The sequence below is a fragment of the Nycticebus coucang genome, chromosome 16 (assembly GCF_027406575.1).
Source record: "Nycticebus coucang isolate mNycCou1 chromosome 16, mNycCou1.pri, whole genome shotgun sequence".
In the NCBI taxonomy this organism is placed as follows: Eukaryota; Metazoa; Chordata; class Mammalia; order Primates; family Lorisidae; genus Nycticebus; species Nycticebus coucang.
The window spans coordinates 29,655,427-29,799,605 of record NC_069795.1 but is presented as its reverse complement, the minus strand read 5'-3'; the positions used below and the strand labels follow the sequence as shown (position 1 = coordinate 29,799,605).

The following is a 144,179-nucleotide window of genomic DNA, read 5'->3' as shown; positions in this document are numbered from 1 at the left end:
GGACGAGAATTAGTCCTGTTGGGTGGGGGGGGAAGAGAGGAGGAGGGGAGAGAGGGGACATTGGGATGTTCTTAGTTAATGGGCACCATGTAAGGGTATCCAGCATACCCCCTGGATTAAGGGCCCAATTACAACTTGGACTTCACCAGACAAATGTGAAGTATGTAACCTAATCATCTGTACCCTCCTATTAAAATAAAATCAGTTTATCAAAAATAAAGAACTATATATATGTTATTTTTATTAAGAGCCATGATGTGCCTGGCAGTTTCCAAATCAGCTCTTTCAGGTATCCACAGTGATTTGTTTTCTCGCTATAGACCTTCATAATGTAAATATCTGAATCCTTAAGATTTTAATAGTCTTTTATCCTTAGAACTGTGAACACTAATGAATACCAGCAAGAGGAAATTCATTCAATATAAAAATTCAAAAAAGATTTAGATTGTATACTTGGTATTATCGTAATCATTGCAAGTTTTACTAATCATTTCAAGGAATCAATCATGAGACAAGGACAAAACAGCGAGGCTCAAGACCAACATTACTCTGTAGGCCTTTTTTTTTTTTTTTACATCGGGATGCACCTGGCACAGATTAAAAGGTCTGCAGGACACATAATACATACACAAGAGTAGTCATTTTTGATATGAAATATAATTATTTGTATTCAGATAATCATGCCCCATAAACCCATAGATTATATGTCTACTATCTATTGACAATTCTGGACAATCAGGCAAAACTCGCCAAAAGTATTTCCAAAATAAGAATCTTCTCACAGCAAAAATCAGTTTGTTTACCAGAGTATCTGTCATTCATATGTTTTCAGGTAATTGGACTGGATCATTTCTTTTCCATGGATCAAACTCTGATTAAAGGAGAAAATATATGTAAAGTCTGCTGCTTAATTATTTACTCCTAGTTGGATAACAGGATAATAATAAAATTCATCAGATAGTAGGCCTATGAAATGAATGAAGAGCCAAATGTGGGCCATATATGGAGACAGCAGCCTATGGAAACTCTGGATAAATTATGACCACCTGAATGGTACAGAGTCAGGACCTACTCTAAGAGCAGAGATCAAGATATGGCTGGAGAGAAGCAAATAGGAAACAAGAAGTGAGGTCATACCAGAAATGGAAGTTGGGATAAAGTAGTATCTCTAATGAGGCCATAAATCAGGAAAACTGAAGGAACACAGGCATGAGGAGGAAGGAGGATGGATATACAGGAGTCAGGGTATAGGTCTAGGTAGAGTGTAGAAGCCACTCAAGGCATCCGGGCATTGACAATGCTGTAACAACTCTCTGCTCTACATTTTGCACAAGGAAGGGCAGGTATCAAGTAAGTGGTAGCAAATATGCAATTCCCAACCTGCGAAGGAAGCTGCCCACATAGAAACTGTATCATTGTACCAGGCCTTTTCAACTGCATATTACAAAGTTAGCAACCAAGGGAAGTGAGTTTGGAGAGGTCAAAAACAGGATGTTCTGTGGTTGCTTCCTCCTGCCACTTGCTTGCTGCTTCTCATTTTATCCCTACATTTAAATGTTTGCCTTCTTTCTTGATAAGATATTGACCTCATTCATAGCACCACGTTCATTATTTAGCCTCAGTAATAGATCCAATTGCTCTAGTCCTCACTCTGTGCACCTTCCATAGACAGTGGTTAACATTCAATCAGAAGGTTCTATTCATTCCTATTCACTCTGGAAATCCATCCTACCCAGCTTTACCCCAGTGCTGGACACCAATCTACAATAGCAAATTTTCCTCCCCCAGGAAAAGGGATTTTCTCAGATACCCTTGAAGAGAAACAGATGGGCTAGGTCAAAGTCAAGGGAGATTTGATATATCTGATTAAAATTAGAGCCATATAATTTTAGGTTAGCAGATTCAGGTAACATATCTTCACTGATGATCAACTAAATGCCAGGTTCTAGGCTGCATTACACAGGAGCCCTTTTTTCCTTGGCCTATTAGATACAATTGCTAGGACATTTGCAATTCTGTGTGAATTTTGATACTATGGGCAGCCAGGACATGACACAAATTGAATAGATTCCTCTGAGACCTACAAACTGTCAAACTGTGTAAAGGTTTCCTTTTGTAATGCAATGTTTCAGTTCATTGCACACAACATCAAAAGCCCAAGATCAGAGAGAATGCAAAATATATTTTACCTGAGACTTAAGAAGAGAAAAATATATTTGACACCTCAAAGTTTTCTAGAAAAAGAAGAGCCCTATAGTGCACTATCATTTAAAATAGTGGCCTCACAATTATATTTGACCTTCTGGTGAACATTTATTTTTCTTGTCACTATTTTTACACAAACAAAATATAAGGTCACCTACCTACAATGGCAAAAAAAAAAAAAAGAAAAAGAAATAGGCAATGTGAGCCTTAGGAACAACCTAGAAAAAAGTCATGAGCACTAGCTATTTGCATTCATTTGACTATCTTGTGAAGCAGACCAATTATACAGTTCCCCAAAGGGAGCTTAGTGGTAGAAAATTGCTTCAGATGGCTTTTTTAGTTTGAGCGATTATGTATGACCCAGTGACAGGAGTTTGAAGTCTAGTGTAGACTGAAAAGAAAAAGGATACGAACTCTGAGGTACGTTACTCAGAAGTATACAGAGGACAGGGAATGCAATTATTCATTCCATATTGGAGAAGATTAGTTTTTGAGCAACCTCAAAATACATTTCTTTGTGTTTGTGGATTTTAATCTGATGAACTGAAATAATCCTGTGTGCACCGGAGGGAAAAACTGAGTAAATAGCACTATCATCAACTCAAAATTCACAGGATTTGCACCCGGAATTGTTTAACTTCAAGAATAGATACTTACACAAAGAAGGTGTTAACTTTTTGGTTATTTGCAAGCTATGCCCATACAAGAAAATGCATCTGACTACCTGGAAAGTTTTATATCATTTCTAGCTATGATATCTCTCTGCTTTGAAAACAGATTTTGGGGACCCAGATTCTATTTTTGGATCTCTCTTGTCAAAGGAATTGTCATGGCCCTTCTTCTTACCTCACGGAAGCCAACTTCAACACCATTTTAGTTTTTTCTAATCCAACTTCACATATGTTTTGCTTTCTTGATGAAGTTAATGAAATAATAACCATAATCATAGGGCACGTAATAGTAGTGATTATTGCTATCATTAAGTCGTATTTAAATACTAAGTGGTTTGTAGATATAGACTCATTTCATTCCCTCAATAATCATACAAGGTAGAACCTAGTATCAGGCCAAGGCACAAAGAGGTTACATAATTTTTCCAGGTTTTAAGTGGCAGAGGAAATTTTTGCGCCCATACAGGATGGCTCACGGCCTATACTCTTGAACACTGTAACAGACAGAATTCACTATCAGGCAGGATTAAAGAGAGGTGGCATAACTGTATCACAATAAGCATACCAAAGGAAAATTTGGTAAATACTGTTCCCAAAAGGAATATTTATATTTTGTGCAAAAGAATAATATTAAGTAGACTACATAAACAGGAAAAATTTCAAGCTCATACTGATTTCATCTGCCTTATTGGTGATTATGTCTTAAAATATCTTGATTTTATTCTTTTTTTTATCTTGCAGAGAGGTTTCTACTAGCACATACAGGATGCCACTTTTCTTTAGACTTTGCTTATTTACTATTTTCATCAGTGGCATGGGCATAGATATGGAGTCCAAAAATGTTGGCTGACCTAATACCAGACTCAAAAATAATACGCCTAGGTATATAAAACCAAATTTAGTAGAAGTATCAAGTTCTAGCTTTAGTATTAATGTATTTTTTAAGATACACAATTTTAAAACACATGTCACCATGTTGTATAAGTTTTGTCTTGTTCTCTTTCTATAAAAGAGTTATATATTTTTTCGGAATCCTTAGCAATGTAACAGTGCTTATTACCTGAAACTTATACATTGGTAAGTGTTAAATAGATTCATGGATTAAACAAGTATAGATGGAAAACTTAAAAGTATTTTTTCAGGATCAGAAGGTATTAATTTACTAAAATCTAAATTTCTGCTAATAATACTAAGCACATGTAGAATAAGCTATAAGATGGGTAAAAATATTGCATTGGAAGTGATTAAAAACCCACTATAATGTCAGACCACAAGCAGTATATTCTGTTTCATAAGCCTCTGATTTCAAGGGAGATGCTGACACAATGCAGAGCTTCAAGAATAACTTGAAAATATGGTAAGTGTTAAAAATGAAAAAATATGATGAGTGCTTTAAAATTCATGAAGCATTCAGAAAACCTTAGGATATTCCAAGTTTACTTCAAAAGAGAAAAGATAAGAAATCAATTCTTGCATATTTTAAGGCTGCCCAAAGAGATTATAAATTTTGTATTTTTCCACAGATCCATTTATTTCAGAAAAGCCAATTTATAAAGCCAGGAAGCCATTTTATAAAGAATATTAGCAATAAATGCATTTGGTAGTTAACAGGGTTGTATACACTTTGTGGGATAGGAGTCAAAACGACCACCTGTTTTGACTCCAATGTCCCTGTTGTCTACTGAATGACTCCTAAGGGCCTCTCAGTTTCACAGTTAAAAGGCTGTATGATTTCATGGTCAGAGAAATTATATAGAATCCTAATGAATATATTCTAAAGCCTGGTGGCCAATTTTTATACTTCAATGTTATGAAATGGAATGGTATAATAAGTGAAAGAATGTAATTTAAACTTGTTGGGAGGAACTTTGTTATGCCAGAAAAAGTCATGGGTAAAAGATGCCCAGGTATCTGGTCATTGAGAGACAGATGTGAGCCCTCGCTGGTTAGAAAAGAGCACTTCTAAGTAAAAAGCAAGCAAACAGTCCTCAGAATGGGAGAAGATATTCGCAGGTTATGTCTCCGACAAAGGTTTAATAACCAGAATCCACAGAGAACTCAAACGGATAAGCAAGAAAAGAACAAGTGATCCCATCACAGGCTGGGCAAGGGACTTGAAGAGCAACTTCTCTGAAGACAGGCACACAGCCTACAGACATATGAAAAAATGCTCATCATCTTTAATCAAAGAAATGCAAATCAAAATTACTTTGAGATATCATCTAACTCCAGTAAGATTAGCCTATATCACAAAATCCCAAGACCAGAGATGTTGGCGTGGATGTGGGGAAAAGGGCACACTTCTACACTGCTGGTGGGAATGCAAATTAATACATCCCTTTTGGAACGATGTTTGGAGAACACTTAGAGATCTAAAAATAGATCTGCCATTCAATCCTATAATTCCACTACTAGGTATATACCCAGAAGACCAAAAATCACAACATAACAAAGATATTTGTACCAGAATGTTTATTTCAGCCCAATTCATAATTGCTAAGTCATGGAAAAAGCCCAAGTGCCCATCAATCCACAAATGGATTAATAAATTGTGGTATATGTACAGCATGGAATATTATGCAGCTTTAAAGAAAGATGGAGACTTTACCTCTTTCATGTTTACATGGATAAAGCCGGAACATACTCTTCTTAGTAAAGTATCTCAAGAATGGAAGAAAAAGTACCCAATGTGCTCAGCCCTACTATGAAACTAATTTATGGCTTTCACATGAAGGCTATAACCCAGTTATAACCTAAGAATAGGGGGAAGGGGGAGAGGAAGGGGGGGAGGATGGGCGGACGGTGATTGGTGGGATTACACCTGCGTTGCATCTTACAAGGGTATATGTGAAACTTAGTAAATGTAGAATACAAATGTCTTAACACAATAACTAAGAAAATGCCAGGAAGGCTATGTTAATCAGTGTGATGAAAAATGCGTCAAACGGTCTATAAAACCAGTGTATGGTGCCCCATGATCACATTAATGTACAGCTATGATTTAATAATAAAAAAAAAAAAAAAAGAAAAGAGCACTTCTGAGAGTTCCTCAACTGGAGCCTGGGAGATTGCCACAGTGTTGCCACTTGGAAGTGGTCTTTAAAAAGTAAAAATATGCATTTAATCATGTGTTTTTAAAATGCCAAAATAGGAAAACTTCTACTAGTTGTGGATGGTAGCTACAAATGTTGGTTTTCGGTGTGCTTTTGGCCAAAGAATAACCAGACACCTCAAAGTACGACAAGCACAAAGTGAAGCAGCAAGCACAAGGTAGTTTATTGAGTAAAGTGAGATACGTCCACCACAGACAACAAATGGACCCCCTGTTGTAACAAGAGGGCATCAGTTATGGTCTGGGGTCCTATTCTATGTTGACCAGGCTGGGCCCTCCTCATGGTTCAGACCTGACCAGGGAACCATTCTGATGGACAGTTAGTTGGGAGTTATGTAAGCTGAGTTTTGGTGTGTGTGTAGCTCTGCCAAGAACTTCCCTGAAAGCCTAGTGTGTGGTGGGGGGGGAAGGAGGGATTGCAATGCAGAGTTAAGCTTTAAGTTTATTGTAGGTCACCATCTTGTTACTACTGTGCCTGTGCTGCTACTGGGCCCATAGCTAGGAATCCTAAGCTTTCTTTTACAGTTGGCACACTGAGTTTGGATTGGACAATTGGTAGGCATCCCTCCTCCTCCAGGTGTGGCAATTACTTGGGTGCCCACTTTGTTCCCAGTAGAGTTAGAGGTTCCTCACTTGAACGAAGACTGAAAGTAAAGCATTAAGCCATGGCTACCCATTCTTGACTATTTTAGGCATAGCACTGGGCTTAGTTTGTAAAGAGGTATAATACTCATGTGGGTAATGATATCATAGTAACTGAGATATAATGTGAGATCGCCGAATCTCAGTGATGTTATAAAACGATTACTATGTCTTAAGACATCAGGTATAATTTTTTATAGTTTCATCTTGTGGTTGACAAACTTATTCAATATTTTCTGAAGGCTACATAAAGGCTGATGAATCACATTGGGCTAAGAAAGTCAGAAGGGTTTTAAGCTTGTAAAGAGTTGAAAATGGCATGGAAAATGCTTAGGATACTGTATGGCACACATTAGATACTCAGCCAAGTATTATTTGCCCTTATTGTTACAGTAGTGAAGGAAGCTTATTACCAAAACTTGGATTTGAATAGTGAGAATGGATGAAGAAAAGAAAGAAGACTGGAATAGGCACGATGTAGAGGAAAAACAAGAAAAAATGTTAAATCAAAAGTTGATGTTTAAGTGAGAAAACAGTTATAAAAAATTAAACACACAAAATTCAAGTAACCAAACAGAAAAATTAAAGCATCAGCAGTGCTGCTAGCAAGCAGTAAAACAGACTTCACTTCCTTGCATGGTGTCCACAGTGTTAAGATTTGTGTGTCCAGGCTGGTAAGTAAATACAGATAGAGCTGGGGAATTAGCAAGAGGCACAGTCTACAGATGAGTTAAAATGGTAGCCACTCAATAGGTATCGCTGAAAATTCCTAGGAGTCAGTGACTCTGAATTATCAGGAAGCGGAGGCTAGAGTTTTGTAACAGATGATTTTAAGGGGTGGCACCTGTGGCTCAAGGGAGTAGGGTGCTGGCCCCCTATCAGAGGTGGCGGGTTCAAACCTGGCTCTGGCCAAACTGCAAAAAAAAAAAAGACTTTAAGAGTAAAAATTAATAGTCTCAGAGAACAAGCAGCATGGCTCAGTGTGCAGTTGAAAAAATAAGAGCATAGGATCAGGTGGAAGTGTTAGGTAGAGAGCTAGAAATCCAACTCTCCTGGAGAAAGAGGACAAGGACGGGACCCCCTAGACCTCCATCTTGGTGCCTCTCACCTTAATTTTGTCCCAAGTGATTGCTCACACCTGGGAGGATGGAATGGTCTATCAATCTACCAATCAGAATTTAGTGTGCCAATTGCAAAGATATAAAAGACTCTGTAGCCTAGCAACAGGTAAGAAAGAGTCTTAAAGGGGACCTGGGCCAAGTTAAGGCTATTTATCATGTCATTAACTTAAACCTACATGTGGTCCACCCACCACCATGGGTTCTCAAAGGGGCTCAGAGAAGTCTGCATGGGCTGTAGGACTCAGGTTTCAGGGTGACCTCTGAACCAGGAGATAAGCCAGACCCAGGTGGTATAAAAGAAAACCACTGTTCATCATCACCCATATCACTTTTTGTGCAATAGGGGCCCGTTCACTGTCTATAGCGAATATAGCTTGCTCGGTAAGTCATATCTTGCTTTTACTCTGTAAATCTATCTTTCTTTTCCTCAATAATTTTGTTCCATCCTTGCCTTATTTTGGGGTGTCTGGCCATTTTTCAACTAAGAACACTCTAAGAACAGAGGGCCCAGGCAGTTGCCTGAAAACCCAGCATTTTAGGAGACAGGCAGCTGCCTTGACACCAACAGAAAGAAGAAATAAAAGGCAATACGAAGGAAGCAGAGGTGAAGGAGACCTGAAGAAAGGAATGGTTAGGCATACCTAGCAGATGACATAAATCATTGTGTTGCCACAGGCCTAATCTTTTGCCTCTAATCTGTTAAAGAAGCAATGCTGACTTCCTCTCAAGGACATGCTCTAATTTAAAGGCATTCAAATCCTGCAAAGGCTAACGAAATGCATTTCAATAGACTTTGAAAAAACAGAACTATAGATAATTGATATTCGCATGAACGTTTGCTTCAAATCAAAGTATTAACATATCTCTTCCCAATGAGTGAAATAATTTCTGATGACACAGTATAAGCAAAAATGAACAAAGGACTTGTTAATCTAACCAGTGAATGTGGCTAGAATCACTAGAATTTCAGATCTCAACTTGAATTTTAGTAATAAAAGTAGAATTTATTCTACATGAAAAATAGATTTATTCATTGAGTGAATAAATGTATTGAGCAGTTATTAAAATTTTTTAAATTAAAATTTTATATTAAAATAATTAAAATTTAATTAGTTATTAAAAACAATTGTTTATTCTATTGAGCGTTATTTTAGGGGCCAGCATTATTCCCAAGGAACTTATATTCTAGAGTGGATATAAATGAATGAATGGTAAGTAATAAAAAATAAGATAGTTGAGTATAATAAGACATACTGTGGAGAAAAAGCCAGAATAGATAACAGGAATGGGATTGAGTATGAAAGGCTATTTTCAGTGAGATGTTCTTTCCAAAGAGGTTTAATTTGCACAAAGATGTAAATGACATGAATGAATGAGCCATTCAAATATTTGTGAACAGCACCTATCAGAGACCTTAAATAACAAGTACAAAATCCTTGGATAAAAGCATACTGCGTGATATGTAGAGAGATCGCTGTGCTGGCAGGAAGCAGGTCATGCAACAAAGGTTAACTTTAGGGAATTTAATAACAAGAATATTTTGCAGAAATGTGAACGGAGTTAAAGGAATGAATAAGACTTGGTAAGCGACCACCAGGGACTGGAAACAGTGGGAAACCTTTTACATTCCTAAATTTAAACTGTCAAAAAAGAAAAAGTGTCAGTTAAAACTGGTGAGGGTTAATGGCTTAAAAGAAGAGTTGGCATTGGGAGTCATACTTGAGAAACAGGCAATGCCAGGGTGAGGCTGGGGAGGAAGAAAAGTGAACAAGGACCTGGGCTCCTTCTGGTCCAGTTCTCTAGTCTCCTGCCCTGACCTCCACCCTACTGCTGAACTGACAAGAAACAGGCCAATGCAGGAAGTGTGCGTGAGAAGAATCACAGAGGTTGCTGTGTGAGAACAGGGAAACAGTAGTCTACACAGGACCTTACCTTCCTGATGGGAAATCACTGGAATGATTCATTTTCAAAGATCACTCTGCCAGTGTCAGGAAAAGAGTACAGAGGAACAAGTGAATAAAAGAGGTAAACCAGTTAACAGGCTATGGGAGACTACTGTGAAGAAAGGAAATGGTGAGAAGGGAGGTTGAAAATCTGAATTATTTTGACAACATCCAACCTTACATAACACCAGATACAAAATCCAATCATATAAAAATTCCCTTAAGCTAATTCGACACTTCTTTAAAGAGTATCTATTCTATTCCAGGTAATGGCATAGAGTAAGGTATTCAGAGCAAAATAATATACATTCCCTTCCGAAAGGATCCCCCTGCCTAAAAGAAGATACAAGACAAATATAGAACAATTACAATAAAAATGTACATATGTCCATATTGAAAATGACAGCAATGTTGAAGACAGCCTATAGCTTTATTTGAAGGTTTGTTAGTGTCATCAACTTTTCATGTATTTGGGGTATAGTTGAGCAGTTCTCTAGTGAAGGGGAGCTAGATGTGATGAGGATACTGAGAAGAAAAGGTGTTCTAGGTAAGAGTCAAGTGTGTGTGCAAAGTCACAGGGGCCCAGGCAATTGGAGGAGTATTTAGGCCTCTAAGTAATTTGGCAGGTTAAAGAAAACTTATTGATTGGAGGCCAGGAGTTCAAGACAAGCTTGGGCAACTTGTCTTAAACTCCACCTCTATAAAGAATTTATTAAAAAAAAAAAAAAAAAAAAAAAAAGGGCAGGGCCTCTTCTAACTACTCAGGAGATTGAGGCATGTAGAGGAATGGACACCATGCTTGCAAAGGACAATTACTGATTCTTATCACATCAAAAGGAAAGAGCTGAGAACAGGACAGTCTCCTGGCAAGCCTAGAGACTTTTTGTGACTTGGGGGCAATCCCCCAAGTAACTCAGTGCTCCGGAATGAGAGCAGATCGGTCACTCACTAGTAAGCATGTGATAAACATTGATGCTTAGTACTTCTTCATGAGGGTAGTGGGGAAAGAACACGGAGCACGTGAGGAGCGCATGTGGCAATCCTTCTGCTTGCAGCTCTCCTATGTAATGACCTTAACTCTCCACACCTGTTGTGTATAACTTTAATAAATAGCCATTGCGGAGGGGGCTCTGAGCTACCCTGCAATTAAGGTTAACCTGCCTCTCGCAAGCTTGTACTTTTAATCCATGTCACGCTTGGTTCCTTCCTTAGGCAACCGAGACCAGTGCCAAAAGGGTCATGGCAGAGGCAAGAGGATCACTTGAGCCCCGGAATTGGATATTACAATGACCTATGATCAGGGCACTGCACTCGACTTTGGGGACCAGAGTGGGACATTGTGAAGAAAGGAAGGAGGAAAGGAATTAGGGAAGGAAGGAAGTAAAAAGGAAGGAAGAGAGGGAGGAAGAGAGGAAAGTTGTCACCAGTCCTGAGCACAGAAAGACAGGTAAGAAAGGGAAGAACGGGCTAGAACCAGAAGGGCTTAGCTCTTCCTGCACATTTGCTTGTTTGGGGCATTTTAGAAATACTTATCTATAGAGCTTACCTCAGATCAACCAAATCAGAATTTCAGGGAGAATGGCCTGGGAGTCAATGTTTTAAAAAAATTTCCCCAGGTGTTATGAAGGTCAAGCAAATGATTATAGCTGTTGTCTCTAAATCTTGAAGAGCCTGCATTTCAGAATAAAAGCATTGGTTTTATTCTGAAGCTGTGAGAAACCTAGCCATGTCAGAAAGATGGATTGGGGGCAGGGGGAGTAAACATTGACAAAGGAAAAGTAAGCTTTGAAAGACTATATTGTCCACATGAGGGATGATGGAGAAACACCAACAACAAGGAGTATGAAGGTGGACAGGGGAGAAATATATCAGAGGTAAAATCAAGAGGATTTGGTGACTTAATGGATGCAATTGTGGCAGGGCTTGAGGTGTATAAACAGGAGGTAAAGGTGAAGTTGTTGTATCTGGCTTTGATGACCATGTGGGTGGTATCTCGTAACTGGCCTATGGAAGAACGTTGGGGCAGAGACTGTGGCGGAGGTGAAGATGAGCTTAGTAATGAGCATGCTGAGTTGGTGAGCACTGTAGATTGTCTCACCAGGGACTCCCATGTGGTGTAGCTAAAAAGACATGTTGGAAATTTAGGTACAGATGGAAGAGCCAAAAAATTACAGGTATTCTTGTAGCCATGGTTTCAAATAAAATCATTTAAGGAGAATAAAGATTATAAGAATAGTGTGGAGAGGACCAGTTCCTGAGAGGCACCGGAATTAAAAGTAGACCAGAGAAGATTACAGAGAGAAGAATGGGTAATCTTGGAGGCTTAAAGAAGCCAAACAAACAAGCACAGTATCACAGAAGCTCAAAACCAGGAGAAAATTTACATAATGAGTGGCCTACATTCATATATTTACTAAAAAACAAAACAAATTTGGGCGTGTAAATGATTAGGACCAAGAATCAAATGTTCGAGGCTGGCACCTACTGGCATATGGGGAGGAAGAATTTTATACCAGTTGGACTGTCTTCTGAATTACTGGAAATTTATCTACGTGGCACGTAAGATCAACTTTAAGAGAACTAAGGTAGAAGATAGTGGATTACTCATGTCTCTATCACCACTCCAATACACAATCATAATACTTAGAATATGGTGAGTGATTAACACACCTCTCTACCTTTTGTTATTCGATGGCAGAGCAAAATGGCCAAAAAGAGATCCAAAGCGCTAGCCCAATGAGAAGTTAATATTATATTCTGTTCCAGAATATTATATTCTGTATATAAAGTACAGAACGTGTTGGCTTGATACATACTTAACTTAGTGAAATGGCTTTTATAGTCAAGCAAATTAACATAATCATCTCATATAGTTACCATTTTTCATTCTTCCCTGACAAGAGCACCTAAAAAAGTAACCCTTTTAGCAAAATGTCAGATATATTACAACATTGTTACCGTGGTCCTTTATTGTCATTGGAGCCCTACACTTCTTCATTCCACATATCTGCCACATTGTTTCTCTTCACCTACATCTCTCCATTTATTGCTCCTTCCCATCCTGAATCACTGTTTATTCTCTATATCATTGTGTTTGACTTTTTTTTTTTTTTTTGGTCCTTTCAATCTTCTTTGGGACTTACAGCTAGCAAATATTCTAGATCAGTGGTTCTCAATCTTCCTAATGCTGCGACCCTTTATTACAGGTCATCATGTTGTGGTGACCCCCAACCATCCAATTATTTTCACAGCATTAGGAAGGTTGAGAACCACTGTTCTAGATGTTGTATATCTGAAGTGATAGCAAGTAAGAAGGTTTACTTGTCTGGATAGTAGAGCATCAGTGCATTTTTTTTTTTATTCAGAAGAGGGAATAAAGAGGATTTTATAATTAAAATTTGAAAATATATAGCTCATATTTTTACATACAATAACAAGCTCCTCGAAGGCTACTTGGAAAGGATTTAGTTTTGTGATTTTTCATGTGAATCCATTAATAAATGATGAGAAAAATACTCTCATACCAATTAAAACATGGCATCTATAGAAGCAGATATTTTCAGAGTCCATCATCCTAGGACATTTTTCTAGCAAAATTTTGCACTTATTGAAATGCTATGCTAGCCATTTATCTGATAGCATGAGGAATTGACTTACCATGTATTTTAGCTTTTCTACCCTTTTTCCTTCAGAAACGTTTGTTTTCGATCTATTTTGCTCTTCACATATTTTGCTATTCAGAATTTTAAGGCATGTTTCATGGGTTCTCTTTTTTCTTACAAAGTATTTTTTAGGTTCTTTACATATTTGTATATATTTTCTGCCATATATTTGTATTCTTATACCACTGTAAAAAAGGATAGTGCATTTTACATGTAAAGAGTTTTCATCAATCCATATACATTGACAAGTTTAGAATATCAAAGTCAACACTGTAAGAAAAAGTGATCATTTATCTCCTCTATCTCCTTCCAAATAAAACAATAAATTCTGTACCATTGTGAAATATATGAGCTGGAAAATGTTTCACGAGCCTTGAATAAAATAAGAACTTTGAATAAGTACTTTGAATTTAAGGTATAATCTATAACAAAACATTTACCAGATCCAGTTTTATGGCACGGTGCATGCTCATTTATTTATTGTTTGCATTTTCTGATTCAAGATATTTCACAATTCTAAAGGAACAGAAATAGAATAATAATTGCAAAATCAAAGGAAAAGAAATTGAGGAAGATAATTGAACAACTTATTTCCAGCAACTAGATTTTTGACAAACATTTCTTTTTTTTAAGTAGACTAACATCTAACCATATGTCCCATGTGTGTCACAGAAAAACACAATCGCCTTTGGGGTAGCACAGGGATTAAGTTTCAAAGATTTATTGTTTAACCTCAGGAAGACATTCAGTAACTTTGTACAGAATGTGTATATTTAATGGAAGGCATGCTATGCTTCTTATAAGAATTTGTTCCAAGTCACTGTGTATAATTAATGGCTTGTCTACATATTTTTTCAATAAAACTATTCGTACAGAATTTTAAGTAGGCACTTTCAATACCAGAACGAATGTATCTTTGTGAAGACGGCATTTATCTACCATAACATACCAAGCATAATGAAGAGACTTGGATACTCTGCAGATTGAGAACGGAGTTGGAGGAAAACAAAGCCTCACAATACCATCCTGTCAGCACAAAGTCAACACATTCATCACAGTCGGTTGAGTTTTAAATTTGCAAACTTATCAGCAATAAAATTTTACAAGTTTCCTGATATCAGAAAGAGACAGAATTTACTTTCTTATCCGGCAAATGATGTATATACAACTGAAATGGAGATTTTTGCCTATTAATCATATACACTATAGGCAAAGAAATTTTGAAATAGCAATTGAGAATGGCAGATCTATTTTTCTCAATTGCTATTTCAAAATTTCTTTGCCTATAGTGTATATGATTAATAGGCAAAAATCTCCATTTCAGTTGTATATACATCATTTGCCGGATAAGGGAAGGGGATTGGTGGGATTACACCAGGGGTGCATCTTACAAGGGTATATGTGAAACTTGGTAAATGGTCTGTAAAGCTAGTGAATGATGCCCCATGATCATATCAATGTAACACAGCTATGATAAAATAAAATAAAATAAAAAATAAATAGCAATTGAGAATTATCTTTTTCTCTTTTCGTTTTTCTTACAAGGATAACTTTTAGAATTTCTTTCTGTAACAACAGAGCAGAAAATTTCAGGTATTCGCTTAATGTTACTTTACCGGTACTTGACAAAATTAGCCAAAAAGCAGAAGCTTTTTCTGAACTCTCCTTATCTGCCTAAAGACAGGCCCTCAAAAAAGAAAAAAAAAAAAAACTCAATTGTCATCAATCCCCCTTGGAGGGAGTTTCATCAACCAGGGAATATTACCTGTTCATGTCGCAGGAGAGGACCCTAGAAGTCTATGTGACACCCAGACTGTGTCACAAACTCTCTCTCATCCTTCCAAGGCCCCTTCACCTTTGCCCAAATCATTTACTCTCCTTAAGTTGCCTCCATCCTATCTCCTGTCTTTTCTACGAAGAGGGCAGATGAAGTCATCAATCTTTTGGGGTTGTTGTTTTGATTAAGGGTTTTTGGTATTCACTTTTCTTTCCTGCGATGCCCCCATGCATGAAATAATAAATTAGGATACCTTGTCTCCTTTTAATCTAATCGGTTATCAGTTTATTTCATAGACTCAGTTATAGACTCCTCAGAAGGTAGGGCAAACTTCCCTGTACTTCCAAAAGATAGCTAGTAATAGAAAGTACAAAAATCACACAATACTAGAAACAAAGGTAGCTTTTCACACGGGGTGTCCAGGAAGAGAAGTAGTTTTGGCAACTAAGGTACATTTCCCTAGAGTGTTCCTAAGTTTCTCTGAGAAGCAGCAGTTAATACTGCAGAAAACATCTGGCTCCTTATTTAAAGCCAGATTGTTGAGATTCAACTATAAATTGTCATTTGTAAGCTGTCTTTATGTCATCAAGTCTGAACTCTGCAAATTACAAGCACACATAGGAAGGGGATTTTTACGGAGAGACTTATGAGTGGAACTGCAATATTTTGTCAAAAATTTTCTAAGTTGGTTGTTAAACTTCTGGCAGCTTGAAATTCGCTGTCATGTAAGTATTTACACCATAGAAAGGGGCAAGAGTTCTATAAATCCTGGCTTTTCTCCTTCCCACACGCGTCCTGGCCTGTCCCCTAGTCAGTATGGCTAACACATCACTGGTTAATCTTTATTTTCATGAGAGGAAAAGATGTCTGATAAAGGTAAATTATACACTTTTTTTTCATGCTCTTTCATGTCTTGTTAAGCTTAATTGTGTTTCAATAATGTATAACACAGTGTTTTCAACCTTTCTAATGCCTTGGCCCTTTAATACAGTTCCTGTGGGTCACTACCCACAGTTTGAGAACCGCTGGTCTAACTGAATATATTAACATTTTCATGGTATTACTAATAATAAATGTTTATTATTTCTTTGGAGCAAAGGAATAAAAATTTTATACCAAAAGTCACATATAATGATTTAAAAAAAAAGTCAATCCCATACAAATTTTAGTAATCCATACATAAAATTTTAACTTATAAGCAGATATCTCCCACAAGTAAGTTTTTTTAAAAAAATAATAATAATAATAATAAACTATTCCACTTACCAAGCTGCTGAGACATTTAATTTCTGGTATTTTAAGATGTAAACAAAACGCAAGAATGTGACGAAGAAGCAAGTGAAAATCAAAAGGGTACAGAATTTTGCAAGTATCATGAACTAAAAATAAAATGAAAAAGTTTGAAGTCTTAAAAACAAATCTGTAACGGAACCAAATGCCTAGGCATATATAACTGCAGTAAATTATGAAAATCTAGAAAGAAGGAGGTAGCAAACAAAGTGAAAATCTCCAATAAAGCCAAAAAAATTTGGATGGCAGTCAAAAAAATAAGAAAATTGAAACTCAAAACAAGGCAGAACTAAGGAAATGCATCTCCTTGGGAAATATGATAAATTGGGGATTTGCAGAGGTGGATAAACAATGTGGGACAACTAGACTATGTCAACATAAGTAAAAGGATGGGAGTATTCTGGAGCTGGACATTACAAAGTCAGAAATATTATGACATTAGTCAAATGAATGTTATTTCTATTTTGTACACCTATTTTTCAAGTGTTAATAAAATATCAATACATAAAGTTCAAATTTTCCATGTATTAATGAATTCAATGTTATTGAATATCTTAAAACAAACCACTGAGCCACTGTAACAGAATAGATATTCTGACCTTCTCCTTTTCAATAGCGACACATGAATCTGGATACTTTTCCACAGTATAATCAAAATCAAAGTCTGTGTGGTATTTTAAGAAATGACAGGGGGCTGGGTGCCATGGGTCAGGCCTCAGCCTCCCAGACTGCTAGGATGACAGGCACAATCCCAGGACATTGATGTTGCAGTGAGCTATGATGATGTCACCCCACTCTAGGCTAGGCGACAGAGTAAGACTCTATTCTATCTCAAGAAAAAAGAGAAACAAATAGGGAAGTTTTGTTAAAGGTTAGATTACACTTATATAGTTATACACATTGCAGATGTGCATGACCAAGTTATTTTCACACAATCATAAGTTGTTCTTATATAGAAGTGACATTTTATCAAACAGCTAAAATCTTTGAAGTTTATTTGAAAGTTATTTTCTCTTTCTTCAACCTTCCCTTTTTGAGCTCTTCTTTTGAGTAGGTTATAAAATTCTCCCAAACTTCAATCCTCTCAAAAAGTTCTGGTTTTTCTCCATTCCTCTCCCTATTATGGATTGTCTGATGGCAGACAATTACTGGAGTTGCATTTGATCTATAAAAGATGTTTTGAACTTCCTGAAGATAATGTGCATGTTAAGCCTTTTAACCTCCAAATGAGCAGTAATTGCTTATTGACCCTTAAAATCCTAAACTCTAGTCAGCTCCCTGGAGAAAATGAGCTGAAATTGGTCCAGATGAGAATGCTGAAGGTCTAATTCACAGTGCTCACAATAGTGATAACCTATAGATCACATTTTACAGTTCATTTTATACATAAACAGGCTTCCAACTTGCCCTGCCATGGGTAGGTCTTGTGATTCATGGTGACATCCTGTCTTTGTATAAAGGTTTTATCATGAGTTTCTTAATCTATTAACATACTAATATCTGACTTACAAACATTGAAAGGGATGCTGGTTTATTTCTGAGTCAAAGTTTTAGCGACTGAATTGCATGTAGACATTTTAGCCTGTATGCTAGAGTATGTAGCTAATGATGGTAACTTCTGGGTTCTACTCACTAATGAAAAAGAAAACTCCAGTATGAGGACCCCACCTCTCTTCTTCTAAACTCTCCAGTAAAAGCCTTCCAACTTGTAACAGCATCCAGAACACTCTCAACATTATAGGTATGTCTTCTTGGGTTGATCCTCACATTTGGCTTCTAATAAACTTTTATCAAATTACTTCTGCCTCAGTAGCTTTCAGTCAACAGTAGTAAAAACCTTCTTTTCTTTCTCAGTGGTTTCAGCCAGGATCATTCAAGCCCTGTTCTCTTACTAGGCCCTTCCCTTCCAAACAGGCTGATTTTTGAAGGCCAATTCCAGAAAGACACTTCTCGGGTTGGAATCTGACCTATAACTACAATGTGGAAGTAACTTTAACCCTAGTTTTGTTTTATGTTATCAATAAAATAGAAATTAGAGAATATACAGAGGGAGAGCAGGTTGTTTACACAGAATAATGTATAAGAAGACCGAGCACATGGGTGTAGCCCTGGGAAAGTGAGTATGAAGAGTTTTAGGAGTCTACGCAAGTTCTCTTCTGATTGATTCAATATTCTCAAGGAAGCAGGCACTAAGAGAATAAGGATTTCTGAGGCAGTATTAGAGGCATACGAAACGGGAAAAGATGCAAAACTTATTTAGGTAAATTAGAGTGAAGAGACTGGGGCATTTGAAATTTGATTGATTGGCAGGCGGCCCTGAAATTCTTAATTATGAACTTCAAATAGGATAAAATACCTTGGTTTTGCAAGTTACTCCATGTATCCAGTTGTTCAAGTGCTGATGAGGATTCAGTAGAAATCTGGATATGACCAAGGTTGATTCTTTTCCAAGCTTTTTCAACCAAAATGAATGAGAAACAAGAAATTTAAGAGTCCATGGGAATAACTGACCAGGGAATGCAGGTAAGAAAATAGGCAAAAGATTATATTAAGGGAGTAAGGGTCAATTTTTTTTTTTTTTTTTTTTTTTGGTTATAGTTCAGCCGGGGCCAGGTTTGAACCTGCCACCCTCAGTATATGGGGCTGGCGCCTTACCGACTGAGCCACAGGCACCACCCAGGGTCAATGTTAAAAATCGACATTGATAATGGGTGGCACCTGTGGGCTCAAAGAGAAGGGCACCAGGCCCATATATCAGAGGTGGTAGGTTCAGACCCGGCCCTGGCCAAAAACTACAAAAAAAAAAAAAAAAAAAAAAAAAGGAAAAGAAAAATCAACATTGATCATTGATAAAATATTTGAAGATCCTGGAGACATTAAAATATTTCAGAGTCAGGGTGTTTAAGGGAACAAGTAAAGGAGAAGTTCAGAAATTGGGGTGAATGAAATTGTGAATAAAGAGATATTGCTGTCATAAGTAATGATGATGTTTCAGCCAGTTATCTTGAAAATGTGGTCTCTGTGCCAGCAACATCAACATCACCTGGAAACTTGTTAGAACTGTTTTTTTTTCCAATTCTACTCCAGATTCATCAAAGTAGAAACTCCAAGAGTAGAACCCAATGACTTCTCATTTTAACACACATTTATAAAATTTTGAGGACCATGTGCTATAAGGAGTGAGTGCCCAAGGTAAGGGGATTACATTATGTATACATAATGTATACATTATATACATTATGATATAATATGGAATATATATTTGGTCTTTCTCCTCAGTTCATGGCACAGAGTTCCTAAAGCCCCTGCAATTTCATAAGTGATGGGGATGAAAGGAACATCTTTTGTTATTCATAATAAACCTCTTTCAACCATACCTGAATTTATGCTAATGACATGGCTGGGGGTACTGAAGCTCCTGGATAGCTTTAGGATGAGAACTAGTCACCAGAAAGACCAAAGCATGATTAGGAGGTTGGAACCGTCAGCCCCTTCCCACCTCACCTCTACAGAGGGAAGAGTGAATAGAAATGAATCAATCACCAAGGACCAATGACTTAGTCAATTGTGCCCATGTAATAAAATCTCCATAAAACTCTCTTAAGTAACACAACTTGAAGAGCTTCTGGGTTGGTGAACAAATTACAGTGCTGGGAGGGTGGTACTCCCAAGAGAACATGGAAGCTCTGTGCTTTTTTCTTTCTCCTATATCTGCTCTATGCATCTCTTCCATTGAACTCTTTCTGAGTTGTATCCTTTATTACAAACCAGTAAATGAAAATAAAGTGCTTTTTTGAGTTGTGCAATTCATTCAAGCAAATTATGGAACCTGGAGAAGGGGTTCTGGGAACTCCTGATTTATAGCCAGGACAGTTTCTCAGAAACACAAGAGGCCTGAAATTGCTCCCCTAATGGGGAAGAAGGTGCAAGTATTGTAGGATTGAATCCTTAAATTGTAGGATCTTACACTATCTCTAGGTAGACTGAACTGAATCGAATTGGAGGACACAAATTGGTGTCCTGAGAATTGAAGAATTGGCTAGTATGAGACCTCACTTACACAGTTTCCAAGTGTTGGGAGTAGAAACAGTTCAGGTGGATGACATGATCAGAGCAGGAGTTCAATGAATTGAAAGGTCAAGATGACAAAGGATAATCTAATTGACAGTATTCATGTCAATCAGAACTAAGAAGCATGTGGGATAGTGTTACATTGAACAAGAGGTAAAAATTGTCAATCAATTGATTAGAATTCAGTAATGGTGCTTCCGCCCCCAACTTTTGGCTTTTACTTTTAAATCTTTAATGTTAATATTGCAGGCCACAGGCATGACAGGTAATGAGCAGGTAAAGAACCAATGGAAAAGTGTTTGAAAACTCCCATGTTACCTAACAGGCTTCTAAATGGATAGCTGTGGTCCACTGAGAAGGCTGGAGAAGGTAGCCAGGAGATGCTGTATCAGCTACTAGACTCAAAACAAACTTAGTGTCTTTAAAATTGTTTCTATTTAGCTTATTTTATTTGTGTTTAATCAATCAAATAAGAATGTTTTTCTATGGAAAAATAAAACATTAAAAATTAAAATTACCTCCATTTTGATTTTAAATTTTTAACTGAAAAATTACCATTTTATCTAAGTTATCCCTATTCCAGTTCTCTCCATAAATAGAGATTGAAAAAGACTAGCAAAACACTGTAACAAAATATCGACCCTTTTTATTCCCAAGAGGAAAAAGCCAAATACATTAAGCACAAATTTAAACTTTTATAATTTTTTCAGTTACCGTATTTTACATAATTGAGCAAGGTGAATTGTCAATCAGACTGCTTGGGGAATAGAGTCTTCTGTTTAATATAATTTTCTAATTATTTAGGTAAGATCTTTGTTGTTGAAAATTGTAATCTTCCTGGGTGGCCCCTGTGGCTCAAGGAGTAGGGTGCCAGTCCCATATGCCGGAGGTGGTGGGTTCAAAACTAGCCCCGGCCAAAAAAAAAAAAAAAAAAGAAAATTGTAATCTTCCTTTGATAATTCTGTTTTCAGAGCTGGATATTTATGGTCCATGGAACTCTTCTGAAATGCCACTGTGCATCTGAATGGGAAATCATGAGCGACTTTTGGTCTAATATTTATAGCAATTCTCTATTACTATGTAACTAGACATATGTCTTTGCTGCCCAAGTCACTATTTGAAAATCTAATCCTGAGCTTTTGCTACATATTTTATCTTCAAGGCTTAAAGATAATGTATTTTCCTGATGGAAAATTGTGTTTCCTTGGTTTCAGTAGAGTCCAGTTGCTGGTGTTTCTATTCAGCTGAGAGATGTAAAAGCACATGATTTTGGAATCACACAAATCTGAGGTATGAAATCTATAGCAAGTTAGCAAACATTTCAAAAGTCTCTGGTTCCACATTTCCAAATGGGAAAAATAATATTATTTGGAAGTGTAATAATTAAAAGAAATGATATCAGCAAAGTTCCTGGAACACAGTCAGCCCTAACGAATGTTAGCTATCGCTTTTATAATTCAAAATTTAAATAGATGCCAGCTGGCAATTGCAAGATATTAGTATAAAAATAAATGAAGTTTGCTAATGGACCTTTCAAACATTGAGACTTTATTTTTTTTTTTTTCTGGTTTTTGGCTGGGGCTTGGTTTGAACCAGCCACCTCCGGCATATGGGACCGGCGCCCTACTCCTTGAGCCATAGGCACCACCAAGACTGTATCTTACAGGAAACAAAATCAATAAACGTTTTCTTCTTTCCACACCTACAAAAACTCTGAGATGGAAAGACAGTGTTCCTATCCAGATGGGGACAATATTCTGTGAGCAGATACGGGGAGGAAGAAGAATATGAGAGAAAATGGTTTTATGATCAGGTGCTTTCTTTTTACTGGCAATAACATTTGAAGAACTTAAGGGCTTATGAAATAGATCTTAAATGGACTGAGTGCTGGGAAATTTTCATAAGGGTGTTTTATTTCTTCTGTACTAAATCTGGGAACCAATAAAATTGTTTTAGTAACTCATTTAGCACATTCTTTCCAAATAAACTATTTGTATTATAAACTTTATTGCTATGCTAAGCTTCTGAATTTATAATGTGTCTCATCTGTGAATACATGAAAACTAACTATGTAATGAGAAAAGTACTATAGAGACATCTTCAAGGAGGGCTGCATAATTTAACAATTGTTTATGAATTTCTGTCCTTCCTTACTATAAAAAAAAAAAACTAGATATTCTGAATATTCTGAATGTGATTGAAGGTAAAATTACCTCTTTAAGGAACTACGTTTCTCACCATGAGATATGCTTTTAAATTTCATACAAACTGTAGTGGTGTTGTACTATGATTAAAAAGAAATCACTTAAAAGTGAGAATAAAAATGCAACTATTAACACCTCATTGTGTTTACAATACCTGCAAAATTAAACTTTACTTCTAGGGACTAAGTGGAGGTGGCTGAGTATCTGGAGTGTGAATAGATAGTGTCTATACTTTATTTAAGTAAAAATATGTAATTTGCACTTCAAAATCCTATTACAAATTGGCTGTGTCATAAGCAATCTGGAAGTGTTAATATTAGTTCATTAATGATCAAATAGGCCTTTGGCTCATTATATGAGATGTTTCTATATACCAAAATTGAAAGATAAAGATAGATTTAGGGATCTTCAATCCTTGGAAAAATCAGCAGTCCTAATTAGGGTAATATTTGCAGAATACTATTTCTACTCAAGCATGTTTTCATTTACAATGCAATTCATATAAATTTTAACCACAAAAAATGTTTTTACCTAGCAGGAATAATTATTATTCAAGGATAAAATAAACAGGTAGATGAAAGAATTTCTAAGGGTCCCAGAAATAAATGTGACATTAGGTATTGCTCATCTAATACTATTGTCATTTTTGACAATTATAAAAAATTATAAATGGCTTAGATATTTAACTATCAAAAAATATTCCAAGACATGATTATCTTATAAATGTGCCACATGTGTAAGCCAATGCCAAAATCTCCAAATTTAAAATTACCTTTAAAAAAAAAAAAGAATCAGGGCGGCCCTGTGCCTCAAAGGACCAGGGCATTGGCCTCATATACCAGAGGTGGTGGGTTCAAACCCAACCCTGACCAAAAAAAAAAAAAGAATCAAAATTGACAGGAAAGCAATGGGTTATGAGTACTCTCCTTAGACACTCAGGTCAGCAAGTAACAAGAGGACCATTTCCTATTAAAATTCAAATTAGCCGCATACCTTATTAAAACCATTTTTACTCAAAGACTGATAAGAGAAATTGAGTTTTGTGGAATTCCATATGTATTTAAACCACAGATTCACCAATTATGCCTCACAAACAACTTGGAGGACTCTATCTAGGCTCTGAAATAGTTGGCCTATCTTCTGGAGAAACATCGATTGGAAATATAGTTGGATTTTAATTTCAATATCGAATCTCTTGTAAATTATGCATATTATCTTGAGAAATCAAATTGTTCAACTCCTTGGATTATTCTATATTTGAGTTACTCAGTTCAAATGCCAAGAAAATTTATTATTCTAGATGAACAAATACCAAGTTAATCCTTGCTCTAATCTTAAAACTTGGTTGTTTATGGTAGCTGGTGAAATTTTCATGGTTAGAGGTATGCAACAAGGTTGGTGTTTGGTACAATGTGGTAAATTATGGGTGATGGCCTGTGCCCTCTTATTGTCTAAATTCACTATTAAAAACACTATTAAATGAAAATCAATTTTAAATTCTGACAAATTCATAACAGATAAGGAACTATTATCTATCCATTGTGGATACCTGGAATATACAGTCTTTCTTGGTATATGATTCTGGTTTATAATATAATTTTTAAATTATTGACTTAAATTTTCACGAAGCCATAATTTCTTAAACTCAAAGAGCTTTGAGAAAGTATTCAGATAATTTTATATATACAAGAACAAATTAAGACATAGAATTCAGTTGGCGATTAATTAGTAGATGGCAACTGAAAACTTTCAAATCCTACAAACAGAAAGGAAAGGATAATTTCCCTGAAAATGTTACAGTGCTTAAAAATTACCTGGACTGTCCTAAAACTCGCACAATCTGGTATGTTCTATAACAGCTATACATAAAGATAGCTTCACATACCATATGGAATGTATACTTACACTAAATTTAAAGAATGCATACTTCTTACTGGAGTAGGATAATAAACTTTCACCAGAAGTGATTTGCATGAATAGCTGTTAAAATATCGATTTAGAAATTAAACAATATATTCAGCTCCATATGTACAAGACACAGAGAATATTTTCAGATTTAGTAGTCTGACAACTAAATTACTCCCCTAAAAGGTCTTTGAGTTTCTAAACAACTTCAGCCATCACTTAGCCTCAGAGTCCTATGGTCCAAACCTCATTCTTCTGTAGCTCTTTGGCAGCAGTTCTCAACCTGTGGGTTGCGACCCACAGGAACTGTATTAAAGGGTTGTGGCATTGGGAAGGTTGAGAACCACCGCTCTAAGGGAAACAAATATTTCAAAAAAAAAAAAAAAAAACATTCAAAGGCCTAGGAAGATAGTGTTGGGGATGGATGTAGGAGAGCCATGGCATGGTTAGAGAGTCAAATGATAGGTTTACTAGAAAATGAACAAAATAACATCAAAAGAAGAATTCCTACTACAAGTGGAACCCAGCAACCTGCCATGTGATTCCCATTTGTTACACTTAGCAGCTAGGGTTTTAATGTCCTATGAGGCAGAATAAACACACTTAGATTTTCCCCTTTTAATTTCTTGCATAGATAAATTCAAGGCATAGTCCTAAACATCTATTTGTTGAAGAAAAGACTAATTAATGATGATGAAAATCTGTCCACAGTTCATGTGTAATACAAAAGAAGGACTTTTGCCACTGAGGCATCTATTAGAAGCCTTACTCTCTAAAACACCTTTGAATAATTACAGATACGTGTTTCCAGCAATTACACTCTTGTAAGTTAAAGGAAGCAGTGAGGTTACCTGGCCTCTTATTTTCTTCCTATGCTTTTCACACCTTTCTCCTCTCTGGTACACAGAGAGGCACTTCTCTGGCTCTCAAATCATGTTGCACTTCTACTAGAGCCTCTTTCCATTCTCCAGTCTAACCAACTTGTCCTCTGGCCAACATTCATTCCTGGAGGAGCAGACAGTACAAAGAAATCATACTGTACATTACGAAAGAAAAAGAAGCACTACTTGGCCCAAATGACACTTCCTCTTACACTTAAACAATGAATGTTTCTGACTGATACCACCACTCTTACTTTTCCATTGGGCTAGTGTCCCAGAATGGCCCTAGTTGTAAGAGGAAAGTAGTTTACTCAAAACTTCCCTAACCTAATTACTAAGCCAAACACATTAAATACTCAACTCAACATCCCTCATTTCTCCATCTAACTGTACCTGATAGTGATAGTATTGCAGCCTCTACTAATAACCCACAGCTCATATTTGTTAGTACTATGCCAAATCTCTTTCTCTTTTGCCTTGTTATAACTCAAGGCCATCTCCCAGCTGTCCAGTCATTCATCTAAGTCCTCGTTATAGCCAATTTCCATTACAACCAAGTGGGACAATGCCATAGGCTAAAGCAGCCCCTTAAAACTCAATTAAAAAGAAAGCATTTGGCATCTAGAAAAGTTAATATGCTGGGACATTACTGTATTTCATGATGATTTCCAGCAGTTTTATGGTTGAGTCTCTGGGGTTTATGAAGTATAAGATCATATCATCAGCAAAGAGTAAGAGTTTGACCTCCTTCTCCATTTGGATGCCCTTTATATCTTTCTCTTGCCTGATTGCATTGGCTAGATCCTCCAGAACTTCGTTGAATAATAAGGATGTCCACTATCTCCACTATCTGATTCCAGTTCTAAGTGGAAAAGCTTTCAGTTTCACTCCATTCAGTATGATATTAGCTGTGGGTTTGTCAAAGATGGCTTCAATTAGCTTAAGAAACGGGCCACCTATGCCTATTTTCTTAAGTGTTCTTGTTAAAAAGGGATGCTGAATTTTGTCAAATCCTTTTTCTGCATCTATTGAGAGGATCACATCGTCTTTGTTTTGGCTTCTGTTGATATGGGGTATTACATTTATGGATTTCTGTGTTTTTTTATTTCTGTATGTTAAATCAAACTTGGATTCCTCAGATGAAGCCTACTTGATCATGATATATAATTTTTTTTTTTTTTGCAGTTTTTGTCCGGGGCTGGGTTTGAATCCACCACCTCCGGCACATGAGGTGAGAACCCTACTCTTTTGAGCCACAGGCACTTCCCCATGATATATAACTATTTAAATGAGTAGCTGCAATCTGTTAGCTAAGATTTTGTTGAATATTTTTTGCAGAGTAAAATCAACGTCCACAAATCAGTAGCCTTTGTAGATATCAATAACAGCCAAGTTGAGAAGCAAATCAAGGACACAATTCCATTCACAGTAGCTTCAAAGAAAATGAAATACTTAAGAATATACCTAACAAAAGAGATGAAAGATCTTTTCAAAGAGAATTTTGAAACCCTAAAAGAAATTGCAGAAGACACTAACATATGGAAGAACATACCATGCTCTTGGCTAGGAAGAATCAACCTTGTCAAAATGTCTATTCTACCCAAAGCGATCTACAGATTCAATGCAATCCCTATTAAAATGCTAACATCCTATTTTGCAGAACTGGAAGAAAGAGTGCATCGTTTTGCATGGAACCAGAAAAAACAAACAAACAAAAAAGTATAGCTAAGGCTATTCTTAGTAATAAAAACAAAGCTGGAGGCATCACCCTGTCAGAATTCAGGCTATATTATAATCAAAACATCATGGTATTGGCACAAAAATAAGAGACATGGACATATGGAACAGAACAGAAAATGAAGAGATGAAACCAGTTTCTACTTGCCATCTGATCTTTAATAAACCAAGCAAAAGCATACAGTGGGGGGAAAAAATCCCTGTTCAACAAATGAAGCTAGGAGAACTGGATAAACATGTGTAAAAGACTGAACCTCGACCCAAACCTTTCAGCCCTTACAAAAATTAACTTAAGATGGATAAGAGACTTAAATCTAAGACACGAAATGATAAAAATATTAGAAGAAAGTGTAGGGAAAACTCTTAAAGATGTTGGACTAGAGAAAGATTTTATGACAAAGACTTCAGCAGCCATCACAACAGCAAAAATTAACAAATGGGCCTTAAGTAAGCTGTCCTTCTGCACAGCTAAGGACACAAGTAAAGCAAAAAGAACCTTCAGAATGGGAAAAGATATTTGCAAGGTATCAATCTGACAAAGGGTTGACAATTATAATATACAAAGAACTCAAATTAATCAACAAAAGAATAAATAATCCCATCTACTTCTGTCCAAGAGATATGAAGAGTCTTCTGTGATATAGACAAATGGCTAACAAACATTTGAAAAATGCTTATCCTAATTATAAAAAAAAAATGCATATCAAAACCACCCTGAGATATTACCTAACCCCAGTGAGAATGGCCCACATCACAAAGTCTCAAAGGTACAGATGCTGGCATGGATGTGGACAGAAGGATATACTTTTACACTGCTGGTGGGACTGCAAACTAATATACCCTTTTTTGAAGGAAGTATGGAGAATCCTCAAAGAACTCAAATTAAACATTCTATTTGATCCTGCAATCCTATTACAAGGCATCTACCCAGAAGATAAAAAAGGTCATTTTATCATAAGGACATTTGCACTAGACTGTTTATTTCAGCTCAATTTACAATTGCCAGAACATGAAAACATGAAAATGCCCACCAACCTGGGAATGGATTACCAAGCTATGGTATATGTATACCAGGGAATACTACTCAGCCATTAAAAAAGATAGACACTTTACATCTTTTGTATTAACCTGGATGGAGGTAGAACACATTCTTCTTAATAAAGCATCATGAAGACTTCATGAAGAAGACTGCCATGGTAATTGCAACAACAACAAAAATAAACAAATGGGACTTCATTAAACTGAAAAGCTTCTGTACAGCTAAGGAGACAATAACCAAAGCAAAGAGACAACCTACACAATGGGAAAGGATATTTGCATATCTTCAATCAGACAAAAGCTTGATAACTAGGATCTATAGAGAACTCAAATTAATCCACATGAAAAAAGCCAACAATCCCTTATATCAATGGGCAAGAGACATGAATAGAACTTTCTCTAAAGACGACAGACGAATGGCTAACAAACACATGAAAAAATGTTCATCATCTCTATATATTAGAGAAATGCAAATCAAAACAACCCTGAGATATCATCTAACCCCAGTGAGAATGGCCCACATCACAAAAGCTCAAAACTGCAGATGCTGGCGTGGATGTGGAGAGAAGGGAACACTTTTACACTGCTGTTGGGACTGCAAACTAGTACAACCTTTCTGGAAGGAAGTATGGAGAAACCTCAAAGCACTCAAGCTAGACCTCCCATTTGATCCTGCAATCCCATTACTGGGCATCTACCCAGAAGGAAAAAAATCCTTTTATCATAAGGACACTTGTACTAGACTGTTTATTGCAGCTCAATTTACAATCGCCAAAATGTGGAAACAGCCTAAATGTCCACCAACCCAGGAATGGATTAACAAGCTGTGGTATATGTATACCATGGAATACTATTCAGCCATTAAAAAAAATGGAGACTTTACATCCTTCGTATTCACCTGGATGGAAGTGGAAGATATTATTCTTAGTAAAGCATCACAAGAATGGAGAAGTATGAATCCTATGTACTCAATTTTGATATGAGGACAATTAATGACAATTAAGGTTATGGGGTGAGAAGCAGAAAGAGGGATGGAAGGATGGGGGTGGGGCCTTAGTGTGTGTCACACTTTATGGGGGCAAGACATGATTGCAAGAGGGACTTTACCTAACAATTACAATCAGTGTACCCTCAATGAATCCCCAACAATAAAAAAAAAAGAAAAAAAATAAATAAAGCATCACAAGAATGGAGAATCAAGAACCAAAGTACTCAGTTATAATATGAAGGCAGTAGATGATCTAATACGAGGGGTAGGGCAGGGGAAGGAGGGATCAGGGAGAGGGGAGGCTGGGAGGAGATAGGGACATGGAGGGGTCATGGTATATGGCACACCTCTTGGTGGTGAGACACAATTACAAGAGGAACTTTACCTAACAACCACAATCAGTGCAACCTAATTCTTTGTACTGTCAATGAATTCCAAACAATTAAAAAAAAAAGTCGATATGCAGGAATTTCCCAATAGAGATCAATTTTTCAGATTTAAAGTTTATAATATCACCAGGATCACATGTCTGGGATAAAACTAGGCTTACATTTATGTGTTTATTTCAAATTAACATGTGGGTACACATTTTTAGGTTACATTGTTCTCACTCCCAGAGTAAAGTTACAGTTTTAAAAGAGCCCCTCGCCCAGGGGACATGTTATACACCCTCACTACGTGCACATTAGGTGAGGTCCTATCTCATGCCCTTCCTCCTTCTGTCAATCATCATCCCCCCTCCCGCCTCCCTGTACCCCCTGTAGACTATATTTGTGTTTTATTGTTCATATGAACATGTAGTTGTTTATATATTAGTTTCATACTAGTATCGAGTACATTGGATATTTCTTTTTCCATTCTTGCCTAACTTTACTAAGAATGTATTTCAACTCTAACCAGGTAAATGTAAAAGATGTAAAGTCTCCATCTTTTTTAATGGCTGAATAGTATTCCATGGTATTTATATACCACAGTGTGTTGATGTATTCATGAGTTGAAGGGTACTTAGTTGCTTTCATAGCTTAGCAATTATGAATTGAGTCACAATAAACATTCTGGTGGAAATGTCTTTGTGGTGAAATGATTTTTGTTCTTCTGGATAGATACCTAATAATGGGAATACAAGATCAAAGGAAAGGTCAACTTTTAGATCTTTGAGGATTCTCTATACCTCTTCTCTGGCCCACATCACAAAGTCTCCAAATAGCAGATAATGACATGGACGTGGAGAGATAGGAACACCACACTGCTGGTAGGATTGAAAACTAATACAGTCTTTTAAGAGAGAAGTAGGCTTACATTTAAACAGGATAAGAATACTTGAAGACTGGAACTTTTTAAAACTCTTGTGTCTTATACATTTTGTGATTTGTCATTGTAATGCTTCTGTTTAAGGAAGTACGATTATATTAAATACCAGTGAATGAAAAATATAATATTTACATCAACAAAGTTATAAGAAAGCTGCATAAAGTTATATAATAGTAATATATATAATATTTACATCAACAAAATGTTATAGGAAAACTGTATGTCCCACAAGGTTCTAATACCTACCTGGTGGCTGCTTAACCTAGTTAAAATCAAAATACCACCCCCAAAAAAGCAAATAAAATTGTGCTGCATGATTACAATCTCAAATCTATAAAATGAGGAGAAACTTCACAATTATTCATAATGTTCTCTGTGGAATTGTAACAGATGGATTATAAAGATGATCCCATGATAAACATCTAAATGTGGTTACTACCTTCTGCGCTTTCTTGGTTCATATTTTTATTTTGTCTTATAAACAGATAATACATTTTCTGTAGCAATGAAAAATTTGCAGATGTATTGAATATGTCACAATTATTTTTGTTTTCTTCATTGTAGGTGTCTCTGCTTAAAGATAGAGAAAACAAACAGAGCAAAGTCTGGTGTTGGAAAGGAGAGAAAGTAAGAAATCTTAAAAAGGAATGAAAATGTGAGCTATTTGGAGAAAAAAATTCCTAGGGGATTAAGAGAGCTAGTTACCTGGTTAGATCAAGGCTCTTTTCTTAAAATGAAAGTTAAATGAAGTTAAAATGAAAGTCAGAATGATTTTGTTGTGAAATAACAGAATAGTCCAGTTATTCTAGAGTAAAACAAGGAGCAATTTTTGCCAGATTTCACAACAAATAGATGGTGTCGGGGGTTAGTTAAGTCAACATGATCCACTGCTCCATGATTCTTTTGTCTTTCTGTACATGTTTTCAAGATGGCGATAGCTTTACCTAGCCTTAGTTTCACCTGCAGTTTATCTTTTAGAAGGCACTAACTGATAGCAGAAAATAAAGACTTAGTAAGAAAATGCACAGGTGTGGAGACTGATAAATTCACGGAGGCATTAATGGGTGACTCACCTTTTCAAACACAAAGTGATCATGGAATTATGTATGTAATGTGAAAAGTTAACATACATTTTTGGATGGGTGATCAAATCATCATTTCCAGAATTTAATAAGAAACTGATTTTCCACTTGAGATTTCATACTTTTATACCAGGAATTAAAATTTTGAGGAGATTGAATATATCTAACTTTTGGAAAGTTAGTAATTAATAGAAAACTAGTACTGCAGATAAATTTGTTTTGTATCAAAGTCAACACTAAAGATTATAGATTTAAATATTTGCATATTTAAAACAATTATAAAATATATTATGTGACATTTTGCCAATTTCTTTTCACACTTGCAAACTGACCTTTAAACTGATATTTTATGGAATAAGTTTTTTCAGATGAAAGAAAAAAAATTATGTGATTAAGGTAAAATTTTTCTGTTCAAATTTCTTAATCCTATATAACAAGTCACAGTGTAGAAAAAAATTGTGTCACACCTGGAATTTGAAGTTGTCTTCACATTTAGACATTTATTTTATTTTAATAAACATAGATATCAGAGAATTTAGATAATTTTATTCAGCAGTTAAGATGTAAAGTAGTATAATTATTCTGTAACTGATTATAAGCTTATAATATTTATGTTTTAAGGATTTCATTTTTTATAATTTAAAATTATTAATGTAAACAGGATCTCCTGTAGAGATTCTAATTTGAATTTTATGTACTTATATTTTATGCTAATGGGACAATTATTTGTGCCCTATTTACTAAAGAGGTTTTTAAGAAGTCATTTAAAATTCTTAAAAATCAAGGAGCACAAACTTTTCTGAAGAACCTCCTAAAACAAAAACAACAAAATCCTTTCCAAGCTTTTCATGTAGTGAATTGGTTATATAATGGCCAAAAGAGTACAGAAAAATTAATAAACAAAATTCAATTAGAATTTTAATTGTATATATATGAAATATTATATAAAACATTCACAAAATCTAGTGTGGAAGAGATCGTGTCTGGACATTCGATGTCCTGCTTGAGGAGCTATTAATCAACTTGTCATTCTGGGGACTGGTTGACTGTGACTACTAAAAGGCTCTGGTCCTTGGAAATGAGAATTCTAATTCTAAATCAAAAAATAAGCCTAGGGTAGATAGTCAAGAAAGTTTGAAGGCTATAAAGAAGAGTATTTATTCTAGCATTGGTGTGTGCGTGTACACACATATGCATACATGCGTATATAAGCACGCATGTATCTATACATTCGTATATACACATGTAATTAAGCACACATGTATACATGTATATTTATACATATGTAACCAGCCATATAAAACAGATGTTGAAGGAAAAAGCCAAGAACAAAGAGCACACAGAACATGTTTACCTTTGTGTAAAACTGTAAATGTTTACATCTGTGCAAAATTTTACATCTTGCAAGGATTAGCACCAAACTGTTAACAGTGCTTATATCTAGAGGACAAGAAATTTTACTTTCTTACAATTTCACATACATGCAAACACATACACATGCACATATATGCATATATATATACTTAAATATACACACAAACACACAGATGGTCCCCAAATTGCAAAGGTTCTACTTGAGATTTTTCAACTTTATGATAGTATAAAAGTGTCATATGCTCAGTAAACTATTCTGTTTTTTACTTTCAGTAGAGTATTCAATACATTACATGAAATACTCAATACTTTATGATAAAATAGATTTTGTATTAGATGATTTTGCCTAACCGTAGGCTAATGAAAGTGTCCTGAGCACATGTAAGGTAAGGCAGGCTAAGCTTTGATGGTAATGTGTAGTAGGTAATGTGTATTAAATACACTTTCAATTTAATATTTTCAGCTTACAATAACATAACCCCATCATTTGTTGAGGAGCATCTGTACTGCATTGAAAATGGATATTTTTATTGAAATGATTTGCAACTTTTGACAGAATGAAATGAATTAAGGTGCTTTGGTTTTAGTTAATGGTTTTGTTTTGAAGTAATGGAATAGTGCAGTCGTTCTAGAATAAAACAAAGAGCAATTTTTGCCAAATTGCACAACAAATTGATGGTATCGGGCATTAGGGAGGTCAACATGATGCATGGCTCTGTGATTCTTTTGTCTTTCTATACCTGTTTTCAAGATGCCTATAGCATTACCCAGCCTTATAATTTTATTGGACAACATCCCATGGCAGGAAAAGATATATAAGGACATTTTAGAACTTTGGGGAATAATTTTAAACATGGACAAGTTGTCACATCAAAAGTCCTGCAACCTAGGGATAACCATTCCCAATAATGGACTGCCACATGTCATCAAGACGTTCTTATGTAATGAAGGTGAATAACCTGCTTTTTAAAAAGTATTTGAACACAGACCTAACTGTAACTAACATATAGGTGCCAAGTACTTTTGCATGGTTTTAACATACCATGAATTTTCCAGGCATGAAACTATTATATACATGAGGAAAGATGGTAGTGTTTTTATATATTTTCCAAAAGCAAATATTAATACCTGTCAGAGTCTCATCAGGAATAAAAAGCACACCTATGGTGCATTTTACAAGGGTACATGTCAGGCGGCGCCTGTGGCTCAGTGAGCAGGGGGCCGGCCCCGTATACCGAGGGTGGTGGGTTCAAACCCAGTCCCGGCCAAACTGCAACAAAAAAATAGCCGGGCATTGTGGCGGGCGCCTGTAGTTCCAGCTACTCAGGAGGCTGAGGCAGGAGAATCGCCTAAGCCCAGGAGTTGGAGGTTGCTGTGAGCTGTGTGAGGCCACAGCACTCTACCGAGGGCCATAAAGTGAAAATCTGTCTCTACAAAAAAAAAAAAAAAAAACAAGGGTATATGTCAAATCTACAAAGTGTAGAGTATAAATGTCTTAACCCAATAATTAAGAAAGTACAGGGAAGGCGATGTTAACCAGTTTAAGTATTTTAAATTGTATATAAAACCAGCACAGAGTACCCCATAAATGCATTAATGTAGACAGCTATGATTTAATAAAAAAAATCAGAATATTCAAATTAAAATAATTTAGCAATGGTTTGATTTTAAAGAGACTACTTATAAAGATGTGAGTGTATAAGGATGGAGGAATTACTGTAAGTAACACCATAACTCTGGGGTAGTAGCAGCAGAGTCATGGGGAACAAACCACAAGGGAATCTTTACCTTATGAAGGACACAAAGGTCAAGGAGACTTAGTAGGGAGGAAGACTATGGAATAATCCCTGATTCTGTTTCTTCCTTTCTTCCAATCTCTAAACACACCCAGAAGCCAGAGAGCAAGAGAACCTACCGATATATTCAAGACAAGTCATTCTTCTTGGACAAAAGTTGGTAAAGGGGAGAATACAACTGGAAATGAGGAACAAACAGAAAATGCCTATCACGTCTGCCAAGCCAGATCAGTCACGTCAATGGGAATGGCAGTTTTGATATTTGGTTATCCAACAAAACATATGCATCACTATACTTGCAGCTTTGTATTTATAACAATTCAAAAATATAAATGCACATATGAAGATTTCATTATGTTCTATTATGTTTAAACATCTAAATTCTGACACAATAGGCATACTGGATAGCAAATTGATTTCAAACTGTTTATTCCAGTTGCAGCATTAATTTATTTATTTTTATTTTTTGGCATGTAGAGGCCTTGCATCAGATTTGAAAACCATTGACTTAGATCAATGACCATTCGTCCTCGGGTTAAGGCTGGCCCACTGAAGCACAGACACCCAATACTTGTATGAAATGAGATTTCTATTAAGCAGAGAAATAGAGAATGGCTCTTAGGGAGGTAATAAGTGTGTCTTCTATGGCTTGTAATAATATGCACTGTCTTGTTAATTAACAATCTAGTAATTAAAAGTTAATGTCCCCATAATGTGCAAGATATTTGATAAGTACTTTGAGACATTAAATATGATCCCTATTTTCAAATAGTTGACAGTCTAACTGGTGAAATAAAATACTAGGTGTTTTGAATAGCATCAAACAGCACAGAGTATAAGGAATTTGTCTCCATAGTAGTGTCTGCAGTGTGGCCATTCTGTGTTTGCTCAGAAACCAGCTGTAGAAGAAGCTGAAATCACCGCAGCTCCACAATGACTTTACCCGGGAGGTCTACATCTAAAGCCTACTTCTCTCAATCAGTTACACAGCAATGTCAAAGAGGTAAGTTTGGCACGATTACTCTAGTGCCTCTCTGCTGCCGGCTTTATATACTAAGTGCTCTCAAGATGCCCATTTAATGGACTTTCCTGAAGTTGTGCTCAGAATCAATATAAGGTTCATTGATACAGCATCTTTGGAATTCACCATTTGCTTCTTTATTAATCCTGGGATTGTTGCCCAGATTCCAGGTTTTGGCAGCTCAAATCTTCTCTATGACTCACCAACATTTTTCCAACACCATTCCTAGAAGACTTTTTAGTAGAATGTTTTCATTTGATACTTGAGCTCATTTACAGCAGTAAGAATCTATTGCTATCTCCCCCCAAATTAAAATCCCATTTACACATTTTGGGTCCCTTGTGAGGGTCCTACCCTTAATGTCATAGATATGTTGTACACACTTTATCTTAGAAACAATTTATACTAGCTTCTGAGTTTAAAATGCTTTACTTTTATTCTGTTTATTGTCTAAATTATATAATATATTGAAAGCTAAAACCGATCCATATTTCTAAGTACATTAAATTGAAAACAGGATTATGGCTTTTTTGTTTCCTAATTTGGCAAAGATCCTGGTTTTCATGAAGAAATAAACATTTTTAAACATTCAGCCTTTGAGATTCTGAGATATTTGAAATTTAGCAAGTAGCTTTAACCTGAGTAATTTCACTTTCTAAATTATAATACATACCAGTGAACATTACAGAAGGAAAAGCAACTAGCAATTATTTGTAAATATTGCCTTGGAGATGTCCATCCAAAGGAAACTAAGGCGTCCTACTTGGACTCAGTGGGAACATTTTGCTTGCTTTTATATCACTAACAGACTTGTGACTATTCATAGAATTTAATGTTTTTAAGCCATCTCCAAAGTAGAACCCATGGGGACAGTTACAGAAAGTTTATTTGTTGAATTTTTTAAAATAAATTTACCACTTTTTATAAACTTCTTCTTTGTTCAGATCATGCATTATACATATCCATTCAACGTTCTAGCTTTCCACCATGAGCTACTTCCATAGGAAAAGATGGAGTGGTCGCAAACCCAACAGGGATTTTGTGCATAATACTAATTAGGCTAGGGCACATTCTAAATGTATGTCACAAACAGTGATCTTTTGGATTCAGATTATTCAAGCAACTATGCTCTGAAAATCCAATCTACTTATACTAGTTGTAAAGCTACCACTGTGTTCAAAAGCCTAACATTCACAGATTTCAAATTTTGGCAAAAAAAGAAAATTTGTGTTAAATGGAGGTTTTTTATTCACTTGTGTTTCCTTGTATACACAGCCATTATGTTGTGTTGCTAACTGCCCTCTGGGAGCAAAGTCATACCAATCACAAGAATATAACCTAAAGAGAGATGCTTCTTACTCTGCTATGAAGTCCATCTCCCATCACGTCTTAAAGATGCTACAAACTTAAGGCATTACAATCTAGATGATATTCCCAGCAAGCCCCCAAAAAACTTTTTATGAGATTTCAAATGCCATGATTAAGAAATAACAAAAGATGTAAAGAAATAAAGAAAAACACAGTACATAAGGCATTCAAACAAATTCTGCAATTATGGAAATCTATAATGAGTACCAAGCTTTATGCTAAACATAAATTAAATCAGAACTATGACACAGGGAATAAAAGTTATTAAACCATTGTGCCCTAAATAAATATCTTTTCTCTGGCATGACAGAGTTCCGTGTACGATAAGAAGAGCAAACTATAGCAAAGGATGCCTCTAAGGATCTTTCCACCAAATTTAAGTATATATATACTAGAAGGCTTAAAAGGTCTTTGGCTGAAAAACATTAAAAAAAATAATAACAGAAAAATGAATATTATCCAATAATAAATAGCTACATTAATTTCATGTTAATATATTACATACATTACTAAGCATAAATGTTTCAGTTATTCACTGACCCCTTATCACCTATGTACAATATTCATAAACTATTGGTAATTTATTAAGAAAATAAAAGGGTATTGTTTTCCAGGTCCTTCTAAAGCCTTTACATACACTGTTTCATGCAATTCTTACAGTGAATCTATGAGTATATGTCAACTTCATTATTTTATAAAGGAGGAAATTGAGTCAAATAGAGAATGAAAATGTCAACCAGATAATCAGTGGCATAGCTGGAATTTAATGTCACCATCTAGTAGAATGTAATTAGGGAAGCAGTAAAATGATGGTGGAAAGCATGGAATTTGGGTGGGGGGGGGTTACATTCAAAACCTAGCTTTCCCAGTACTTAAGTGATCTAGGGAGATTCCCTTACCTCTGTGTATCTAAGTTGAATATTTCCGCCAGTTTATGCCTCTACTATGAACTGGTAAATGTTATACTAGTTTATGCCCCCAGAACACTTAGAACAGAATCTATCTCTTAATATATATTAACCATCTTGTACTATTTTCTTCACTTGAGTAGTTCATAGAAATCAGGGCCCGGGTGGCTAAATGCCATAAGTCAACAGGAAGAAATACTAAACTATATAAACAGCTCCATTTTATGGGAAAGCATGTTTGAAAGTTCTGTTAAATTAAGGAGGGGAAGGAAAAGTCTCTAAGGACCTGGTGAATCAGTGACTGGAAACTGATGAGGCTGTCTGGAGACTCTCAGACTTAAAAAAAAAAAAGCTTCGACATCGGAAAGATGATTGAATGCTATTGTGGAGGAGATATTTTATGAAGTCAGCAGAGACAGAAGAGACAAATATGGTATGGAAAAAATGATATTAATAAAGACTATGAAATGCTTTATAAAGGGTAATAGTGTAAATTATCACGACGATTAGAACTTCATTTTTCCTGGCTAATACAACTACATCTACGTCATGTGGCCATGTGAGATCCATTTTCCCATACCTTGGGAAATACCAGTGGCATCCAGTGAGAGGTAACAGAAACATCCCTGTCACCAGTGAGTAGATAGGGTTATCTGATCAAATTGCCTTTATCAAAGGCAATTTTTTCAGTTTTTTATTGCTGAAAAATACACATAAGATTTTCCATCATAACCACTCTTCAGCGTACAATGCAGTGTTATTAAAGGCATTCTTCGTGTTGTACAGCCATCACTGCCATCTCCATAATTGTTTTTGTTTTATATAACTGAGCCTCTGTACCTATTAAACCATGATTCTTTATTCCATCCTCCACCAAGGCAACCACCATTCCACTTCCTGTCTCTTATGACTCGCACAGTAGCAAATACATTTTTTAAATATTAAAAATTGATTGTGAGCAAAGTGGATTTTAACATCAACACCAACATTTTCATTGAGTTATCAGACATAAGAATGTAGTTACATACTTATCTTTTAATATATTCTACGCATATTCTTTCTAATGAAAAAGTATCTTCTTCAAAGATGACATCTACTGCTATCCTTATACCTTCAGAGTCTGTCATCTATAAGTATCAGCCTTATTATTTTGTCTTCCACTTAATGATAAATTCTGTTTATAATATGGCAGCACTTCTTTCCTCCCTGCAGTTCCCTGCCTTGGAAGCACTGACTCTAGCTACTCATCCCCGATACCTCTCTATTCCCTAAGATATATCTTCAACTATTTCTTTCAGAACTACTTCATTCCTAAGAATCTAGGTTCAGATTCTTGCCCTGTGAAGACCACAAAGGAAATTAAGTAGGCCCTGTCTTAGGGGGTAAAGAGAAACTACATGTGGAATATGATCCCATAGATTTTGAATCACCCAGATCTTGAATAAGCTGTGGGGTAACCTATGCAAAAGTTTGAGACAGAATAGCCAGAGATGAAAGAAGACTATTAGGTTTTCTCCCTAGTAGAAACCTAAGCAAAACTTATCAAATATTTGATCTTTTTTTTTTTTATTGTTGGGGATTCATTGAGGGTACAATAAGCCAGGTTACACTGATTGCAATTGTTAGGTAAAGTCCCTCTTGCAATCATGTCTTGCCCCCATAAAGTGTGACACACACCAAGGCCCCACCCCCCTCCCTCCTTCCCTCTTTCTGCCCCCCCCATAACCATAATTGTCATTAATTGTCCTCATATCAAAATTGACTACATAGGATTCATACTTCTCCATTCTTGTGATGCTTTACTAAGAATAATGTCTTCCACTTCCATCCAGGTGAATACGAAGGATGTAAAGTCTCCATTTTTTTTAATGGCTGAATAGTATTCCATGGTATACATATACCACAGCTTGTTAATCCATTCCTGGGTTGGTGGGCATTTAGGCTGTTTCCACATTTTGGCGATTGTAAATTGAGCTGCAAGAAACAGTCTAGTACAAGTGTCCCTATGATAAAAGGATTTCTTTCCTTCTGGGTAGATGCCCAGTAATGGGATTGCAGGATCAAATGGGAGGTCTAGCTTGAGTGCTTTGAGATTTCTCCATACTTCCTTCCAGAAAGGTTGTACTAGTTTGCAGTCCCACCAGCAGTGTAAAAGTGTTCCCTTCTCTCCACATCCACGCCAGCATCTGCAGTTTTGAGATTTTGTGATGTGGGCCATTCTCACTGGGGTTAGATGATATCTCAGGGTTGTTTTGATTTGCATTTCTCTAATATATAGAGATGATGAACATTTTTTCATGTGTTTGTTAGCCATTCGTCTGTCGTCTTTAGAGAAAGTTCTATTCATGTCTCTTGCCCATTGATATATGGGATTGTTGGCTTTTTTCATGTGGATTAATTTGAGTTCTCTATAGATCCTAGTTATCAAGCTTTTGTCTTATTGAAAATATGCAAATATCCTTTCCCATTGTGTAGGTTGTCTCTTTGCTTTGGTTATTGTCTCCTTAGCTGTACAGAAGCTTTTCAGTTTAAAAAGAAATAGCAGAGGATATTAACAAATGGAAGAACATACCATGCTCATGGATGGGAAGAATCAACATTGTTAAAATGTCTATACTTCCCAAAGCAATCTACCTATTCAATTCCATTCCTATCAAAATACCAACATTGTACTTTCAAGATTTGGAAAAAAATGATTCTGCATTTTGTATGGAACCGGAAAAAACCCCGTATAGCTAAGGCAGTTCTCTGTAACAAAAATAAAGCTGGGGGCATCAGCATACCAGATTTTAGTCTGTACTACAAAGCCATAGTGCTCAAGACAGCATGGTACTGGCACAAAAACAGACATAGACACTTGGAATCGAATTGAAAACCAAGAAATGAAACTAACATTTTACAACCACCTAATCTTTGATAAACCAAACAAGAACATACCTTGGGGGAAAGACTCTCTATTCAATAAATGTTGTTGGGAGAACTGGATGTCTACATGTAAAAGACTGAAACTGGACCCACACCTTTCCCCACTCACAAAAATTGATTCAAGATGGATAAGACTTAAATTTAAGGCATGAAACAATAAAAAATCCTCCAAGAAAGCATAGGAAAAACACTGGAAGATATTGGCCTGGGGAAAGACTTCATGAAGAAGACTGCCATGGCAATTGCAACAACAACAAAAATAAACAAATATTTGATCTTTTAACTAATCTCCACTTAACTTGCTCCCTGGATTAGCAGACACACTCTTCTGCTTAAAAACCTTTTCAACATTTTCACCAGAAAGGCCTCTTACTATTACATCCAGGCATTTTTAACATCTGAATTTCAGGTTCATCAAAGGGGCCTACAAAATACTACAACAAGAGTAATTGGAGAGTCTTTGCAACTTTAGCATAAAATAAAGTCCACAGGACTCAACCTTTGTTGCTTTGTGGGATTACACTGATCAGTCAATATTTAAAAATTTTAATTTCAATGGCAGAAATACCAGTTTAAGAAAATTGCCAGTTTATATGAAAGAATATATATTTTTTAATTGTTGGGGATTCATTGAGGGTACAATAAGCCAGGTTGCACTGATTGCATTTGTTAGGTAAAGTCCCTCTTGCAATCATGTCTTGCTCCCAGAAGGTGTGGCATATTCTTGAACATAGCAATTCCAATGATGTTTTTCAAATCCAAGCCCATTCTAGGTCTACATGGGGACAACCTGAAAGGACATGACAAAGAAATACATGTTCCTAGCTCCTCAGTTCTTAGCATAAGGGGAAAGCCCTGGAGACTTTGTTGTCCTGACAAGTTTGAGACTGCTGTGAGTTACATTACATCTTGTCCAGTCATATACATACAGATGTGTATATGTGTGTATATAAACACACATACGCACACAGACTTTATATTGCCAGCGAAGTCCTCTAACACTGCCTCTTATTTGCAGGCATTTGAAAATAACAAGAATATAGACCCTTATAAATGGCACTTACTATTCACAGCACACATTAAGAGAACATCTACAAATTTAATATTGTCATAAATAGACAAAAAAAATCATGATTCAAGGTTAGTCCATAATAACTGCACAAACATTCAAGAGAGATCAATGCCTGCTCTGTTTAGAGGTTGACAATAAAACTATGTCTTCACAATCTAGCATTTTACCTTATATTTTACCAGGTGACCTTCATTCTGTAGGCCCTAGAAAATTCCAGGATTTGTCAGAGACTGTGGGTCCTTGGAAAGCTGCAGTATTTCAAGAGAAGAGCCAGGGAACCAGGAAGGAAGCCAATTCCCATTTCAGGTGATCAGAATTTACATTTCTTTCCATTGCAAAAATCTCAAAAGGTACTTCAGTGCTATCTTTTAATTGTTTCATTAGTCATGTACCACAGGATGTTTTGGTCCGCAGAGACCATATATATTATGGACACCCCACAATATTATAAATACCATATTTTGCCTGTGGCTTTTCTATATTTAGAAAGGTTTAAAGACATACTTTCCTTCCTGTTACAGTTTTATCCAGTAACAGTACAGTAACATGCTGTACCAGTTTGTAGCCTAGGAGCAATAGGCTATTCCATACAGCCTAAGTGGATAGCAGAAGATTATACCATTTATGTTTGTATAAATTCACTCTAGGATGTTGACACTAAAATGAAATTTCCTAATGTGTTTCTCAGAAAGCATCTTATTCTTTAAGTGATGAGTGACTGTATTAGGTTATACTGTGGGTGCTGCGTGGGAAATGGACATCACAGCTCCATCATGAATGGAAATGACTGTTTATGGAAAAAAGCCCATAAAAATCACACTTGCAAGATCACAACTACTTTCTGATATATATTTTTTAGACCTCCACATATCACTAACTGAACAGCATTCATAAGTCTTCACTCCCTCACATTTGATTCCAGGTCATCCCATCAAATATTACAGAAGCATCTTACATTAACTGCTCAATGACTGTTTTGGATAATGTCACCACTGTCATCTTGGACAGCAGCAATCAAGCAGACTCGTTTCAGTGAGGTAAGATAAACACTGGCCGGTGAAGTCTCACCAGTGTACATCACCATTATCCACCAAGGCCAAAACCCCACATACATCTGTATAACATTGAAAAGGGTGAGTTGATATATAAAAAGGCAATGACAAAGGGTTGTTAGCATATACCTGGGCCGCCTTGACTCCTGCTTAGTCTTAGTCTAAATAAATTCAAAGTACAAGTCGTATGCATACCTCTTAGCGCCTTATCTATTGGTTTTCTGGGCTGAACCTTCCATTGCTCGGGTTGCTAAGTGTATAAAAAAAATCAGTATTTATAACCTGTTTTTTTGCCTTTGAGTGACCTTATCTATATAGTCAATGATTTAACTTGGGATTTAAGTTGGGATTGACCCTAAACTTAAGTAGAGTTGTTAATATTGTTCTTATTCCTTGACTACTGCTGTGCTGCTAATTAATGTAATGAGTGTCACAGTGAGCATAATGGACCTCTTGAAGAACCCAATTAGTGATGTCTTATATTCTGGACATATCTTGATAAGTACAAGAGTGTGCTAAAATCGAATAACCTGCAGGATTGCATCTGTTGGCCTATGAGACTGATGGGAAATTAGGGCCAGTAAAGTATGCTTATGTGTGGTATATTTTTCCCACCAGCAATTTCAGGGAGTTCTACCCACAACCCACACGTCTTTTGATACAGGAGTTACCTCAGAGAGAGAAAGGAACTCTGAAGAAAATGTCAAATACTTTACAACTTTCCTGAGAGCTGGACCCATCCCAAAGCCTTCATATAAACTTTCTTGATGTGCAACTGTTGTCCACTGGCACATTCACAATACAGTCCGCATACTACCAAACTTCATAACCAGAGACATAAATTTACATTTACTATTTTGTAAAAATGAAAGATATTTTCTTTTAAACTTATACTGTTTTATGAAAGTCATTATTGGATTTTCTTTATGTCATGATATGCCAATTAGAAAATTACTTCCAATTTAATTTAACCAGCTCTCCTGTGGGTTGGCTAATTAGTTATACATCAGAGTTATACTGGTGGCCAAGAGTCTGTAAAGAAGGTCTCCAGAGTGTTGCTCCACCTTGAAGGACATGAATGAAGAGACATAAAAATCATTTATTAAGAGAGAAAAACTAGCGGCCTAGATTTTCACTTGTAAGATCCAATTAATTTTTCTGTTTGATATTTTCTCTGGGTAGGCATTCATCTTACAAACTGATAAGGACAATAGAGCTTGAAACTTTCTGAATATAGGACTATAAATAATCTGTCCATGTTGGCAGAATTAATAGTTCAGAGCTGTGCTTTTGCCAACTAGACACTGAGAAAACCTGTGGGGTGGGGATATTTCAGAAAGTCTTCATACCCCTAAAATCAAGTTCATTGCTTTTACCATAAACATGAATAACATACCCACTATTTACCATTTTCAGTAGCCTAATAGCACATTTTGTTTATTTCATGCCACGTTCTACTTAAACACATGACACTTTTTTTTAATGAGAACAAACAGAGGCTTTTTATTTAGAGTTTGCCAGGGCATCAGCCACCATCATTTGTGTTTGTCACAGACCATGAGGAAGGCAAGGGGCTATGAAATCTTTCTATTACAAAAAAAGGGAAGGCTTCAGGTATGTCCTGATTGTGGGTATGGGCATAGGGAAGCTGTAGAGGGCTACCTAGAAGTGGGTTATCTTATCTAGTTGGTTTGGGGAGTAGTTTGGCTTTCTCTAATTGGTTCTGAATTGGGAGAGGGAATAACATTTATGAAAGCTGGTGGTCACTGACCAAGTCCTGACCATTCTAGGCCAATTGGGACAGAGGTTGTGGTTTGGCCTCTCAGGCAGGTTGGTTGCTTCCTGCCCAGAGGTGAAGGGTTGAGTCCTGTTGTCATATATGGCTTGACTGTTGTCCATTTGTGTACTCAGTCTCTCTGGTTAGTATTCTTTAACTACTCATATATCATGAAAATTAACTTCACTGTTTTTTTAAAATTTTGTATTAATTTAATACACATGGCGCATCTTCTTTCTGGAAAAGTCATGCTTTAAAATTATCACCTTCTGATAATTTTCTTACAAAAAATTTCCACTTCAGGGCTTGATTCTATTTGTTGTTTGTTTTTACCTCCCCGTATCCTTTGTCTTCTGCATGTACCACATGCTCAGTGCCCTCCAGCCACGCAGAGGTCTGGAAAGCCTCTGCATCACAACCAGTCTTTGTTTTTTTCATAGGTATCTCTGCCTACTCCCCTATTAGGAACCCGTTACATGTTCTAAATGCTGTTAATTTATATGCACTTTTAGAACTTTCTTCACATGCAAAAGTTTAGCATAATTACATGCTATTGTTTGTATTTGTAATTCATAATTTAAAAATTGAAGCAATTAATTTTCACTTTTGTAGTATTTAGAATATAAGGTACACCAGTTGCTACTGAAAGCTGCCTGCTTCATATGTGTATATATAGTTACTATTTATATGATATTATAGATGAAGTTGGACGATTAAGTTCATGAACTCATCCTGGAAAAAATGCTACATACCTCATTGCTAAATATCAATACTGTTACCAGATGGCCAAGCAGAGAACTTTGAAGGTGACTGTATGGGGCACTTTCTTTAGGAGGAGTTCATGAACCTAATTGTTCGGCCTCATACAAAAACAGCTCTGAAGACCATTTCAGGTAAAAGGTTCCAAAATTGCTTTGAAGGGCAGACTAGGTGCTGACCTCAGTGACTAGCTTCCCAAGGGGAGTGCTTTGAAGGTGACCATCTTGATATTCAGCAATGAGATACATAGCACTTTCTCTAGGATGAATTCACAAATACAATCATCCAACCTCCCATACTCGTAACTCTGAAAGCCTGACCTACCTAATAGCTATATTAAACAAACAAACAAAAAAAAAAAGCTGCTCAAATTTCAATTAATAAACTGTAATGAGGAGCTCAGACATTTGAATAGATACTAGTAGCCTTTAAAAATTAAACATTTTGATTGCTCTTAAAAATCATATAGTCATGGCTGGGTGCAGTGTCTCATGCCTGTAATCCTAACACTCTGGGAGGCCAAGGCAGGTAGATCACATGAGTTCAGAAGTTCGAGACCAGCTGAGCAAGAGTGAGACTCTTGTCTCTACTAAAATTAGAAAAACCAGCTGGCCATCTTGGTGGGCACCTGTAGTCCCAGCTCTTTAGGAGGCCAAGGCAAGGAGATCACTTTAACCCAAGAGTTTGAGGTTGCTATGAGCTAGGATGCCACAGCACTCTACCCAGGGCAGAGTGAGTCTCTGTCTCAATAATAATAATAATGCCATAATAGTATGAGGAAAAACATGAAATAATCCATTTTAACTTTTGGCATTTCATTAACCAGAAAGTCCTGACTTCATTTTTACCCCTTTAAGGTAAAAAGGGAACTGTCACTAAAGTTTCAGATAAATATGCTAATTTCACCATTTACTTGAGGTACGTTTTACCTCTCAAGAAATATTTTGAGACTTCATTAGCTACATATTTCCATAATGCAGGCTAGGAATACATGGACATAATGAGTTCATTGTAATGTTCAATGTAATGATGGCATGATCTGAAATTTTTGTTAACCTGGAATAATTAGCTCCAGAGGTGAAATAAAAGACAAATCACTTCACATATTAGTTAAAAAAAAAAATAGAACATAACTTTATAAACTATTGCTGTTCTTTTGCTATTACAAATCAATGGAATCTATGATTAGGGAACATTATGGAAAGGTTAAAGATGAAAATGCACATGGTCTGTCTACAGGAAACTTAAACTGTTTAGGTTAATGAAATGTCTATGAAAGTCACATTAATTAGCAGGTTCACAGGAATCTAACTCACATTTTATAAATGTCGTTGTAGAAAGTATTCGGGCTCCGTGCATATAACTACTCCCCCTCTGGGTTACTACATGGTGCTTATACTTTTCAGTTTTCTATCCATTCTCTTCTTAACAATCTATATGTTTTTGGGAATTGCACAATCCCAGTAACCTATCATGTCAGAAATTTCATTTACCAACATGGCTTTGAAGATAATGGGAAACAATATCAATGTTCTCTTTCTTTTTATAAGAGTGACTAGTAGAATTTTCTAAGTTTCATTAAAATAACATTAGAAAATAACAAACATATTTCCTTATTTTCCACTTTCTCATTATTTCTGCTTCATATCAACCAAATTTTTTTCTTTCATTGCAGAGTGAAAACATTACTGAGTTAACCTAATTTAGTTGGGAAACAAGGCTAAAACTTAACTGTGTACGAGAGAGGTTATATCCTACATAGGTATATTGTGCAGCAGAAATAAAGATGAGTTAGTATTTTAAAAAAGACAAGCTAAAATATCTTCAGATTCAATCATTACCACCATATCAATTCAACTTCTTTACCATAAAAAAAAAAAAAAACCATTAGTCACAGGAAAGCAATCATTGAAGATAGATTCACCAGTGAAAGTTGGTTTCTTTCTTTCTCCTTGTTACAAAACGTCTTTTCCCATTTTTACTACTTTCACATGTGTGGATGCCTAATTACCTTAGAGTAGGTTTCATAGCCACATCAGCCTCCAAGGGAAATTGGAAATTTGAGCCCTGATTCTAATTTTTCCGGAGGATTCATAAATGGAAGATTCCCTAAATATAGATAGGTTTTCTCAAAAGTTGGTAGACAAAAAGTTTTAATTATAAGATGTAGTAGAGAATAGCTAACTCAGATGTAGAAGAAAAATGATAAATGCTCCAAAAATTTAAAGCATACTTGTTGTTAATGACCAACAGAAAATTGATAGAAGTATTATTCAACCATTAACAGAGTATTCTAATACTGAAAGAAGGAACGGCATAGGTTTAAATTTGCATTTATGCAGCTGTATACATGATGACATCATCCAGTCTGTGCAAAATTGAGTACCTGCTAGTAGAGCAGAGAATTTTACTACTTTGAGGAAGATGAGTATGGTATGGAGTTCTAGGTAGGTTGAACTGAAGATGGAGAAATTGAGTGGATTGGGAGGGAATCTCATACCAAAGTCAAAAAGTCTTGAGAATATCACAGAGGGTAAAGGTCTGAAATCTACATGTACCACTGAACTCAATTCATACACAGGGTATCAATAAAGTTCATGTGCAATTGCCACCTGTATATGGGTGACATATATAAAAGAGACTTTATAGAATGCAATGGAAAGCAACAGCTGACTGGCTAGAACAGGACAGATTTCAACTGCTGTGGACTTCAAGGAGTGAATGGTGTTTAAGTATTATAAGGCGAATAATGTTAGAAAAGAGTCACCCTTAGTAAAATTACAGAACCCAGAATCTCTACCAAATATCATCCATATAACCTGGTATATAATTTAAAATCCATAGACATAAAAAAATGACACATAATCAAAAAAGTAAACAATGCAATGAGACATTTAAATGGATCACATGTTGAAATTATAAGGAATTTAAGTTAGCTATTATAAGCATGTTTAAGAATTTAAAGAATTGATGGTAATTGGGTAAGTATATCAGGAATCTCAATAGAGAAATAAAAACTATAATAATGAAACAAATTCTGGAATTAAAATATTAGATTATTAAAAATTTAATGTGTTTGCAATAGATTAGAGATGGTAGCAAAGTACAAAGACAGATGAAGAATAATTTTCAATATAGTATTAAGAATACAGAGAAAAAAATATAAAAATAGAGCTACTCTAGCACTAATGTAATTGGTGTCCCAGAAGGAGACTAGAGAAGGAGAAAATAAGACAGAAAACAGTATTTGATCAAGTTAAAACCAAAAGTTTTCTAAATTATATAAAAACATTAACTACAGATACAAGAAGCTCAAATAACCCTGCACAGGGAAGAAATGGAGAAAATCAAATGTAGGCATGTCATATTAAGTCACTGGGAAGCAGAAGAGTGCTGTATTTTGCTGTGCGTAAGGTTCTTCTGTGTATAATGTGCACCCATGGTTTTGGCCCAAATTTTCAGGAACCATTGACAATGGTTCTTCTTACTGACAAGTCTGGGAAATTATACCAACTCAACACCTGGGGGGGTTCGAAGAACTCATGGGTTCAAAATAATAATTTATGGGCTTAGGTACCCCCCGGGATTTCATACTTTGCTGCCAAGTGCCTCCACAGTAAACTGAGGCCCAAGGTCACAATAATTGCCCAGTAGTAGAACTGGGTCTCAGAACCCGGGTTTCTGAGACTCCCGGCTCAGGCACCTGCCTTCTCAGCGACACATAGCACATTCATTTTCTCCAAAGTCAATTTCCTTTTCTATGTGAAAGCCAGTCTTGAGTATAAAAATGACCACTTAATTACTAAGCTAGTGTAATATATCCATTTGTTCAACCAATACTTATTGGGTGATTATAGTAGTAGTAATAGGCTAGATCCAGGAATATAGCAGTGAACAAGATGGTAATTTTGCTCTTTGTGGAAAGAAAAATACAGTAAGTCAAGAATTGAATATATATATATATTAAAACACAAATAGTAGGACTATATCATCCCATAAAACTATCACTTTTCATTAATACATAGAATGTATTAACATAACAGCACATAGAATGATTTCTTAGATTAATAATCTTCTGGGGTTAAAAACTCGCCAAATGTCTTTCAAAAATCTTCGGTTGTAAATCAATAAATAAGTATATCTGATTACATTCAATTGATGAAATAGTGATTCATTAATCATACTTTATATCATATATAATATGTATTTTTAAAATGTCATAATTATATGCATACAGCTTTAATTGTATTTTTTTCTAGATCAAAACCAAAATGGCCTATAGTAACTAGATTTGGTGTTTTACTATATAAAGATGAAATTTCTTTTAATGCCATCTTATATGATATCTTGCTGATGTGTTATCTACTTTGCCTAGGAATTTATATTTTAATCTTTTGTTTTTAGATCTTTCAAAGAAAAATTTAATGAATTGTCCCTCAGTTTAAGTTTAATGAAGTTCAAATGCACTATTTCTTTTTGATTGTAAATTGATGAGTTACTATGATTTTTGTGAAGACTTGAAGTATAGTTTTTAAATCTAATTTAAATAAATTCCAATCTATCTCACATGAAGATTAGCTGTATATATGATATCAATCTTTGGGGGTGAAGAACATAATATGCTGGATGTTTTGTCTGGTTCAGCAGGCTATGATTTACTCAGCCTTTTATGAGTTTACAGAGACCACTCTACTGAGAAAATAGTTCTGCCCTAGTTCCAAGGCTGAGAATTGCTCTTGGTTGCCATCAATTGGACAACAGTGACTGTTCCATTTAGGTATCACAGACATAGCCACTGGGTGGCAAAAGTAAATTGTCAGTTCATGTTCTGTGTACCCTCTCCCCAGCATCCATTCTAGATTCCAGAGACTAGGGAGAGCTTGTTCTCTATTGTTGAAATTTGGCATCAGGTGGAAGGCAACACCAAATGTTACCAATTGACTTATTCGTTTTGACTTCCACAAAATTAACCATGTACTGTCTTGACCCACACACCACCACAAGTCTCTTCTGACCAGGAAGGCCTGTGGAACACAATGTCCTCTTCTCAGATCCACAGGGTCAAATGATGCTCATTTGTCATTCTGGGGTCACAAAGAAGATCCCTCAGGATTTTTCTACCAACTCACAGGTATTTCTCTTGCTCTTCATAAGCCAAAATGGAGAGCTTTAGGGCCTTCCTTTTTACCACTATTCTTAGACTCTCCAAAGCCATTGCCAACTCTCCACCTTCCCAATACCAACACTGGCTCAGTCTAAAATAGGACAGGGACTGTCTGTCAATACCTAAGTTGTCTTTGCTTCCCTGTGTCCTCTCTCCCCACAACCTAACCTACAGAATTATGAAGCAGGACAACTTCTCTTCATTTATATTAACAGTTCCAAAATGTTTTCAGTCCTAACCTAGGCATCCAAACCCAAGTGTCTGCTACAAAAATTGGTTTCTTTCTTGTCCTGGCATTGTCCAATAAAAACATATAAAGTTATAATTCTGTTACATCAACTGCCAATTAGTTTTTTCCAGCTTTTTCTCAACCTTTTGTTCTTATTTTGAAAACAGGTCATGCCACTTTCAAGATACAATAAATATTTTAAATATATGGCTAAATTAAAACAGAACAAAACAGTTACTTAATTTAGTTTTCTCTGAGGGAATGTGTTCCCTAAAGTCTTAGAACAAATTCCCAAGATGTTTTGAGGGCATCTGGGATAGAATTCTAAATACAATTAATATTTGTGCTTGTGACAAAAACAGCAAAAAAGTCAAGTTAAGGGACAAATAATACTTCAAAAATAATAATTTTAAGAAATAAAGAGAAAAAAACATAAAACACCTTCAAAACTCACCAGCTATCAGCACTTGGGAGACAAACACAGGTGGATTGCTTGAGCTTAGGAATTCTAGACCAGCCTAAACAAATATGAGACCCCATCTCTACTAAAAACCTGAAAAATTAGCTGGGCTTTGGGATGAGTACCTGTAATTCCAGCCACTCAGAAGGTTGAGGCAAAGAGGATTTCTGGAGCTCAGGAGTTTGAGGTTGCTGTGAACTATAATGATGCCACAGCACTTGGCCCAGAGCAGCTGAGTGAGACTGTCTCAAAACGAAACAAGACAAAAAAATAAACTATTAAAATTCTATCAGAAATGGAAAAAATAATTCTTCCTTGTCCCCTCTTACATTATAATTTCATGTGTGTGAAATAACACACATACATATATCTGAGTTCTATCACACAGCTTGTATCAACCCTGAAATAGATTGGGCTGCTTCTGGTATAGGAGTATTGGAATTTGGTGGGACAGATGAAAGAGGAAGGAGTCTGTATCTAGTGTAAAGCCCACACATGGAAAGGGATACATGAGATGACAGTGACCTGCTGTCAGCATCTCATAAAAAGGGTCTGCTGGGAAGTGAGAGATTAAAACTATTTAAATTGTCTTCAAGATAAAACGATTAGCACTGATATGTAAGATGGAAAAAAAAAAAAAATCAACCCACAGGACTTCAAAGTCCCACAAAAGGACATTTAGACTAGTCAATATTTTGAAATTCAGGCAGAAATTAGGCCTGTGGGTGGAGAAAACTAGTGAGTAGAAAGTGGAGAATCATGCCTGGGGGGAAACAGGGCCCTAAGAAGGTCTAGAAATTAAAAGTCAGGAGAAGAAACCGACACAGCAGGCTTCATGCTGGGGCATTCAAGGCTGTGAGAGTAACTGGACTAAACCGATAGCCAAAGTGGAAACTCAGAAACATGCCTTTAAGTGAGTAAGAAGATGACTTACCAGAAGACTGGGGTAATTACAAGGTAGAACGTGGTAGAGAAGATCAGCACAGGACTGGACACAAGTGGGGTTTCCTCTTGGTCACATCTATTATAAATCTAACAGGGATGATTCAGAAGTAAGTCTTCCATGAGAGCTTCTTAAATCCAGTCTGCCTTAGGTCAGAGATAATCTCGGACATCAGAGGAGAATATGGCCCGCAAGTGAAGAGGAGGCAAGAGTGGGCCCAGCTGGGAGAGGCACAGACAATAAGGCTGGAGTCCAGATCTTGGTCTTTAAAGACACAGGGATATGGGCTTTTGTTGCTCCCTGCCAGCAGGTGCCAGTAGTTCTCACAATTCAGCCTGCATCAAAATTACCTGGGGTGAGGGGGTGGGGGTGTGGGGGGCTGTGAAGCCACAGGTGCCCCAGTACCACCTGTGTAATTTCCAATCCAGTAAACACAGAAATTCAATTGGAGTCAGGTGGAAGTCAGACATTTCTAGTACCATGGGCAGGTCCTGGGACATGAGCACAACCTTGAGAGAGCTGAGGGCAATAAGAGATGCTGATGTGGCTAATCTGAGGCTGCTTTCTCTATGTCTTAGAGATCAAGATCAGCCACATATCAAGAGACCTTCAAGTTATTTTATATCAACATCCAAATAATATTGTGTCTTTATGTCATTTGGGTGGTTAAAAATAAGAAACATACATTTCGGTGGCATTCATGTAACCTAAGTTTGTACATTGGTCTGACTCTTCCCACCAGCCTCTGCTTGGTTAGAAATTGCGGTGGATCAGGGTGGTAATTTGGCAGGTTTGGTAAACTCAGCCTAGACATTGACCTATTATGTTGGTGTTTGAAAACTACAACCTAAAGAAACCTATCTTTCTACATGAGGTAATTCAGCCCATGTTTAATTCATAGATTAATATTTTTCATTAGCAGTAATAAAAAGCAACAACATGCATAAGGTAAGGTGTTGCTTGAATGCCCTGTATTGTTCTATCATTATTTGGCTTTGTGGATTAAAGCGATGGCCTTAAAATTTCAAGAAATGCCTAAGATGAAATTCATGTTAATAGGCTGCCCTCTTGTGACAATATGTTGTATTTTTCCTGGGTAAAAGTGTTCTGATTTTACTATACACCCTCTAGAATCTAACTTGTATCATGAAAAGGAAGTAAAACCTTATATAATCTGATTAAAATATATACTTTGTTCAAATGGCACCTTTTGATAATGAATAGTTCAATTCAGGTAGATATTCCAGCGAGTCGAAGATTTAAATCCATGTCATTATTTAACTATTCTCATGGATGTTATCTTTAAACATGTACAACCCACTTCTCTGCTAAAAGAAAACAAAAGAAAAAAAACTAAAGTTAGATGTAGGTCGAGATGTCAGGGCACACTTAAATTGTCATTTATATTACTAGAGGTGCAAATGTCACTCTCAATTTGAAGAATCAGTTATGTAGTGAAGACCTGTAATGGAACAATAAATAGGGCATGTCCTTGGCTTTGAAGAACTGTTGGTTTAATACAGGAGATAAATGATGTCAACAAACAATTACAAGGCAAATTTGTAAATGTTATAGTACAGATACACAGGGAAGCATAGAGGAGAAAGCACTTATCTTTGCTTTGGAGAAGCAGTAAAATTGACTTGAAGGTCAACATCAGAGCCACTATTAAGATTTGAATAAGATACACAGGATTTTATTATGGCATAAGTGCTCCTTAGGTGCTAAGCATGTATTATGAAACTACCTTGTCCTTATGTTTAAAGTGCCAAAGTGTACTGCAGAAACCACAGCTGTGACTTAGATTGCAAAGTGATAATGGCTATAATCTTCTCCAGATTCTCCCTCCTTCAAATCTCTTGAAATTATTCTTTTCGTTACATTTTTATCTACTTCATAGTACAGATTGCCTGTAATTTTTGTCATGTTCATTTTCAAAGTTTTTGTTTGTTTGTTTTTTCTTTCAGTATTTTCCCAGGTCCCCTTGTCAAGTTTCAGGAGCAAAGTTATTCTAGGCTTATTGATTGAAAAGTTTGGGAAGAAAGGGTTTAGTGGAATGGAATACCTTCCAATTCTTTCTGGATTTTGTTTTCTAAAAGCTGCAAGAAATTAGAAGGATTAGGAAACAAATGGAAAGGAAAAAGTATTTGCCAAGTGAGAAAAAATAATATACACGTAAAAAGGGAAAGATTTTCCCCATACTAGGAAAAAATACATTCCTGTTACCAGCCAGTGTCAGCTTGAATAGGCGTTTCATGCAGAGTACTGCTTGTCAGGCCCTAAGAAGGCCAGTGAGCCTCTGTGCAAACATCGGAGATTGTTTATTCACTTCCAAGGCCTACTACTAGATAAGTTGGGGAACTGGAATCCTTGTTCCCTGAAGGACCCAGGGTGCTTTGCGTACCCAGGGAAGTGTTGATAAATGATAAATTTAGTCTAGAGTAAAAATGCTTTGACGGTATAACCACTTTAAGATAGGAAGATACTATATAACTTTGTAACCTGTGAAGGGGAAAATCTGTTTGATGTATACTATAATGAGTAATAACATTGCTAATGCTTCAAAAGTAACAAAGGGATAGAGGGGGAAGAACAGTTCTTTGGAAAGATATCCCTGCTGCTCTCTAGAATTGATGGCTTTTCTGTTAAACAAACAAACAAAAATAAACCTGTTGATTGCTCATCTGTTTTTCTGCAGATTGGCTTGTGTGAACGGTGGGCAGAGTCCTTGGTCTGGCAACAATTCTGTATCCTTGCAATTCCTTTCCCATTGCTAAGAGGAGAATAAAACAGATTAGCCTCTTGATGTGCATTGAGGACCAAAGCACAGTTTCCTAGAAATAGCCTAGGAGGCATAAAGAATCCAGAAAAAGTAGCTGCAAGGGTGTGTCTAGGCAGAAAGGACAATTAGTAGACTCATCAGAGGTCTTTCACAGTCCAAATGTGGTAAGGAAGCACCAGGGAGCTGGTGGAATGGACAAATGAGAGTCCAGCAGCAGCCTGTGGAGGAAGGTGGCCAAGCACCAAGTGTCAAACCAACAGTCCAGTCCCACACCAGCTCTGTTTAATAACTGCCCTATGCCACTTGGTGCCTCCCTAGTTACTGAAGCAGCGTGCCAAGCTCCTAGGTGTGTTGATAGCCAACTCTTGGTAACAGTGCTCACAGATAAATCAGGTCCCCTTAACCGAGTTCACAAACCCTTACCAGCGTCATCCCACATCCTTAGAGATAGAAAGGGCTGGCCTCCCTGGTCCAAGTTGAGATAATTTTGCAGACCCGTTAACATCCCTGTGGGATGGATGGAGGCCGTAACTGTGACAGAATTGTGGTCAACTTCTTCCTCTGCCTGATCCTACTGCCTTCCTTCCACATATGTAGGGATATCTCATTAAACTTCCTACATGCCTCCATTTCAATCTGCTTCCAAGGGTATCTGATGGGTGACATCTCTATCACTATGGAACAACCCAGGAGAGAGCATCTCAAAACTGTCTGAAACTAACTTTCCAATAGATGTTGGCTTAAAATAGAAAGTGTATTGAGAAAAACAAAGAAAGTTGACAGGGCAGGTTACCTGAGTTATGCATGGAGCCATCCATATGATTCCCAAGAACCCCCATGTACGACATATTTATACTCCATATAAATTACAGTTTCTTGCATTGAAGCCAATGGGATTTAAGGCAATGGAATGAACCTATGGGAAAAGGCGTGTATGAAGATAGATGAGACTCTGAAGAGGCACTCATGATTCGGAGAGCAATAGTGGACTGGCTGGACTACAAGAGAAGAAAACAGAGTCAATATGGAATATTGGTGAATAAAAAGATTACCATAAATATTTAAATTAAGGTGATTTTCTTTTCTAGAAGGTTCCTTAGAAAATTTTTCCTCCTTACAGTTGAATCCTTCCTGTGATGAGTGCTTTTATGATTATTGTGAAAACAAAGAAATATTTAAGGAAACACTATATCACACCAATGGTGCATAATGCAAGGGTACATGTCAGATCTATTAGTATAGAGAATAAATGTCTTAACACAATAACTAAGTAAAGGAGATGAGGTATATATTAACCAGTGTGATGTAAGCGTTCCTAATTCCATATGAAATCAGCACATTGTACCCCATAAATGCATTAAAGTATACATGATCTATGTGTTTATGATTTAATAAAATAAATAATATATTTTATATCAGTTGATGAAATTACCAGAATTAAACAACCAAAAGAAAAAGGAGAAAAATAAGTTAGCAGATATTAGGGAATTATTCCTAATAGTGACATCAAAATTGCAAATGAGCAATTAATGTAGCTCTTAGTAATTACTTAAAATGAATAGTTTAACTCAATAGGGATATATAAGAAATTGGCACCAACCTTGGTTCTAGAACCAGGACCTCAAAATGTACATCCTATAATACATATGGATTCTACATCATATTGAGAAAGAAATCCTTAAACAAGTAATAGGAAATTTCCTATGACAACATAAAAGATAGATTCAAAGACCTCTACAACATAGGCAACAATTTAGATGTACATAAAGACTATGTCCTAGAAAACCCAGTTAACCCTTTAGGAGTTTTAAGAAAGCAAAAAGACATTTGTATCAAAAATTCAATGAAGGGCTTAATTAAAGCATTGCATGAAATGTGATAATTTCTTAATTAGCATATTATCTTACATATGCAATATGCATGTAGGGTGATTATTAAATACAAGTAAACATTTGACTATTTTATTTGCAGCATGATTTACATATTTAATTTTGCTCACACGAAATCCGGATCTACTCAAAGAGAAAATTTCAGAGATCTTTCATTCCATTCTCTCTGAGATATAAATAAATAATTTGATATAAATAGTATGAATCAGTGATTTTTTTTTTCCTCCAGGAGCAGAGTAAAAATAAAAATAACATTTTAGATCTCTTATTTCTGTCAACCTAAATAATAGAAAGAGACTTTCTAAAAGAAGGTGGTATTTATTGGGGGGTAAGGTATTGTAATGGGAATACATGTGCCACAGTAAACTATGTGTGTATTCAGAAAGGTAAAGGAGGAGAAAGGTTTTTCTTTTTGTTAGTTTTGTTCTGTTTTTTTTTTTTGTTTGTTTGTTTTTTTGTAGAGACAGAGTCTCACTTTATGGCCCTCAGTAGAGTGCCGTGGCCTCACACAGCTCACAGCAACCTCCAACTCCTGGGCTTAAGCAATTCTCCTGCCTCAGCCTCCCGAGTAGCTGGGACTACAGGCGCCCACCACAACGCCCGGCTATTTTTTTGTTGCAGTTTGGCCGGGGCCGGGTTTGAACCCGTCACCCTCGGTATATGGGGCCGGCGCCTTACCGACTGAGCCACAGGTGCCGCCCTTGTTCTGTTTTGTTTTGAGGCAGACTCTCACTATTCTGCCCTCCGTGGAGTGCTGTGGCATTACAGCTCACAGCAACCTCAAACTCTTGGGCTTAAGCCAGGCATCCTCAAACTTTTTAAACAGGGGGCCAATTCACTGTCCCTCAGACCGTTGGAGGACCAGACTATAGTTTAAAAAAAAAAAAACAAATATGAACAAATTCCTATGCACACTGCACATATCTTATTTTAAAGTAAAAAAACAAAACGAGAACAAATACAATCACACCGCCTCATGTGGCCTGTGGGCCACTGTTTGAGGACCCCTGGAAGCGATTCTCTTGCCCCAGCCTCTCAAGTAGCTGCAGCTGGGATTATAGGCACCCACCACAATGCCCAGCTATTTTTTTTTGTTGAAGTTGCCATTGTTGTTTAGCTGGCCCCGGCTGGGATCGAACCCGCTAGACTCAGTGTATATGGCCAATGCTGTAACCACTGTGCTATTGGCGCTGAGCCAAGACAAAGGATTTTGAGAACAAAATGAGGAAGATAACATAATGGTTTTGTCATTAACATCGTTGGCTACAAAGATCAACAACAAGCGTGACACCAGTCCAAGGTTAGACAGGCAGTTGCCAGGAAGATGTCCTCACAGAGGTATTTTTCGTGTAAGGTCCCTACAGCCTTATGCAAGGTTATAGTTTTGTAAAGACTTCTGAGATAGTTTTGATCAGGTATACAAGCATGAGAACTCGCTGTTCACAACCTTCCCCAGCTGTATTCGTTAGTTATTTTTCTCAGCATTAGTGACTCTATTTTTATTCTCACAAATTTGTATCATGATCTCCAATTTTTATAAAAAACTAAAACAGCAAGAAAGAAAGACTTATTCTGGAGAAGTAATGGCAAAGACAGGAGGAAAGGTGGGCCTTTTCCCAGAGGGCATGGCTCTACCTCCCAGGCCGTGTCTGATAGGTGTGGATGGGTAAGCCGCCTCTGCTCCTACCTCTAAATAGCAGACACCAGCCCGGTTTTTCTCTACTCTGGAGGTCAACTCAGCCTGCATGTTCCTATAACCCTGCTTGTGCCAGAAAGAAAAAGTCTTATTGTTCTGTTTTCTTAATAAAACCTGAATACTTTTCAGGCTGTGGTGTAGAGCAACCTTGAATTTTTTTCTCTGGTGTTGCTGCTCACCATTGGAGACCTCTTACTGGATTTCCATTAGATTTCCCCTTCTGTGGAGATGGGAGAGTGGGTTTCAATGTGTTTTGGAGAAGGGTTTGAGAAAACTCCGCTGCATCAATGGGCCACACCCACACAGCATGGGAACTTTTCTTTTGTGCTCGCCAGGCTATTGTAGCAAGATCCCAAGGTATTATTAATATTACATAACATTGTCTGGTTCCAGTTCTAAGAGGAAAAGCTTTTAGTTTTACTCCATCCAGTAAAATATTAGCTGTGGGTTTGTTATAGATAGCTTCGACCAGTTTCAGAAATGTGCCACTTATGCCTATACTCCTCAGCGTTCTAATTAGAAAAGGATGCTGGATGTTATCAAATGCTTTTTCTGCATCTATTGAAAAGATCATATAGTCTTTGGTTTTGCTACTGTCAATATGGTGAATAACGTGAATAGACTTGTGTATATTAAACCAGCCTTGCACCCCTGGGATGAAACCTACTTGATCATGATGTATGACTTTTTTGATGATAAACTGTAATCTACTGGCTAAGATTTTGTTGAGAATTTTTGCATCTATATTCATTAGTGAAATTGGTCTGAAATTCTCCTTTTTAGTTGGGTCTTTTCCTGGTTTTGGTATCAGGGTGATGTTTGCTTCAGAAATGGATTGGTAAGCTGTGGTATATGTATACCATGAAATATTATTCAGCCATAAAAATGGAGATTTTGCAGCATTTGTACTAACCTGGATGGAGGTGGAACACATTATTCTTAGTGAAGCATCACAGGAATGGTGAAGTATGAATCCTATGTATTCAATTTTGATATGAAGACAATTAATGACAATTAATGACATAGTGGGGCATGAAGGAAGGGGAGACCAGGCAGAGAAGGAGGGAATAGGTGAGGGAAAGAAAAAGAAGAAAAGAAAAAAAACAATAAAATAAAATAAAATAGTGCTAACTCTCACATAAATTGGATTTAATTTTGACCAAAGTACAAAATTAATTAAACATTAATTTTTAATTCAACGTATTACTATATTGTTTGGGACATTGCATCCTCATAAGTGAAATATGTTTGTAATTTCCTCTTTATAATAATATATTCTCTCCAATTTTAATATCAGGTGTACCCAGATCAAGTAGAAGGATTTTGAAGTATTTCTTCTTTTTATATTGTCTATAAGATTTGGCATGATCTGTTTTTCGAAATTAACTGTTACTTTTATTTATAAATATTAGTTGTCTATTTTTTGAGACTTAAAAGAAATAATACAAAGAAGTTCACTGATGACTCCATACTGAATCTCAGAGTCAAAGCATTCTATAATAGACATACTCTTATTTGACGATGTGAAGGTTACTTTCTTTGCATAATTATTATTATTATTGTTGCTTAATATTTCGATGCAGCAATTCTCTGATTCCTTTTCTGAATGTATTTATGTTTGTTCATTCTTTACCAGGTTTTTGTTTCTAGTCCTTATCTTAAACATTGTTATTGTTATTTTAAGCCTCTTTAATTTTGTGAAGGCAAAAAATGGAAACCTAATAAACACATGTATATGTAAAAATAAAAATAAAAAAATAAATTACATAACCTAATGCTGAGCCTGTCCACTGTTTCACCTCATACCTCATTTTATTATTCTGCCTCTGTGTGTCCGGGGCCCCAGCAGAGGGTCGATAATAACCTCTTCAGTAAGCCATATGTGAGAAACATCTTTTAAAAAGTAAAAAATGTACTCATGTCCTGTCTGTACTGGAGAATCTTAAACTGCTTGAGCAGAACAAAGCCTTTTCAATGATACACATAGCATTTTGTAATCTGACCTGTCCGCATCACATCAGCTCCCTCCTTCCTGCCTCCCACCCTGTGACTGGACCAAACTACGTTCTCTCCACAGATCTCCCTTGCGTGTGCCGATCCTTAAACATCCATCAAGAACCAACTTACTCTCCACTATTATCAGCCAAGCCTTCCCTCACCTGCCCCCATTTCAGCTAATATTCAGCCTTTTCGCCACACCACTACCATTGAAGTAGTCATTATTTCTGTAATCATCACATTATTTTTGAAACTTACGTTTATAAATGTAACTTCCCAAATAGAATATGAATTCCTTGAGTCTAGGAATTCCAACATTTCCCTCTTTGCATTCCAAATAGCTGAAATACAAAATCAGTGCCTCCTTCTGGAGAAAAAGAAAGGTTTATTTACTATCCAGTATGATATAGATCATTTCTTTCTCTGGGAAAAAGTTCACCCAAGGGAACTTTCTGTAAAAAGATTTGGGTTTCTTAAGCTCAGAGTTGCTCTCTTGCAATGCAATACACAGGCACCACTTGGAACCTTTTGTGCTGCTCTGGGTTGCATATTGCAGAGCAATCCCTAAACTCAGAAGGAGCCAAGAAACCAAAGAATAAGGCAGACAAGTCCACTTTGCTTGTTGGTACAGAGTGATTTAATGGGGAACTCAGGGACAGTTCTCTCCATAAATCCCTATGGGAAACTCCAGGGGCTGCAAGACAGGTAAATCACAGCCCTCAACACAGGTCTTACATGCTGTAAGGAAGGGTGTACATGCTCCATGGAGACAATTAAAGGCAGCCCTCCAGAACAAAGGAGAATGCTGTATGCAGCACAGCACATAAAATTTGCATGATAACGTCAAGGTTGTTTTGACCTAAAGGCAGGATTTATAGTGAGTACATGTTCTTACACCAAGGACAGTAAATAAAGTAGAAATTAAGGACATGTCTGGGTGAGGGGAAACATGCCCTTTCCCCTGACAGTTTGCTGAAAGATCAATTTACAATTAAGGCAGATTAAGAAGAGAAAGGTTTATTAACCACGTGCATGGGGACAATCACAGAGGGATTACTCAATGTTCCATGGAGATTCAAATATTTTTTATGTTTCTTTTAGAGGAGATGGGGAAAATAAGATGAGGAATATGAGGGTAATTCTGTTTAGGAGTGACAAGGGGAGCACAAATAGGGACACAGGGACAGACAGATTAATTTGTAAATTAATCTGAGAGACAAGTGCTATGTTTCAGATGATTCGTGCCAGGTCTGGTTGCCTTCCACAACGTACTGAGATAACATACTGATATTTTTGACCTTTTGATTGAGTCAGTCTTGTTTATGTGATAGAGGGAAAGCCTCTAGCATTGCTTTTTGATCTTGAATGCCTTTAATTCAAAGTATTCTTTATACAAAGGAGTCATATTTTGTTGTGAAATTTCCTGAGTTAGTGATCCAAAATTTGTTCATGTGAGTTTTTTATCAGGGAAATGAGAGAAAGAAAAAATTAAGAGTAATACTGATGGTGATGAAGCTTTATGACTTTTGAACTTTACTTTCATTTATTTTCCATTGTCCTTTTTTGGATATGATTTATAAACAAAAAAGTCAGTATTACATAATAATATTCCAATTTTACTGTCCTTCCAATGTGAGTTACATGTCCTCTAAAACTCTAGTTTCTATGTTTTTTAGCTAATCATACAGGGAAGTTATTAATTTCTGTACATCTCTTTATGTCTTACCATTGTACTGCATTCTTATTTGCTGTAAGGACAGCTGATTCTATTGTGTTTTGTTGGCACACAGATTTAGTATTTGAAAACAACAACTTTAGGAAGGAGGACATAAAGTTAGCAGTGTTTGAAGATGATTATAACATATATAATACATTGCTAAAGTCTGTTACATAGTATACTTGTATAAGTTTGCACCTATTTATTTCATTTTTCTTTGGGTAAAATTTCAGTATAAAAATAACTAAACATTAATAATAGGCTTTCTGACCTTGATTCTGATTTCAAGAAGAATAATTGCCTGTTCTACTATTAAGGTGGAAGCTATTGGTTTAAGACTATGTAGATGTTATAATCTTAAAATGTTTTTTAATTTCTAGTTTCATGAGGTTTCATTTTTCCTTACATTGTTTGAGATGAATTTTATATTTTATACTGAATTTTATATTTTTACTGAACTTTATATTTTATTTAATAAAAAAATTAAATATTGTCCCTTCAAAATCTGTGTCACCCCCAAACCTGAGAATATAACCCTATTTTGAAATAGGTTCTTTGTAGATGTAATTAGTCAAGATTAAGTCATATTGGATTAATGCAGGCCCCAAATCCATGACAGGGTCTTTATATTAGGAAAGTATGCAGACAATGAAAGATACGAGGCAAAGATTGGAGTTCTGCATCTATAAGCCGAGGGACACGATTGATTTCTGGAAACCACCAGAAGCAAGTAAGAAAGCACTGAACAAATTCTCTCAGAACATCTGCAATGTACCAACTTTGACAATACCTGGTACCTGGTTTTACAGCCTCTAGAATAATGAGAGAATGAATTTCTTTTGTTTCAATTTCACCACTTTGTGGTGCTTTGTTAGAGCAACTTTAGTATATGAATAGAGATTTCATCAACTACATTCTTAAAATATAATGAAATTAAAGGATCATTGGATTTTCTGTCTTCAACATAGATTGCCTAGCACAACGGAAATGAGTTTTCCCTTTCTTATACTTTTACATAAGTTGTCCTCAATTTACAAAATTTATTGTGAAACATTTCTTCTGTTCATATGCTACCGTTTTTTTTTGTATAATGGATGACTTTTCTCTTCTTGAATGTTTGAAGAAAGCTAGATTCAAGATTTTTAGAGATAGATCTTAATAAATATCTAACTTTCATTTATATTTCATCTGCCTAAACTCTGATATTTTTCTACTCAATAATTTAATAATTTGGAGACCGGGCACAGTGGCTCATGCCTGTAATCCTAGCACTCTGGGAGGCTGAGGTGGGTGGATTGCCTGAGCTCACAAGTTCAAGACCAACCTGAGCTAGAGTGAGACTCCACCTCTAAATCTAGCTGGGCATTGTGGAAGATGCCCGTAGTCCCACCTACTTGGGAGGCTGAGGCAAGAGTATTGCTTGAGCCCAAGAGTTAGAGATTGCTGTGAGCTATGATGCCATGGCACTCTACCAAAGTGAGACTCTGTCTCAAAAAAAATAATAATAATTTGTATCACTCAAAAAAACTTCCTTTTAATCAATATTTTAAAATATATTATCATACCTAATTTATTTTATTATGTGTTTTTTTGAACATGTATAGATATTCTTTTAATAGTTTCACATTCTAAGACTGTATATGGATACTACTTTGTTTTCACAATAATTCTTTATCTTTAAATGATGAATTCAAGTCATTTAAATATCGATACATATTTATTCTTACTAATGATAAATTGTTTTAGACTTTATTTTTTTACTTTCTAACAGTCTTCCTTGCTATCTATTTATTACTTAATAGACTTCATTTTCTGTTTGCTTACAAGGGGATGAATTAATATTTTAAGTGGTTTTGCTTTTCCTGAATTTTCCTTTAGGAATTATAAGCAGGTAACAAGGTCTTTGTGTTCCTGGCTTCAGCATAAGTTTGTAACAAGAAGGGTAAACAAAATTTGCTTCCTGTGGACAACATGATTTTATGTCTTTTGGCTTTCAGGTGAATTAATTCTTTGAGTTGGCAAAGGCAGAAGAGAAAAAAGAGAGCAGGTTAAAAAAGTGGAAATTGAGAGCAAGAGGCAGAGATTTATTCAATCACTGAATAAATCAGAGATTTGGGGAGCCTGTAAGTAGTAGGAAATCAAGTCCAGCCTCCTAGGGCAGCCCAAGGAGATAAATAGAACCCCAATACTGATGATGATGTGGAACACCTAACCAAGCAGTCAGGTAAATAAAAAATCAATGTTCACCTTTTCTTCCCTCTCATTTATGTCTTTAATAATTAAAAAATGTTTTGGATTTACATTTTCTAAATAACTATATATAGTTTCTCCCTTGGTATTGCAAATAGATGAACAGGTTTTAATTCCCCTCACCTGTTTCTCCACCATTCACATCCTTTCTTGATCTGGTATTTTTTGTGACAACTTGGATGGATCTGGAAACCATTCTTGTAAGGGAACCATTACAATGGAGAAACAAACACAGGTGCTCAATACCAAACTGGAACTAATTGGTCAACATTAAGTGCACATAGGAAGTAAAGCTCAATGCAAATCAAGTTGGAGGAGTGGGGGAACTTTTTTTGGTTATGGCTGAGTAGTACACGTGTACCACATTTTATTATTCCATTCATGTATTGGTGGGCACCTGGGTTCTTTCCACATCTTTGTGATGGTGAATTGTGCTGTTATAAACATTTGAGTTCAGGTGTCTTTTTCATAAAATGTCCTTTCTTACCTTGGGATCTTACATTTGCTGTACCATCTGCTTGAAATGTTATTCTGTAGATTATTGCATGAGTGATTTTGTCCTGGAAGTCAGGTCTCTGCCTTAACAGTGCCTTCTCACTCTAAAATCAGTATTTCTATTCACTATTTTTCTCTGTCTCTGAAGAGACTACATTATCAGTCTCTGAAATAGTATTTTTGTCACTATAGTCTCTGTTTTATCCACTAAAAACTAAGCTCAATGAATTGAAGAATTTGGCATGCTTCAATCATGGCTATATAGCCAATGGAAATGTCAGGTACAAAATAATCATTCAATGCATACCTGATGAATGAATGAATGATTGCCTATGCAGATATGCCTAATTCACACATCCCATAATATGCTTTTGTAGAAGCAGAACAGGTTTTCTGCCTGATTTGTATTTCAGAGTGTATATTGCTTAACTTTTGGTTAACAACAAACCATCTCAGCATCTCAAAACAACCACTTTGTTGAGCTCATGATTTTGTGGGTTAGTTGAGTGATTCTTCAGATGTGGGCTGACTCCACCATTCTCTGTCCGTTGTCAGGCTAGAGAGCCGCAGCTGTTCCTGATATGCCTCCATTCTTCTCCATTTTGTGTTCCATCCTTCCAGAATCCTAGTGGAGGATTTTTAACATGATCTCTCCCAGATCCACGGGCAGCAAGTACTTTTCAGGTCTAGCTTGTGTCACATTTGCTATTTTTTTCAGTGGCCAAAATAAGATATTCTATGTATCAAGTGAAGAGTCAGAGTTTGAGGGGGTTACTTATAGGAATGGTCACAGGGAGATTTGACCAAATGGTCCTTTACAGAACCAGTCCACCGTAGGAAGCAAGCCATCATTGCCTGTTTACATTTGTTTCTAATGCTATAATTTCCCTGATTGGTTGGTTCCTGATGACTAGAAAGTAAAATAAACTGGGAGAATGTGCTAAGGAGTGAACATTATCTTGGTCTCAGAAAGCAGTTACTTCCCAGTAGGTAAATGACCATGTATCTCTGCTTGAAAAATGAAATGCAATCACAGCGTGCTGGGTCGACCTCTTCCCCCATCCACATTTCTGGTTGTGCTACATGCTTCAATGTCCTATTTGTATTTGATTATTAAAATTTCATCCTAGAGTTTGGAAAATTGTGATTAATTTTTCTGGATAGCAAATATTTCGAACCTGAATTCTTTCTGTGTAAATCTTATATGTTGGGAAGGGAGCGAAGGGTAAATCCAACAGTGTTGGTTTCCACCATCATAGCCCTGGAATGCCTTACAAATAATTTTTATTTTTCTTATATTAACGTCTGTGTCTATATTCAAATCTACAAATATAACTATTAATTTTATGTTTTGGTATAGGTTGTGGAAAAGAATGTTGAAATAAGATAGTTCCTGTTTTTAAAAACTCAGTTTTTAATAGTAACTACCTCTCCTTATTTATAATAAAAGAAGACCAAGATCTTGTAAAAAAGATTTATATAAAAAAAGACCAAGATCTTGGGATCTTGGTCCATTGTCTTGGATCATGTGGTTCTGAGAATATATTTACTTTGAATAATATTCTTTTCTCTCTCTTCCCCACCCCCCATAACTCTCTACTTCAATAATTTTCTGCTAAAAAAAAAAAAAAAGGCCTGTTTTTTTTTAAAAAAAGCCCACTTTATTCTTAATTCAGTTTAGCAATAACAATTCTTAAAACATTTTTTATAGAAATTTTCCCAATTGGACATACCTCATAGCAAGTCTCGAAGACTAACACAATACTGCCAATTGTTGGAGAGTTAGAAATCCTTTGAAAACTATCTACAAGTTCAACTGATAAAGGTCCAGTGATTTCAAGTTATCATTCTTCTGTATGTTTAGATTGTTAATTAACATTTTAATACTTTACAAATATATATGGAAGAATTTTTATTCAGTTATAAGTGCAAATTATTATTAAATACTGTATTTGTTGTGACTAATATCATCTAGTATTAAAATCAAGTGTTACTACATACTTGGAAAAGAGTTGAAGTCATACATAATCTAAAATTTTATGTATAGTGAAAGCTCTCTGATCTCTAACCAAAACCACTGGTAACATTTTGTTCTTCTAAATTACCTGCAACCACTGGTCTCTGCCTACTCTAGCCCCTAAACTAAAATAACTTACTGCTTTACTTATTTAATTTTTCATTTTGCATTATTTATGGAACCTCTAAAATAGGTCAGGAATTCATCTGGACCCTGAAGATATAGAAATGTATAATACAAAATTCCCTTTCTCAAGAAATTTACAGTCTAGTGATGGATATAGATAATTAATGAAGAGTTATAATATCTCATACTCTAACACAGACATGAAGTAACATTTCTGGGAAACAAAGGAGCAGGCACAGCAAAGGTTTGCATGTACCTGGGACAGATAAGTTAACCACAAAAAAGGCCAAAAGGGGGCCCAAATGCTAGAAAGCTCTGAAGGCAGAGCTGAGCTAAGACCTGGAAGGTGCTCCTAAGAACTAAACAAGGGAACTCGGAAGAGTATTCAGGAGGGTCCAGTGAATGTGGGTGAAGGATCTGTTGCTTTGAGTCTTCACACACTTTCTGCAATACTGTGTTCCATTTAAAGCACTTTAATCATGATTGCCAGCCTGCATGCAAACACATTTTCCCATGTCCCCCTGAGATATCATTCTATCTCTAGCCAAGAGCCTAGCCTTCCAGAAACTTAAGCCATGATACAGAAATGCAAATTCAGTTCATCAACACAATCTGCAGAACCAGCTGTTCACCTCCCAGATTTTTTTTTCAAGTACCGCATGTTCACAGGGCAAAAAATTTATGAATGAAAATGTTATCAGTGTTTAAAAATTCGGCATTTCATAATTCTAAAACCATCCTCTAATGTTCTGTGGCAATGCTGTGTATGTCACCTGGAGAAGCAGACTGTATTTGTCTTAAGGCAGGATTCAGATATTTGGTAATTTTTAGCAGTGTCTTCATTGTAAGACTCTAATTGCACATGCCGCAAAACTGGCATGTTTGTCAATTGGTGAAGGAGGTCACGTCCAGCAAGCTCTGTGTCACCCGCAGGCACTCTGCAGCCACAGTGCAGTGCCTTAGCACTTCCTATCATCCCATGCTTATCTGCTAGAAGGTTTGACTTCGTGTTGATCTATCCATCTATTCCTTCATGGAAAATTATTTACATAATGCATATTATTTACTCAATAGATAACAATCACAATGCAAAAAAAAAAAAAGGAAACTAATGCTTTTCCAGTATTCTCAATTGTCCAAATGATTTTTTTTCTCTTTTCCTTCCATTATTCACTGAGGATGATAAAAGTACATAGTATAGGTCATTTGGAACAATAAATGAACTTTTGCTAGTAAAAGACTGAAAATACAAACTGGCACATAGTAAATTCTCATTATCTGTTTGCTATTATTATTGTAACAACGTATAAAAACAGGATTAATGCATAAGACAAATGTTATGATCCACAACACTTTCGTGAATATTAATAATGGTCAGTACACTTGCATGATTGTGTCTCATCTACATTGGCCAGACGTACACACACTTATTTAAATGGTTATCCAATAAATTAGAGTGGTATTACAGCCTATTTAAATAATGTAATTTACTTTTTAAGTGCAGTTTATTTTTTAAAACATCCAGTTGGCATGTCAGATTATTATTTTGGGGAACAAAGATATGATTTATTGCTTTCCTGGTGATTTATTTTTAATATAAATTTATAATTCAATGGAAACCCAAGAAGGCAATTATAAACAGAGATAATATGCTAATTATTAGATAAATAAGTTGATTTATTAAGTTACGAAATTAAACTAAAATTAATCAAATTCTGTTATTGAGGAGGTTTTGAAAGGCAATGTTCAGCCATAGCAGCCCATGTCCAGTAGACACCTGAAGGACAGAGGATGTCAACACCCAGTCCCTCTGCCCCTGTGTCTCTGCCCCAGAACATCGTGTCTCCGAGGCGGCCAGGTGTAACACATTTTGTACATGACGGCTTCTTGTTCTTTTTGTTGTTCCAGATAATTGCTATACACTATCTGTACCTCATTATACTTCTCCAAAAAGGGCATTTTCCCTCTTTTTTTTTATTTTGGTCTACATTTGGAAAACTCAAACACAATTAAAAATATTGGTTGAAGGCTATGAATTCGAGGGTCAGAGGACCCTCACCTCGATCAACAGAGGCCTTCTTTATATGTTCACCTTTACCTTCAAAAATGTGGAAGGAATTAGGACACTTCATAAGATATTGCAATATGGAAACCTGCAAACATCTTTTGCGAGTTTACATCTTCAAGTTATCCTGGGAGGCTGTTATCACCTATGGCAAGGAGGGTTAATTTTGAGTATACTGGTGTCTAATATAGGAGGCGGCAAGTTGGCTATAGCTTTCTCTGCTATTTCGAGGCCCTAAGCAGTCAGGAAGGGCAGAACAAGATTTCTGCTCTTGGTAACATGTCTACAGGCATTTTATTTAATTTTAAATGTTATTGTACAAACAGATACTGAAAATCTTTTGGGGATATATGGCAAATTAATAGGGAGCATTAGCAAAGCAAAATTGTGTTAAAGTTTGTTTTTGTTTAAGAATGTGGGAAGATTGTAAGAAGATGTCCAAATGTCAAAGAAATAAAAGACAATATCTCTGTGGAAGCAGAGGTAGGGGCCCATGGAGGGAATGGCTGCGGTGGAGCTGTTTCTTTGAAGTGCTATCAGACAGAGCTGGTGCAGATGGCTCTGCTTAAATCACAGGGATTAAGTGAAGCATCTTCTCTGGCTTCTGCCTGGAACACATCTAATACCGAAAGGACCTTCACATCTTTCCAGGTGAATGCCAACAACACAAAGGCCCCAATTCACCCACAAGTGGATTGTTAGAGGAAGTATTTCATTGTAGTATTAATGAGTAATGGCAGGTGTTATAGACAGGCTGAACTGTGTACCCACCCCCTCAAAGATCCATGTTTTGAAACTCTAATCTCTACTACCTCAGAGCGTGACTATATTAAAAATAGGAACATTCCTTAAGTGATTAAATTAAGATGACACTATGAGGGTGAACCCTAATCTAATCTGACTGGTGGCCTTAAGAGGAAAATTAGGCAACAAAAAGATGTTGGGGTTTGCAAGCATCGAAGAAAGACTGTGCGAGATCTCACAGCATGAAGGACTGTAAATCAAGGAAAGAGGACTTACAAGACACCAAACCTGCTGACATCTTGACTTCGGACTCCTAATCTCCCAAACTATGGGAAAATACAGTTATTTAAGTCACCCAGCCTGTGCTATCTGGTACAGTGACTCAAGCAAACTAATACATCAGGCAATCAAGAATAGAGAGACTGGCTGTAACTGACAGACTGGTTTAGAAACCACATAAAACTGGCTAGGCGTGGTGGCTCACATCTGTAATCCCAGCATTCTGGGAGGTCAAGGATCGCTTGTGCTCAGGAGTTGGAGACCAGCCTGAGCAAGAGCGATACACCATCTCTACTAAAAAACAGAAAAAAAAGGAGGGTGTGGTGGTGGGCACTGGTAGTCCCAGCTACTCAGGAAGCCGAGACGAGAGGATTGCTTAAGCCCAGGAGTTTGAGGTTATGATGAACCATGACACCATGGTACTCTAGCCTGGGACAACCAGTGGAGATAACATGACTAACTGCATAGAATTTTCATAAGGATTAAATTTATCCACATGTATAAAGCATTTAAATAGTTCCAGGAATACAATGATGCACACAGGTGTTAGTTCTCACTATTCAAACTACTGTATTAAACTGATTTTCACAAAAGCTCTTTAGGCAACTTAGATGTGAACTTACTCCAGATTAAACTATCAGTTAGTGGTGTAATTAATATTTGACCCACAGTTTATTTATTGTAATTCATAGAAGCAAAGGCATTATTTACAAAGCATTACCAAAAAAATGCCAAGTAGATCAAGAAGTTGTATTTAGGTTCACATTAATGCAATTTACTCCTTCAAATGATACATTTACAAACAAAAAATACGTGTTTACTACTATAGTTTGAGAGGTTTATATGATTTAAGACAGTGTATTGAAGCCACTACAACTTCCCTGTTTTTCTAAAGAAATTTATTTATGAATAATAAACAACTAAGGTAAATGGTCAATGATAAATATTTGACAGAGGAAACTGATAAGGTGAACAGAAGTATACCAATTTTAGATTATATTCACAATGCTTTTCTGTATGCATTTTTATTTTCTACAGTTTTTATTCTTAAACATTTATTCAAGAAATAGAAATATCTGAAACTTAGATTGAACAATGCCTTCTAAAAGAAAAACTGACTTCATCATTACCATTTACAAGTCCATTCATTCACAAACAATTACATTTGTTAAAAGGAGGCATTTTATATTTTCTTGGGTGTGCATGTGTCTAGATTAAGAAATACTTTCTCTCTTTCTTTAAGTATAACATTATAACCGCACAGTGGTGGTCTGTGAAAGAGAAAAAGAGAGAGACCAAAACATGTATTAGTAAGACAGCAAAGTTTATTTCCTTCTCACATAAACATTAGAATAGTCTATGCTTATCGCTAGATAGTTTTCCAAATGCAGAGAGTGGAAACAAATCTAGAGGGTCATTTTCATGCTATCTCATTTGGCTGTGTAGAGATAAAGTAGGCAATGCTTATGAGAAATAAGAAAATATATTTCAACATCTTTCTTGCTACTTCACTAGAATACATATATTATATGGAAAATATAGTTAGATATTCAAGTAGCTGAAACCTGACCTCAGCTCAGTGGCCAGGCGGTTCCTTCCATCATGATAGCCACCCATGAAAGAGTTGGGGAGAATTGCCCCAAATTTTGCAAAAGTTAATCAATCCTGTTTTGCCACCTGCTAGAGTTAAAATAATAAAGCCCAATTATTCTATATTTTGGAGAAATTTTTTAGTATTTGAAGCTTTCTGAGAAACCACATCATTGTGGTGAATTTGGCATCTTGTTTTGCTATTTATCTTCCTGTTAATGTCTCAGAAACCATCAAAAATGTAATCAACCAGAATGAAAAAGGATTGATAAAATTTTAAGAAAACACCAAAATAAAAAAATGGTAGTAATGCATGAAAATTTACAGTAACAATAAAGGCAACTTAGTCCAAGTAAAGAAGCCAAGTGGACAGCACAGGTGCCGGCGGCGGAACTGTGCTTGACAATGCATTGCTCAAGAGATGCTGTGTTCCCAGTCCCATCAACTTGGTCAAGACACCATTGAACACACATTCAAAAGATTTTTGTTAAGTTAAATCATTCCTTTTTTTAAAAAAAAATAAACTTGTTATATCTGCTAATGTGTATAAAGTAATAAAAGCTGGATATATTCACCTTTGCTTAGAAAAGCTAATACAAGAAAATACTACAGTATTTTCCTCTTGGAATAATAAAGGTATCTTAGATGAAATACCATAGCATGGGCGGCACCTGTGGCTCAAGGAGTAGGGTGCTGGTCCCATATGCCGGAGGTGGTGGGTTCAAACCCAGCCCCGGCCAAAAACCAAAAAAAAAAAAAAAAAAAAAAGAAATACCATAGCACTAGATGAAAACAAATAGTACCTCTATTTCATAAGATTTTTAAATGACAGCAAACATAGCTTATTAAGAAGTTATCAGAGATCAGAATTTGCAAACCTATTTTTAAAATAACTACATATAAGTGATTTGGGTGAAAAATCAGACATCACACTTTCTCTGTTAAGAAAAAAGTGGATGTAGCCGGGCGTTGTGGCGGGCGCCTGTAGTCCCAGCTACTCGGGAGGCTGAGGCAAGAGAATCGCTTAAGCCCAGGAGTTGGAGGTTGCTGTGAGCCGTGTGATGCCACGGCACTCCACTGAGGGCGATAAAGTGAGACTCAGTCTCCACAAAAAAAGAAAAAAAAGTGGATGGATAATTTTTCTCTCTCTGAAACAAATGTGCACATACTTATGTCAATTATTTATGTATCCTCCTACTTCTCTTATTTATTGAAGGTCCCTTCAATTCTATGAATTTCTCTGATATTCATTTTTGACCTTATAAATGGATACATTACCTAACCCACCAAGTTCTTTCCTGTTAGCATATTTATAAGAAAATAGTAAGACAAGTATACATTTTTTTCCTACAATAGAAGAAAAGCTCACAACCCTGTTAGCATTGAGATAGATTTTATCAGTAATAGAGTAAATACATATTTTTAAAACATTTACACATTTTACAAAGCCTCTAAAAACATTATAAAAGTTTATGCAGGTTCATGATGCATACCAATGTGAACTTTCATCAGAGCCTCTTGGAAAAATTAATTTTCTGTCTTTTTGCACCATGAACCCCACTTACATGGTCACTACTCAAATTTTGACATTTTTTAATTCTGTATTATTAAAAGTTTATTCTCCTCAGGCAATAAAAATAAAAACGCTATAATTCAGAAGAAATTTTATGTTATATATTGAATCCTTATGAAAACAAATATTATGTATGTTTTAATCTCAAAATGTGCACTCAGTGCTGCATTCTTACTGCTTTGCTGCTGGGTCCTGCCTAAGGGGCAGGATCCGTTAATACCTGTGGATCTGGTGGTCATCAACTGAAGAAATATAAAGTTATAAACGATGAGAGCCAGACAAGACTTATAGAACAGAATATTCAAAGGTGGGAGCACAGGGGACCACCGCCTGTTTATGAGGTTCTGGAGGTGGTCCCAAGTGTCAGTTCTACTCAGCTTTTATTGAAGGCTATTTGCTCATTAGCCCAGAGAGTGAGCTGAGGAAGGGAACAAAGACACCAGCAGTTTCTCTGAGCAAGCATATCAACTTCAGCTGATATGGGTCATTCTACAGAGTCTGAGCAGTCTTGAGAAATCCAGAACCTGAGCCTTGTGTTGGGGAAGACTCCTATTTGTGGTCACACACACAGATTCCTGGGGCGGGGGTGGGGGGGTGTTAATCCCTGCCAGTTCACTGTGGAGTAAAATGCCACTGGCGTCAATCTCCTTTGAAGAATTGGCAGAAAATAAGAATTTTCCTCCCATCACCACCACAGAGGGTTTTCCTCTGCAATAAGGGACATAAGCCCTCCTACCCATATTTCAGGGCTCAAGCTGTTTCCTTGATTTGTGCCTCAGCCATAATACAAATCTCCACAATGTGTATTTTGGCTGTGGACTAGACAGTAGGTGGCCTAGTTAATTTTTCTTGCTAGGCCTTGCATGCACCCTCCTCTGTGGCCATTATTCTTTCACAGTGTTTACAGACCCAGCAGGGATATGAGCAAGCTGTATCCCCTATTGGCCAGGCTTCTAGGAAAAGCAGGCAACTTGCTCAGATAAGAAATTTAGCAGCATCTGGTTTAAAGGTAAACTAGCCAACTTTCCTTTGTTCTGCCTCGTTTAGCTTACTTCTTTATTTTCCCCTTTTTCTGGGAGTGTTTTCTCTTGCCTGGAATGATGTCTTCAGTCCCCATTCTGCCTGCACTTTGCTTACCACAAATTGGCAGGAATGAACACCTTACATTGATGAAATATAAAGTTTATTAAAAATAACAAAAGAAAAAAAAGAAAAATAACAAAAGAAATCCAGTGATAAGAAAACTCTCTAAAATTCTAATACAATCTTGTGTTTTAATCTATATATATTATACAAAAATCACAAGAAATGTATGTGCTTTCTTATTTACCAAAGCTCCCTAATGCTTTCGTACATATCACCACATCTACATCTAATATTTTCTTCTTCTGCCAAAAATATAAGGGCCTCTGAATTTTATTTACTTATTTTAAATTGACCAATAAAATTGTATGTAATTATTGTGTAGAACCTATTATTGTGTTGAAGTATATATATGGTGTAGAATGGCTAAGTGTGGCTACTTAAAATAAGCATTATACCTCACACAGATGGTTTTGTGGTAAGGGCACTGAACACCTATTCTGTTAGCATTTTTCAGAATAAAATACATTTTCATTATCAATAGTCACCATGCTGTACAATAGATCCCTTGAACTTTTTCCTCCTACTTAACTAAAATTTTGTATTCTTTGACCAACATCTCTTCAACACCCTCCCCTCCCCCAGCCTCTGGTAACCACCATTCCACTTTCTGCTTCTATGAAATCAACTGTCTGAGTGAGATCATGCAATACTGTCTGTCTGGGGCTGGCTTATTATACTTAACATAATTTTCTCCAGGTTCACTCATGGTGTTTCAAAACAAAGATTTCCTTCTTTATCATGGGTAAATATTATTTTATTGTGTATGTGTATATATACATATACATACATTTTTCTTATCTATTCATCTTTTTATGAAAACTTACTTGGGTTTTATATCTTGGTTATAACAGATGCTGCATTAAACATGAAGCTGCAGATATCTCTTCAACATTCTGATTTCATTTCCTTTGAATATATACCCAGTGGTGTAATCATTGAGTGATATGGTAGTTCTATTTTTAATTTTTCAAGCAATTTCCATACTGGTTCTACTAATTTATATTACTATTAACAGCATTAAAGGGTTCTCTTTTTGCCTTATCCTTGTTAACAAGGATTTTTGGTTGTTGTTCTTTTGATAGTAGCCATTAGAACATTGAGGTGATATTTGACTGTGACTTTAAGTTGCATTTCCTTCATGATAAGCGATGTTGGACATTTTTTTCATAGACCTGTTAGCCATTTCTATGTCTTCTTTTGAGAAATGTCTATTCAGATCCTGTGCCCATTTTAAAATTGGGTTATTCCTTTTCTTGTTCTTAAATTGCTTGAGTTTCTTATATATTTTGGATATTAGCTCCTTTTCAGACATACAGTTTACAAATATTTTCTCATATTCTGTAGGTTGTCTCTTCACTCAGTTAACTATTTACTTTGCTGAGTAGAAGCTTTTTAATTAAATGTAACCTCATTTGTCTATTTTTGCTTTTGTTGCTTGTGCTGTTGAGGTCATATTTAAAAAAAAAATATTGTCTAGACCAATGTTACAGAGATTTTCCTTTATATTTTCTTCCAGAAATTTAATAGATTCTGTTTTAGATGTAAGTATCTAATCCTTTTTCAATTTTTCTTTATATCATATGAGATAGGGGCCTTATTTCATTGTTCTGTATATGGATATATAGTTTTCCCAACACCATTTATTCAAGAGATTGACATTTCCCCATCGTGAGCTCCGGGCACTTTTGTTGAAAGCCAGTTTGTTGTAACTGTAATGTGGATTTATTTCTGGGTTCTTTATTATTTTTCATTGGTATATGTCTCTATCTTATGAAAATATCATTTTTGGTGGCCATAGTTTTATAGTATATTTTGAAGTCAGATAATTTGATTCTTCCAGGTTTGTTCTTCTTGCTCAAGATTTCTGTCACTATTCAGGTCATTTTGTGTAGTTCCATACAAATTGTAGGGTCATTTTTCCTATCTCTGTGAAGAATTTCCTTGGTATTTTGATACAGATCGAGTTAAATCTATAGACTCCTCTGGGTAGCAGGAACATATTAATAATATTAATTCTTCAAAGCCATAAATGCAAGATATCTTTTCATTTATTTATGTCTTCTTTAATTTCTTTCATCAATGTTTTATAGTTTTCATTGTAAAGATCTTTTACTTCCCTGGTTAAATTTAATCCTACGTGTATTTTATCATTTTTGTAATTATTGTAAATAGGTTGCCTTCTTTTTTTTTTTTTGTAGAGACAGAGTCTCACTTTATGGCCCTCGGTAGAGTGCCGTGGCGTCACACAGCTCACAGCAACCTCCAACTCCTGGGCTTAAGCGATTCTCTTGCCTCAGCCTCCCGAGTAGCTGGGACTACAGGCGCCCGCCACAACGCCCGGCTAATAGGTTGCCTTCTTGATTTCTTTTTTAGAAACCCTGCTAATTGTTGTATGTTAATTTGTTAGCCTGCAACTTAACAAAATTCCTAATATTCTTTTTACAATGTTAATTAGGATGTTTGCCAGTGGTAACACAAGGACAGAAACAGTGCCTATTTATACCTACAAATGAGAAAACCTAACAATTCACAGATAGCTGGGTAAAGCACAGAGAAGAGGCTTGCCTGGCAGTGGGACTCATTTAGCCTGGACTGGGCTTGTAAGCAGGCCAGGAAATGGATCAACCTCTTTATAACGTACTTTAACATTATCTTGGGAATAAACCTCAAGAATATTTATGAGAACATGAAAATACCTAAAAATAAAATTCATAGCATCTGGCATCTTGCCAAGAATGACTAAATATTTAAAAAAGTAGAAAATGGATATGCATGGAGAGAAAAATCAACCACTGAAAATCACCCAGAACTAGCACAGATGTGTAATTCAGCAAATGTATTAAAACTGTGTATTTTATGTGTCCAGAAGTTAAGTAGATACATGAACTATATAGAAAGATATAAAGCAAACTTCTAGAAGTGAATGCTCCAATGTTTGGAATGAAAAACACTAATGAGATTAATAGCAGATTTGACATTGCAGAAATAAAGATCAGTGAACTTGAAATCACAGAAACAGAAACTAACCAAAATGAAATGCAGAGAGAGAAAATGGAATTTAAAAATTAATAGAGAGCATCCTTCATCTGTGTGACAACTTCAAGCAGCTAAAAATACTAGAAATTGGAGTCCCCAAATGAGAGGGAAGAGAGACACAAGAAAAAAAAATCTTAAAAGCTGTAGATGAGGCTCGGCACTCACAACACAGTGGTTCCAGCACTGGCAGGTTTGAACCGGGCCCAGGTTGGCTAAACAACAATGACAACTGCAACAACAACAAATCTGTAGACAAAATTTGTTAAACTATAAACCAACAATTCCAAAAAGTTCAACAAACTTCAAACACAAGATACATGAAAAAAATTACAAGGTACTTTATAATCAAATTTTTCAAAATCATTGACAAAGAGAAAAATCTTAAACCCAGCCAGAAAAGTAAACACATTATCATCAGAACAACAAAGAAGACACAACAGGGGGCGCCTGTGGCTCAAAGGAGTAGGGCGCCAGTCCCATGTACCGGAGATGGCGAGTTCAAACCCAGCCCCAGCCAAAAACTGCAAAAAAAAAAAGAAAAGAAAAGAAAACATAACCTTTTCTCATCAGGTTCAGTGCATGGTACTATGTGACGTAGCAACATCTTTAGAACATTAAAAATAAAATCTCTCAAACTAATTCACCATCTGTATTACACTGCAAAACCCACTAAAGGAACTCAATCAGAAAGTAAATTATACCAGATGAAAATACACACCTACTTAAAAATTTGAAAAGCATGAGAAATAGCAACTGTGAATAAATAAGATTTTACCTAATTATCTCCGTTTAACAAAAATGACACACTATATTACTGAGTTTTTAGAATATATACAAGTAAAATGTGTGCCAATGATAGAACAAAAGCCCAGATGAGAGAACTGGACGTACACTTCTGTACTGTTCTCATGTTATATATGAAGTAGCAAAAGGAAAATGATGACATATTAAAAAGTATAATAATTGGGTGGCGCCTGTGGCTCAAGGAGTAGGGCGCTGGTCCCATATGCTGGAGGTGGTGGGTTCAAACCCAGCTCTGGCCAAAAAAAAAAAAAAAGAAAAAAAAAAGAAAAAAAAAAGTATAATAAAAACACTAAAGAAACCACCAGAATCATATAACAAAGCATAAAATGTAATCATGAAACTACATGATTTATCAATAAAAAACAGTCAGACAAAGGAAAAACAACACGAATTACAGATGGGACAAACAGAAAAGAAAAGCAAGATGATAGATTGAAACTCAACAATGCCAATAATCACATAAGTAACAGATGTAAATATCCTCAATCAAATGGCAGAGCTAATTGATATTATTCATCATTTGCGAAATACAAATTAAACATACAATGAAATAGCTCTACTTATCTGTTAGAGAAGTTACAATGAAAATCAAACAAAAGAAGCTGGTGAAGGTGCAGTTTGTGTGCAGGAGTGCATGGAGTTCTCGTGCATTGCTGGTAGGAAAGCAAATGTACAGTCACTCTGGAAAACAGTCTGGCGGTGTCTTAGAAAGTTAAACACACACTTACCATATGACCCAGCCATCCTACATCTGGCATCTATCCAAGAGAAATGAAAACTTATGTTCCCATAAAAACCTGTGTGTCAAATATTTATGTCAACTATGTTCACAGACATTAAAAAGAGCTATCAAACTGTATGTCCAACTACTGCAGAATGGATAAGCAAACTGTGGTATATCCAAAGTAATGGAATATTATTTATCAGTAACATTCCAATGATATAAGCCATAACATGGATGGATTTTATGCATGTGTGCTAAGTGTAAGTAATACTTAGTAAAACCTCATATTATACATAGTCATGTCTCATATGCTGGGGTCAATGAACCACAGATGAAACATATTGGGAAGAAAATATTGTGTCTGTACTAAACATGAAAAGACTTTTTGTTCTTATCATTATATTCTAACGAATACAGTTCAATGACTATTCACATAGCATTTACCTTGCACTGGGTATTGCTAGTGATCTAAATGTAATTTAATGTATAGGAGAGGATGTATGAAGTTTATATGCAAACACAACTATGTTTTATATAAGAGACTTGATCATCATGGGTTTTTATAACCTCAGGGATCCTGAAACCAATCTCTCATGGATATTGAGGGACAACTATAATTCCACTTACATAGTGTCCTCTGTAAAACCAGGCACAGTCATTGTCAGCAGGTGGGATAGAAAGCCAAGTGTCAGCATAAGGGAGATTTGTGCTTGAGGGAAATACTCTGAATCTTGATTGTGGTGGTGATTATATGACTTTCTGTATTTATTCAAATCTATAGAACTATACACCAAAAAAGAGTAAATTTTGCAGGTACATAAAGATTTTAAAAGTAGCTTTCTTCCAACCTTTTTTTCAGGAAGTCATCCCAGTCACCTTGTCATGCACATTCCTCTTGTCCCCTAAGTTCCAAGGCCCTACTCTACGGGAAGTGCCTGGAAAGAGAGCCCTGCTCTGGTCTGGATCACAGGGTACTACAGAAAGATAATTACTACTGAGTGCATGCACAGTCTAATCTGGACCATAAGGCGTCATATTTTTATAACTCACATTCACAATAATTTGGCAGTGCTAATTCTCACTAATTACACATTATCTGTATGGACAGATCTAAATAGGAAAAGCAACTAGATGGTTATAGCAATTATCTAGGTAATTAAACTTAAAGCATACATTTATCCGAGCATCTGTTAGCATCTCCAGCCAACAGGGAATGTAAAGAGTTTGCTCAACACCCACAAAATGTGTTTTTGTTTTTTGTCTTTTTTTAGTATTTTTCCCTGAGTAGAAACAATTATATCCACATATAATAAATTTAGTACATTTTAAGTCTATCCACTATTTAGAATTCACATACAAATTTCAATTACATACTGGCTTTATATTATTTTGTTTTGTAGCAAATCACAATTTTACTCTACTTTTTGCTTATGAATGAATTGTATACAGCACTTACGTATATAAAACATGATTTTTTTCCTTTGGTTAAATTGAATAAGCATTTTAAAAATATCCATAACCAAAATAAGTGATTCTTACTTTATTTATTTATTTATTTTTATTTATTTTTTTTTTTTATTAAACCATAGCTGTGTACATTAGTATGATCATGGGGCACCATACACTTGGTTCATATATCGTTTGACACATTTTCATCACATTAGTTAACATAGCTTTTGTAGCATTTTCTTAGTTATTTTGCTAAGACCTTTACATTTCACATTTACTAGGATTCACATATACCCTTGTAAGATGCACCGCAGGTGTAATCCCATTAGTCCCCCTTCTTCCGCCTCCCTCCCCCCTCCCTCCCCTCCCTTTCCCCTTTCTCCCTATTCTTAGGTTATAACTGGGATATAGCAATATGCCTAAAATTTGTTATAACTTAAAATACATTAATATTTATTTATTTTTGTTATAATAGATTTTAAATTTATCAAATTTATTATTTATAATTTTAAATTCATTAGAAAGGATTTCATGATTAGAATATGAATAAAATTATACTTCAATATCATAAGGATATGTTGAATTTCCAAAAATTCCCAGGTATCATAAAATTTTTGTTATGATTTATCTACTAGTATACAAAAGGAAAGCTCATTTCTAGTCTTCTGAAAGCCACTTGATTCTTTGTCTATTAGGCATAGCTCACACCATATACAGAAGCACGCCTATGTTACTTACACTTTTAGGACCCAGTTAAAAAAATGGAAGGTGGAAAGTCAGGGGTGAAGAACAACTTTTAGGATGGAGGAACAAACTTTGTAAAATTGTAAAGTTAGTTTTTCCAAAATTGCTTTCTTTAAACACCCTTCAGAGCTCTGGACTACCCAATCCCCACCTTTTCCCAAAGTACTTTCACCTTGCAGCCATGCAGTTTAAAAGACAAAACTGAAACGTTAAAGTTTTCAACACAAATAAGATAACTGTATATTGGCTTTCTGAGGTTATTTGCTAAATTAAAGAAAGCTTTTTGGCTATTCTTAAGCAAATACTTGCCCTCACTGAAATATAAAATGTGTATACACATTTTAAGAAAGGAAAAACTGTATTAAAATGGTAACAATATATACCATAACAAAAGGTGAATACAAGTCACGTTTGATTTCTCCAATTACAGTAAGTGCTCAAACTGGTTACCATCAGTGTCCGGACACCACTTCTTATTGCGCACCAAAAGTCATACATAGACAACATCTCTTGAAACATGTATACATTTTTTGGCATCCCAGTACAATACTTTCAAAAGAATCTAGAAACTATTGAACTAAATGCAATTGGGCTGAATAACTAAAGAAGTTAAGATAAATTAAGTAAAGCATGTATGCTAAAGCCACAAAATTATGATATCAGTATACATTTATTTTTATCAAGTTCTATTTTATGAGAAAATTAATTTCATTATTTCCCCTAATTATGTAATACATATATATTTATTACACTTGCAAAAAATTGAGTCATTAACCATAAATGAGTCATAAGTCATTAAAAATTGAGTCATTAAAATTGTGATCATCTTGCCATTATACTCATTACCTAATATTACATATTGTAGATATTCTACAATCAATGTATTAATTACTCTATTATTGAACAGTTAATTTACTTATGACTTTTCAACATTATAAATAAAACTATGAACAAATTTCTTACAGAAATAGTTATGTGTATTTCCAGTATTTTCTTTTATCTATCTGACAAATATTTGCAGGGCACTTATGCTAGATGATATTTTACATCCCTTATAAGTTTTACATTATTTAATCTTAAGTCAACAAAGTGGACTGTTCCTATTTTCATCTTACAGATAAGGAAAATGAGGCACAGAAAGAATTACTCAATTCATCTGAAGTTAGTAATTAGTTGAACTGAAATTTAAACTCGGACATTCTGGCTTCAGAGAGGATGCTCTTTAACATTACTTTACACTGCATCCCAAAGTTGAAATTCTGCACTTGATCTTAGCCAAAAAGGCTGAGAAGCAATTCTGAAGTATAAATTCTAGAAGAGCATATAGTGGGCAAGAAGTATTAATTTGGGGGTTCTTTGTATATGTCATTAAATTTTTTCCATAGTATTTATGGAAGTTTACCTATCTTCCATCAGCAAAACAGGATGGCAATTTCAGTAGAGCTTCAATGTAATTTTTTTTTTCCAATTTGAGAAGAGAGACTTTATATCTTATGGCCTTAGTTTTATTTATTTAAATACTATTGGGATAAAACATATTAAAATATGTTTATTAATCATTTGTTCCTTAAATTTTTTAATTGTTCCTTGTCAGTGTATTTATTTCTGCATTTATTCATTCAACAACTATTCATTCTTGGTACCTAATATGTACCAGGCACAGATTAAGGCACTTGAAGTATGTCTTTAAACAAAATAGATAAAATCAATGCCCTCAAGGTGCTTACATTCTCCCTGGAGAGAGATAAACAATAAACAGCAAACATAATAAGTATACCATACAGAAAATGAAGTCGTAAAATGAAGTCCTAAGAAAATGAGGAGACAGCCAGGGCAAAGGTTGTAAGGTGGATTTTGTTTGGTGTGTTTAAGGAACACCAAGGAGACTTATGAGGCCAGAGCAACATGGGTAAATGTGGTAAAGGGGAGTAAGATCAGAGGTATGGGGTAATGGCGGGACAGGCAAGATCATGTGGGATCTTATGGGTCTCATAAACCATTGCAAGATCCTTTGATTTTATTGGGACTGTGGACACATTTGTGAGGGGTTAAGCAGAGGTCTGACATGGCCTAACCCATCTTTCAAAGGGGCACTGTGGACACCAGTGAGAGTAAGTGATAGGACACAGCACTGAAAGCAAGAGAACAGCTGAGAGTATGAAAAAGATTCAAGCAGAGATGGTACAACCTAGTGGGCTTGTAGCACTAGAGGTGACAAAGAGTTGTTCAATTCTGGAAATGGAAGGTAAGGACAAAGGGATTTTATAATTGGACGTGAAGTAAGAGAAAAAGAGTAGTCTATGACGAACCTAGGCTTTTAGGCCTAAGCAAACGGAAGGATGTTTTTTTCCATGTTCAACTGGAATGTGTTCTTTTACATTTTTTTAAAAGTATTTATATAAAAACAATTTAAGTCATTAGAAAGCACATGTATTACAGATGTTTTCCCAGTTTGTTTTTGTTGATATTTGTGACAAGTAAACTTTATTTTTTTACAGCTTCTTTTTTAAGAGATGGGGTCTTGCTCTGTCGCCAAGGCTGGATAGAATGCAATGGCACGATCATAGCTCACTGCAACCTTGAGCTTCTGGGCTCAAGCAATCCTCCTGCCTCAGCACCCTGAGTAGCTAGGACTATGGGGGCACATCACCATGCCCAAATAATGTGTGTGTGCAGAGATGGGGTCTCCTTATGTTGCCCAGATTGGTCTCAAACTCCTGGCCTCATGCAGTCCTTCTGCCTCAGCCTTTCATCAGCATGTAAGCCGCCACTCTTGGCCTTAATTTTTACACTTTATGCAGGAAAACTGATTAGCATTTTCATTTAGGTTTTCTGTCTGGATTATTGTGCAAATATCAACATTTTTCTGATTTTCTTTTTTGTTTGCTAGTTTACATTTAATACCTTCCTACATTTAAGATGAAATATGACACGTCATAAAAAAATCACACTCTTTTTGCTTGTTAAACCTTTATTCTAGTGTTGTTATTTGAAATGCTAATTTTCCATTTATTCTATTAAACCATATTTATGGTCTTTTTCAGTATAAAATATTTTTAGTTATTGACGTTTTGGAATATAATTTACTATTTCGTAAAGTTGTAAACATTGCCCTCATTCTTCCAACTTTTCTTGGCTTATCTTAGTATTTGTAATTCCAGATCAGTTAAGAAGAGCCAAGTGACAGCTCCCTTTGATTTGACTGAAATCATGCTAAATGTGTAATTGCATTTAATAAGAACTGCCACTGCTACAGCATTGAATCCTCTACTCCATGAAAGTTTATTTGAATATTTGCAGTTTTCTTTTCCATCAAATTTGAAAAACAGCACTTATAAAAATGGATCCAAATGTGAATTCTTTTAGTTTGTGGAGTCTTAGGTCAGCCTTCCCATTGGAGAGCAGTACCTTTTCCTCAGCTGAAGAGTATTTTTCCTTTTCTGAAATCCACACTTAGTTCCTCTGTTGTTCTTCCCTTCAGTGACATCAGGTGTCCACATTCTGCATTTCAATTGTTTCTCCCCATTTATATTACCTGATTTCTGCTATTACTTATATCTCATCATTCTATTGGACATTATAAAGTATTTTGACATTAATGATCAAATATACTCTTGCTTTTTTAAAAATGTTGATATAAAAGTTAATGCTATCTTTGTCTTCTTAAACTCAGCCAACTCTCTGTTACCTGCAATCTGTTGTTTATCTCACTCCCCACCCCTTCTTTCATGGATTTCTGTTTCCTTTAATATCATAGAAAATATTGAGCACTACTTTGTGTAACTTCCTTCTATTTCCTTTAATAAATCTTTTAAAAGTTCAGCCTTATTTCTGAATCTTGATTGTTATGTGTCTTTCTTCTTGTGTTGCTGATACAGAATTTGTCTCCATTTTGTTGATATGCTTTTTCTTGTTCAGTTCTGCTTGAAGGATGAAAAGACTATCTACCGTGGCCTTTGCCCATACACATAAGGTTAGATTACCCTTGGTTTCTTTCACTGTCTACTACATACATGGGATTAATTCCTCTTTCTCATCTTGAGCTTGTGTATTGTTTTACAGGCAAGTACTCTAGCTAAATCTATGGTATCTGGCCAAGATTTACATTGTGTGCTGCTTCCAAACGGAGGAGGAAATTCTTTGTTTCTCCTTTCATTTATGATGCCATAGGGAGAAAACTTTATTCCTCTATAATACGAATCTTTCAGAATTGATTTCCAGAAAAAGAGTGTACAGAGCTTGACTTCTCTGCTTATGTTCACCATTTTTATGCTCAGAAAAGTATTAACATGGCAGACTAGAGAAATATGATGGTGCAATAACCCTGGCCTCTTCAGAGTCTAGCTTTGTAGGAATACAAATGTAATTTTGATTGTTGTTTAGTGAAGTATTTACATATTTAAAATAATAGATGCTGAGATCATTTGGAGATTTAAAATCTTACAACTCTAGTCCTTCAAGGCATGACCTCTTCCTGTCCCCATGTACTTTGGTAGAAAAAGATTTTGCTAATATTCTTGCTGAAAATGTCCATATATTTTGCTCCTTTTGTAAGTATTTCGATCAAAGGAAAAGGTCAATAGAGTTACCCTATATTTTTGACATTATAATTACATTTTATTGAATTTTGGGTAACTAACCATTATCATGCCAAAAGATGACTTCCATTTCAACAATTTTTTCCAACTCTCCTCATCTCAATGCACGTTCTTCTCATTTATTATTTTTATTTTTCACAAATTTTTATGTAGTCTGATCAACATTTGTAGGAAAGAAATTGGAAAGTCAAATATATAACTACAGTAACATATAGAGAAATAAAGAAGTGGCTCGGCAATCAAAGAAGAGAGATTTCTAGTAATGTACAAACTTGTTTCCATCAGTTCTCAGCTGATGCTCACTGTTGAAACAATTCATATATACAAAGTGACAGATGACCGGCACAGGAAAGAGATTTGTAATAGTTCTTAAGGATTTCACAGGGATGGAACATGAATTTTTCTACAGTAAACTTGAACATAAATACCATGAACACAAGGCTAGTGGGAAAAATTCTATGGTTGTGAGGACATGGAACCAAGAACAGCATGGTAAATGGGCTGGGAAGAAAACTGGGACAGACTATTATCCTCAAGAATGGTGTTCAAACAGCTGGAATGGTAGCAAACTTTAATAGAATTAGAGATATTTGTGATATAACTGACAAACCAAGACAGTTACCTGTATACATGTATGAGGTCCGACAATTAAGTTCACAATTAAGTTCATATCACTACGGTCATCTTCAAAGAACTCCTCTTGGGAAGCTATGCACCTACGCACAGATGCGAGTGCCTAGTCCTTTCAAAGCACTTTTTCAGGGATACATTTGAGAACTTAATTATCCAACCATGTAAAAATAAAGAGTAAAGAGTCAACTTCTCCACATGCTGTTACCATATTTCACCCAGAGCTTCCCTCCTGGCAGTATATTCATCAGACCAAATCTCTAGTGATCTATTGGGTCTTACAGTCAGCAGATGAAAATGTTTTTTGTTTTGTTTCTCTTTCCAATGAAGTTGGAAGAAAACAAAGATCTTCACTGGAAGTCATGATGACTTTGTCTTCTGTGATCATGGGTTTCATTTTGGAGTTTTTAGGCATTGGTCCTTATGTAAAGGACTGTGTAAAAGACTCTCAACTTCTCTGTGAATAAATATGTACACATAGTAATTACTGGCAAACTTTTAAGGTGGAGAGCTTTCGTACTTATTTTGTCTTTGTTGTGTCTTACGAAATGATTTTGTGTGTATATTTTGCTTAGGTAATATGACTTCAAAATAAATTTTATCTTAACCCCCCAAAATTAATTTTATACCTTTTGATAACCTAATATTCATGTAAAATATAGGATGAAATACACAATAAGTATATTTGAATACATAAATTCTTAAGCCATAACTTAACACATGAGTATTTTCAACTTTAAACGATAATATATTGAAATCAAAACTTAGTTTTCTTACCTTTCTGGATATGTAAGTGACTTTAACATGAGACTCTGAATCCTGTATTTGCATGTGGAACACAGCAACTTTGAGCTCTGGAAATATGTCAAACCAATCCTTGAAATATTTATAACATCATTTAAAAATTGAGCAAGAATCTTGACTTCTTGAAGTTTATAAAATGGTTTGTTCTTCCTAAACAGAAAATGTCATATACTCAGCATATTAATAATTTGAAACATAATTTAGTTCTGATATAATTATAAGCCTAAATAGGCAGAATACGAAGAACAATATCATAGGGAAATGGCCAAACAAAATATTTGTTGATTAATTAATTAAAATAAATTAAGCTGTAATTTGTAACATAATAAATAATTGATAATAATAAATTCATTTCTCCATAGAAAAATTTTGAAAATGCTTTTTGGGAGAAAAAGTGAGATATCTTGCCTTTCTGAAAAGGTAACTAGATTGCACATTGGTCTAAGATTAGAGCAGTAATTTGGCATAATTTTATACCCATCAACAACTATCATAATTCCTTGAATACACGAGGTGCTCAGTTGTTCTGTGCCACTTTATCAAATATTTTTGACTTAAAGAATATTTATAAAAGCCTGATATTCAACAGAAAAAAGGGATATTTAATAAGAATAATTTTCTGAGCATTATCAATGTAATAAGGTTTTCATAATTAACCTCATTTAAATATCTCAATGAGTAAGTTCTTTTATTAGAAACTATAAACATCGTACTGCAGATGAGAAAACCAGGCATCAGAGTTTGCATTACAAAGTTGGGATATAAATGCAGACATATCAGCATTCCTCAAATCTCTGCTCAGTTCCTCCTTTCTATGTCCCAGAAACGTGAGTCCCTGGAGCATTCATGTCAGATGGGCTTGCCTGACCCCAAACAGAGCTCTGCCCACCCTCCCGCACATTCTCTCATTAGCTAAGTCTACGGGTGAAGGAGTAGAAAGGAGAAGGAGGATAAAAAGGAAAAGAGGATAGGAAAGGACAGAAGAGAAAGGAAAAAAAATTAAAAACCTGTAATAAGTTCTTTTTTAGGTAAAAACAAATTACTTAATCAAAGGTGACAATCACACAAGAACAGCTGACGTGCAACCAGGGGGGACGCAACTCTGCCTGCCAGCTCCTATTTGTCCCTGCATTCATCTTCTTTTGATTCCTCAAAAGCAGCTAGACCCCCCCAAAATGATATGGTCATACCTGTCAAGGTCCATCTCTGCTCAATCCTGGCAGTATTACAACCTCCTCCTTCACAGAATATAATGCCACTGGGCATATCTCTATTTCTTTCCAAGGGGTTGTCTAAATTTTTCAAGGATATTTCAAATTCAACACAGCCAGATAGGAGCATATTATTTCACCCCACAAACTCATATCTACCTCAGTGGTTTGAATTATCAACAAAATAAGTTTGCTATGACTCCAAATCTCTACCTCTAGCTGAGGTCTATCTGCTGAATTCCTTCCAGAAACACCCCTGTTATTCACTATGTCCATTTGGATATCTCAAGGATGCCTGAAGCTCAAGATGTTTAAATCTAAATGAATCATCTTCCTCAACATTCTCCCCCCACTAAAAAACCAAACAACAACAACAAAATAACCTGCAAGAAAACGTACACATTTTCTTATGGCATTAAATGGTACTACTGTCGATTGCCAGGGCCACACAACTGGGATTCGTGCTTCATTTCATCCTTCCCCACCCAAGTATCACCAATTCCTACTGACTTTACCTCTGCAATATCTAATATGCTTTCAATTGACCCTCAGTTTTCCATCTGTAATGCAAATCCTCTAACCCAGGACAATATCGTTTCATTCTGACCTGAATATCCAAACTTTATATTGCCTCTTTAAAATCCTATATAGGCAGATCTATTATGCAGCCTTAAAGAAAGATGGAGACTTTACCTCTTTCATGTTTACATGGATGGAGCTGGAACATATTCTTCTTAGTAAAGTATCTCAAGAATGGAAGAAAAAGTATCCAATGTACTCAGCCCTACTATGAAACTAATTTATGGCTTTCATATAACCCAGTTAGAACCTAAGAAAAGGGGGAAGGGGGAGAGGGAGGAAAGGGAGGGTGGAGACTGGGCAGAGGGAGGGTGATTGGTGGGATTACACCTGCGGTGCATCTTACAAGGGTACATGTGAAACTTAGTAAATGTAGAATATAAATGTCTCAACACAATAACTAAGAAAATGCCAGGAAGGCTATGTTAACCAGTGTGATGAAAATGTGTCAAATGGTCTATAAAACCAGTGTATGGTGCCCCATGATTGCATTAATGTACACAGCTATGATTTAATAATTAAAAAATAAATAAATAAAATCCTATATAGGCGTGTAGTAATTTATTTGGCCTCATAATTTGTAAGTGATTTTTACTATGCTAGAAAAACTGATTGTGCTACCGCATTCAGTATAAAAATCAGAATGCAGAACCCATTTTCAATAAGATTCTAATTTGTCTAGATTTAAAATCAATGTGTGTGTGTGCACAGGGCCATGCCCAGAAAGGAGAAGGTGGCGTTAGAAGAGGAGGAAGATCACAATTATATCTAAATGGAGAAGCTTGGGAATTCTTAGGTGTATAATTATAGATGATTCTCATTTTACACTACATAGTATCATACATATTCTATGGTTAGCAAATATTCCTGTTTAAGTTTTATAAAGGGAAATAAAAGGTCACTTAAAGTTCTCTGCCTCCTCTGACATGTAAAAGAAAGTAGAAATCTAAACGCATGATTAAATGTACAGTCCTGTCCTACATAATGATATTTCAGTCAACAGCAGACTGCACATGCAGCACGGGCCCATGAGATTATAGCATATTTTCGCTATACCTTTTCTATGTTTGAGTATTTAGGTACACAAATACCATTGTGTTAAAATTCCCTACAGTATTTAATATGGTAACATGTTGTACCGGTTTGTCCCCTATGAGCAATAGACCCTTATCCCATCTAGCCTAAGTGTATATCAGGCGCTACCATCTAGGTTTTTGTACGTATACTCTATAATGGTCACCAGTGACAAAGTCACCTAAGGAGATAATTCTCAGAGCATACCCCCACTGATAAGTGAAGCATGACTGTAATAGCATGTCACAGTAAGGGCATTAGCAAGGCATATGCGGACAAATCACACTGCATAGGCATATATTTCCGTATTTTATATTCCTCTATGAAAAATGTGCCAAGTCAGTTATTTGAATAAAATGAATCACTATTTTAAGGTGTTCCACATACAATATGATAATTGTAAATTAAATCAAGACTCACAGACACCTGAACAACTGCTCTGTGCCTGGACTTTGTGTGTTACTCCGGAACGTAAGTACTTTCCTATTTCCATGCTTTGAAAGTACATTCTCCTTATACTCTGACTCCATTATCTGATTTCAAATGTTTCTTTGCTTTTCCTCTGTGTTTCACAAATACAATAAGTGGCCATTCATTACAAAACATATTACTAAGAGCTGTAATTAGTCATTAAACTCATTCAGTATTTTGAGACCTCCTTGAGAAGAAAATACTATTCATTTCAGTTTGGGTCCCTATCATTTTGTGAAATGACTGAATAAGTTTGGTACAAAAAATGTGTTGAATAAGTGAATTAATTCAAAAGCTAAGAAAGCATGTTACTGATAAGAATAAATAGAACATATGTATATGTATGAATGTACACATGCATATATAAATTTTGAGTAATTTAAATTAATGAACTATTATAGAACAGCATTATTTAACAGATTTTGTGTTCAAAATTAGGTTAAATGGCTTAAAATTTCTTTAATACAATATAAGTTTCAATGAAAGTGAAGAATTTTGATTGATTTTCTGGTTTAAAGTTGTTTTTTCTTCTGTCGGTGACTGAAGGCTATTTACAAAGGGGAAAAGAACAAGAATATTGGTATTCTTTCACTACCAGTCCTATCCAATTATTAAATTATTTACAATGTATTTATCGAATTTAATAAAATTGAATTTATGGAATCTAATATTAAAGTAGGTTTATCTCAAACTTTTGAAAATTTTGCCTGACTTGTAACCCAGCATGTTATTGTTAAGGATGAACATGGCATTGCCTGATCGAATGATCTTCATGTTACTTCAGTACATAGAGTCTCAATATTTTTGTCATCATAAACTTCTTATTATTTTCTTTGTGGATTCCAAAATGTAAAGATTTATTTACTAAACAAACCTCATAAACAATGAACTATGGCTACTTCTAATAATGCTTTGGATCCTAACTAAGTATTAATAATACTGTAATATTAAATGCATTACTGCCATTGTTTGTGAATATGCAAGTAAATAAGCATGAAGGGATATTTTACTGGCCCACAGTTAATGCTGGATGAAATTTGGATGTCACTTTGTACCTAGTTCCAAGGTCCATCGGGTACTAGACTTAGTCATTTACTCAATTCAAGTACTGTAATACCTAAACTGTGACTGCAGTAAATGTTGGCGATACCAGTTGTGCTTCCTGAAACTCTAATATCATCAATAACCGCTAATAACTTGAAGCAAATTGTTATAGGTCTAGCCGCAATAACTTTATCTTTTATATCATCACTATGCATGGTACGCGTGAGCCTTTTGAAAAGTTTCATTATGCAGTGGCTTCCTAGACGTCTACCATAGCAGATTGAAAAACACAATTACAATATTATAGTACTGTTCAGTTTTATATCATTCTTTTAAGATAAAATTAATTTTCTAGTTTAAGGATTTATTAAACACATCAATATACACTCAACAAGCTCAAGCCAAGAGCATTCTTTGAAATGATTAAACTTAAAAATATGTTTAATCTTTTTAAACACCTACATATCCATACGTACATATATAAAAAGTTAAATAGAAGGTTGACGAAAAAAACAAAGACCCTCCCTTATTATTTTGGAGCTGTGTGGCTAAAATACTAAAACTGTGACACTCTACTGACAGAACTCACTAGACATTTATTTACATCCCTGAGAACATGATTTTACCCGAAAACTAGAGAGAATCAGAAGGCAATCTGTCTAGGAAGAACGCTGGAAGGAGAGTCAGAAGAGAAAGTAAGACAAAGATGTTTCTTCTTCTTTTCATCTAACTTTTATAACCACTAGTTGTATAACATAAATGGATGACGTAGTCTCTTGCATAGTTGGTATTGTACTCTGTAGAATAAAAGAACTAGAGTGTAGAATATGAGGTCCTTTTAATATTTAACATGTTAAAAATCCCTGGATGAATATTTAAGCTCTTTGTACTCCTGCTGAACTGGATACTCAAGAAAAGAAACATTGAATTTATGAAAGAATAAAATGCTAAAGTGTACTTACTCATAGAGCCTTGGTTCTTCAGTCCTTCCAAATTGGTTTAATAATTTAAATGAAATATAGCCATCTTTCATAGTTTCATCCAGAACAATTACACTGAGAACAAAATAATAGGCTACAAAACAAAAATGTAGTATACAATCACATTCTTTTTTAAATTTTGTTTTGTGTTGGTACATATGCAGATATGTGCACACATATGCATATTATATGTAACATAGGCCCAACTTATATATGCAACTAATATCATTGACAGTCACTTAAGTTATATATGCAACTAATATCGTTGACAGTCACTTAAGTTATATATGCAACTAATATCGTTGACAGTCACTTATTTGGTAAATAAATGACATATTTTACCTCATGTCTGTCAACTTTGACTAGACTTAAAAGTGAAGAATATAAAAGCCTGCCAATTGGTCATAGGCATGGGAAGAGTTGACCAAATAGCTTCTAAATGCTAATTGGCCTACAAACCAAAAGCATTCAGTATTTTGGTCAATAAAGCAACATTCCTTTTTTTCAATAGCACATCTAAGGTAAATATGATGAAATTGCATAATTATCTGGTGAACAGTAGCATCCAAATTTTCTTGGAAAACATAATTACCAATTTCACTGGCTGTTCAGGAATAAGGGTGAAATTAAATACTTTCATATAAGTTTAGCTCATAGTTCTTATTCAGAATGCTCTTACTAAAATTTATTGTAGTATGTCTTTTAGGGTCAAGGATGCTGCACTCATCCTTATATTCAATAATGTGAGGGCTAAACAGAAAGTTTTGACTCTATAAGAGTTATCCCAAGTCTTATGTACCCCCTCCTAGAAGAAAATGTTTATATGTTATATTAAATCAAGCATAGAATGCATGAATTTTTCCTGTGAGAAATACACATACCAAAATCGTTCATGCTAGCTTTTAACTGTTGCTACTAATAATCAAGAGTAACTTAATGCCTTATGCTTAATACTCAGTTCAAGTTCTTACATAAAAGATGCAAAGGAACACTTCTTACTTTGGAGTAACTTCCCAGCTTCAGACAAAGTGTTTTGGTTCCCCACTCCCATTCATACCTGCTCCAATGACTTCAAGCAGCATGACATACAAGGACTGACAATTGAATTTGCGAACATGACACAATGCACTTACATTGGCAGCACTGTACAAACAACTCAGTAAGGTTTTATAACATTGCTATATCAATGTCTCACAGCTGTGTTCAGCTGTGCGAGGGTGTCTTGCTGAGTAGTATTCATTATTGTTGTTGCCTGTTTTTGTGTGCCATCACAGAATGACAGAGCTTGAATTAGAGCAAGGAATAAACACAAAATTTCTTGTTAAACTTGGCAAGAGCGGAAGTTAAATTGGGGACATGTTAGTCCAAGTTTATGGGGGCAATGCCATGAAGAAAATGACAGTGTACATATGGATTAAACATTTTTCTGAGGGGAGAGAAAGCATCATTCATAAAGAGAGGTCAGAGTGGCCAATAACAAGCAGAACTGACAAAAACATTGCAAAAAATGGTTGAATTGTGCATTGAAATCATTGGCTGATTGAGAAGCATAGAAGAACAAGTAAACATCAATAGAGAAACAGTAAAATCTTAACTAAAAATCTTGTCATGAGAAAGGTGTGTGCAAAAGTAGTTCTCAAAATGTTCACCAACGAAAAAAAAGTAAAGGACAATCAAAGTTTTCCAGGACCTTTGGAGAGCCAAGACAATGTTTGGGGCTCTGTTATCACTGGTGATGAACATGGGGGTACCAATATGACCCTGAAACAAAGCATCAAAGTGAAAATGGAAGTCAGCCATTTTTTCACAACCAAAACTGTTCTGTCAGTCTGATCAAGAGTCAAAATAATGTTGCTAATTTTTTTTGTATCAAGGGATTGTTCATTATAAATTTGTACCAACTGGACAGATAATTAACCACAGTTACTATTTGGAAGCACTGAAAAGGATACATGAAAACGTTAGATGAAAATGACCTGAACTTTTTGCCAACAACTTATAGCTTTGGGTCACTACAATGACCACCTCACATGGCACTAACTGTGGGAGATACTTTAGCCAGTAAAAAAATAACTGTATTTGTATGCTACCCGACTCACCTGATCTGCCCCTCAATGACTTTTTGTTTACCTAAAGATAAGGGAAATATTGGAAGGAAGGCATTTTGATGACATTTAGGACATCAAGGTTAATATGACAATAGTTTTAATGGCCATTCCAGAAAGAGTTCCAAAATAGCTTTGAAGGGTAGACTAGGTGCTGGCATCTGTGCACAGCTTCCACGGGGTAGACTTCAAAGGTGACTGTGATGACACATAGCCATGAAGTATATAGCACTTTTTTGACGATGAGTTTCCAAATGCAATTGTTAGAACTTATTTTGAGTTTCTACAAAATAAACCCTTTCTGCTACAATTATTATAAAGCTAGATGCACAGTCCATAAATATTTAAATGTATAACCAAGCACAGAAGAAGGAGAGGGATGTATCAGGAGTCAGAAATGAGGAGAAATTAAAGTCAAGGCTATAAGGACTGACACCTAATTCCTTGGCAGCTGAGAACTGGTGATAGCATGGAGAGGAGTCTGAAGTATCCACCTCCATGCAGAAACATAATGCTAAGTGACAGAGCTGAAATGGATGTACCTGTCCAAAGTCAGGGTCCTTAATTCCCGGTGTCATTATTCACGGAAAGAGGAACTACAAAAATGCTTCCTGCTGCTTGTGTGGGCCTTAGGTAGAAACAAATAAACAAATGTTTCCTGAGACTAAATAAAAGTCCAGATAATATGGAATTTAAAACTATACTAAGGCATACAATAAGGGACCACTAAACATTTTCATTAAAATACAAAAAATCTAACTTGTTATGAAGGGAGAATTTTGAAGAACTGACTGCAGAGAGTTTTCTATGTTAAAGGAAGACATGAGTCTCTACTCTGAAACAGCATAAACTTTTTTTTTCATTAATTTTAATGCAGACTTAGATGATTTAGACTAGAAAATAATGATGAAGCAAAATAAAAAGTAAATAAATTCAATCAGAAGAAAATATATATTTTTCTAGTAACAAAAGAATTAGTATTTTTAAAATTCTGATCTTAATTAACTCTCAGCAAAGAATTCTGTCTTACCTATATTTTCATTCCTGAGTAAGGGAAAGATAAAAATATTTTCAGAAGAAAACCAAAAGTAGACTGAGAGAAACTGCTAGTGAAAAGTCACTAGGAGGGCCTATTTCAGCAAGAATGAAGGTAAACCTAGAAAAAAGGAGGGGAGAAGGAAAAGGGACAAGGCAAAGTGTAGAAAACCAAAACTGAAGTGACAATTCCAAATTCTGGTGTGGATGGAGAAAAAATATATTACTCATATATTGTTAATGGATATGTAAAATATTGCAATCCCTCTGGAAAATCATTTGGCAGGTTCTTAAAAAAATGACCCAGTATTTTCACTCTTAGGGATTTATCTCAAAGAAATAAAAATGACTTACATAAAAATGTATAGAAGAATATAACAGCTTCATTCATAATAGTGAAAACTAGAAACAACCAACACAACCATGTTCTTCAACGGATAAATGAAAAGTTCTCTTCAGAAAAAAAATTTAAAATCTGAATTTTAATGAAATCTGAAAAAGATTAATGGCTAACCTCTTCAAGATAAGTTTTTAAGAGAAGAGCATGGAGGTGAAATTACATCACCAAATAATAATCTAGGTAACTACAACAGGCAAATTATGTGTTATCATCTCAATATTTATGGGTATAGATATAAGACAGAACAAAACTGCCCAGAAAATAAATGGCTCTCTTATGTGAGTTATATGTGTGTATACTCTTACATAATATAACATGATACACTCATTTATACGTAGTATACTAAAAGTGCTTAACAATATCTGCAAAAATAAATTCAAAGAGCCAAGCTTATCCAACATATTAATATGTATAGTAATAAAACTTATCAATGGTTATTTTTCTTATAATTTTAAATAAAATTAGGCTTGGTGATAATGAGGTGCATTAATAACATCCCATTACCAGTATTGAATTGATTTTATTAAAAAAATTGACACCAAGTGCCATTTTTTTTTTCAAAGTTACATTTCTAGGAACTTCCTTTAAAACAATTATTTAAAATTGCTCAAATTACATTTCTTGTCCAATAGTCTGATAAAATATTATCAATAATACTGAAAAACTGAAAAAGAAACAAATAGGATATTGCATATATGGATTTTTAGGCATTAAAATTACATTTTTAATAATAGAATGATAGTATTGTAAATTTCATATAATATTAAGTCATTTTAATTGAAAATGTTATATTTGTTCCATATGTATGTCATAACTTTACTTATGTAAATATAATAAAATTATAGAAAATGAATGTATATTGTATATAATTACATAGATAAAAATGGAAGACATTTCACAAACATATTAAAAAGGCTTATTTCTGAAAAAAACTGAAACAAATAAATTTAAGTGAGTATTTGATATAATGGTAATATTTACAATTAATACTAGTGGTAAATGGAAATAAAATACTACAGAAAGTAATGTTGAAGATAGAAAAGAAGAAAAAAGATCAAAGTCTCTAAGAGGCCAATTGTTGCTGTGACAGAATTTGACAAATTAATCTGTGAGGAATGATGCAGTTGAAGTATAAAGCAAAAAAGATGCAAGTCACCAGGAAACTATAATACTCCTGAAGCTTCATGCATCTAAAACCACATCCTCAAAATATCTAAAGCCAACATCTAAACAGGGTGACTGCCTAAAATAAAAGAGTGAGACAAGGCCCCAATTTTGACAGAATAGACAAAATATCCCGGATGTGACTGAAAATTACCCTTTCTACCAAGAACGACAGTGACAAAACCTAAAAGGTTGTTCAGCAAAGGCAATCCACTGACACAGCATAGAGATGAATTGGGTGCCAGGATTATATGACAAAGATATTTAAGGAGATGCCACAGAAATGCTTTAAAGTCAGTCACTATGTTTCAAAAAAAAAAAAAAAAATTTGAAATTACAAAAAATATATAAAGAAATAAAAAACATAACAGACACAAAGTTCACTGTACATGCTAAATATCCTACTGAGCAGAGATAACAAATGAGGAAGTCTGTGAACTTGAAGCCAATTCAATCTGTCACTCCATGTGAATGACAGAGAGAAAATAGATGAAAAAAATAAATGAACAAAGCTTCGGGAACCTGAGAAACTACAATAATAGATGTAAAATTTGTTGCATTAAAATGTGAGGAAGAAAAAATTATGTAGGGCTGAAAGAAAACCCAAAGAAATGATGGCTGAAAAGTTTCTAAATTTAGTGGAATAAACACATAGATTCAAAAGGTTGAGTAAACCTCAGATAAGATGTACCCCCATAAATCCTCACCAAGACACATCAGAATGAAATTGAAAAACTAAAAACAAAGTAATAAAAATCTGAAAAGCTGATAGGGAGAAATGAACAGAGATTTGGTTTGCAAACTATTTCTTAACTGAAGCTGTGGGCGGGCACCAAAAGAAAGTGGCACATCCTTCAGGTGTTCCAAGGAAGAAAAACTATTGACTTTCAATCTTATATACAGCAAAAGCATCATTTGAGAATAAAGAGGAAATGAAGACATTCCTAGACAAAGAAAAACTCAAGGAAAATCTCACTAGTAGATCTATACTTGAAGATGGTCAGCAATTTCTTCAAACAGAAAGGAATTGCTGAAGCAAATTATCTTGGATCATCAAAAGGAAAGAAGGGACAATGGGATGAGAAGGCACATTAAGTACATCCAATAAATCATCCTATTCCTTATTAATTAAATACATCTAATTTTTTGATTGAAACAAAAATTATCACACAATCTGATAAGACAATGATATTCAAAAGTGGGGAATACATGTACAAGGAACCTAAATGGAAATTGGGTTTCTACATTTCACTTAAAGTGGTAAAATATTAATACCACCAGACTTTGATAATTCACATATACATATCATAATTGTGGCAGACCTCCTCAAATATTTCCATGTGTCCAAATATATCCAAACATATTTCTGGACACTGTGAGCATGTTATCTTAATTCACAAATAAGATTGCAGGGCGGCGCCTGTGGCTCAGTGAGTAGGGCACCGGCCCCATATGCCGAGGGTGGCGGGTTCAAACCCAGCCCCGGCCAAATTGCAACAACAACAACAACAAAAAAATAGCCGGGTGTTGTGGCAGGCGCCTGTAGTCCCAGCTGCTCGGGAGGCTGAGGCAAGAGAATCGTGTAAGCCCAAGAGTTAGAGGTTGCTGTGAGCTGTGTGACGCCACGGCACTCTACCTGAGGGCGGTATGTGAGACTCTGTCTCTACAAAAAAAAAAAAGAATTAAGATTGCAAATATAATTAAGATGGTTAATTAGTTGCCCTTAAAATATGAAGATTACCCTGGATTATCCAGGTTGGATCAATATAAGCACAAGTAGACTTATGAAGACAGAAGAGAGATTTAGAAAAAGAGCTGTGATAGAGAAGAAGGGCTAAAACGATGCCATCTGAAGACACCACCCACCATCGTGGAAGAAGAGGCCACAGGCTAAGGAGTGTGAACCAACTCCAGAAGTTGGAAAAGGCAAAAAATTAGCTGCTGTCTTGGAGCCTCAGAAATAAATGCAATACAGGGGTGGCGCCTGTGGCTCAGAGGAGTGGTGCACTGGCCCCATATACCAGAAGTGGTCCGTTCAAACCCAGCCCCGGCCAAAAACTGCAAGGAAAAAAAAAAAAAGAAAGAAAGAAATACAATACAGCTGATACCTTGACATGAGTACACTGACATCTTTGTCAGACTTCCGGCCTACAGAAAAGTAAGATAATAAATTTGTGTTGTTTTAAGCCACTCTGTTTGTAGTAACTTGTTAGGATAGTGAGAGAAAATGAGTATAGATTTTGGTAAGGAGAATGAAGCGATGCTATAACAAACACATAAAAATGGAAAAGTGGGTTTTAAATTGGCAATGAGAATAATTGGAAGATTTTGAAGAGCATAACAGAAAAATTAGACTGCTTTGAATACATTGTTAGTAGAAATGTGAATGCTAACAACGCCAGGAGTGAGGAGTCAGGAGGACGTGAGGAACAGGGTAGAGAAAACACGCATTGCAAGTGACCGTTGGCAGAAATGCACATGACTCATGGTGTGAATATAGATGTGAAGAGTGCTGCTGGGACTACTCAGAAGGAAATGAGAAACATGTTACTGAAAACTGGAAGAAAAAGAATCCTTGCTCCGTAGTGGCACACAGCTTAGAGGAACTGTGTTTTGAAATTATGTGCAAAACAAATTGTAGATGAAGAATTGCAGAGGAAGATGTAGCTGAGGGAATTTCTAAGCAAGCAAAAGTTTGAAAATGAGTCCCAGTCTTTTCTTGGTACTAGGAGTGAATTGTGAGAGGAAGAATAGAAATTCATTAACAGACAAAATGTACATTGTCGGGTTCCCTTCGTGGTCACCACTTGTCAGGGCCTGGGACTGGCCAGATCTCAGGCTTCTCTAGTTGTGTTCTGGACAGGACCACTGTGCTGTTATCTCACTCAGGAACAATTGCTCTTAGGTGCCTGAGGGCTATTTGCTTCAGCAGGAGAGAGAGAGAGAGGGAGAGAGAGAGATAGTCTTTGAGGGAGTAAAGTAGTCTTAGAGGAACAGATCTTCTGTAGTCTATAGCAGAGCTTGGTAATCAGCAGAGGCTCTGTGCAGGCGTTCTGCAAGCAGGAGAAGCGACGGAGCCAGAGTAAGTGGGTCCATGATAGAATGTGCACGCCCCTGCCTGCCTTCTCCTCCAGCCTAATGTAGAGCTGATCTCGTGCCTCTTAACACCACACAGGTGTAGAGACTGCCAATTCACTAATGCTCTCATATCACAAGCTCTCATGCTTGTTACGAGAGCTAAATCCCTCCCCATGCCCTTTTAACGAAGGTGTTCCATTCTCAAGCTACAGGTGTTACTTATAACCCTCACTCCTCCTAGCCATAGGCTATACAGGCTGCTGCCGTACATGAAAATGGACCCTAACTTAATAATTTGGTAAATCCCAAACTAGCAAGTTTACAAATAGATGCCAAAAGTAAGAGATTGACCATCAGGAAATTGTTCTCTAGAGAAAAAGCTGAGAATGTGCCCAGATAATCTTCCCTTGGAAAAATCAAAAAACACGGTGTGTTCAGTCCCACAAAAGGCTCTTTAAAAATATTAAGTGACAGGGGTGGTGCCTGTGGTTTAAGAAGTCGGGCACCGGCCCCATAAACCGGGGGTGGTGGGTTCAAGCCTGGCCCTGGCAAAAACTGCAAAAAAAAAAAAAAAAAAAATTAAATGACAAATAGATTATCTCTGTCATTTTAGCAGAAAGCAAAAATAAAGGCAGTGTTGTCTAAAAAAGATATATGGAGAGCCTTCTTGTCTAATAGGGTGGATTTCTGTGAGCAACTCACAGATTCCTGAGGTTTTGGAAAGTATATAGCAGCACAAATTCTGCTAGTTCAGGCCAAAAGGAATAGAAAGTGTATGAAATGAAAGAACAAGAAACAGGCCGATAAAACTACCCAGATGCAAACATGTATTACCATTCATATCTTTACAAAAGAAGAAGGAAGATAACTCTGAGATGCCAAAATGTGGAGATGCAAATGCAGGGAGCAGAGGCATGAAACACGGGATTATTTTCAGGCCTTGATCCAAATAAGGTTTGCCTGAGTAGATTTTAAAATTATTTACAACTGATGACTATTTTTCTTCCTTTTTTTAACTTTTTAAATGAGAATGTCTGTAATTGATATTTAATGCCTATCCCATTATCGTATTTGGAGAGTAAGTAATTTGATTCTTGAGTTTCACAGATTCATAGATAGAGACAAATTTTAGCTCAGGATTGATGATAGCCAGACTTTAACCAAATCTGATTTAGGTCAATTAGGCCATGACATTTAGAACTTCTTGTCTGTTGAGTTTCCAGAACATATTTTTTTGGTAGCATTTGTTTTAGAAGATTACTTACACATGAAGTAAATCAACTTTTATTCAAATATAATTAAACTCCAGAGACTTTTCTTATTCCCTAATGTATTTTTGAGTTGATGCTGTATTGAGTCAATGACCTCTGAGACCAACAAAATCTTATTGACATAGAAATTTATGTGTGTGTGTGTGTGTGTGTGTGTATATATATATACATATTATATATGAACATATGTTCACTGTGTATAAACACATATATTATACTATAACACTGTATAACATGTAACATATTTTCTATATACAGTTATAATTTAAATGCTTTACCTAATGAAAGCAGAATATACATGTATTTTAAGTACCTATGAAATATTCACTTAAATAGACAAATCCTGTGTCATTTTAAAAACCTCAACAAATTTAATGTAATTGAAATTATACAGACTTTGCAAACTAGAAATCTTAACAGAAAGACAACAGGAAAATCTCCAAATAGTGAAAATGAAAGGACATATACATGTAAATAATCTATGGCCTAAAAGATATTCTCAACAAAATACAAATAAGAGAATGCAAGTGAAAATACAATATATCAAAAACTGTAAAATACAGATAAAACAAATCTGAGAGGAAAATTTCTACTACACAACACTTAGTTTGAAAAGATGAAATATCTCAAAGCAGCAACTTAAGTTCCTGCCTCAAAAAATTGAGAAACAAAATAAATCCAAGTGTGTGTCACACTTTATGGGGGCAAGACATGATTGCAAGAGGGACTTTACCTAACAATTGCAATCAGTGTAACCTGGCTTATTGTACCCTCAATGAATCCCCAACAATAAAAAAAAAAAAAAAAGAAAACAAAAACAGAAAGGAGCGACACAGTGAGAGCAAAAAATATATATGTTCTCTCTATATATACACATATATACATATATACATATGAATATATGTATACCTATATATATAAATATATGTCTATAACATACACATACACAGAGCAAAAATTAATGAAATTTGATAAAGGAAAACAATATAAAAATCAAATAAAAAATTAGTTCTTGAACAAAAAAGCAATAATATGATAAACAATTTTATCCAGTTAGACAAAAAATGAAAAATAAAAAGTCACAAATCAGTGTCAGAAATGAAATAGAACTCATTACTACAGATCTTGCAATCATTAAAAAGATAAAAAGGAAATAGTACAAACAACTCAGTGCTTATAAGAAACAGACCAAATCCTTGAAAATCACAAACTACAAAAACTCAGCCAAGATGAAACAGATAATCTAAGTAGTCCTAAAACCATTAAGGAAATTAATAGAAAGTCTTTAGACCCAAATAGTTTCACTGGAAAACTTCCAAACATTTAAAGAATCAACACCAATTTTGCACAATCTATTCCATCATATTTATCTATACGATAAAGAAGGGAAAATTGCCAACTCATTTTATGAGGTTGTTTTACTCTTGTGTGAGCACACTATTGTTTTCATGACAAAACCAAGAAAAGACAATGTAAAAAGTAATGCAACCAACACATATCTCTCAGTAACTTACACACACACAAAATGTACCTATTAATAAAATAGTAACAAATAAAATTCAACACTGTATAAAAAGTATGCAGTATGACCAATCACTTAATGTAATCCATCATATCAACACCCTAAAAATTAAAATCATAGGACAGAATCACTGATGCATGCAAAGCATATGGCTAAATCCAACACACATTTAGAAGGAAAAGTTCTTAGCAAGTTTGTAACAGAGAGCAAATTAACTCAATTTTATGAATTATCTAATAAAAGCTTATAGGTAACATCACACTTAAGAGTGAAAGACTAAGGCAATGGTATCTGCTTTTAGCCCTCTTATTAGACATAAGGCCTGGAAATTATAGCTAGGACAATAAGTCAGGAAGAAGAAATTACAACCACCCAGATCAGACCAGAAGAAATAAAAGCATTTCTATGTATAGATGACATCACTGCTTACTTACATGGGAAACTTCAATAATGCTTGTCATTACCACGTAAATGATCATGCAAGACATGATTGAAGTACACACTGCTAGAGGTGAGGCTAACCATAGGTGCAGGATAACACTGAGCATGTCTCACAAAATCCTTTTATTGAGAAAATACATAATAGGCAGAAAGATTACTAAGCAAAACATGCAGGGGCCGTATGCTCAGGGAAATGATCTCATAGGTGCCAGCAGAGTATGTACTCAAGGAAATGATCTCCAAGGGTGGTAAGGAAATGATCTTCAAAATACTAAATGTAATTTTTCTCCACTAATCCTTTAAGGAACTGTTATAAAATGCTTAATGTTTAACAAATAGCCTTACTACTACAGGACTGAACTTTGCTCCTTCAAGATTACTGAGTTACTTGGTGGCTTGCCTTCCAAGTCACAAGAGATTTCCAGACACGTCAAGAGAATGTCTTGTTCTCAGTAATTCCTCAGATAAGTTATGATATTGGTGACTGTTGTAGTATGATATTTAATCCTCTAAAAATTCTATTTTTAAAATTCCTCAGAAATATAAAGGATTTCAACAAGGTCCCTAAAATCAAATCCAATACACAAATTTCAATCCCATTTATAGCCTTTCCAACCAGTGATGTAGAGCAAATAAGCATTTGAAGGGAAAAACTGAACATCAATCTAAACCTCACATCATATCCATAACAATCTTTTAGAAATAAGAAATCTTCAGGACTGTGGGTTTAACAAAGTTATCTCCAACAGGACATCTAATGCATGTTAATTTGTATGGTTGATGCTATTTCAGAACTTGATATAGGCCTGTTCAGCATTTCCACTTGATTCTGGCTAAGTCTTGGAAGGTGACGTGCTTCCAAGTATTGGTCAATTTCCCTCAGATTTTCATATTTCTGAGAACAAGTTTCTTGTAATATTCATTAAGGATTTTTTGAATTTCTGAGGAGTCTGTTGTTATTTTGTCCTTGTCATTTCTGCTTGATGAAATTAGAGATTTTAGAGGGGTGGAGACAAGATGGCTGACTGAAGCCAGCTTTCCACAGAGGCTCTCGTCCAGAAGGAGAGTTAAAGGACAGAAATTTAGCAAGTAACCTGGTGGATTAGAGCTGCACCAAGAGAGAAGGTTGAAGAACACACATCAACCCCACTGAGGTGAGCTGCGACCCCAAGGATACAAACAAAAGGTACAAAATCAATCACCAAGCAGACAGGAGTCCCCTCCCCCATGAGAATGGCTCAGTGGCCCACAAACAAACAGGCAGAAGTCAAAGGTCCTCCCACTACACTCCACGGGAGAGACCCTCTAAAAACTCCCCTACTAGGGTGCCACAGTGTTCTCCTGCCAGACATAAAACTGTATAAAACTGTCTATATTCTCTACCTGCAATTCTGAGCTCCCAGCACTCCCCTCCACTCTCACTCTGAGGTCTGGAGGCCTGTCTCCCATTAGTCCAGATTTTGGGGTGATTTCTCGAGGGGTGTGGACAGGGCCTAGACTGCAGCTTGTCAGTGCTACATCTGCAGCACAGGAGTGAGGAGAGGACAGTCGGCTGAGAGGGAACCACACAGGAGTGGCAGCCCCCGAGGCACAGAGCAGCAGCCATTTTTGGCAACAATAGGGCTCACTCCCAGATGTTTTGAAGCCATACCCCTGTCTCCCTCGGCAACCGGAGGAGGCCGGGCATCTTCTCAGGTGGCAACTACCGTGGAACAAATCTGGGATAGAAATGCAGGCCCCATGAGTAAAAGGTTTGCCTGAGGTGGTACCAGCCTAAGTGGAGAATGGGGACTAGAAATGCACGTGCAGAGCCAGGAAGTTCTCAGGACGGGGCTGACCCAGAGGACCGCTTTACTGAGCCTAAGACACATGTGGCCCTCAGGGGATCGTCAGCCTATAGACAAAGGAAGGCAGAACTGACAGCTAACCAAAAACAAAACTGCAAGAACAAAGACAGGGCCTGAGGCACAGGCTCTGGAAACTCAAAACAGCTCCTTTTCTGCAGGGGAATTTAGCAGGGACAGAAACAAATCCCTGCAAAGTTTTTCTGTTCTGTTCTGTCAGTAACATCAATCACGGGTGGGGCTAGAACTGAGTGAACACCCCCCAGCCTCCAACAAGCACCCGAGGTTGTCAGGCCTTACCTTTCTCTGCTGGATAGAGGCAAAGCACAGGGGCCTGGCTGCGCAGATATAGATTTCCCTGTGATTTAGGCAGGTGCAAAACCCTGAAGTATCTGTTTACTACAGGCAACTGGATCACAGCCCTGTGGGGCTATCAGTGACTGGGTGTGACAGAGGTGCAAGATGGGGAAAGGCATCAACCTTCCCAGACTAATCTATTTCCTGGGTGGGTCCTGACTTCACGGAGCACCAGAGCAAGTCATATCTGAATTGTCACCAGACATCTACAATCCAGTTGCCAGAGACCTTTTAAACTCTCCCACCTGAGACAGGTGCTGACTGAGATAATTGATTTAGACCTTTTGAACTGAGTCAATTGCTCAAGGACTATGCAAGTGGTGCCCTGGGTGTGTGGTTGTAGAAAGGTTTGATTTTCCTTTTCCAATTGTTGCCTGTGCAGGGCGGGGTGACATAACTGCTGGTATTTCTCCACAGCTTAGACTTCAACCCAGAGTAACTGTTTCACTAGGGTTGGACAGAGACCAGCTAAAAACAAGACAGAACCACTTAGCCCCATCACACCAAACAGGTTCCCAGTCTCTCAGGCCGTAGCACTGTACGGGTCCTCGACAAAGCTCCAGGGGAAAAATCAAATGGTGTAAAATAATCAGGGGGTGGAATCAACGGAAAAACCCTGGTTACATGAACAACCAGAATAGATCAACCCCCCAAGGAAATATATGGCAGATGTAACTGAAGATCCCATTCATAAACAGCTGGCCAAGATGTTAGTAATCGAATTCAGAATTTGGATTGCAAACAAGATTAATAAAATGGAGGAAAATTTGGAATTAGAAATTCGAGCAGCAATTCAAAGGTCAGAATTAGAAATTTAAGGAGAAATTTAAAAGCTATCTCAAGAATTTAACAAATTTAAAGACAGAGATCTGAAAAATACAGTAGAAGCCCTCAGTAACAGAGTGGAGCAAGCAGAAGAAAGGATTTCTGACATTGAAGACAAAGCCTTTGAAAGCTCCCAAACTCTCAAAGAGGAAGAGAAATGGAGAGCAAAAACGGATCATTCCTTCAGAGAGCTCTGGGATAATTCGAAGAAGGCTAATATCCATCCCATTGGAATCCCTGAAAGTGATGAAGTAGCCTCGCAAGGCACAGAGGCCCTTCTCTGTGAAATTATGAAAGAGAATTTTCCAGACATGCCAAGAAATTCTGAAATTCAGATAACAGACAGTTTCAGAACCCTACCATGACTCAATCCCAATAAAACATCCCCCAGACATATCATAATTAACTTCATTAAAGTTAATATGAAGGAGAAAATTCTGAAAGCAGTCAGACGTAAGAAATACATTACCTAGAAAGGGAAGAATATTAGAATGACTGCAGATCTCTCTGCCGAAACTTTTCAAGCCAGAAGAGGGTGGTCATCGACTTTTAATCTCTTAAAGCAAAATAACATTCAACCCCGGATCCTGTATTCAACTAAACTGAGTTTCATTTATGATGGAGAAATTAAATACTTTAATGACATTCATATGTTGAAGAAATTTGCTATAACCAAACCAGCTCTTCAGGATATTCTCAGACGTTTCCTCCATAATGACCAGCCCAAACCTCTACCACGAAAGTAAACTCACTCAGAAACTGTTGATCAAACTCCAACTTCCACAGTGGCGAAAAGATTAAAAATGTCCACTGAAATTTTGAAAAACTCAATACCCCAAATTTTACCAGACCTATCAATATTCTCCATTAATGTGAATGGCTTAAACTGTCCTCTAAAGAGGCACAGGTTAGCTGACAGGATACAAAAATTCAGGCAAGATATTTTCTGCATACAAGAGTCACATCTTACCTTAAAAGACAAATATAGACTCAGGTGAAATGATGGTCATCCATATTTCAGGCAAATAGTAATCAGAAAAAAGCAGGTGTTGCAATTCTATTTGCAGACACAATAGGCTTTAAACCAACAAAAGCAGGAAGAATAAGAATGGTCACTTCATAACTGTTAAGGGTAATACTCAATATGATGAGATTTCAATTATTAATATTTATGCACCCAACCAGAATGCACCTCAATATATAAGAGAAACTCTAACAGACATGAGCAATTTAATTTCCTCCAGCTCCATAATAGTCGGAGATTTCAACACTCCTTTGGCAGTGTTGGATCGATCCGCCAATAAGAAGCTGAGCAAAGAAATTTTAGATTTAAACCTAACCATCCAACATTTGGATTTAACAGACATCTACAGAACATTTCATTCCAATAAAACTGGATACATATATTTCTCATCAGCCCACAGAACATACTCCAAAATCGATCACAAAATTGATCAAGTCTAACCTCAATAAATTTAAAGGAATAAAAATTATTCCTTGCATCTTCTCGGACCACCATGGAATAAAAGTTGAACTCAGTAACAACAGAAATCTGCATATTCATACAAGAACATGGAAGCTAAATAAGCTTATGCTGAATGACAGCTGGGTCAGAGATGAGACTAAGAAGAAAACTGCCAAATTTTTGGAACAAAATGATAATGAAGACACAAATTATTAGAACCTCTGGGATACCACAAAGGCAGTCCTAAGAGAGAAATTTATAGCTGAAGGCCTTCCTCAAGAGAACGGAAAGAGAGGAAGTTAAGAACTTAATGGGACATCTCAAGCAACTGGAAAAGGAAGAACATTACAATACCAAACCCAAAAAAAGAAAATAAATAACCAAAATTAGAGCAGAATTAAAAGAAATTGAAAACAAAAAAATTATACAACAGATCAATAAATCAAAAAGTTAGTTTCTTTGAAAAGGTCAATAAAATAGATAAACCTTTGGCTAACCTAACCAGAAAAAATGAGTAAAATCTCTAATCTCTTCAATCAGAAATGACAAAGACAAAATAACAACAGACTTCTCAGAAATTCAAAAAATCTTTAATGAACATTACAAAAAAACTTTATTCTCAGAAAAATGAAAAAAACTAAAGGAAATTAACCAATACTTGGAAGCATGTCACCTTCCAAGACTTAGCCAGAATCAAGTGGAAATGTTGAACAGGCCCATATCAAGTTCTGAAATAGCATCAACCGTACAAAATCTCCCTAAAAAGAAAAGCCCGGGACTAGATGGCTTTACGTCAGAATTCTACCAAACCTTTAAAGAGGAACTGTTACCTATATTACTCAACTTGTTCCAAAATGTAGAAAAAGAAGGAACACTACCCAAAACGTTCTATGAAGCAAACATCACCCTGATCCCCAAACCAGGAAAAGACCCAAAAAGAAAAGAAAATTATAGACCAATATCACTAATGAATATATATGCAAAAATATTCAAGATCCTAACAAACAGAATCCAGCAACACATCAAACAAATTATGACCAAGTCAGTTTTATATAAAACATATATCATGACCAAGTCAGTTTTACCCAGGGTCTCAAGGCTGGTTCAATATACGTAAATCTATAAGTATAATTCAGCACATAAACAAATTAAAAAACAAAGACCGTATGATTCTCCAGTTGATGCAGAAACAGCTTTTGATAATATTCAGCATCCCTTCATGATTAGAACTCTTAAGAAAACTGGTATGGAAGGGACATTTCTTAAACTGATAGAGGCCATCTACAGCAAACCCACAGCCAATATCATATTGAATGGAGTTAAATTGGAATCATTTCCACTCAGATCAGGAACCAGACAAGGCTGCCCATCATCTCCACTGCTCTTTAACATTGTAATGGAAGTTGTAGTCATCGCAATTTGGGAAGAATAGGCGATCAAGGGTATCCATATAGTGTCAGAAGGATCAAACTTTTCATTCTTCGCAGATGATATGATTGTATATCTGGAAAACACCAGGGATCCTACTACAAAACTCTTAGAAGTGATCGAGGAATATAACAGCGTCTCAGGTTACAAAATCAACATTCATAAATCGGTAGCCTTTATATATACCAACAATATTCAAGCTGAAAAAACAGTTGAGGACTCTATTCCATTCACAGTAGTGCCAAAGAAGATGAAATATTTGGGAATTTATCTAACAAAGGACGTGAAAGATCTCTATAAAGAGAACTATGAAACTCTAAGAAAAGAAATAGCTGAAAATGTTAACAAATTGAAAAACATGCCATGCTCATGGCTGGGAAGAATCAACATTGTTAAAATGTCCATACTACCCAAAGCAATATATAATTTTAATGCAATCCATATTAAAGCTCCACTGTCATACTTTAAAGAGCTTGAAAAAATAATACTTCGTTTTATATAGAATCAGAAAAAGCCTCGAATAGCCATGGCACTACTCAGAAATAAAAACAAAGCACGAGGAATCACGCTACCAGACCTCAGACTATACTATAAATCGACAGTGATCAAAACAGCATGGTACTGGCACAAAAACAGAGAGGCAGATGTCTGGAACAGAATAGAGACCCAAGATATGAATCCAGCTACTTACCATTATTTGATATTTGACAAGCCAATTAAAAACATTCAGTGGGGAACTAAGATAGACTCTCACTGGATTAAAGATTTAAACTTAAGACATGAAACTATAAAAATACTGGAAGAAAGTACAGGGAAAACTCTTGAAGAAATCAGTCTGGGCAGGTATTTTATGAGGAGGACCCCCCCGGGCAATTGAAGCAGATTCAAAAATACACTACTGAGACCTGTAAAACTAAAAACTTCTGCACAGCCAAGAACACAGTAAGTGAAGCAAGCAAATAGCCCTCAGCATGGGAGAAGATATTTGCAGGGTATGTCTCTGACAAAGGTTTAATAACCTGAATCCACAGAAAACTCAAACATACAAGCAAGAAGAGAACAAGTGATCCCATCGCAGGCTGGGCAAGGGACTTGAAGAGAAACTTCTCCAAAGAAGACAGGCGCATGGCCTACAGACATATGAACAAATGCTCATCATCTTTAATCATCAGAGAAATGCAAATCAAAACTATTTTGAGATATCATCTAACTCCAGTAAGATTAGCCCATATCACAAAATCCCAAGACCAGAGATGTTGGCGTAGATGTCGAGAAAAGGGAACACTTCTACACTGCTGGTGGGAATTCAAATTTATACATTCCTTTTGGAAAGATGTTTGGAGAACACTTAGAGATCTAAAAATAGATCTGCCATTCGATCCTATAATTCCTCTACTAAGTATATATCCAGAAGACCAAAAATCACATCATAAAAAAGATATTTGTACCAGAATGTTTATTGCAGCCCAATTCATAATTGCTAAGTCATAGAAAAAGCCCAAGTGCCCATCAATCCACGAATGAATTAATAAATTGTGGTATATGTACACCATGGAATATTATGCAGCCTTAAAGAAAGACTTTACCTCTTTCATGTTTACATGGATGGAGCTGGAACATATTCTTGTTAGTAAAGTATCTCAAGAGCAGAAGAAAAGGTATCCAATGTACTCAGCCCTACTATGAAACTAATTTATGGCTTTCATATAAAAGCTATAATCTAGGTATAACCTAAGAATATGGGGAATGGGGAGAGGGAGTGGAGGGAGTGGGGGAGGATGGGCGGAGGGAGGGTGATTGGTGGGATTACACCTGTGGTGCATCTTACGTGGGTACATGTGAAACTTACTAAATGTAGAATGTAAATGTCTTAACATAATAACTAAGAAAATGCCCAGAAATCTATGTTAACCAGTGTGATCAAAATATGTCAAATGGTCTCTAAAACCAGTATGTTGCCCCATGATCACATTAATGTACACAGCTATGATTTAATAAATATAATGATAATAAATAAAGCATGTTAATTAAAAGGAAATAATCAGTTACTTCTCATCAAAACTAAACATTATTGCTCTGCAAAGAGTTTTGTAAAAAAGGATGAACAACAAGTTACAGAGTGTAAGAAAATATTTACATACCAAACATCTAACAACGGATAGCTTACACATTTTGGATTTTCAAAATTCAACAGTTAAAAAAAATCCACTTGGACAATGGCCAACATACAGGAACACACCTTTCACTAAACATAGGAGAAATATCCAATACACTCAGTTATCAGGTAAATGCCAATTAAAATCACAGGGAAGTATAACCAGGCAGCCATTAGAACAGATCAGATTTAAAAGATAATGACAACAACAAATGCTGGGATGGAATCATGGGATCACTTCTACTTTAGGGAAATGTGAAATGGTATAGCTACTTAAAAAAAAAAAAAAAAAAAAAAAAACTTGTCATTTTTTAAAGCTAAATGTGCAATTAGTTTATACCTAGCAATTGCATTCCTGGGCCTTTATGGCAGAGAGATAAGAACACATTCACACAAAAACTTGTACACAGTATTCACCACAGCTCTATTTGTAACAGCCAAAAGCTAACATCCCAGAGGCTCTTCAAAAGAAGAATGGATAAATGCATCCTTATACGTAAACACACACACACCAATGTGTGGGGAAATCTGATTAGGATGGTGGATTCTATCAATGTCAATATCCTGCTAGTGATGCTATTTGTTTGTGTAGCAAAATGTTACCCTTGAAGGAAACTGGATAACGTATACACAGTATCTTTGTGCATGTGAATCTAAAATAACTGAATAAAAAATATAACTTGAAAAATAGACAGGCCCAACTCTGTATTACATGACATATCACTAATGTTTTAAAAACAGTATCTTGAAATTGATAGTTACAATGGCTACAAAACATCAACAGTAACTGACCTAAAACATGTTATAATATTATAATCTATTTTAAATATTTATCCCCAAGTATCATGGCAAATGAGAGTCACTTGAAATTTCTCTCATAAGATTATCCATAAAATAGAATTAACTTTTATTTACAAACAACTTTCATTTTTTCATCTCTTAACAGAATGATTTTGCTTCCTTTAATACTTTTTCATAAATCTAATTATTTAATACATTTCTATCAGATTCTTTCTTGTTCTACAAGTTTTCTCCCCATCTAACTCTAAATGTTTTGGAAAGATTATTACTTACTTGACCTTTATTATACTTTTATACTATAGTTTAGTTTCAGTTCCCAAATACATCTTAAGAGTGTAGATAGAGGTCTCAGGCTCCTTAACATGTTACATGCTGAAATAACTCTAGGAATATCATGAATAATCATACAAATATGGGAGGGAGGCCTTAACTGCTTCTTTGAAAAAATATCACCCAAATATTGGAAACTTCTTCCCTAAAAACTCAAGTCAGTTGAATTTGTCCAACTGGCTCAAACCAATTTTAAATTTTCCTGAAAATGCATGATGGAATTTTAGTGGTGCACAAAATATTTTGAATAAATTATAAATAAACATAAAAAACTAATTATTTGTTCATCTATTAAAAATGATAGCAACTTACTACAGAATGGATATGTGCCACTAGTATCCAAAAACACGGTAGTCCTAGGCGCTGTTCTTTCCGTCCTTCCTTTTAACACATCTTTCAGTAGCTCAGCTTGATAACCTTAGATTTGAGAAATGGAACATTGGAAATTGGACTTCCATGTAATATCATAGAAAAATTTTAGATCACTGAAGTAACTAAAGATCAATGCAGTATCTAAGGATCAATGCATATAATTATCACCATAATCATCACTGATTTTTATAACTTTAAAGGCATTTTTTTCAAATAACGTATCATTCTATTCATAATACTTATAATAATAACTCTTAATTTTAGGATTTGCTAATAAATCTCCCTAAAAACCTTATTAGAGTTTAGCATGCGCCATATGACTGCAGTTCACTTACAGTAGCTTTTACTATTATATTTTAATTTCACAATTTTATTTGTAATTCTTTTTTACATTCAATATAGTAATTTGATTGTATAGAATTTCAACTGCAATTTACCTCCAGGAGGACAGTCCTCAATTCTCCTAAACCTATGTAAGTACAGATATGGCATGCATGTATATACATTATATACACTATATGTATTAGTTCAAAGAGTTTATCTACTTCCTACTGTATGCATAATATATATCAGATGCATACATTAAATATACTTTCCATATATATTTCAGGTTTTTCATGTATTTTTTTCCCCACATGGCAACATTTAAATTCGAGATCTGAATGTCATAGAAAGAATACTGAATTGATAATTTAACTCTAGTTCTCACAAATACCCTGAAGTAATTTATCTTTTCACTCTTGTTCACAATTTTATCATGATACTAAAAAAATAAGATGGAACCAGGAAAGCAATCCATAACATAATGTCCAAAGAAAATTAATCCCACATAATGCTGTATGGACAGCAGAGGTCTATGAAAAATACATATAAATTTGGCAAAGCCTGCAGAATACATGCCCCTCTTAGAGATGCTCCATGTGCATTAGCCCTACCAAAGAAAACAGGTCACAAGTGGTTTCATTTACCATTTTAATTAATTTTTAATTAATTAAGTATTGTTTTTTAAATTTACCATTTTTTATTGCAATTGCTACCTATTCCTCCAGACCCTTTGTCCTTGGAAGCATTTCTGGAAGATCCTGCCTTGATACTGAGAAGATGTTTTCACACTCAGGGCATGCCTAGGTCTGGTAATTTCTTTGAAAAGTCCTGAACAGATAGGCTCTGAGGTTCTAGTTCTAGCATTCTATTTTCCTGTGGATCCTTTCTCTTGTATAATTTCCTGCTGGCAGGCTTTAGCTATCAAAAGCTATAATCCTTAACTGCTCTTACCAAGCTTTATTGATTTAAAAGGTGTAAACCATGTATGATTCATGTCTACTTGGCTAACTACGGTTCACACCTCTTCAAATGCTTCTAAGACTCTCCATTTAAACAAACAAACACAAAAACCTTCAGAGCTGCCAAGAACATGCAAGTATCTTTCCTTAATTGGAAAACTAGTTGGATGATAGTTACATCCTTTTGTGTATCAAGAACTGGGCTCACCACAAGGTCACCAAATTTGCCCACTATACTAAGCATAGAAAGGCTGTTAATCAAGTTCATTTCCTTAAAGATCTGAAATTATTTAGGAGAAAATAAAATCTTTATTCTGGTTGTACCATATCTTCACAGATAATTTTTCCATAAAATGTTGACATATTAACACGTAAATATAAAGCATAGTTTAGCATCTATCAGAAACTACAAACACAATAATGTTATTCAATTTCAAAAAGAATTAGTGTAATTACAACCATCTCTCTTACCTAGCCAAGGACATGAATTTTCCTTAAAGCTGTCACAGCCGACACATAAACTAGTCTTATAATCTTTGTACGAATGACAAGGAAACGAAATAAAATTGCAGTCTGTTTCCAAAGATGCCATGAACAAGTAAACTGCCCTCTGGTGGTCACATTTAATATATTGAATTCCTAAGAATAAAAAACGAGAAAACAACCTATAAACATATTAAGCCAAGTTCAAGTAAATTATAGAAAAATTATACATTAAATTCTGCTAAACACTGAGTACTTTATGAATGTTAAAGTGTTGGCTGCAATACACAGTTTTATCTTTAGCCACTAAACAAATAGTATCATCAAAACTTTAGTTTAGTATGCTCTTTGTATATTTATAATAAAATTTCTAATCCTTAACACAATCGAGATTTTAAATGGCAGCAATACACTCTGTTCACGATTGTATTATACTTAAGAATCAGGATACACATCTCTCCCTCCTAATCCTTCACCATTATGCCAAATGTTAGAGATGATTATGAAACCAGGTGATATTAAAATGTTATAACCTCCTTTTCCTTTTGCAACCTCTCACATCCTCCTCCCTAAACCTCTCTAGCTACAGTGGCTTTGGCCATGTGTCACTTGACCAGTTGCCACTGTGAACCTAAGAAAATATATATATTTGCTATAGTTCTGAAACGATCTATATTATACTGCTGGAGTAGCTGCTCAGTTCTCTCTATGGACAGTACAAGCAAGTGTCAAGTCACTAAATTTTGTTTTTGTAAAGTAATATTGTGATGGTAAAGCTTCAATCCTGAGATCAAACTTGTGTTATGAGATACTGTGCTTCCTCAATAATTTATAATTCCTTGAATGTTTACAATAAAGAATTAAAACTATTGAAACTATAACATAGTAGGTCTCATCCATGACCAACTGGGATGCCTACTGGTTACCTTTATAGATGAAGCAGGATCAAATTAAACAATTTAGGGTCAATAACTCTCCATCATGGAAAATGGTGATGAAATCGAACTATTTGCATATAATTCAATCTAAAATACTGTTGTATACCTGAAAAAATTGATTTAGGACATCCAGGTTGCTTTTTTCCTCCATTTGGATAAAAATCTATATGTCCCAATGGCTCTTTGATGCCTAAACCTGAGAAGAAAAGTGCATAAGCATCCCAAAATTGATATAATTAGGTCATTACCTTATACACAACAGAATCTCCTATAAAATCCATTGAAAGTGACTCATAAAAAATTGAATTGAAAATAAAATACTGTTTTTCAAAAGATGAATTTTCTAGTATTAATTTTTCAAATTAATTCTTTGTGAAAATTATCTTTCATTAATTTTACATATTTACCAGTCACCAGTTTACTAGGTGACTAGGTCAGTCACAGTTTTTGTGCTACAACTGAAAAGTAAGTGAAAGCAAAAATCCTTTTCATAGTAGAAAAGACATAATAAACAAGTAAAAACACCAGGGGAGCTATTTAGGGTAAAAAGGGGTAGCAAGCTGGGACTGCTCAGGACCATGATATGATATAAAATTTTTGTGCTGAGTAAGATTGCAATGCTTTCATTAATCTAAATGGAACAAAATATGAATACAGATGCAAAAAGAAGCCAAAATTTACACTTTGGAAAGACAAAATTATTATTTTAAAATTGATTTATGTCACTTTTTCCTTCTATTCATACAATGAAAGGACTGTAGAATGTTTGAACTTTACATATCACCTAAAATTAATAAAATCTTGGAGACAGAACAGAGAGGGCAAAGAGAGAAGACACACTTAGTATCACATTAAGTGGTCGTGTTTTAGTAAATTGGATACTGAACTTCAAAAAAATCTCTAACTCACATAAAATGCAAAAATTCTTAAAAAATCTCTAACTCACATATAATGCAAAAATTCTTTCCGTATTCTGTTATAAATGTGGAAGAAAAACAAAGATGTTTATAAGCATCATTTTTAATTTTTAAAACATTGTAATAAAAAATAAATAATTTTTCAAAGTAGGTCGTGTGCAGTGGCTGACACCTGTAATCCTAGCACACTGGGAGACTGAGATGGGGAGATCCCTTGAGCTCAGGAGTTCTAGCCCAGCCTGAGCAAGAGTGAGACCTCTCTCTATTAAAAATAAAAATTAAAAAAAAAAAATAGCTGGGTGCTGTGGCAGATGCCTGTAGTCCTAGCTACTTAGGGTGGGCTGGGGCAGTAGGATTGCTTGAACCCAGGAGTTGGAGGTTGATGTGACCTAGGCTGATGTCACAGCACTCTAGCCTCCAGCAAGAGAGTGATACTCTGTCTCAAATAATAAGTATTATTATTAATAATATTAATATTAATAAAAATAATTATTTGCAAAGTAAACAAAAATCCCTAACTCGAATGAAAATCTTAAAACATCTGATTGCATTAAAATTCAGAACATCATCAAAAAACTGTGAGAATATGAACAGCTAGCCAAGCTAAAGCAGAAGAAAAAATGATTTAAAAAAAAAAAAGCCACTATAGATAATATAATAAGCAAGGAAAATCTAGCTTTAAAATGTCAAGACTTCAGAAGACATTTTACAAAGAAAAATATTCCAAATAGGCAATAAACATATGAAAACTTCTCAAAGTTAGAAAGAAGAGTAGAAATTAAAACCCCAACAAAATACCACATGCTTAAAATTTAAAAAGCATGACAGGACAACTTATTGGAAAGAATGTCATACAACCACTTTGACAACTATTCAGCATTATTTATTAAAATTGAAGAAATCCACATTCTATAACAAAATTCTATTCCCGGGTATATAACCAACAGATAGGCCCTCATATATGCACTAATATATATGTTCAAGGATGTTCCTAGTATTAACACTTATCAGCCCAACATTGGAAACAACACGAAGATACACCAATAGGAGGATGAATAACTAAGTTGTGGTATATTAATATATGATGTCATAAAATCTGCTCATAAGGTCACCATGCATAGGGAAAATGGGAAATTATAGCTAAGTGTCCTTTTATTTACAACATATTCATTATAAAATGTTGCAGATAGGTAGCCAACATAGAGAATATTTTATAAATATGTTGTAATAAATATTTTGTAAATAAAGGTACATTTGGCTACTCTTTGAAAATAGCACATTTTTGTATAGCCGGTATAGAATGATTCCAACATCTAGGTGCCTATGGCTCTTGTCTACTGACCGTCGTTTCTCCTGTTTCTCATTCATGCTGCCTTGCTTTAAATGTGCTTGGATATCCTTAGTAGGATGCTTAACGTCTATTTTTAAATTTTTTGTGAAAATGATTTGACACCAAAGGAATGTGCCTCTGGTTTCCCTGTCTGTGAAAGAGGAGTGCTAATGATTAACTACTTCATGGGGTCTTAATAGATCACATAAAGCACTTAAAACACTGCCTAATGTATGGAAAGTATCTAATAAATATTAGTATTATTAGATTAAAAAAGGAAAAGCACCAGGACAATCTATTCCCTATAGAAGTGTCTGTTCAAGGTAGTCTTGCAAAACTCTAATACAGTGTTAGGGATGTTCAAGTAAGATAATTAAAAATAGAGAAATTACTTGTCTACTTAGGGAAACTTCCTTTTTATCTCTGGCTGAAATGCTGCGCTCACCTCTGGTTGATATACAAGCGTCACAGCAAGAAAATGCGTGGAGAGCCAGGTGCAGTGGCTCAAGCATATAATCCTAGCACTCTGGGAGGCCAAGCTAGGTGGATCACCTGAGCTCAGGAGTTCAAGACCAGCCTGAGCAAGAGAGAGACCCCTGTGTCCACTGAAAATAGAAAAACAGTAGCCAGTCATTGCACCTAGTAGCCCAGCTACTTGGGAGGTTGAGGTAAGGGGCTCGCTTGAGCCCAAGAGTTTGAGGTTGCTGTGTGATATTATGATACCAAGGCACTGTACCAAGGAGACAGAGTGAAAAGGGAGGAAGGGAGGAAGAGAAGAGGGGAGGGGAGGGGAGGGGAGGGGAGGGGAGGGGAGGGGAGGGGAGAGGAGAGGAGAGGAGAGGAGAGGAGAGGAGAGGAGAGGAGAGGAGAGGAGAGGAGAGGAGAGGAGAGGAGAGGAGAGGAGAGGAGAGGAGAGGAGAGGAGAGGAGAGGAGAGGAGAGGAGAGGAAGAAAATGACTGGAGAGAAAGTTAACCTCAATACTTAAATACCTAAATACATCAGGAACATTAAATATCAAAGGAAATGTGATCAAATTAATAAAACTGTTAGTAGCATGAACAAGATGAATTCTTGTTTATCTATTTCAATATTTTAGGATGACATGACACTGCATGAAACCAAAGGAAGCAACATCAAGACAAGGAGCATCATTTGACAGTGCAGGAAATCACAAACTCCAGGAAATATTGCTAGTGGGAAGTATTATCATTATATGCGTATAATTATACATAGATTTTGAAACATTTTTATCCACAACACTTTCTTCTCCTATGTTCTACTCTTCCTCAGTGTCTATATTTCCTTTTTTCACTTTCAAATTATTGAGCAACAAATCCTGCATAGTTACCATCAGCGTTGGAGTGGATGACATCCACAAACTTTGCATCAGTGTAATCTAATCTGCTATAGGAGGGTTTTCCCGTAAATTTGGGCCCAGCTGGGTCAAGACCTAAAATTCAAGAAAAAAACTATCAATCTAATCAATGTACTGTGTTAATTAAGTTTCATTTTACATTATTACTAAATGATAGACATAAGTTTTATAATTTTAGTATGTGTAAATCTATCTGAAAACATATCTAAAGATAAATCAAAGTAGATGAATAGCAAGTATCTTCATTATTTGAGGAATGCTACTAACCTTCAGAAGTTAGGAGGTAAGCCCCACTGTAGAGGCCTCACCAAAATATTGCAGATTTTTTTGGAGCATTTTTATTTAAGAAGTAATTAGGGGTAAACCAGTAGCAACTCTGTATTTAATAATAACTACTATTTCTCTTGGGAGGCAGGGGGAGCTATAATGAATACCATCTGGTCCTCTCTTGAACTCTGTACTTCCCTGTGAAAATGTATATAGTATATCTGGAGGGCTATGAGATAAAACACATTATTAATAGTATCATTTCATTCACTTATCGCAGAAGTTGTCCATATACTCTTGAGAAAAGAAAAATATATTAAAAATTCCATGGAGTATAGATACTATTTCTGGGATATCTTAAATTCTAAATGAAAATTCTACACTCATTATTTTCTGGAAGAGTATCAAAAAGATGGGGATGGTCTAACAATCAGTTCTTTGAGAACATGCCACGGAAGAAAAAAAGTCATCTTACCGAGATATTTTGTAAGTAAAATGTAATGTTTTTATCTCAGGCTCTCATATTATCCCTATTTTATTTAGTCCACTTAACTAAATGAGACAGAAGCTTGTCTCTTCCTGGACATTATTCTGATGTAGAATGTCCATATTTGCTGGCTCTTTAAAACCATAAAGGATGCCTGGTAGGTACTTAGGGTCATGTGTACCAGACTAATCTGTGTAAACACAATTTAAAATAAAGTAAGATTATCACCAGTTTATATAGAACAAGAATGGTCCTTGAGAGAGAATGCGCTTTAGTTGTCAAAAACCTTTGTATAAATCCTGGCTTAACTGTGGCTTCCTTACTGTCCTACATCCTTTCAGTTAACCTCAGTTTTTACATACGTATGATGGGTTAACATAGAAACAAATCAGAGTAAGTCAGGGTATCCTTAAGGTTTATAAAGATCCTTACTCTGCATATATATGTTCTTTACCTCCCTCATCCCCCTTTTTGGCAATTTAACTAAAGATTTGTTTTACCTGTTATTCACACTTGAAATTATTACAAGTCTTCTATGAACAGAGATAAGTAAAAAAAAAAAGGTAAACTGGTTGGAAAGCAATATTATCCTTCTATTTCTAAAATTATTAACATGTCTCCTTCTATTTCTAAAATTATTAACAGGCTCCACCTGGCTTAGCTTCCAAGATCAGATAAGATCAAGGGCATTATCATGGAATACTATTCAGCCACTGAAAAAGATGGAAACTTTACATCTTTTGTATCAACCTGAATGGAAGTGGAATGCATTCTTCTTAGTAAAGCATCACAAGAATGGAGAAGCAGGACTCCAAAGTACTCAATTCTGTTATGAAGACCATTGATGACCTAGTACATGGTGTGGGGTAGGGGAATGAGCAGAGAGAGGGAAGGAAGGAGGGCAGTGGGGGGTCACAGTGTGTGACACACCTCTTGGGGATGGGACACAATTGTAAGAGACTTTACTAACAAATACAATCAATGTAACCTGGTTCTTTGTACCCTCAATGAATCCCCAACAATTAAAAAAAAAAAAAGAAATACACAAATACTAAGGAAAAAAAATTATTGACACATGTAGAGGAAAGAACAAAAATCCATGTCAGTGTTAGTTGCTGAGCTTTCTGGATGCAGTAACTTTTTATGGAAATATAAAGAAAACTTGAATCCAGAACCCCTACAAATTTGGATACCAATTCTTGATTCTCTTCTAACATTCAAGTCAAATATTTGAAGAATTGAAACCCATCAAAGTTTGTGAAAATTAGGTATATAGTTAAATTTTTAACTAATACATGAAGTATTTTCTATTTAGTGGGCCAAATTGTCCCACTTATATTCTTGTATTCTTGTCCCACTTATATTCTTGTATTCTTATAATAATATGTCCTTAAAATACAGATAGGAATGCAGAAATAAATCTTTTTTTTTTCCATTTTCATCTGGGTAACTTAAGCTCTGTTAGGAACTTAATGGGACTTTAAAGTCTAACTAATACTTGATAATATAGGAAAAAAGTTTAATTATTGTACCTGTTAAGTAACTTATGATGATTAAAAGTATGCTAAAACAATATTTTTATAAAAATTAGTTTTACCTGTTATTCTCCCAAGTTGACCGCGAAATATCTTTCCAACAAATCCACTAATATGAGCCCCTAAGCTCACACCTATGAAATGAAAATTGTCCAGAGATGCTCCATGCTTCTGCAATTGAAAACGCAGTGTTAACAATTTTCATTTTAAGTAATCACAAATCATGCTTCAACCATCAATATTAAAATTTGTTATTCTGGTTTCATTCATTTCTGAAAGATGGGGAAGGAGACTTTGAATCATCAAAACAACTATATATTTGTTTAACTTTTGCCCTATGTAAAGCAACACATTTAATAAGTAATGCATTTTATAGAATAATAGACATTCTAAGTGCTTGCTTTATGCTACTACCCTATAGGTGCCTTATAAGTCTCATCTTTAATATTCACCATTGTCTCATTATTCTTATTTATCTTATCACCTAAATTGTCACTGGTACCTGTTAAATGCTAAATAAATAGCAATCAATTCTCATTTTATTAAGGAAACAGTGTTAGAGGTTAATGACTTGCTCAAAGCCATGTATATTTATTTATAAAGGTTAAAGATGCATTTTGAGAGGTATGGTCTGAGTATTTGTGCCCCCCTCCCCCAAAAAATTCATATGTTGAAATCTTAACCCCAAAGTGATGGTATTTAGAGGTGTGGCCTTCTTGGGAGTGAAAGGGTTATGTCATAAGGGTGGAGCCCTCATGAATGGAATTAGTGTCCTGACAAAAGAGGCCCAGGAAACTCCTTTTACTCTTCCACCTTGAGAGGACGCAGTGAAAGGCACCATCTATAAGCCAGGGGTTAATCCCTCTGCAGACACCACATCTTCATGTGCCTCATCCTTGGACTTCTCAGCCTCACATCAGAGGGATCAATTTTTGTTGTTTGTGAGGTACCCAGCGTATGGTATTTTGTTAAGGCAGACTAGACAGACTAAGACACAAACCCAGGTCTGTTGCATCCAAACTTCATACTAATCTTCTAATCTTCTTTTATCTGATCAGATCACTTCATAAACCTCAGGAAGACTGAGGAAGATGAGCAAAAGTGGAATGCTCATCCTCACTTCAGAGATGATTAAATGAAGTTCAAAGATTTTAAGTCATTTCCCCCAATCACAAGCTGAAGAGAATCTAATCTTCCCAGACCATAGTTTGGTCACCCCTTCTCTCAGCTCCTCAACAGTGGCATTGGGAGTGTGGGCCTACTTCCTCCACCATACTCTGAGGGAGCAAAAGGAAAACTTGTGGGCAGATCACTTCTCAGCCTACACAGTGAGATGTCAGATGGCTGACAAAAGATGTGGGAATTACTACTAATGAAAAACTAGCATCAGGATTTACAGACACACAATGATAATTTTCTTCAAATTTCTCATAGCAATGCCCTAAAATCCTGAGGGAGCAGTTCCCAAACTTTAGTACTATTGATCCTTACATTCCTTCTCCTTAATATAAATTGTATCTAATACTATAAATTTTCCTAAATTCCATTTACCCTTCACACTTTCCATGCTTTGGGGTACATGTTTATGAGTTAGAGAAAAGACAAGGATCATCAGGAAAAACCAATTATCCAATTAATAGACTATTGGTTAATTTGGATGAATCAATTACCTCCTCTGTCTCATTGTAGAGATGATTCAGTTTTGTTTAAATATGGACAGGTAAAGAGCAATAAAAAAATATGATTACTTGTTAAATATATAAAAAATATTCTTATAAATATTATAAAATTTTGTTATCTCAAATATACAGATAAGAAACCACAGCAGGGCGGCGCCTGTGGCTCAAAGGGGTAGGGCGCCAGTCCCATATGCCGGAGGTGGTGGGTTGAAACCCAGCCCAGGCCAGAAACTGCAAAAAAAAAAAAAAAAAAGAAACCACAGCACAGAGAGGGCAAGTAATTGTTCAAAGTCACACATGTGATTGATGGACTTGGACACTGAGCCCATGTAGTCTTAGACCCGACATGTAACAGTCACTTCTTGGATTTGTTATCAAGTTCAGCACAAAGCAACTTAAGTACAAATTGCAAGCCCAAGAATGTTCCCAGATCAGATATCACTCTTCTTTCTCTTCAGTACCCATCACCACCACCTTGCTCTTAAGTTAGACATGGATCTAGTAAAAGAGAATCATTCAAACTACAGATGACCTGAAATTGGCATGAACTTACTTGACCCCTCCAAACCCTGAGCAAACTTGAATAGAAATATGTCTACTCCAATGTTGACAAAAGCATACGGCTTTATAAGTTGTTTTTTTTTTCTCATATTTAACAATTTAGTCATAGCTTTACAAAGATATCTAAAGAATGTAACTATTCTAAAATTTATCCCCTCTGCTCACATAGAATCACCACATTATGAAGCAGGTATAGGTATACCTAAAAAATGTTACAAGAACATAATAACTGAATCTTTAAGGTTTTTTTTTAAATAGGATAGTTCATGTCTAATTATATCCATTTAGGCAGACAAAGAAAAGACAGCTGAAGACATTAGTACACGAAAGCAGCAATTCTTAATGATTACGGGGAAAAGTGTATATTTGACTACCACTTTGTGGCAATGCATAACCCACTATATACTGCATAGCATATACCATGCATAACATTCCCAGACTTACCAAGAGATTTTTAATGTGCCTACTCAAATTCTCAGCAACTTTTTTGGTGTTTTTAACTGCTCTACTGTAAATGAAAGTTGTAGCGCCCCGGTTCCAATCTACTACAATTACATTCACATCTTCTTCATTCAACAAAATCCTCAGAAAGTTCTGAAGCCATGTGGGAGTGGAGCCGATGGGTCTGTATCCATGAATAAGCCAAATTGTCTTCTTTTGTGTGTTGAAATTAATATTAAGTGAGTTATTGTGCTTAAATAGTGGCTCAGCACAGTTTAGATTGTTCCTTGTGTACATCATCAGAATTATTTCTATCCTTGGATTAAATAAATCTTTGAAGGAATCCTTTACATTTAGCTGAGAAAATTCAAGGCAGGGTCTTTTATTCTCTGAAATGAGAAAATGTCAGTTAAGATCAATATCGGGACAGTATTTGATTCCTATTACTATTGCAAAGAATGCAGAGAGCAGGGAGGATTTTATATTATTAGCCCTTCCAAATGATTGACAGAGAAACTACAATATTTAAAGTAATGTGTTGACTAGAAAAAGAAAGACTTTCTGAACTAAAAATGATTTAAAAAAAGACAACAAAAAATATAAATAAATATGATTGGTTAAAAATTTAAAGTTTTTTTATCTTTACAAAATAAAAGACAATAACAATGAGTGTGATGGAAATAATGTTGTTAATAATAAAAGTATAATATATGCTAATCAAACTAGATAAGGTGAATGAATATATATTTTAACAGAAGTTGATAAGGTGATTATAAACTTTAACATAAGCTTTTCAGATAACAATGTGTATGATTAAAATAATAATATTGTAAAAAACAAAAGATAACAATGTGTATGATTAAAATAATAATATTGTAAAAAACAAAAGTAATACATGCTAATGAAAGTAGACAAGGTGATTAAAATTTTTAATGGAGATTTTACAAAATAGCACTTATATGCAGAAAATAAGCATTAGAAAAAATTATATTTTACCTGACCAGTGATCAAAAGAATAGAAATCAAAAACAATAAGGTATGTTTTGCCATAAATTTTAAAAAGGTAAAGGTTTTTTCTAATAATACCAGTAAGGGTGAATAATGAATATTTATACACATGAATGTTGAGATCATAAGTTGATACAGCATTCTTTTGAAATTTTACATGTATGTGCATATCACACACACATAAACTTAGCAAATGTTTCCTTTTCTTGATTTTGTTTAGGCTTTACATTAATGAAATAAATCTTTTATATTACATGTAAAGACATTAACTGTGGGGTTATACATGGGTATATTAATAATAGAACATATGAAACACCTTAATTCTCACAATTATAGTAGTCTCTTTCATGTGTCTTCTATCTCTCTATTACCTATCTAACTGTATAAAATATTAAATACAATGAGGACAGAAACTGAAATAACCAAGCCAGATCAATAGCAATAGTAATTTCTAGACAGTGAAATGATGGTTGTTCTTTAATTTCTCACAGTTTTTCATAAATGTAATTTTTTCAGAGAAGCCAGATAATCCCCAAGGCTTTTATTGTTTTAATAGAATCATATTCTCATACTGCTTCTGAAATTCAATTTGATAAGACTATTAGAGAAAGTAATTTGTCAATCTATATTAAATAGTCACAAAAGTATTAGTACACTTCATCTCAGTAATTCAACTCCTAAAAGTCTATCCCAAAAAAAAAAAAAAAAAACAGAGCAAAAAATAAAAAATATATATTATTTTATCACTGGAGATAAGATGCATTACTTACAATAATTGCAGTTTTCAAGTAGATGTACAAAGTTGATAGAATTAGTTAGAAGAAGAAAAAGGAGGAAGGCAATGAAGAAGCACGACCTTCATTCAATCCCAGGTCAAAAGCTGAGAGATACTCGGACAAATCATTTGTTCTAAACAGCATAGGATGGGGAATTGGTGAGGAGACCTATATCAAACCACAGAGCAGTATAAATACTTGTTGTGCTGTAGAGGACGCCAAGAGCCAGCCAACCTCTGAGCAAAATGATTTGCAGCTGGGGAACGGACCTGGGTGATTCCCGAGCCCATGGTGATCCTTAGGCACACAATCATTATCTAATACTCCCCTCACCTGTCTTGTGCTGTGTCAATAAAAGGCTGCTGCGGAGGTTGCTCATAGCTATCCTTCAAATAAGCTTGTACTTGCTCATAGCTATCGTCCTACAAGCTTGTACTTCTAATCCGCTTCACGCCTGGTTCCTTTCTGCAGCGATCGTGTCCAGAGCCATAGGGGCCCCTGGGGGCTGCGACATGGTACTGTGCAAATTGTGTAGAAAACCATCTACATCCAACTTCCCACCAACTGGAACTTGAACAAGGGCCAAATGTAATCAACACCTCCAAACATCACCCAAAAGAAAACTACAAAATCAGATGAAAAATACAGTAAGGAAATATTCTAATTCACAAAAAGGAAAAATGCAATTGCAGAATAAAAATTCACATAATAAATGCAATAACAAATGGAAATACCTACTTACAGCAAGAGATGAAGAAAGAGAGAGATCAAAATTATAAAGGGAAACATAAATAGGGGACAGGGAGAAATCATTTAAATTGAAAATGATTCCCATTCCTGGGGGAGGCGATTTAGTGAGGGGAGGGGCGGCAGCAGCTACCACAGTTAAAGGAAATAACTGCATACCAGGCTTGGCAAATGAAAAGTGCTCATCAGAACCTGGAGAAAATCAGATAATCAGACTCACCAAGATACTTCCTAGAAACTCGTTTGGATTTCCATGAAAGAGAAAAATATCCTAAAAATATCAAGGCAGAAAATCCAAGTTACAAATCTCTATTTGTAGGAAGGAATAAAGCTGATGATTTTATATTTTTCTTCTAAAACAAAACAGCAGATAAAGGCATAATGAATGGTTATAAGTGGAATGGTTTGCAGCTCATAATTTTTTGTTTTTCTTGTAGTGTACCACACATAAATGACATAGTACAGTTCGAACATTGTCATTATTAAATGGATGTTAGATTTATTGAAAACAAGATCCAGAAAAACTCACAAGATAAAAAATTAAAACTAATTATGGAGGCCCCAGGCAGTGGCTCCCGCCTGTAATCCTAGCACTCTGCCAGGCCAAGGCAGGTGGATTGCTTGAGCTCAGGAATTAGAGACCAGCCTGAGGAAAAGTGAGATCCTATCTGTACTAAAAATAGAAAAACTGAGGCAAGAGGATTACTTGAGCCCAAGTTGGAGGTTGCTGTGAGCTATGATACTCTGCCCAGGGTGACAGCTTGAGATTCTGTCTCAAAAATAAAATAAAAAGCAACTGATCATGGAAACAAATTGAACACTGGGGAATACAAAAAAACAATATCAAAAGTTATTCTTCTACAGTATATCCAAATTACACTAATAAGATGGAATGTTGGTTAAAAGGAATAGAGAGGAAGTAAGCAAGCATGATATTAAAATTCCTCAACTGACGGATTTACAAGATTTTAATTTGGGGGATAAGTATGGGCTCACAAACATATTAAAAACCTGAAATGTTATTAAATAATAAAAACCTGAAACTCTTGCACTATATAAAATAAGACACACAAATATCTACACAGTAAAATTATAAAACTAGTAAACATTGTACATAAGCAAAAGCCAAGCAAAGTAATAAAAGGAAATATAGAGTAAAAGCCATAAAATGTAATGATAAAATTACAGTGGAGAACAAATATACGTGATATGTGAAAAGTGATGAACTTGTGTAAATCTTGACTATTAGAAAACAAAAATAAAATCTACTTTTACAAAAAAATACTTAAAAGAAGCACATAGAAATTTTGAAAAAATGGAGAATAGTCTACATAAAATAAAGAATAAGTAGGCCAGTGTGTTATATTACAATGATGACTACAGTTTATTACTCTTTCCTGAATCTATGACATTTGCTTTGCCACTTTGATTTAAATCACAAGTGGAGTGACTTGCCCCACTCCTTCATATAGACACAAACATAGGGCTTGTCCACCAAATAGGACCTTGGGACATTTAATGCAAAAAGAAGCTTGAAATCAATTTGTTCATAGGCGTTTGAATTCCATCCCCTCTTCCATCCCATCATAAATACACCCCTGCTCTGGGCTGCTAACAGACAAGAGAACAAGAAACAGGTTTAAAAGAGTAAAGTTTCCCAGTATGATAGTCACTAGTTACTCTGATGACTATCAGTCAACAGCCAGACACGCTGGTGAACCCAGGCAAAGAGGAGCAGTGCCTCCTAACCAACTCCCGTCTGATTCCCACAGGTACGAGCAATAGCTGCTTAATATCCAATGGGACTGAGGGTTTGGGATTTTATTCATTTTTTCTCACTTTAGCATTATTGTGATATCAGATAATTGATTCCACTGGCAATATTATAGTAATATTAGCTAAATGGAATAAAAACAAAAGTTATCAAATGATACCGAATAGCTAAACTATTGTCAAACTCTTAAAGAACATTAAATTGACTTAATTCTGTTAGATTTTAGGAAGAGAAAGAAAAACAAAATTCTAGGCAACAAACACTCACAGGGATTCCCCAATAAGTTTTGTTTTCCCTTAGAGACAGAATCTTGCTCTGTCGCCAAGCCTAGAGTGCAGTATATAATCATCACTCACTTCAGGCTCAGCCTCCTGGGCTCAGGAGGTCCCGAGAAGAGAGAACTACGGACATGAGCACATGCCCAGCTTCCAGGAAGATTGTCAGCATAGCTCTCTGCAGAAACCTTTCAGGATGGAAGACAGTTTGGGAAGATACATTTAAACGGCTGAAAGAAAAATCTACTGACCTAGAATTCAATATCCAGAATAATTATCCTTCAAAAATAAGGGAGAAATCAAAACCTTCCCAAACAAAAGCGAGGAGATCATTACCACTAGACCCGCCCTCTATGAAGTGTTAATGCAAGTCCTTCAAGCAGAAGTAAAGGTACACTAGTTTAGTGCCTAGAAGTCACATAAAATAGAAAGTTCTCTGGAAAAGGCAAATACTGGACAAATATAAAAAACAGTATTATTGTAATTCTGATTTATAACTTTGCTTTTTGCTTCCCACAGGATTGAAAAGAAATACATAAAAATAATCATAAGTTTATGTTAAGTGGTACACAATATAAAAAATGTAACTTGTGTCATAAGTTACATAAAAATAGGCAAAGGAGTACAGTACTGATGCTGGAAGAGAAAATAGTTTCTTTCCAGATCTCAGGCTATAAGGAAACACACAAAAAAAAGAAATTATGTTTTTTTTACTACTTGAATCCAACAGTATTTGATAAAAAAAAAAAATCAGTTAGCTGTAAGCTAATAAAGTCCTCTTTTGTTATTGTCCAAGCTAGTCTAAAATAGGTGTATATCATTTACAAGTTAACTAGTCCATTGAAGGAGGAGGAGAAGGAAGAAGAAGATGAGGAGAAAGAAGAAGAGGAGAAAAGGGGGAGAAATGAAAAAGAAAACGGAAGGAAAAAATGCCTACAACTACTCATAAAAGAAAACTACAAAGCTGAAGAAGCTTTTGTAGAAAGGGAGAAGACTGAATAAGCCCTGAGACTTGGCATGATCTAGAAAGTGAGAGTTAATGACACAACATCAGTTCAGCTCCAATTAGTTTACATGTGTGATGAAATGCAGAATTAAAGTCTTGATGGGATTCTTGGGAGGGGGAGAAAGTGTATAAGAAAAATGAATGGCATTTTGAAAATAATAAAAAATATGATTAAAATTATGTTTATATTATAAATCAGTTTAAAAGAGGCCTGTGAAACTCTTCAGTGGGAACACACAGAAATAAACCACCTTAGCCATGACTTCTATGGCAATCAAAAACAGTCAAAGGTAAAAGATTTTTAAATAAACAATGCCTTGAAAATTATTTGACTCTAGTTATTTTAAAACATTCTATGTAAAAGTACAGTAAAATGAAATTGAAAAATGCAGTTAATGCGTACATGACCTCAGATTAATGACTTCTAGCGTAAAAACAAAAGAAACCATAAGACCAATAGATTTCACAGCACACAAATTTAAGATTCTGTACATACAACACACTATAAAGAAGGCCAAAAAACAAAATATAACTTATAAAAATACTTTAAGGAACCAATATACACTAAGAGCTATAAATGAGAGTCAAAGCCAGAATACTGCAATTAAATACAAAGTGAAGGATAGAAACAATATTTCCCAAAGTAAAATATTCAAAGAGCTTAAAAACTTATTAAAGTAAGCTTATTCCTCCTAAAAATTAATAAAGATTAATTAAACTAATATTACCATTTCATTTTTATCATCATACCCATTGACCATTAACACCAATAGAGATCACAATATTTTTAAAAGTGAATAGAGAAAAACACTCATTAGATGAGGTAAGGACTGTGCAGCAATTAAGAAATTATATTTCTGAAAACTAGAGATAACATCAAACAATGAAATACATAAAATGAAATAAAATAAAAGGATAACGAAAACCATATATATAAACTGTCTACATAAATTCCTATGTATAGTTCATAATTTTGTATAGTCCTCATCTTATCTATAATATATAGCATATATATGTATGATGCTTTACAATGTACAAATCACAAATTTATGTTATTTCCTTTGAGCTTCACAGTGAGAAGATATTCTAATTATTAATTCTATTTACAATTGAAGAAACTGAAGTTTACAGGGGTTAAGTGATTGACCCAAGTTAGAAAGACATGAATTGGGTCTTTTGATTGCAAATGAAATGTTCTTTCACATTGCTCCTATACTGAAAAGACTTTAGTACAATAAATAAAGTTCCTGTGGGCATCTGATTTTAGTAAGTCAATACAAATAAATTATTGGTCACACTGAAAGATTTAATTTAGAGAAAAATAACGATTATTTTGTTAAGGCAGTTGGCTCATAATTACATGGGTTCTGGAAAGATAACTACAAAGAGGCTACTAAGGTTCCAATATTCTTACTGCTCAAAATGTTGTGGTATCCATAGGCATCACCTGAGAGCTCAAAAGAATGGTAGAATCTTGGGTTTCACCTCCAGCCTATGGATGAGAAGTTACATTTTCCCAAGATTCCTAGATTCCTAATATGAAGTTTCACATATTGCCAAGTTCCATGATTTTAGAAAAATGACCTCATTTTCCTGTATTTCACTTCGCTGAACTACTAAATAAGTTGACAAACTATATCCTGTGAATCAATTCAGTTCAGCAAGCTTTAGAATGGTATGTATGTTTTTCAATGACTAAATCATTAGAATAATATTTGTTCACAAGTGAAAATCATAATAAATTCAAAATCTTATAGTCCATAAATAAAGTTTTATTAGAACACAGGAGCACTCATTTGTTAATGTATTGTCCGCGGATGCTTTAGGCTATAATGGCAGAGTTGAATAGATGCAACAGAGAAGGCATAGCCCACAAGAGCTAAAATATTTACTATGTGGATTTTTACAAAGCTATTTGCTAATCCTTGCATTAATAATAATAGAAATAACAAAAGTTGCAATTTAAACAGTTACTATGAGTCAGCAACTATACTAAGACTAAATATACATATAATTTGAACATATATGTATAAACATAGATACTCTGTATATTTGTATATCTTTTGTTAAGCTACCCTCATTTCCACTCCCATTTCATTTTATTTACAGTTTTTGAAAACACATCACCACTCTGAGTTTTTAAGAAGGTTTTGCCTTTTCTAAAAGATATAATCAATGATCTTCATGGTGACAAGTATGAGACTTGCCCTCCTAGAGTCATATACTAAGTATCAGAATCTTTAGTGGAGAAAGGAGCATGTGCAAATCAAATAAAATCTATTTATAAGAAATAAACTACTAAAAATCAACAAAATTGATTAATTGTGTAGGGAATCAAAGAAAATGAGAGAAAGCATAAGGTGTGCATGGAATAAAAATAATCATGAAAATCACTGAAATCTTAAATTCCTTCATTGTGTGTTTACTGCATTTAATATCTAAAAGTTCTGCTATTCTATTTTAGTCATTATCATGTAAGAATTAAATAGTCAACAATAACAGAAGCATATTTAACAATTATATTCTGATTTTCCCAATTGAAAATTTAGGCAACTGCCTAACTACTAATCAAAATAATAATCTCAGAATGTCTATCAAATAAGTTTATAGTATAAACTATGATATTAAAATGATTATAAACTGTATTAAAATGACACACAAAATGATAGGGCTACATTTCTCTGGCTTTCAAATTAAGGTGCCACTTTTATATCTTACACAAACACAAAATGTCTATCAATCTTTCAAAGAGCAAAATATAAATTATAAACTACTTATTAGCATGTTAATTCTATATCTAAATACAAAATTTTAACATTTTAAGTGTTTATGATTAGCTAAAATATTCAGTTGAAAACATAGGAAGTAATGTTAATTTCTAGCTGATATTTTAAGGTTAAAGTGTTTGTTCAACATTTTTAATACATTTAAAATATAATGTAAATAATCTGCTTTCACAAAGTCTATACAGAAAACTATCTTGAATTTTAAATTTGCTACTGTTTTATTATCATAAAGTAGAACAAGTAGTTCTATTTGTAAAATAGAACAAGTAATTCTTTCTTATTACCATTAATTAGCAAATTATACTACTAAAATTGGCAAATTGTTTTACCACAAACCAATAAAGCCGGAAATTAAAGTTCTACCTTATTACTATAAACCAGTTTTGCTTTTTAGTATGCTAAATCAGAACAAAAATTGTAGTATATGGTTACTTGGTTTGCTTTGTGATTGATAATTTACCCACATGAGAATTTTCCTCAAAATGTATGCTATTTGAATAAATAAAATTGAAACAAGGCATTTACTGTCATAATTTACAAATACTGAATTAATTTCTCTGTTTCAGAATTATTCTTTCTCTTGAGGGTTTCTAGTCACAACGTTAAAAAAAATTTCTAGTTATTTTTCTACAAAGTAAAGCATATAATATAAAATTTTCAACTTACCTGGCACACTAATGCATACACACAAACACACAAACAAACTTTCTTCATAGTAATTTTTTGATATCATTAGTATCCACAATCATAGCATATTTTTTCATAGAATGATGTCATAGCATTCTTTATCCCAGAACACAGACCATACTGATTACTTTATGTGCAATTTTTAAAAGTCAAATTATTTATCAGTAGCTTACCAGATCTTACCCAGCACATCAAACAAAGAAAAATGTATACTCTCATTTGTAATGTGATCAAAGTAAAAGAACCACTCAGATTCACAAAAAAGAAAAGTCTGTAATTCATTAAGATTTCTCCTTGGTAGAATTGTCACAGTCTGGCAGGTTTTACTGCAAAAGTTCACTGATTTCGCTCCTCCCTCTTTGTTGAAAAAAGGGAGGTCATCTGTTTTTTTTCCCATTTGGCTTGTGGTTTTGAGAAGAAACTTTAAGCTAAAAACTGTAGTAAGTTACAAACAAACCTTCAGCTACACAAGATGAATTTAAGGGAATAGAAAAGCTAATTATATCTTTATTCTTTTTAACCTCAGGATTTCAGAAGTGGTCAGGAAGAATATGTTTATTGAAAGCCTCTAAGAAAATGCGATGTTAGAAAAAGCTAGAAATAGATAGAGGCAGAAAAAGTTGGGGCTTTTATTTTGATTAGAAACTACATTGTCTTTATATACTATAATAAAATCAATAAAGAAATCCATACCTGTCAAGTGTAAAAGATAAGAGTTTTTCATGTTTATGTCATTACACAGCACAGAGGGTATTTTAAAACTCAAAAGTTTGGCTTGCTGAATTTTGTCAAAATGCTTTTTCTGCATGTATTGAAGCTAAAATTAGAAAATAAAATATTTTTTTTGTTTTTTATTTGACAACCAGTTTAACATTTTTAAGATTTTATTTCGATATGTTTGCTTAATTGTCCTCTTATTTTTCTGCCAACAGTAGACTTAAGTTAGCAAGAAAAATTGAGAGTTGTTCTAAGCACATACATTGCAAGTTCAAACATTGAATTTGTTTTTAGAAAATTTAAGTCTCCCTGATGACTTCTAGAAGTTTTGAGGTTGAGTCTCTGGGGTTTTCTAAGTATAATATCACATCATCAGCAAAGAGGGTGAATTTGATCTCCTCTGTCTCCATCTGGATGATCTTTATATCCTGTTCTTGCCTGACTGCATTGGCTAGAACTTCCAGAACTATGTGGAATAATAGTGGAGATAGTGGATATCCTTGTCTGGTTCCAGTTCTAAGTGGAAAAGCTTTCAATTTTATACCATTTAGTATGATGTTAGCTGTGGGTTCATCATAGTTTGGCTTCAATCAGCTTAAGAAATGTGCCACCTATGCCTATTTTCTGAAGTGTTCTAGTTAGAAAAGCTAAATTTTGTCAAATTCTTTTTCTGCATCTATTGAGAGGATCACATGATCTTTGTTTTTACTTCTATTGATGTGGTGTACTACATTCATGGATTTGAGTATATTAAACCAGCCTTGCATTCCTTGGGTGAAGCCTCCTTCATTGTGATTTCTTTATGTGCAGCTTCTTTACACATAATTTCTTTAAAGTGTGTCTTCTGTACAGCTAAGGACACAACAAGTAAAGCAAAAAGACACCCTTCAGAATGGGAAAAGATATTTGCAGGGTTTCAATCTGACAAAGGGTTGATAACTAGAATCTACACAGAACTCAAACTAATCAACAGAAAAAGAGTAAACAATCCATTTATAAGTGGGCAAGAGATATGAACAGAACCTTCTCTAAAGAAGACAGATAAATGGCCAACAAACATTTGAAAAAATTTCCATCATCCTTAATCATCAGAGAAATACAAATCAAAACCTCCCTGAGATATCATCTAACCCCAATGAGAATGGCCACATCACAAAGTCTCAAAGGTGCAGATGCTGCCATGGATGTGGAGAGAAGGGAACACTTTTACACTGCTGGTGAAACTTCAAACTAATACAACCTTTTTGGAAGGAAGTATGGAGAATCCTCAAAGAACTCAAATTAAACCTCACATTTGATCCTGCAATCCTATTACAAGGCATCTACCCAGAAGGAAAAAAAAGTCATTTTATCATAAGAACATTTGCTCCAGACTGTTTATCACAGCTCAATTTATAATCACCAAAATGTGGAAACAACCTAAATGCCTATTAACACAGGAATAGATTAACCAGTTGGATATATGTATATGGAATACTATTCAGCCATCAAAGAGATGGGAGACTTTACATGTTTTTTTGTTGTTTTTTTTTTTTTTTTGTAGAGACAGAGTCTCACTGTACCGCCCTTGGGTAGAGTGCCGTGGCGTCACATGGCTCACAGCAACCTCTACTCTTGGGCTTATGCGATTCTCTTGCCTCAGCCTCCCGAGCAGCTGGGACTATAGGCGCCCACCACAACGCCCGGCTATTTTTTGGTTGCAGTTTGGCCGGGGCTGGGTTTGAACCGGCCACCCTCGGCATATGGGGTCGGCGCCCTACTCACTGAGCCACAGGCGCCGCCCGACTTTACATGTTTTATATTAACCTGGATGGAGGTGGAACACATTCTACTTAGTAATACAGCACAAGAATAGAGAAGCAAGAATCCAATGTACTCTATTCTAATATGAAGACACTAGGTGAGCTAATACAAGGGGTGGGGTAGAGGAATGAGGAGGGAGAGGAGGGAGGGGGATGGGAGTCCCAGTGTAGGGCACACTTCTTGGAGGTGGGACACAATTATAAGAGGGACTTTACCTAACAACAGCAATTAGTGTAACCTAATTCTTTGTACCCTCAATGAATCCCAAACAATAAAAAATAAATTAAAAAATATCAAAAAAGAAATTCAAATGTCTGTAAAACCTCAAAGATACAAGCAGAACAGCAGTGTTGAATTTACAATCATAGATCATTGGAAATGGATCTGAGGTCCAGAGAGGTGTTTCAAAAGATCTACAAATACAATATTCATTTAAAAATCATGAAAAATTAACTCCTGATGAAACTCCATTATTATGTGACCTGCTTGGTCTCTGGGCATTTTAAGTAAAATTTTATTTTTAAAAGGATTTCATTGTTATAATTAGTTTCAAGACCACCAAATAGTCAAGGTCCTTCCACAGCACTTACCTGTAATAACCGCACTTCTCTAACAAAGATATAAACTACAACATTTCAAAATATGGGAAGAAAATGTGTCATATATATTAGATTTTTCTTAACAATTTTTTACTTAATAAAAGATACATCTTCTCTTCTTAATGCATACATCCATTTTCTTTGTGCTTTTGACCTGACATTATAATACAACTCTTGCACATCCTTTTCATCTTGTCTAAAGAGCTAAAATTGAAAAAATATAAAGTTGGCATTTCAGGCAGTATAATTCACGCAGGGTTTCAAAATATAAAATTACATTTCTTCATTATATATAGTATTTTATTTACTGTTAGCATGAGAAAGTTAGGGTTATTAATGCCTATTGCCTTAAACAGAAAAATATTGGAAGATGACAAAATATTACACAACATGCCAATAGTTTAGTAAAACCTTACTCATATTAATCTGCCCTGGATGCAAAAAATGATTTTAAGTAGCTTATAGATGTGCATAGAATGTGAACAATAACACAGAGGAAATGCCACTGCTAATGGTAAAAGTAAGGGCTGAGCTCTATGCACCAGGCATTCTTCTAAGTACTTTATAGATAATTATAATAAGTAGTTGAGTTGAGTTGTGCTTAACAAGACTAAGAGTCATAGTATATTACAATACATTTTGTCAGAATCTTTTACTTAACTTAGCAAGTTGTCAAAAATATGTAATAATCTTACTCTTTGACTCAGCAGTTAAACATCTAATGTACTTTCATGCACATCCAAGTTCTTTATATGTTCACAAAGACGTGTAAACAAGAATGCTCATCTTAGCGTTCTTATGAAAGCCAAAAATGAAAACGATATGAATAAATGTCTAACAATGGAAATTAGTCTAGTTATGTACATATCGTGGATTAAAATTAATGCTGTAGATAGATCACTATGTATTGGCATAGAAAGCTTCCATTACAGTTTTCAGGGGGAAAGGGTAAGCTAAAAAACAGCATATATAATATTTTTTATGTTCCTGAAAAATGTGTTATGTGTATATATGCATAGTTCAAAAGCTAGAAAGTTTTCCTACAAAATGATTATCTCTGTATGAGCGATTTATTGATCATTTTTACTTTCATATTTATTTCTTTAAATTTAAAAAAATATTTCTTTATAATTGACATCTAATACATGTAAAACAACAATAAAAAGCTATGTTTACTTGGGCAAAGTATGGATAGAAAAAAATCAGAATAAAGACAAAATGAGGGCTGGGAATGGTGGCTCATGCCTGTAATCCCAGCACTCTGGGAGGCTAAAGCAGGCAGATTGCTTGAGGTCAGGAGTTAAGACAGCAGCCTGAGTACGAGTGATACCCTGTCTCTACTAAAAATAGAAATATTAGCCAGGCATTGTGTCAGAGACTATAGTTCCAGCTATTCAGGAGGCTGATGCAGGAGGATAGCTTGAGCCTAGGAGGGTTTCAGTGAGCTAAAACACTACTGCATTATATCCAGGGCAAAAAAGCAAGACTTTGTGTAAAAAAAAAAAAAAAATAGAAAAACTAGCCAAGCATCATGGAAGCGCCTGTACTCTCAGCTTAGGGAGGCTGAGGCAAGAGGACCGTTTGAGCCCAAAAGATTGAGGTTGTTGTGAGCTATGATGCCAGGGCGCTCTAGCCAGAACAACAGAGTGAGACTCTGTCTAAAACATGAAATAAGTTTTAAAAAGATAAAATGAGGGCTAAAAAACATGAAGACAAAAATGAGTTCAGTTCAAAAAAATAAAAATAAAAAACATCCAATAGAGTCCTTTACCCATAATTTGTCGCACTTCTCTACTTTTGCTTGCAGTTGTTCATCCATTTATGCAACTTTCATTAGGCATTTGCTGATTTCCAGAAATAGACTTAGTTATTGGGGATACAAAGTAGAGACATTCATTTATCCAAACCTGATTATTTTATCAACTATTAGATAGCCACGGACATGTCAGAGATAGTCCTAGCTACTGAAATATCTTTGCCATACAGTAGTTCACCGTGAGGAGGGCTTGACAGAAGTGTCCTGAGGGAACAATGGAACGACATAGGCAGAGTAGCCAGCTAATCTGGAGTGCAGAGTTCAGGGCAGCAGTGAAGAACATGCTGCCTGGGCAGAACTGCAAAAGAGGAAGAGTCAGCTAGGACACAAGTAGTAAAGAAGCTCTGGTTATATGTGTGTGTGTGTGTGTGCATGTGCGTGCACATGTGTGTGAGTATACATTTTCATCTTCCATGTGTTCTTAGAGTCAGGGGTAAAAGACTTCCTAATATAAATGAATATAAATGAAAGCTAATTCTTTATAGAGTGTTCAATGTATTAACCCATTAAAACCTGCTAAGTGACTAATGGTTCGGTAAAGGCTGAGACTAAAGTGAATTATTTCTTAGCTACTGATAGATTTATTTCCATGAATGCATTCGATGTGAGTTAGGAAAAGCAATATGCTTCCATTAGAAAAATGATATATTGATTTCGTATTCTAAGCAAACAACTGCATAATCTGACTTTCAGAGTTTTAAAGAGTGAATAAGTAGGATCATAAGAACCATAAAATTATGTGTAACAAAAAGAGAAGAGGATGTCACTAGAACACCAAAATCATGCCATATGTACACAAAGGATGAAGCAAATTTCAGTGTAATGCTATAAGATGATCATTAATTATTTATAATTATGTAGTATAGTTAAAAGGTTTATGGAATGCACAATCTTATATATGCATTGAATATTTTACCATTAAACCTGAAGATTTAGCTGCCAGATAAGCTGTGTTTGAGGGAAAGTTAAGGAGTACTTCATATTTATTAGGTAAATGAAAAAAAAATTCAGAGATCCATACATAACAGAGACCTGCAAGTGTACATTTGATCAACATATATCACTTGTCTACAATTTGCTAGTTTCCTTAATGCTTCCTACCCTACTACGACTATATTGATGACAGAGAAAGAAAGACGAAAAAAGGAGATAGGACTATTATATGCATGATAGAGCAAATGAAGGTTGATACACTGTGTATCGGCTGAAGGGACTGACATATTATGTATGTGTGTATAGAAAGTCTGTCTCTTACAGACTGTAAGATTTAGGAAGGCAGATTTGTATACATTTTTTGGTTTTCCAAAAATTAAAGACTGTCTGACACAAAGTAAGCACTCAGAAAATACCTGTTAAATGAAGTAATTATATTTAGTTCAACCCATTTCTTAAGAACCAAAATATGAGTTCCAATAAGAAATTGTTACTGAGTAAAAGGGGCTCGCTGCTCAATGTACTAGAAGCCGATACAATGGTATGGGGTTTTCAGGAGGCAAGATGCTTTATTGTAAGTGGACTAAGAAGGGCACAGGAGGCCATCTCAAATCTTTCTGTTGTGGCTTTAAGACAGTACATGTATCAGAAAAGGCTTACAGGGAGGATTCTAGGTGATTAGTTAAAGGAAAGGGGAGGTCTGGAAAGTCCGAGGGCATGTCCAGTTACCTCTTCATGCATCCTCAAGGATCACATATGCAGATTTGGATGGAGTTAATATGAACCATGTGGTGGAAATTCTGGCTGTGATGTCAGCAAGCTCATTTGCAGATTCCAGTTGACCATATTGATTCCAGCAGATTTCAGCTAGTTTTATTACCTTACAAGCAGAGAAAGTTTCAGCATTTTAGCAAGTTGTTTCTTTTCCTATCTGCCATCCCATAAGCTCAAGAATTTCTGTTAATGACTGGTTTCTTTAACTTATAGAGGGATGGTTACAAAATTATTAAGGAATGTTGGAGTTAAATTAGAATATTGGGTTTCCTAAGATGTGACCCTTTTCATTAGAAAAGATGATACTGGGAGAGCATTGTCTCACGTAATTAATAGCATATATCTTCAATCCAAATGAATTTTCATCACTATACCACATTAAAGGCCAAATGGTGCCCTGATTACTTGAATGATATTTATAGCATGATTTCCAGGTTCTATGCAGATGTTTGATAGCTTCAAGAAGGAAGCCAAGTTAACAGTTAGCAGATGATTTATCGGAGTACTGAGGTTCTAAGTTTTCTTTCTCCTTTTGTTTAATTACCTTTATTATTTTTAATATTTTTAAAAACAATCTCTCCCTAACTAAGCAACCCTTTGGCCTAGCACACAATATATAAGGCAAATCTTTGAAACAAAGTACAACCATTGGATCCTATCACAAGCCTTCAGTGGCCATCCTCAAGAATTCCCGCTTCAGGCACTAAATTGCTCTGCTCTTAACAGCATAGCCTGATTTTGGAGTCCACCTAAAATCTCTGTGGGACACTTTCAAAACTTATCTAGGGAGCACTTCTCAGGTAAATTACCTTTTATCCTACTACTCCGTTGTGTCCACATCCGTGCATGCATTGATTTTTTTCGAAAATTATTTTATGAATAATGTAATCTAACATCCTATTGACATATTCATGTATTCTTGGGAGACAAATGACTCCTCTCTCATTAGCCTGGGAGCTCCTGTAATGAAGTTACTACGTTTCAAATTATCTTTACAATCAGTTTATCTAAAATGCTGGTTGAATAAATCCAAAATAAATAATAAGGTGCAACAGAAAATAGAAGACTTCCCAGAAGCAGAAGGGTAAACCCTTCGCATGTTTCTTTATAACTCGCAGCCACAGTCCCACCTTCCAGCCCGACCTGGCAGGGGCGGCAGCGCGGTGGGCGGTCCTGGAGGGGAACATGGGCGTGGCCTGGCCCCGCCCTTCACGCAGGGCTCTCGTTGCCAGCCCCGCCCCCTCAACCCCGCCCACCCGGCCCAGCGGCGCAACAAAAAAAAAAAGAAAAAAAAAAACCGGGCGAAGGGGCGGGTCTTGTCGCCTCCTCCAGCCTAGAGTCTAGACTAGAGGATGTTCCCTGCTCAGGAGGAGGCCGACAGGACCGTGTTTGTGGGGAATTTAGAGGCCCGAGTGCGAGAAGAAATTCTTTACGAGCTGTTCCTTCAGGTACCGTCAGTTGGGAGGGGGCGGTGGGTGGACCTGAGCGTCCGGGGTCGGAGCTCAGCCGGACCCGCGGGGCGCATCTGGACCGCAGGGAACCCGGCCCCTTCCCGCCCCTTCCTCTGCTTTATTTTGAATTAGATTCTCCTTGGGCACCTGTCTCCTGGTGAGCTGCTGGGCAGTGAAGTGACGTGCTGCGCGCCCCATCCTAGTCCCAATTGTAGATCCTAGCGGTGGGCTGTGACGAGGTCTCTCCCAACCCCCAGCCCCGAGTAAGGGTTTCCCAGAGGCTGCCCGGGCCTTGGGGAGGCGGGGACCGACAGAAAACAGCTCTGTCACTGTCTTTCTTCAGGTAATAGACCCCGCCACGGCTTACATCCGCGAAATGACAAGTATAGCTGTCAAGATATTTTGTTTTAACGTTACTCATTACTTCAAGTCCTTTCATACAGAGAGTATTTCGATTCTAGCATGATAAATGAAATTTCAGAAGATTTGGCAGCCAATTTACCTCGACTGTAACCAATTGGTTCCTGGCTAAGCGTTTTTAATTCCATACCAAGAGGACTTCCGGAAACTTGGAGGCCTGGTACCTCCAGGATTAATCCTTTTTAGTCCTATAGACACACTCACATATTGTATTGTATGTATCTGGGTCTCACTTGCCAAAGAAATATCTTCATTCGGCTATTTATCCAACCATTCAGTGATCCAGAATAACAAGGCAAAGACTAAAGAAGGTGCTGGGCATAAAAATTTAAGAGATAACGTTCGATTCTTCTAAACAGGGAAATGTAAAACAAATTATAATGATTTAGGATAATCTACCAAAAAGAAGGATACATAGTATAGAAAAGTGGTTCCGAGTTCTAAGGTCAGCAAGGTGACTTTGGGGCTGTAAATGAATATTTCAAGGCCTCAGTTTCCTAAATGTCAAATAAGATTAATAGTGATGTGGTTGTAAGGAATGAATGACCTACTCTAGATAAACGGGAGCTGAGCCTGACACTGTTTGCTGCTGCAACTACTACTAATAGTACTCTTCTTGGTGATAACACTAACATCAAAAGACAATGAGTTACTTCTCCCTATCAGAGTAAGAGAAAGTGCCAAGGGAGACAATAGCATAACAGAATTTCCCAGATGGAATGTGATTTAAGGGTAAAAGAGGATGTTTATTTGGGGTTGTGAAAGAACTTACCTTTGTCTCTAAACTGAATTAAAACAACCTTCTGATAATTATAGATACACCCAATTAGGTAGAGAGGATTCCAGGAAATATAGCTTTCTTTCATGGACATAATTTTTTTATGAATTTGGAAAACATCGTTGATTTTAAGACTTGTATGTTTGTCTTTCTAATTTACCATCTTTTTAAATTTGCCCTTTTTAGCAACTCTAATCCACATCTAGTTTTTCACCTAATATCATTTGAAGTTTAACCATCTCTACTAAAAAAAAAAGTGAATCAGGTAAAGTCACTTACGGTTATTTTTCTCCAGAAGGCTTCTTTCATGTTGAACCCCTGATACAGGAAGTGGGAGGAGATGGCAGTTAGTTTGAGGGGTTGTGATGTCCCATACAAAGCATCATTCCAGTCATTTAGGGCTGGCTTATTATCAGTTGTGTAGATCACATTTCATCTCTCGTTTTTAAAATTTCCTTATTTGACCAACACAAAATGTAAATCTCACTTAATAGATCAGGTAGTGAAAGTGTTTGCTAAAGTGGGATATCTTTTAGAAAGGCTCCAATCAGCAAACTTCAGACTTGCCACACTATTTCATTCTGGTTTTTAAGACTCTAGGATGATGTGAGCATCACTATAAGCAAAGCTTCTTGCTGAATTTTATATTTAAAAGTACTTTTGCATATCTAAATTCATTTTTGTCAAAACTCAAATATTTCAGTGTATTCTTTCCCTCTGTGATTCCATATATTTACTATCAGCATTTATTACTGTATAGTTTATTCTTTTATAAGTTTCTTTCAAATTATGATTATACTTTGAAGTGAAAAATCAGGTTTATTATCATTGTACTTTTAAATAAGGTAATAAAGTCATATTTAGGGAGAAGAGGTAATGAATTCAGTTTTAAATATGATGAGCTCGAAGTACAATCACATAGAGGTTTCTAGGAGG

At 35.5% G+C, this 144,179-nt stretch overlaps 2 protein-coding genes across 2 annotated transcripts in view; one reads left to right on the top strand and one right to left on the bottom strand.

The window, feature by feature from the left end:
• Nucleotides 1–71,448: 71,448 nt before the first annotated feature.
• Nucleotides 71,449–134,239, bottom strand: LIPI (lipase I). The gene is made up of 11 exons (XM_053565081.1): nucleotides 134,126–134,239; nucleotides 127,645–127,695; nucleotides 124,897–125,282; nucleotides 122,275–122,383; nucleotides 119,897–119,998; nucleotides 116,407–116,496; nucleotides 115,351–115,518; nucleotides 113,537–113,641; nucleotides 92,986–93,097; nucleotides 87,618–87,794; nucleotides 71,449–71,817 (listed from the first exon to the last, which is right to left on the bottom strand). Exons 1-11 carry the CDS (start codon nucleotides 134,232–134,234, stop codon nucleotides 71,730–71,732), a joined length of 1,497 nt encoding a protein of 498 aa, XP_053421056.1. The 5' UTR covers nucleotides 134,235–134,239; the 3' UTR covers nucleotides 71,449–71,729.
• A 7,664-nt stretch (nucleotides 134,240–141,903) lies between these two features.
• Nucleotides 141,904–144,179, top strand: part of RBM11 (RNA binding motif protein 11) — a 12,918-nt gene continuing 10,642 nt past the window's right edge. Inside the window, exon 1 of the mRNA XM_053565082.1 lies at nucleotides 141,904–142,042. Within this exon, the coding sequence (XP_053421057.1) occupies nucleotides 141,947–142,042 (96 nt within the window). The 5' untranslated portion in view covers nucleotides 141,904–141,946. The remainder of the gene's footprint in view (nucleotides 142,043–144,179) is intronic.

What these genes read in the sequence shown, in the direction of transcription:
- LIPI (XM_053565081.1), bottom strand. Translation starts at nt 134,234, where the DNA reads ATGAATTACAGACTTTTCTTTTTTGTGAATCTGAGTGGTTCTTTTACT. An exon ending in GAAGAACCAAGGCTCTATGA is followed by an intron (nt 87,795 to 92,985) that starts GTAAGTACACTT and finishes TTTTCTGTTTAG; the next exon opens with GAAGAACAAACCATTTTATA. An exon ending in TCACTTACATATCCAGAAAG is followed by an intron (nt 71,818 to 87,617) that starts GTAAGAAAACTA and finishes TCTCTTTCACAG; the next exon opens with ACCACCACTGTGCGGTTATA.